This window comes from Dasypus novemcinctus, chromosome 28, assembly GCF_030445035.2.
Source record: "Dasypus novemcinctus isolate mDasNov1 chromosome 28, mDasNov1.1.hap2, whole genome shotgun sequence".
NCBI classification, from domain to species: domain Eukaryota; kingdom Metazoa; phylum Chordata; class Mammalia; order Cingulata; family Dasypodidae; genus Dasypus; species Dasypus novemcinctus.
In genome coordinates this window covers 9,688,964-9,833,142 of record NC_080700.1, presented here as the reverse complement: position 1 = coordinate 9,833,142, position 144,179 = coordinate 9,688,964, and the positions used below count along the sequence as shown (strand labels likewise).

General features: G+C 39.9%; 1 pseudogene; it reads right to left on the bottom strand.

Moving 5' to 3' along the window:
- Nucleotides 1–36,317: 36,317 nt before the first annotated feature.
- On the bottom strand, nucleotides 36,318–37,103 carry LOC131276409 (proteasome subunit alpha type-3 pseudogene; annotated as a pseudogene).
- Nucleotides 37,104–144,179: the final 107,076 nt, after the last annotated feature.

Here is a 144,179-nt window from a genome sequence, read left to right as displayed (position 1 = left end):
AGCCTCTCCTCTCGGGGAGACAGGCCTCTCCGGGTCTGGCAGGCAGCCAAGGCAGAAGCCCTCAGGCCACCTGTGGGAAAGGCCAAGTTTTCCGGTCCCAAAACGGTGGAGGTGACGGCGATGGGAGTCAGCACGTCTGTGACCATTGGCGTGGGAGAGTCCTGCAGGGCGACGCCGGCCCTAGGTGGGCCCCCGCTTGACGAGGCCTCGGGGACTTTGGTTGGCCAGGAAGCCCCCTCTTCAGAGGGGCGGGGCTGCCTGGCCCAAGGCAGTCTCTTGGCCGGGACCAGGTGAGCTCTCGGATGGAGAGAGGGTCTCACCCCAGTCCACGGTCTGGCTCAGGCGTCCCCTCCCCCACAGCCCCTGCTGCAAGGGGCCCTGCCCCTCCCCCCGCCTTGGAATCCAGGAAGGAACGATTCTTTTCCAACAGCGGCCCCTAGCGGTGGTAGTTTGGGCTCTGAGTTTCCGCGAGGGAGCCGCTTGCTTGTTCCTGGAGCTTCCTCTGTCTCTTTTCTTTTCATCAGACTTAGAGGAGAAAACAACAGTCCACGACACCGTAGCAGAGGTTCTCTTCCAGCACAGCCACCAGCCAGCAGGGCCCTACCACGCCAGCGACCCCTTTCCTTCCGGTGGGCTCTTGGGGGCATTCGATGCGTCCATTTGGGAACGCCGCTAACCCCGGCCGCCTGAGTTTTCCTGGCAGTCCACACGCTCCCGGTAGTGCATTCGGTGGGTTTCGGCAGGATGTGTGCTGGCCGCACGTGTCCCGCCACTACCACTGGGGACAACTGGCGAGTGGAGAATTCTCCCCCTCCTCACAACCGTCTTCCACCTCCACGCCTTAGGCCCCTCCCGCCAGCAGCCACGGTCTCCAGAGCAACGGAGGCGGGGCGTGGGCGTGGGCGGGGCGAGACTGCCAGGGCCGGGGGGCGGGGCGCCTGTGTGCTTGGTCCCGGCTGGGCGCGGGGAGAGGGCTGGCTGGGGCGGCACGAGAAGAGGGGGCAGGGCGGAGGCAGCGGCTGGAGCCAGAGTGGAGTGGGCTTAGATCCCACAGGGCTGTTGGAGGCGCTTCTCCCGCTGCCAGGTGTCGGCGCTATTGCTTCCTGCTGCGCTGGCGACCATCTTCTCCTCCCTCTTAGCTGACCTGGGCAAGTCCAACGAACTTGAGCGTAGGCCTTGCAGCTGGGCTGAGGCTCAGCTCCCAGCTGGCACGGGGCCTGTCCAGAGATTCAAGGCTCCTGCGCAGGCACGAACCCCCAGTGCCGGGCTCAGCTTCAGCCAAAGGGCCAGGAGAGGCATGTGGAGGGAGGGCCCACCTGAGACCGACTCCACCCCATTGAAGAGCACGTATACTCAAGTCGGGCCCCTGGCAGGGCACTGAAGCCCAGAGCCTCCTGCCACCAGCGTAGACCTGGCTGTCCCCGCAGCCCTCAGGAGCACCAGTGCCTGGGGCTCGATCGACTAGGCAGCTGCGCCTAGGCGAGAAGGGCTATCTGCTTTCACTTGGAGATCTGGACAGCATACCTGTGCAATTGCCTGCTATGGCTGCTTGGCACGACAACCCATAGGAAAATCACCTGGCTGCGTGGCGTGCTCTGGCAGAGCAAAATGTACTTAAGATGATGAGGTCTTCCTTTTGTGCGTGTGTTTCAAACACTGGGGGTTGTGGCTCGAGTCCATGCCAAAGCAACCCATACAAGTGCTGTGGACGGTCGCGACGCCTGCTTACAATGTCCCTGGTACGCGGAACACACGGACCTGTAAGCCCAATTGACCGCAGTGCCTCAAGTGAGCAGAAATGCTTTCCCCTGAAAAGCCTCACCACCCAATAGGTAAGCAGCTTCGTTTTGGGTCCCCCGAACCCGGAGAAAAGCTAAATGTTCATTCGTACGGTACCACAAAGTCAGTCGGGCGAGAGGAAAAAGGGCACGCTCATGCCTGAGAGTCGCCTGGGTGCTCAGGGGCCCGCCCCTCTCATCCCAGAAAAGAAACCCAGAGAAAGAGTGGACATTGACAAGGAAGGGGAAGACTCTTGAGCCTCTCCTCTCGGGGAGACAGGCCTCTCCGGGTCTGGCAGGCAGCCAAGGCAGAAGCCCTCAGGCCACTGGTGGGAAAGGCCCGGCAGAAGCCCTCAGGCCACCTGTGGGAAAGGCCAGGTTTTCCGGTCCCAAAACGGTGGAGGTGACGGCGATGGGAGTCAGCACGTCTGTGACCATTGGCGTGGGAGAGTCCTGCAGGGCGACGCCGGCCCTAGGTGGGCCCCCGCTTGACGAGGCCTCGGGGACTTTGGTTGGCCAGGGAGCCCCCTCTTCAGATGGGCGGGGCTGCCTGGCCCAAGGCAGACTCTTGGCCGGGACCAGGTGAGCTCTCGGATGGAGAGAGGGTCTCACCCCAGTCCACGGTCTGGCTCAGGGGTCCCCTCCCCCACAGCCCCAGCTGCAAGGGGCCTGCCCCTCCCCCTGCCTTGGAATCCAGGAAGGAACGATTCTTTTCTAACAGCGGCCCCTAGCGGTGGTAGTTTGGGCTCTGAGTTTCCGCGAGGGAGCCGCTTGCTTGTTCCTGGAGCTTCCTCTGTCTCTTTTCTTTTCATCAGACTTAGAGGAGAAAACAACAGTCCACGACACCGTAGCAGAGGTTCTCTTCCAGCACAGCCCACAGCCAGCAGGGCCCTACCACGCCAGCGACCCCTTTCCTTCCGGTGGGCTCTTGGGGGCATTCGATGCGTCCATTTGGGAACGCCGCTAACCCCGGCCGCCTGAGTTTTCCTGGCAGTCCACACGCTCCCGGTACTGCATTCGGTGGGTTTCGGCAGGATGTGTGCTGGCCGCACGTGTCCCGCCACTACCACTGGGGACAACTGCCGAGTGGAGAATTCTCCCCCTCCTCACAACCGTCTTCCACCTCCATGCCTTAGGCCCCTCCCGCCAGCAGCCACGGTCTCCAGAGCAACGGAGGCGGGGCGTGGGCGTGGGCGGGGCGAGACTGCCAGGGCCGGGGTGCGGGGCGCCTGTGTGCTTGGTCCCGGCTCGGCGTGGGGAGAGGGCTGGCTGGGGCGGCACGAGAAGAGGGGGCAGGGCGGAGGCAGCGGCTGGAGCCAGAGTGGAGTGGGCTTAGATCCCACAGGGCTGTTGGAGGCGCTTCTCCCGCTGCCAGGTGTCGGCGCTATTGCTTCCTGCTGCGCTGGCGACCATCTTCTCCTCCCTCTTAGCTGACCTGGGCAAGTCCAACGAACTTGAGCGTAGGCCTTGCAGCTGGGCTGAGGCTCAGCTCCCAGCTGGCACGGGGCCTGTCCAGAGATTCAAGGCTCCTGCGCAGGCACGAACCCCCAGTGCCGGGCTCAGCTTCAGCCAAAGTGCCAGGGAAGGCATGTGGAGGGAGGGCCCACCTGAGACCGACTCCACCCCATTGAAGAGCACGTATACTCAAGTCGGGCCCCTGGCAGGGCACTGAAGCCCAGAGCCTCCTGCCACCAGCGTAGACCTGGCTGTCCCCGCAGCCCTCAGGAGCACCAGTGCCTGGGTCTCGATCGACTAGGCAGCTGCGCCTAGGCGAGAAGGGCTATCTGCTTTCGCTTGGAAATCTGGACAGCATACCTGTGCAATTGCCTGCTATGGCTGCTTGGCACGACAACCCATAGGAAAATCACCTGGCTGCGTGGCGTGCTCTCGCAGAGCAAAATGTACTTAAGATGATGAGGTCTTCCTTTTGTTCGTGTGTTTCAAACACTGGGGCTTGTGGCTCGAATCCATGCCAAAGCAACCCATACAAGTGCTGTGGACGGTCGCGACGCCTGCTTACAATGTCCCTGGTACACGGAACACATGGACCTGTAAGCCCAATTGACCGCAGTGCCTCAAGTGAGCAGAAATGCTTTCCCCTGAAAAGCCTCACCACCCAATAGGTAAGCAGCTTCGTTTTTGGTCCCCCGAACCCGGAGAAAAGCTAAATGTTCATTCATACCTTACCACAAAGTCAGTCTGGCGAGAGGAAAAAGGGCACGCTCATGTCTGAGAGTCGCCTGGGTGCTCAGGGGCCTGCCCCTCTCATCCCAGAAAAGAAACCCAGAGAAAGAGTGGACATTGACAAGGAAGGGGAAGACTCTTGAGCCTCTCCTCTCTGGGAGACAGGCGTCTCCGGGTCTGGCAGGCAGCCAAGGCAGAAGCCCTCAGGCCACTGGTGGGAAAGGCCCGGCAGAAGCCCTCAGGCCTCCTGTGGGAAAGGCTAGGTTTTCAGGTCCCAAAATGGTGGAGGTGACGGCGATGGGAGTCAGCACGTCTGTGACCATTGGTGTGGGAGAGTCCTGCAGGGCGACGTCGGCCCTAGGTGGGCCACCGGTTGACGATTCCTCGGGGACTTTGGTTGGCCAGGAAGCCCCCTCTTCAGAGGGGCGGGGCTGCCTGGCCCAAGGCAGACTCTTGGCCGGGACCAGGTGAGCTCTCGGATGGAGAGAGGGTCTCACCCCAGTCCACGGTCTGGCTCAGGGGTCCCCTCCCCCACAGCCCCTGCTGCAAGGGGCCCTGCCCCTCCCCCTGCCTTGGAATCCAGGAAGGAACGATTCTTTTCCAACAGCGGCCCCTAGCGGTGGTAGGTTGGGCTCTGAGTTTCCGCGAGGGAGCCGCTTGCTTGTTCCTGGAGCTTCCTCTGTCTCTTTTCTTTTCATCAGACTTAGAGGAGAAAACAACAGTCCACGACACCGTAGCAGAGGTTCTCTTCCAGCACAGCCCCCAGCCATCAGGGCCCTACTACGCCAGTGACACCTTTCCTTCGTGTGGGCTCTTGGGGGCATTTGATGCGTCCATTTGGGAACCCCGCTAACCCAGGCGCCTGAGTTTTCCTGGCAGTCGACCCGCTCCCGGAAGTGTATTCGTTGTGTTTCATCCCATAATAGGAAGACTAATCTTCTTTCACCTCTTTATCCAACGCCAACTTATTTACAGATTTAATGCAATCCCTGTAAAAATTACCAGATAATTTTTCCTGAATTTGAAATGCTAACTAGGAAATTTATTTGGAATGCAAGGGGCCCAAAATATCGAGTGTTCTATTCAGAAAAAATACCAAATCACAGGAATCACACTACCTGACTTTAAAACATACTACAAAGCTGCAGTGTTCAAAACTGTATGACACCGGCCCAAGGACAGGCATGCCACCCAATGGAACTGAATTCAGAATTCTGATACAGATCCTTACTTATACAATCGACTGATATTTGACAATATCACCAAGACCTTTGAACTCAGTGAAAATGGGTTCTTTGATAAATAGAGATTGTAGAACTCAATATGCATATCCAAAAGAATGACAGAGGAACACCATCTCACAACTTATACAAAAATTAACTCTAGAAGGAGGAAAGATCTAAATATAAGAGCCAAGACCAGAGAGATCTTAGAAGATAATGTACAGAAGCACCTACAGGATTTTTTATTAGGAAATGGTTTCATGGACTTTACACCCAAAGCATGAGTTATGACAGAAAAATAGATAAATGGAGCCTCCTCAAAATTACAAATCTTTGCACCTCAAAGGAGTTCATTGAGAAAGTGAACAGGCAGCCTTTTCAATGAGAGAAAATAGTTAGTAACCACATATCTGATGGGCATAATATCCAGCATATATAAAGAAATCCTACCCCATAAAAATAAAAAGCTAACCCATTTAAATAATGGGCAAGATATTTGAATAGACACTACTCCGAAGAAGAAATAAAAATGTCTGAGAAGCACATGAAGGGAAACAGATTTGGCCCAATGGGTAGGGCGTCTGCCTACCACCTGGGAAGTCCAAGGTTCAAACCCAGTGCCTCCTGACCCATGTGATGAGCTGTACCATGTACAGTGCTGATGCAAGGAAGGAGTGCCATGCCATGCACGAGTGTCTCCCGTGTAGGAGAGCCCCATGTGCAAGGAGTGCCCCCCCTAAAGAGAGCCACCCAGTAAAAGAAAATGTGCAGCCTGCTGAGGAAAGGTGCAGCACACACGGAGAGATGACGCAGAAAGATGATGCAACAAAATGAGACACAGATTCTGGGTGCCACTGACAAGAATACAAGCAGACACAGAAGAACAGCCAGCTAATGGACACAGAGAGCAGACAACTGTCGGGTTAGGGAAAGGGAAGAAATAAATAATTTTTAAAATGAAAAATAAAAAGCACATGAAAAGATGCTCAACATCATGAAAACTACAATGAGATAACAACTTAAGCCATTAGACTGGCTGCTATTAAAAATACATAGAATAAAATTGTTAGAGAGGATATATGGAGAAATGGGAACCTTCATCCACTGCTCTTGGGAAGACAAAATTCTGCAGCCATTGAGGAGGACAGTTTGGTGGTTCCTCAGGAAGCTAACTATAGAATTGCGATATGGTCCAGCAATCCCACTGCTTGGTATATATAAGAAGAATTCAAAGCAGGAACATGACCAGATACATGCACACCAATGTTCATAGCAGCATTATTTAGTATTGCTCAAAGTTGGAAAGAACCCAAATGTCAACAACACATACATGGATAAACAAATGGTGGTATATACATACAATGGAACATTACTCAACTTGTAAGAAAGAGAGCATTATTAATACATGGGATAACATGGATGAATCTTGAAGATCTTATGTTGAGTGAAGCAAGCCTGGCACTAAAGGACAAATATTATATTACCTCACTAATATGAAGTAAGCAAATTTAGACTTACAGAGCAAGATTCAGGAAGGTAGGTTACCAGGAGACAGAAATGAGAAGATTGTGAGCCAATGCCCATATGAGTAAAAGCTATCATAAGGTGAAAATGTGTAGTTGTGCAGTGGATGGGCATGACAGTGGTGCATGATGCTATTGGGTTGGGCAGTGCTGGTTTGTGGGGGTGGACGGTGGCGAGGGTGTATTGGACTGATCATGGAAGTGGAGGAGGGACCAGGTGAACAGTGAGGCTTTGCAGTATGTGGTTGAAACTACAATGTTGGGAATGTTTTTTGGGAGTGTGGCAGGGGAGCATTACTGGTTTAGAGAGTTGTGTTTCTGGGGCATTCAGGAGAGGTCACACCTGGGGCAGGCTTCTAGGGAGTGTGTGTGTTCATCTTGTCATAGTGTGTTTTATCAGTGTTTGGAGGTCCACATATTAAGTGGGCAGGTATTGGGCTCCCATCCTGGGTAGTCCTGCTGTGTTCTCAGATTGAGGGAAAAGAGTCTCTCAAGAGCATAGGCAGTGCCTAATAGGGGAGGCCAGTATATTAAGCCCTCAAAGTTCTTGCAAGTAACTATGGATCTTGTTCTTCAAGTAGTGAAGCTTGGTTGTTGCCCAGTTCCCAAGGGGAGGGGGAGGGAGGAACAGAATAGATAGAACATTGGGCACTTGGAGAGTGAGGGAAGTGTTCTACATGATCTTACAATGATGGATACAGGCTATGTTAAATTTCATCAAAATTTACAAAGGGGATGGTCCAAAATGTGAACCACAATGTAAATCATTGACCATGGTTAGTAGCAATATTTCCATATTTATATATCTTTTGAAACAAATGTACCATACACTAATAAAATTTTATTAATAGGGGAAAGGGGAAAAGGTGAAGGATGTTGGATATATTGGAATCCCCTATATTCTGTACATGACTTTACTGTAAACTAAAAGGTCTCTGAAGACAAAATTTAAAAAAAGACACTGGGTAAAAACAGAAGAAAATGTCACTGTATATACAAGATAACAGATCTTACAGTGATGAAAGACATAATGTCAATAAAAAAATTTTACAATGCAAGAAGCTAAATCATTGATGTGGAGACAATGGCCACTGGAGGTGCTGAAGTCAGGGAGGAGGACAAAGAAGTGTAATATGAAGGCATTTTCGGGACTTGGAATTGTCCTGAGTGATATTACAATGACAGATATGGGCCAATATATATATGACCATAATCTACAGAATTGAGTGAAATGGAGCACATACTACAATGCAAACTTTAATCCATGCTTAGTGGCAATGCTCCAAAATGTGTTTATCAATTGCAATGAATGTACAACACTAATGAAAGAAGTTGTTACTGTGGGGAAGCATGGGATGTGTGGGGATGGGTGCATAGGGGAATCCCTTATATTTTTATGTAACATTTTATATAATCTAAGTATCTTTTAGAAATAAATAAAAAGTAAATAAAAAAAAGCAGTGGGGAATAAAATGCACCCCCCAAACAATCACACTAAGTTTATAAAAAAAAATTTCTAATTTTGTATTTTTAATTATTTTTTATTCCAAATTTTTTGTAACTTTTTGTAATTTTTATTTGTCAAACCATCATTTCATTTTCTTAGCAATTGTATTTGCTTATTTTCTTAGCTTCATTTCTGAAGAAGTTTTGGATCACAGAAGGGTTAGAACTGTGGCAGGGAGGATCACTGGTGTGGGGAGTCAGTGACAGTGGATGTATGGAAGGTGATTCACCTGGGGCAAACCTTCATAAAAGGCACATAAATTTATTCAAGTGTTCATGGGGCATTGTCATGGTGGGTGGAGATTCACACAATAACTGAAAGAATATCAAATTCCCATCCTCAGAAGCTCTGCTACATTCTCTAATGTAATAGCAAGAATCCCCCAAATACAGGGGCAGTGACTAGTGAAGGAGGAAAGAATATTGACGGGTCCTACATATTGATGGATAACTCATGAACCTTTAATTTTCAAATTGAAACTTAGCCTAGTATTATACAGTGCCTAAGAGTCACCTCCTGAGAGCCTCCTTTTTGCGTAAATGTGTCCTCTCTCTAAGTGAAAATCAGCATATAAATGTTTTCCCCACAGCATGGGACATGACTCCTGGAGATAAGCCTCCCTGGCACGGAGGGATTACTACCAGACACCAACTAGCAATGCAACTGGAAAAAGACATTGGCCAAAAGGGGGAAACGGTAAAGACAAACGAGTTTATATGGCTAAGAGATTTCAAAGTGAGTCAGGGTGTCATTCCAGATGTTGTGTTTATACACACCTCAGCAGGATCTCATTGACTGCCAAATTAGATATTGTGTCAAATAGTGAAGACATTCAGACACTACAGGTAGGACAGACAGTTCAGGGGTTTGGTGCCCTGCCAGTGGGCCCCACCTGGGAACTTATGCTCCTGAGTGTGACAGAGTTGGACTGTTTTAGTTTCCTTACCCATGGCTCTTCTGCCCCTTCTATTTGACGCCATATTTAGTGCTAGAGTTGATGGTGTATGTCCAAGAGACTTAAATCTTTGGTCTGTCCATGTGCTAGCTCAGCCCTGAATCTCAACAGAGTTGCAACCCCTACTCTCTAGTTCATTAGGGTCTCCAGGGACAATTAATAAGGAGATGATGATGGACAATAAGCATCCCAAAGAACATGGAAAGTCTGCAACTGCAAGCAAGATAGTCCTATCCATCTGCACCATAGGATCTAAGCCCCCTCTCAATTAGAGGTGGAGTAGCCATCACCATCCCAGATTCCTTAGGATTGGGGAATGAATGATGGACTAGAGTAGACTTCTTGGTATTCTAGTATAGACTTATTGTGATTCTAACAATGAAAGTACTTTTATCATTGGTGTGGTGGCAGTGGCCACTGGCGGTTCTGAGGGGAGGGAAAGGGAAAACTAGTTGTAATATGGGGACATTTTCAGACCTTGGGAATTGTCCTGAATGACACTGCAATGGCAGATACAAGCCATTATATATTTTGTCAAACTTACAAAATTGTGCAGGAGCGAGTGTAAACTACAATGTAAACTATAATCCATTCTTAGTCACAATGCTCCAAAATGTGTTCATCAGTTGTATCAAATGTACCACACTAATGAAGGATGTTAATGTGGAAAAATGTGGGAGGGGTTGGGAGAAGGGCATATGGGAATCCCTTATATATTTATATGTAACATTTATGTAATCCATGTATCTTTTTAAAAAATTAAAAACTATATTTTAAATAACCCAAAGGGGTATTTGTTTAGAAAGTGTCTTTGCCACAAATCTCACCCAAAGTCAATGTTGGTGCTAGCCACATCCAATTCATGGGGTAAGTCAAGGCCCACCCCCTTTACTAATTGAGACTGTATTATTGTCCTCTTTACTTTTTAAAAGGCAGCCCACTTGGGAGATTTTCTCATTTCTATGTATGACCCTTCCTGATTAGCACATACATTGGTTTCTAATATCTGAGTTAAATGAGGAATGAAGGGTTTCCAGTACCTCAACAACCACAAAAAGGTCATTAATCATTTTGGTTTGTGGTGTGGGAAAACAGGGTACTTTAACAAAACTTAAGAGTTTACTGGCAGCTGGGACCTTGCAAGTTAATCCCAATTGTTTGCCTAATCCAGGCTCTTAAGATAATATACCATTGTTTCTGATGCTTCTTTTAATTCTGAAAAGTTTAAGTAATATCATCAGTATAATGAAATAGGGTTACAGCCACAGCTTTCTTCTGCATAGCTGGATCCTTAGCCACCAGGCCAGGCCAGATGGTGTTGGTATGCACATGGCCTTGGTGACACACTGCAAGATCCACCGCTGGTCCTCCACATGAAGGTGAATGCAAGCTGGCTTGACCTGCCTAAGGAGATAGTAAAGAAAGCCTTAGCGAGATCTAAAGCAAAGTGATAGTGACATAACTGATATTTTGCAGCAAAGCAGCAATATTTGGAACTTTTGTATACAGCAGTGATGTTACTTTAATTTATGATAACCTAGTGTTATGTGTCCTTCTTGGCAACCCCCAATGACCACTCTCTACAGCCAAAGAACTTCTTCAGTGGAGGTGGGACAAACCAGGTGAATACAAGCCCAAGCGTCTGCCTTTGATGACAAGGTGGAGAGGTGGATTCTGTGACACAGACCTTTTTTTAAAATAATTAAAACCATGATTAACAACACTACGCTTTTATTTAATATTTTGCAGAATGCATTGTTTACTTTGCGGGAATTTTATAAAATCTTTAAATATTCATATGAGCATTTTATCAACTTTGGTTAACAGTATGTTTTTTTTAATTTATTTTTTTAAAAATATTACATTAAAAAAATATGAGGTCCCATTCAACCCCACCGCCCCCACCCCCCACTCCCCCCACAGCAACACTCTCTCCCATCATCATGACACATCCATTGCACCTGGTAAGTACATCTCTGGGCATCACTGCACCCCATAGTCAATGGTCCACATCATAGCACACACTCTCCCACGTTCCATCCAGTGGGCCCTGGGGGGATCTACAATGTCCTGTAGTTGTCCGTGAAGCACCACCCAGGACAACTCCAAGTCCCGAAAATGCCTCCCCATCTCATCTCTTCCTCCCATTCCCCGCACCCAGCAGCCACCATGGCCACCTTTCCCACACCAATGCCACATTTTCTCTGTGGACATTGGATTGGTTGTGTCCATTGCACTTCTTTTTTTTTTTTTAATATTTATTTATTATTATTTTTAATTACATTAAAAAAAATATATGAGGTCCCATTCAACCCCACCGCCCCCGCCCCCCACTCCCCCCACAGCAACACTCTCTCCCATCATCGTGATACATCCATTACACCTGGTAAGTTCATCTCTGAGCATCACTGCACCCCATAGTCAATGGTCCACATCATAGCCCAGACTCTCTCACGTTCCATCCAGTGGGCCCTGGGGGGATCTACAGTGTCCCGTAATTGTCCGTGAAGCACTATCCAGGACAACTCCACGTCCCGAAAACGCCTCCACATCTCATCTCTTCCTCCTGTTCCCCACACCCAGCAGCCCCCATGGCTACCGTTCCCACACCCATTCCACATTTTCTCTGTGGACATTGGATTGGTTGTGTCCATTGCACACCTATGTCAAGTGAGGGCTTAGATTCCACATGGGTACTGGATGCACTCTTCCCGCTTCTAGTTGTAGACACTCTAGACTCCATGTTGTGGTGGTTGACCTTCTTCAACTCCATGTTAGCTGAGTGGAGTAAGTCCAATAAGTCAAAGTGTAGGAGCTGAAGTCTGTTGAGGCTCTGGGCCTGGGTGTCATATTATCAGTCCAGAGATTCAAATCCCCTACATATATCTTAAACTCAGCACCAACTACCATTCCAATAAAGTAGCATGCAAGTCTTGTGAAAAGAGATCCCCTCTGAGTCCATTTCCATCACGCAGAAACACCAGCTCCAAAGAAGGGCCATCTGTCATGGCAGTGAACCCCTTCTGTCATGACCATAGAACCCGTGGGTCTCTTTATCCCTCAAAAGAACCAATACCTGGGGTTGTATCTACCTTATCTGACTCTTAGAATCTGTTCAGTTGTACATAGGGGTATTCCTTCTGACAACCTCCAGACTCTTTTTTAGAGACTCACAGTCTTATAATCTCATTTCTCCTTTCCATTTCCCCCTTACATTAGGTCAAACCGCTTCCCGAAGTCATGTTATTATATGTAGACAGGTATATTCTGCTGTTCCGCATTGAATCTTTAATTCAAGGTCATTTTCTAGTTGCTTCTTCAGCTGGTATGTGGTAGTGATCCCTCGGTGCCAGGGAGGCTCATCCCCGGGTGTCGTGTCCCACGCTGGGGGGAATGCATCACATCTACACGCTGAGTTTGGCTGTGAGAGTGGCCACATTTGAGTAACATGAAGGCTGTCAGGAGGAAACCCCCAGGCACAATGCTACTCTAGGCCTTGTTCTTATTGCAGGTGCATAGGCTCAAAAGTGTAGCCATTAGTATCAAGAGCCCACTGTTGGGCCCTCCTTCCTTCCTGGTTCTTGCCGTTGCACCTGGAGGATTGCCACTGCTCTCCCAGGGCCCACAACAGTGACCCCCCGGCCAGGAGCCCAGTACCCCCCCAGCTGTTGTTTTTAATTGTTTCCACTATGAGTATATATAGACATTACCATATACCCTGGGCATATGCCCTGTATAACTCCCTGTCAACCATATATATCCTGTCAATAACATCCCATATCAGTATTCCTCCGCTGCCATTGTTGAACCACTCTGTGATCCAAAACTTCCCGTAAAGTGAATCCCAACATAATGTCAGCTTCAGAAGAGTCTTAGATCACCAAAATTCATATATACAATATACAGTATTTCCCCAGATCCACCATAAAACCTTTTCCCTTCCACAGCAATAATCTTTTAACTTATTCATATCATATTTCCTGAAACTGATGTACAGATTCCAAAACTATAGTTTTCAAGCAAGGTAACATTTGTGCTTACTATGTGGTCCATACTTTAGGTTGTACAGTTTTCTAAATTTTTTAGTTATCCTATGTTTTGTCTTATGGTTTTCATTATTAGTCTGTCGTCCCCTATATGTTTTTGGTGTAATATTAGCTGTTTTATATTCATCCTCGTGTACTCTCACATAACTCCTCTTTTGCCCCCTTATTTACCTTTGTTCTATCCATTGCATGTCCATTTTCCCCTCCCCTTAGGGCCCACAACGCCTGCCAATCTAATGTCCTTTCTCACGAGAGATACAGTTCTCTCTATTCGACGGCATTAGTCTTCCCCAGGATATAGGTCCACCCCACCCAATGGTAGAACCCACCTTGGCAAAATGAGCCTTCAGCTATTCCCTCCGGAGTCCGTCCCGCATCAGACCATACCCCCTGAGCGTCCTAACCAGGTGACCCTCCTACTTATACTTTGATACGTTTTACTCAACATTTAGTTCTCAACGAACTTCTGGCACTCTCCCATGTTTGTATGTTGCCCCTCCCTCCCACCTATTTCTTGGACCATATTACCCCTCTTCCCATCCCCAGCCCCCCTCAAACCCAGAAAACCCCACCCGAAGGTAACCCCTTGCCCCCATTTTGTCCCTTCTTTGTGCTCATACTTACCCCCAGCTCATCACAGATTCCACCCCTACAGACATTAACTCACATCCTTCCTCCACCCCCCGATTTTCAGTAAGCCACTTTTCCAGACTCTAGCTCTCTGAGGCAGTTAACTTATTTCATATCATTGAGGTCATATAGTATTTGTCCTTCAATGCCTGGGTTGCTTCACTTAACATAAGATTCTCAAGGTTCATCCATGTTATCACGTGCGATTGTAGTGTATTGGTTCTTACAGCTGAGTAGTATTCCATTGTGTGTATATACCACATTTTATTGATCCACTCATCTGTTGATGGACTTTTGGATTGATTCCAACTTTTGGCGATGGTGAACAATGCTGCTATGAACATTGGTGTACATATATCGGTTTGTGTCCTTGTTTTCAGATCTGATGGGTATATACCCAGCAGTGGTATTGCTGGGTCATATGGCAAATCTATGGATAATTTTTTGAGAAACTGCCAAACTGTCCTCCAGAATGGTTGGATCCTTCTGCATTCCCACCAGCAATGGATGAGTATTCCCCTTTCTTCACATCCTCTCCAGCATTTGTATTCTACTGTTTTTTTCATGGCTGCCAATCTTATGGGAGTAAGATGGTATCTCATTGTAGTTTTGATTTGCATTTCCCTGATAGCTAGGGATTTGGAGCATTTTTTCACGTGCTTTTTAGCCATTTGTATTTCTTCTTTGGAGAAGTGTCTGTTTAAATCTTTTCCCCATTTTTTAAATGGGTTGTTTATCTTTTTGTTTTCGAGATATATGAGTTCTTTATATATGCAAGTTATAAGTCTCTTATCAGATATATGGTTGCCAAATATTTTCTCCCATTGTGTGGGTTCCCTTTTTACTTTCTTGACAAACTCCTTTGAGGTGCAGAAGGCTTTAATTTTGAGGTAGTCCCATTTATCTATTTGTTCTGTTGCTGCTCGTGCTTTTGGTGTGATATTCATGAAGTCATTTCCTATTACAAGGTCCTGTAGATGTTTCCCTACACTGCTTTCTAAGGTCTTTATGGTCTTGGCTCTTATATTTAGGTCTTTGATCCATCTTGAGTTGATCTTTGCGTAAGGTGTGAGATGGTAATCCTCTTTCATTCTTCTACATATGGCTATCCAGTTCTCCAGGCACCATTTGTTGAATAGGCCATTTTCTCCCATTTGAGAGGGTTTGGTGGCTTTATCGAATATTATATGGCTATATACATGAGGTTCTATATCTGAACTTTCAATTCGATTCCATTGGTCTGTGTGTCTCTCCTTATGCCAGTACCATGCTGTTTTCACTACTGTAGCTTTGTAGTATGTTTTGAAGTCAGGAAGTGTGATTCCTCCTATTTCGTTTTTCTTTTTCAATATGTCTTTGGCTATTCGGGGCCTCTTTTTATTCCAAATAAATTTCATAGTTAGTTTTTCTAGTTCCTTAAAGAAGGCTGTGTTGATTTTTATTGGGATTGCATTGAATGTGTAGATCAGTTTTGGTAGGATAGACATCTTAATAATATTCAGTCTTCCTATCCATGAACAGGGAATATTCTTCCATTTATTTAGGTCTTCTTTGATTTCCTTGAACAATCTTGTATAGTTCTCGATGTATAAGTTTTTTACCTCTTTAGTTAAATTTATTCCTAAGTATTTGATTTTTTTATTTACTATTGTGAATGGTATTTGTTTCTTGATTTCCTCCTGATTATTGCACTTCTATGTCAAGTGGGGGCTTAGATTCCACATGGATACTAGATGCAATCCTCCTGCTTTCAGTTGTAGGCACTCTAGGCTCCATGGGGTGGTGGTTGACCTTCTTCAACTCCATGTTAGCTGAGTGGGGTAAGTCCAATAAATCAGAGTGTAGGAGCTGAAGTCTGTTGAGGCTCAGGGCCTGGCTATCATATTGTCAGTCCAGAGATGCAAATCCCCTAAATATACCTTAAACCCCAACACCAACTACAATTCCAGTAAAGTAGCATGAATGTCTTGTGAAAAGAGATCCCATCTGAGTCCAAAAGTGCTTTAATTTTGTAAAAACTTCTGAACACATTTTATTCAACTTGTAACATGTCAAATGGCTTAACTATTTTATTACTTCACTTTTTCCTTTTACACCATTACCATGATTACATTAATTAACTGGTATTTTATTTTAGCAGTACAGGAAAAACTACTTACTTCATTATTTTATGCAAACCTAAAATTCCCAGTGGAATCAAGATGATCTTCCTACCACCACTTTCATATGCAGATTGAAATGGCCTCTGACAGGTTTTCCTGTTATGAAGTTACTTTTTTTCATCAATACCAATTCACTTTCTATTTAATAATGGCTTACTGGATATTGCATTTAGACAATGCTTTTAGAAATATCTTGTAACAATCCATAACCACATAGACTGGTTACTTCATCTCAAGACAAATTTCACCTTCACAGAACACAGTCCCTTAATACCAACTCCTACATTGTCTTCTACAACTTGCCATATACATTCAAAATTTGTATTACTTCCATCCTGATTTTATGAAAACTAGCCATCTTATGTTAGGACAATACACACTCCCTTAAGTAAACTTATCAAATTTTAGTCGCACTTCCACAAACCTTTACTTCTTTCTATATCCATTTAGGTCATATCCCTCATTCTGTTCTGTGAAGCAAAAATATTCATTTCAATTTAGGCAAAAACAATTTTTTAAAAAGAGGGTTGTAATAATTTTATTAGGCAAAATTTACAATTTTCACCATTTCAAAAATTTAACACATACAATATTAATTTAGCTTATTAGTATCCACAATTAGTTATCAATATAAGAACTTAGTAATTTTTTGGTCATTTGAATAGAGGTCTTTTAAGAATTGTCATTTGTTAATTGAATGTTACCTTCTGGAGATATAAAAATATACACTGAACAAACAGAGAAATGCAAAAAGATTTAAAACACACCAACAGAAACATAAAGCTCACTAATTTGACTCATTATTCTTACTCCTTTGCTATGGCTCTTACCAAGCTCTCTGTCATTTCACAAAGCTGATTATCCTGCATTTAAGATCTCTTCTGGAATACATGTTGCCTGTAATATGCAAGCTCATTCCTGGAAATACTTTTATTAGTAATCAGCAAACAGTTAGGAATACTCATGCAGTATAACTGTAGGTAAGCACTAATGTATCAGTTTAGACCGACAGACATTTAACACATATATTCTGGGTTACTCTTCAGTAGTATAGTTTTGACAGATTTGTAATTCAGGAGTAAGATATTGATTTAAAACTGAAAGCTCTTTTTAACACCTTGATAAAAATTCTGCTCAAAATAAAATGTGACTAAAATTAAAATACTGTCAACGTTTTAATTTTCTTTTAGTTTGTAATATATTTTAATTGCAGGTTTACAAAAGCTGTAACATTTTTTACTTATCTATTTCTTTAGGGTTTTCCAGTTTAAAAGGTACTAAACTTTTACAGCACTCCTTTTGTCAGTGTGGCTCTCCTGGCTCAATTAGAATTATTATGGAAACAAAACAGAACATTAATGTTGCTATGTTTTTCTACTTTTCGAGCAGTTTAATTCTGTCAGCCTTCACTAGCCCACAGACACAACATTCAGGTGGCAGGGGGTTTGCAGAGTTGCTGCAGGAATGTTTTCCTTATGTTAGTTAACTCGTAGGCAGAATGTTTTCTTACAAGCATGTTTCAGTGAAAAGCGCTGTCTTTTGCACTTCTACTTGTGTGGGACTTTGTATCTTTGATTTAGCCTTCCCTTGCACAAGTGATTTGGCATAATTTAAAGGTTCTATAGTTTCTACATCTGAATCAGTATCTCCTTTTTATCTAGTTGCTCAGAGAGACCTGTCACTAAGGCAAAGGTGGAAGTGTGCAAATTCCTTTGTAGTTGTAGTTCTGCTTTCCTCTAGTCTGAGCATAGACAGACCATTGTTTGCACCTGTTCTTGTGATTCCTCTGATTTCTTAAATTCTCCTTTTGATTTACTTATCAGTTGGTGATTCCTTTCCAACTTTTAAGTCCTCCTCCAGTCACCTTGCCTTTGGTTCAGCTGCTGCTTGTTAGTAGTATCACACCAGGGAAGGAGGAAGGGCCATGCAGTGGCTTCAGCCACTGCACATTGCTCATTTTTCTTAATAAACATTCCCTCTACTCTTTAACTGCACTAATCCAGCAGGAGTATGGGGCATCCCCCAACTCCCTCCTGGGTCCTCAAGTGTTTATCAGCTGGGCAAGCTCATACCACATAGACATGTATGGCTGTCCCAGGATTTCCCTGACAAATTCCCTATGTGCTGCCGGGTCTACTCTACAGTATCTGGAATGGCTGACATGCTTTCACCGCCTTATCTGCAATGGGATTCTCTGGAATATCCTGCCAACTATGCCAATTGTAATGCAGGAAGGTTGAGCCCAGGAAGGCTGACAGAATCCTTTGATATTCCAAAGAAACCACATGGGGAGTTCAGCAGCACTCACACCATTTATTTACTCACGTGTCCCAATGATGGTGATCAGGCAGCTACCATGCTGTGCAGTAGAGAAATACAGATTATATAGGGCAGAAAGCACATGGAGGATCTCTTGCTAATCACAGAGCATCTCAAGGGTGTAGGTAGCTTAGTAAGTAATTAACAGTCAGTGCATACATATGAGGGTAATTATGTGGGTTCCCAGAAGAGTGAGGGTCAGCACATATGAAGGTTAATGATTACTATGCCTAGGATCCTGTATGTGCTGTGCAGAAACTTCCAGGATGGATTGCTTGTCAGTTCCGCCCCCACACTTTCCAGCAATCTACAAAAATAACTAGTGGGATGGAGAAGTGGGTATTTCATGTCCCTACATGGAGATTAGTGCATAGCCATATTTGAGGGCTGTTATTTTGGTCTACTACCCACCAAACTAAAAGCTCATGCACATATTCTATTATTTTTAAAATGGAATATTCTTTGAACTCTAGACATATGGAAGTGAAAATAGATATATTGATCTGAATCATTCTGAAAGGAAAGCTTAATGCCTCAAATGAGTGACGTATTTATAGTTTTTATAATAATTTATGTCTGTTTTCTAAATTTTTGGCTAAATTTTTTATAATCTTTTAAAACTAACTGCAGAGTTGGTCATAAGGAATCTTCATTTCATAAGCAATCTTAATGACAAATAGCTTACTAAATTTTAATATAGTTTTTTTCAAAGATTTATTTATCCCCTTCCCCTCCTCCTGCCCTTTTGTTTTTGCTGTCTGTGTTGTCTTCTCTTCTCATTTTCTGTCCTATAGGATTCACCAGGATTTGATCCTGGAGACCGCCGAAGGGGAGAGAATTTCCCTGTTAATTACCCCACCTCAGTTCTTGGTCTCTGCTGCACTTCACCTTGAGTCTCCCCTTTGTCTCTCTTTTGATGCATCATCATCTTGCTGTGTGACTCACTTGTACAGGCACTGGCTTACCACATGGGCACTCATGCGGTCCTAGGCCCACCACACAGGCACACTTTCTCTTCTTTTTCACCAGGAGGCTCCAGAGATCCTCCCATATGGTAGGTGAATGTTCTATTACTTGAGGCACATCCACTTCCCAAATTTTAATACATTGTTGGGAAGCATAATGACATTTTATGAAACATTTTTATGGCAAAATATGGCCCAATGAAGACTATGACAATACTTATGTGCAGATTTATTAAAAATGAATGCCAACTCTTATTCAATGAGAAGATGCATATTAAAGAATATAAGTGGAAACATCATTTGATTGTATGCTATATGTGCAAATATCTCTTCCTCAATACAAAGAGAATTATTTCCTATAATTTCTGAATGTTCCATTTATATTTGGTTTGTTTCTCTTCTCTGTCCTGGACTCAGCTCCCCTGTCTTGTCCTCTTCCTATCATGAGCCTTGCCTCGGTTCTTGTGCACTGCGTGCCCCAGTCAGTCACGGCCCCTCACAACTCCCACCATGCTGACCCTGTCAACTCTCCTTGACCTTCCCCAAAACTTACGTCAGTTCACTCTGGGCACCTTGCTTTGTCCCACCAGTCACCAGTTTCTCTCATTTTTCACTCCTTCCTAGGAAGGCTTGCCCCAGTCCCTCTCATGAACTCCCTCTTTCCTGCCTCTCACCTTAGACCTCAGACCCATCCCACAAGGACCCCTCAGCCTGGCCTGCATCCCTTAGTTTCTGTCCTTTATTCACCACCCACCTCCCTTCCCTACTCCTGCCCAGGACCCTGCTCCTCCTCTGCCTCGGTTTACCCTCTGCAGGTTCCCCCCTCTATGGATTGGCCCCACCCATTCACTACTCTTCATTCAGCTCCCTACAGCCCTTTTAATTTCCCCATCCTCCTAGACCATCTCACCTTTCTGATTCTGCATCACCCAGTTCATCTGCCCCTCAGCCGCTGACCTCTCCTAGCTCCATCATTGAACCCTGCCCACCACAAACATGCAGCGAGGCCTCATATCCTCACCAGGGTTTTCTTCTCCTTCTCTCTTACTCCTCTCCCCAAATTGGCCCCAAGTCCCTGCTTCAGGTCACCACAGCTCTCCCCTCTCACAAGTCATACCATTTTCTATGAAGACCCTTAGACCTCTCACCTTCCTGAAATGCTATGACCTGCTCCCAACTCCATGCCTCCATGTTCCATACACTGCTGTTCCCCTCATTTTACCCTGAACTCTGTACTCTTCACCTCAGCCATGTTTATTTACACCATGGTCTACATGCGTCTCATCACATAGCCTGATGCCTCATCTCAGGAGATGCCTCTGACCTTTTCCATCCTTCAGTTCTCCATCCTTGCCCCAGTGCTCCCTTCCCTAGCTATGTGCCTTCTAGTTACTACCTGTCCCCAGTCCCCAGGGAAGCTTCTCCCAGACCCTCTTCTCACTGTCTCCCCTGGCTTCTCCCCTGGCTCCTTTCAGTTCCTAGGCACTCAAGCCCCTGCCCTCTGTTCACTGTTTCTTCTCTCTTCTTTCTCCTTTATCATCTTGGATCAGTTTCCCTCTGCTAGCTGCCCCAGTGTATCTGCTTGGCCTAGTTATCCTTATCTCATCCATCCTGTTCTACCTGCCTGCCTTCCCTTTCCTCAAGGGCCCTAAACCCCATATGGAGATGCCAAGTCTCAGGGCTCCCTGCCCTTTTTCCATATTCTGCCTCTAAGATGGGTCTAGAGAGGACGCAAGTTCACCCTGTGACCTCCACACACCTTATTCTAAGCTGGTCATGAAGGATGCTCCAAACAAGTTCCTTGCAGAGGACCACATGTTAGGTCCCATGTCAGGCCTTTGCGGATAACCAAAGATGTATAGGGAAAAAAAAACTTTACGAAGAGTGTTGGGCAGAACTTACATTTGTTAGGACTGCAGACAGGATCCAAGGTTGGTGTAAAGCAACTCACACTTGACTTCCCATGTGGTAGTTTTATTCTTCTTTACATACCTGTTACTACTTAACATTTGCTTTGATTATGCATTAGCTTTTATGCATATGGATGAACATACATAGCTAGTTATATAATTGTATGATTAGTATTTTCAGGAAATCATGCTTGCATGATCAAAAATGGGGTAGATAACTCCGCCCCCGGTTGGGAATTTTATTATGTTAATTAAGCAAGTTGGCGTGAGGACTGCCAGGGGTTTCTTCTGTGCATGTTTAACCAACCAGTTGAAGCTGGTTTTCATACTGCATTGCTTCAACAGGATATTCTGGACCACAAGAAATGGAATTTGGGACCAAGAGAGGGTTGCATCTCATTACCTTCTAATTTACATATAATTCTTTCCTTTGTATCCTAGCAACAGGGAGAGAAACAAGTTACTTTCGGATATTTGGTCATCCTACATCCATCAACATCAGACCACTGTCCTCATTATCATAATCGGGTCTCTATCAGAATGTCGTAAGACCCTCAGAATCTCTTCAGTTTAAGCAAAGGCTTTGAATCTCCTGCTTCCTGCCCCAGCTGTACTGTAATAAAGCTCTTTCTTTCCTTGAAACCTGGTGTCATAGGATACATTTTTTGTGTGCATCTGGCAGAGAGCCCATTTTGGCAACAGCAATGGGACAAAGAGCTCACAGGCAATCCCAATCCTGTGGACAGGAAAGAAACAAATTTTGGGCACTGTGCCTGAGAACTGCTGAGCCTGATGTTCCCAAAGCACAAAGAAGCCATGGCTCCCACCACCTGTAGGTGGAATAGTTAGTTGTGTGTTCAAATCCTGTGTGGTGGAAGTCATTCTTATCTCTGATTTCCAGGTTTGGATTTTTTCCTGATTTCAATTTAGCTCAACTCAACAATAGTCTTTAAACTGGGAGCCTTGTAGGGCAAGTGTAACCTTGACAAGTATATGGACAGAAAGAAAAAGGTACAATTTTGGGATACAATGCACCTGTAAAATTTTCTTCAATCTAAGATTTTTAAAAATCCAATAAGATTTGCATTCTACATGTTCAAAAGTGAAGGAAATTCACAGATAGTAGATTTTCTGTTTTATATATACCGATTTGGAGATTCTAGACACAATAGGCACAAAGGATGTCAAGATTGTAAGATAATTTGGCAACTGCATCCATCAGTGTTACTCTGATGTCACATCTAAAGTGTGCATACCATACCTGCCTGCTTACAGTACGATCATTTTCCCTTCAAAGTAAATAAATGACAATGTCTCTTTCTGACCTGAATGGTTGTTTTGCTCTGAGGACTAGAGTGGCACATCAGCTAATAAAACATTTCATATTATGTGATAAAATCTGCATTCTTTAAAAAGATTAAAGGTAAAAGTAGTACAATATGGCATGCATAGTTAAGTAGTATAATTTTTTTTAAGATTTATTATTTATTTATTTATTTCCCTTTCCCCCCACCCCAGGTGTCTGCTCTCTGTGTCCATTTACTGTGTGTTCTTCTGTGCCCACTTGTGTTTTTGTCTGTGGCACAGAGAATCTGTGTATTTTTTGTTATTGTTGTGTGATCTTGCTACATCAGCTCTCTGGGTGTGTCATGCCACTGCCGGGCAGGCTGCACTTTTTTCATGCAGGGCAGCTATCCTTTCAGGGTGCACTCTTTGTGCATGTGGCTCCACTACATGGAGGAAGCCCCTGTGGCATGGCACTCCTTGGGTGCAATAGCACTGTGTGTGGGCCAGCTCACCACCTGGGTCAGGAGGCCCTGGGTTTGAAGCCTGGACCTCCCATGTGGTAGGCAGATGCTATATTCATTGAGCCAAATCCACTTCCTAAAGTAGTATAATCTTGATTGAAGTTATTTTTAAATCAATAGAAATTCTCACCACAGTTCACCTCATAGGTCACCTACATTTTATTTAAGAGAAATGAGCACTAGGAAATGCCAAGAAAGATACAATTTCTGACTTCCATTTATCCTCTAAACTACAATCTCAGAGTTTGACTCTTCCATACTATTGAGCATTTATTTCCCAAAATTGCAGTGTTTTGTTCCTTACTACAAATTTCTGCCAACTTCACATAAGATATGGTGACTAAAAGACAATAAAGAGGAGGGAAAAACAATGGGAGACCTGTATTTTTATTTGCTTCTGGGATACATGTAACAATGGTAAGAAATGCTCAAGGAGAAATAAATGTTGGAAATCTTGATTTTTATATGCTCCATAGAGACATACACTTACTTTAAACTCTTATTAAGCAATTTCTCTCTTTCAGCAACTAGACAGATGAGGCAATATAGACATTATTCTTAGATTATTATTCTTAGATTCTCTATTCTTAATTTATAGAGAAGTGGACAAAACAGACTTCATCCCTGCTATTATAAAGCTTTAAATTTAGTGCAAGAGAATTATATCAAACAGCTAAACACAAACATATTTGTACACTGAAAAATTGAGATATGTGATATTAAGGGAAATCATTGCAGGGAAGTGTTCTTTTGAAGTTTTAATATTTATGATTAGCCTTAAAGAATGAGAACCAGATAGCAATCAGAAGAAGGGAGATGAAAAATGTTCTAGTCAAAGTTGATTAAACATGGGAGGAGGACTTGGGAACATGGTTGATGGATTAGGCAGATAAGGCTCACCTCTCACTAAAACAGAGGAGAAAGAGCCAGAGGCTACCTTGGGGACCTGCTTTAGGGTACAGCAGATGAGGAAACTGCTTCACAACTGCTAGGAGAGTGAAGGACAGAGATGAAGAAGCTCAAACAACCAGCTTTGAGTTATTAAATCTCCAGGCTGCTGGGAAGGGCTCTCCTCCCCAACCCCAGAGATATTAAATGAGGGTAAAACTCCTAGAGAACTTTGTATAACTGAGCAGAGAGCAGACATGTTCCTCCCTGCCAGATCCTTTGGATGTATGGAGAAGAGGAAGGTGCTCTGAGTCATCTAGGAGGGAACTGGACAGGAAGGAAAGCCAGGGGGAGATCATGGGTTGCTTGCCCCAGTGACTGGAAGCAGCACATGTATCCTGCCCTCAGGGAGGATAGCCTAGGTGGAGCTGTGGGCTCCCTACTCCAGATGGAGTGTAGTGGCAGATTCCCTGGAAGGAAGAGGAATCTGGGAGGGTGGAGAATGATTTTTTTGTGGTAAATGTAGCCAGCAGGGCCCCTCTTGAACATCGGAAGGAACCATGACTCAACAGGGAGAGGGGAGGATCTCCTCAGGCAGGTTCTCAGCCCCAGCTACCCAGGTAAAAAGAGGAATTACTTCAGAGAGGAGGCAGATGCAGGCAGCTGATCAGCAGGGGGATTGCAGGGAATCTAGCCTGCCCAAGGGAAAAGGGGTGGGCAGCCTTCTGAAAGGCTAACTAACCTAAGGATACAGATTACCTCAGTGGAACAATTCCTGCCCAGCATATTCAAGGTCCCTGGTATCGGTCCCGTTTTTTTAAGAAGTGATCCACCGGGTTATCAAGCATCCAGCTGCAAGTTTTTGACAGGGAACATGTAGACATTCTCTTTGTATTAGCTGTTCTTGGAGCTTTCTCTTTTTTAAAGGTTCCTTTTAAAATTCTTTCCTTATTTTACTCAGTAAAAGCCTGTTCAAAACCTTCAGAGGGCAGGCTCCTGGGTGATTGAACATCAGCATGGTGAGAAGATCCTTAAGATCCTTAAGGGCCTATGAGAGAAGGCTGTTTTTCCATGTTTATTTTTGTTTTTCTATTTTTTCCTTCTTTCTCCTCTTTGTAAAAATGAGTCACTTCTCTCCTTTTTCTTGTTTGTTGTGTTTCCTTTCCTTCATCTCTGTTTTTTCTTTCATTTACCATTTTTCTCTACCTACCTTATTTCCTTTCTCTCTATCTTTATTCCACCTTTTTTCTTTGGTCTCTAATTTTTTTGTTTACATTTCTATCTCCTTTTCTGCTTTCTTTCTTTTTTACATTTTTCTTTTTTCTTTCACCCCTTTCTCACCATTTCAGCCTTTTAGTTCATTCTATATATTTTTCTCTATTCTGTTTCTTGTTTCATTGCTTCTATTCTACTATCTCATATTATTCCCCTGTACTTCTTACTCAAGTTAATCTTCCCGTTTCCTAGGTCTAGTACAGTTCCTCTCCTACATTTTACTATCATTATTACTATTATTCTTTTCCTCTTCCAAACTCTTTCCTTTTCTCTGGTCCAATTTTTTTTTTCAAGGGAACACAGACAACAGTAAGGAAGTAGAATAAAAGGAATGTAGTGTCAAAGTGAAATCTTACCATGAACAGAAAAGCAGTAATAAAATAAAACCATAGAATAGAGAAACTAATCAACTGAATAAACCCATCAAGACAAACAGATGCATAGACACCAACAAAAAATTACAAGCCATTCTAAGAAACATGAAGACATGACTCAGTTCAATGAAGGAACTAAAAACTAAGAAGAGATGCAGAACATGGAATAACTAATCAGAAGTGTCCAAACACCTAACATGAATCAACTTAATGAACTGAAGGAAGAGATTAAGGGTATTAAGAAGACACTGGGAGAACATACTAAAGAAATTGTAAGCATACATGAAAAGATAACAGATATGATGGTGATGAATGGCACAATCCAAGAAATAAAAGATACATGGGAAGCATACAACAGCAGAATTGAACAGGCAGAGGAATCAATGATGTAGAAGCCAGTACATCTCAAATCAGTCAGATAGTAGTACAGATAGATTAAAAAGATAGAAAAAAATCCAGCAGGGATTTAGAAATTTGAATGACAATACGGAATGCACAAACTTACAGATAATAGTCATTCCGGAGGGAAAAGAGAAGGGAAAGGGGACAGAAGGAGGGTTGGAGGAACTAATGGCTGAAAACTTCCCTACCCTACTGAGGGAAAAGGGAGTACCTGTCCAGGAAGTGCAGCACACCTCAAAAAGAATAAATTCTAACAGACCAACTCAAAGACATATACTTGTCAAATTGTCCAATGCTCAAGACAAAAAAAGAATACTGAAAGCAACAAGAAAAAGAGAACCATTACATAAAAGGGAAGCTCAATAGGATTAAGGGATGATTTCTCATCTGAAAGTGTGGAGGCAAGAGGCAGTGATATGACATTGTTAAGGTGCTAAAAGACAAAAAACTTGCAGCCAGGAATTCTCTATCCAGCAAAGCTGGCATTCAAAAATGAGGGAGACTTAACATTGTTGCAAGTATCTGTGAATCTGGTCCTTCAAGCAGTGAAGATTTGTTGTCACTGTGGGCTCTGAGGGGAGGAGGAGAGAGGAATAGTATAGATAGAAGCAGGGTAACTGGGGGCAATGTAAGTGTTCCACAAGATCGTGCAATGATGGATATAGGATATGTTAAATTCCACCAAAAATGTATAAAAGCCTATAGGCTAAAATGTACACCATAATGTAAACCATAAGGTAAATAAAAATTTAGAAAGTAGTATAGTCTAAAATACAAACCATAATATGAACCAAAATGGAACTATGTTTGATAGATATGTTTCAATATCTGTACATCAGCTGCAGCAAATATACCATGAATATGTAAAAAGATCATTCCTGGGGAAGGGGGAAAGTGTTTGATGATGGATATATGGGAGTCACAAATATTGTATATGTGACTCTCCTGTGATCTAAAACTTTTTTGAAGACATTTTAAAAATTAGGAAAAAGAAAGACACTGAGGAAGAAATGAAAGAAATTGCCTTGCCACTGTACATATAGGGCAACAGTTATCACAGCGATGAAAATGAGAAAAGCAAGTTTTATGATATTTTTCATTTTATAGTACCCCAATTTATTTTTACTTTACTTCCGTTTTCCTAATTAGGCTGTATTCTATTTCTCATCTTTAAGCCTATCATTACTATTTCATTTTCCTATTATTTGAATGTGGCAATATAATAGGCTTCATTTTTTAAGATGTTTTGGACCACAGATGGGTTCAATTATGGCAGGGGAGGAATGCTGGTGTGTGGTGTTATTGATGGGGGACACATGGTTTGGAGGGAGTTCTCCAGAGCATGTATATAGGGTATATAAAAATGTTCAGATATTCATTGGGTATCATCATAGTAGCTACAGTAACAAATGAGAACTGATGGAGTGCTGAGTTCCTACGCAAGGGAGCTCATCAAATTGCCTAATGGAACAGCAATGATCCCCCAAGTGCAATGGCAAAGACCAGGGAAGAAGGATGGTCCAAAAATGAGCCCTTGGTACTGATGGCTTTACTTAAGAGCCTGGGCACTTGAAATTTCAACTTGACATAGAGCTGTAGTGTGCCTAAGTGTTACCTCCTGAGAGCCTCCATGTTCCTCAAATGTGGCCACTCTCTAAGCAAAACTCAGCATGTAAATGTATTACCATCCCCCAGCTTGGGACATGACTCCCAGGGATAAGCCTCCCTGGTATTGAGGGATTACTACCAAGTACCAGGTGGTGATGCAACTAGAAAAGACCTTGAATAAAAGGGGGAAATGGTAAACAGAAATGAGTTTATATGTCTAAGAGACTTCAAAATGAGTCAGGAGATCACCAGAGGGGTCAAATGCTTATGCACATTTCAGAAGGATCTCAGACACAGCCAAAGTAGATAAAACCCAGGTATGGGTGCTGCTGAGGGCTATGGAGACAAGACACCCAGTTCCTACAGTCATAACAGATGGCTAAGGAGTTCAGTGTCTTGCCAGTGGGACAGACTTTAGAATTTGTGCTCATGAAAGTGATGGAGTTGGATTCAGATGGGACCTCTACAGATGCCCCTTCTGTCACTTTTATTGAGCCTGTGGTTTGCACTGGGGTTGGTGTATACTCGAGACTTGAATCTCTACACTATGTGCCAACTGTGCCCTGAGGGTCAGCAGAGTTGCAACACCTACTCTCTGGTGACTTGGACTTACCTAGGTCAGCTAACAGGGAGGTGGAGATGGTCAACAACCACACCAAGGAACCAAAAGTCTACTAATGCAAGCAGGATAATTCCATCCCTCAGCCATATGGGATCTAAACCCCCTCTTGATTTAGAGGTGGAGTGGACATCACTATTCCAGGGTCCTCAGGATGGAGAAATAGAATATGGATTAGAATGGACTTTTTGTATTCTATTATTGAATTATTGTGACTCTAGCAATGGACTAAATTATAACATTAATGTTGAGACAGTGGCAATGGGAGTTGCTGGAGGCAGGGAGAGGGAAAAGGAGGTGTGACATGGCATTTTCAGGACTAGGAATAGCCTTGAATGATATTGCATGGACAGATGCAGGACATTATATAACCTGCCATAACCCACTGAATGGACCAGGAGACAGTGTAAATTACAATGTAAACTATAATCTATGCTGTGTAGCAGTGCTCCAAAATATACTCATCAAATGCAATGAATGTACCACACTAATGAAAGAAGTTGTTGCTTTGGGAAAAGTGGGGGTTGTGGAAGGTGGGGTATATGGGAACCTCCTATATTTTTTAATGTAACATTTTGTGTGAGCAATGTATCTTTAAAAAATAAAAATATATTTTAAAAACACATTAGAGGCATATAGCAGTAGACTCAAAATGATAGAAGGATAAGTGATACAGAAGACACAACAACTGAAATTGAAGAGAGAAGTGCTGTGTATTTTTACATGTACGGAGCAGGACCACCAACAGAAGGATGGAGACAAACCCAAGCACTCACTCTGGTATGCTGGAACACGGAAGTGATGTTTCCAGCTGTGATGGACTTCCCAAAAAAGTAAAATACCCTACAAGACTGTGCATGGGGTCACAAATGCCCTGTAGGTAAAGGAAAGACAATTGGCTACATCATCCCTCTCTTTGACAGAATGTGGAGGATATGGTCTTGCCTTGGACAGCATAAGAGGCATTAATGAAACAAGGGCTTTCCCAGGGGAAGACTCCCATATTCTTTCTGTTGACCTTGGTGACACTAGTGGGTGAAGTGGTAGAAAGGATCAACAATGTTTTGCTTTGGGTTGGAATCAGAAGCACAGAATCAGCCATTTTCACTGAGGTGGCCCAGAAGGAGAAAAGTCCAGCAAAGGGAGGCCATGCCAATAGGGACATAAAGGAAGCATAAAGAACTACCAAAGGAAAAAAGAGAAGGAGGCAGGGCTGGCCCACCAAGGAAGGCAAGGTGGCTTTACTTACCAAAGCAGGGGAGAGACAATGCAGAAATGGATGTGATTCCTACAGAAAAACTGCCAAAGTTATGGGGCAGAAGATGGTCCCTTTAAATAAGATCTTAAGGCCATATTACAAACCATAAAAGAACAGGAGGAAGGAGCCTCTCAGAACTGAAAAGGATTAAAATTCTGCAGAGCTGCCCAAAAAGCCCCAACTGTACCCCAGAAAAGAGGAACATACAGGTTGCTAAGGCTTCCTTGTACATGGTACAGGTCAGTGAGGAAGACACTTCTGACTCTAATGAGTCAGATAGGAAGGACACTCCCATCACTCGTACCATGCTCTTACTCTCTTTAAAAAGAACACTTAGGGATGGAGCTAAGGATTCCAGGATCCCACTAGGGATCCACTTTGGCAGAGCACTTAAATATATAGAGGGAAAAAAATGAGAGATTTGAAGGGAGAAATAGTTCTACCATAATATTTGGAAAATTTAATTTCCCAATTTCACAAATGGTTAGAAAAATTGTACAGATGATTAATAAGGATATTGAGAACTTGAACAACACTATAAGCCAACAGGAAGCAGTAGAATATATTCTTCTCAAGTGTACATGGAACATTCCTAGAATAGACCCTATGTTATCCCACAACATACACAGAAACCCTGAAATTATGAGGAACTTCTTTGATCAAAGTGGCATGAAACTGGAAATTAATAAGAGAAGGGCATGAAACTGGAAATTAATAACAAGGGAAATTAGAAAGTTCCACAAATATGTGAAAGTTGAATTACGCACTCAAATCAACCTACGGGTCACAGATGAAATCTTGAGGGGAATTAGAAGACACTATGTGATTAACAGAAATGAATACAGAACATATCAAAACTTAGAGGATGCACAGAGAACATTACTAAGAGAGAAACTTGTAGCCAAAAACACCTTCATTTAAAAAATAAACATCTCAAATTAATAACATAATTTTACACCTTAAGGAAATGCAAAAAGAAGGGCAAACTAAACCCAAAACTGCCAGAAGGAAGGAAATAAAGATTAGAGCAGGAATGAATGAGACAAGAGAAAATCAATAGAATCAACACAGCTATAAATAAAACCTGGTTATTTGAAAAGATCAATAGAACTGAAAATCCTGTAGGTAGACTGATTAAGAATAAAGGAAAGGGAAGCAGATGTGACTGAACTGATAAAGCATCTGCCTACCATATGGGAGGGTCTAGGGTTTGATACCCAGGGCCTCCTGGCCTGGGTGGTGAGCTGGCCCATGCACACAGTTGCCGCATGCAAAGAGTGCTGTGCCATGCAGGGGTGTCTCCCACGTGGGGGTGCCCATGCGCAAGGAGTGTGCCCTGCAAGGAGAGTCACCCCACACAAAAAAAGCACAGCCCACCCAGAAGTGGCACCACACACATGGAGCAGCAAGGTGATGCAACAAAAAAGATGCAGTTTCATGGTGCCTCTGAGTGTGCAAGCAGATAGAGAAGAACACATAAGGAGTGCACACAGAGAGCAGACAATGGGGGGGAGAGGAGAGAAATAATGAAATAAATCACTTAAAAAAGAATAAAGGAAAGAATCAATTCACTAAAGTTAGTAATAAAAGTGGCGACACTGCTAAAATGGGATTTAAAAGTAAACTTTAAGCAATTGCACGACAACAGATTAGATATCTTTGATGACATGGACTAATTCCTAGAAATACACCTTGCCTTCTTTAAAATATTTACTCTTAAAAATTCACTGCTGTGAAAAACAAAAAGCAAAGATTTAGTGCAGATTTTTATAAAAATAATTTAGGTAATCATATATTATATTTTTTAGGTAATTTATACTTTTAGGTTACCCTTTGTCTTTCCAGTCTGGCCATTTTCCAAGGGAAGTGAAGATTTGTTAGAGTCAGTGAATGGAATTATATAGGCAAATCAATCAACCATCTGCCCCTGTGATGTTCAGTTTGATTTAGAAGTAAAGTGAGAATGACCATGTTAAATTATGCACTTAGTATCAAAGGATTTCATTAGTTCAGATGGGACAAATCCTGGAAAACAAACCTTAAAGATTTAACTGGGCAAAGTCTTAGAAAAGGTGCTTGGGATAGGAATTGGTTTACTGGAAAAATGTACAAAACCCAAGCAACATTGGACTGTTCTTTGCAGAAACTAAGAGCAGAGGGAACTGGAGGAAACGGAAGTATTCAGGACCTGAAGGCCATTGTAAGTTCTATGGTCCTTGTCCCAAGGACAGTGGGAAGCCATCAACAAACTTAAAGAACGACAGGATGAGATAGTTATGTCCAAGAGAGCATTTTGGATGCATTGACATATGGACAAGCGAGTATACCAACAGAAAATTTAAGAGGGTAGGTGTGAATTTTAAATATTTGATGATGGATATCCATAAGACTTGATGAAAGAAACAGGACCTGTGACATTGAATGCAATTTGGGCAAAGAAGTCAGGAATACTTTAACCCCTTTTCTGGGAATCCCTCCTAGACTAAGTACGGATGAGCTACCTGGGGCCTCAGTGAATCAACTTGAAGGGTATCCCACTAGTGCAATCTGGGAAAATTTGTGCATTAAAAAAAACAATAATAACAGATGAGAACATATTGAATAAAACTGAATACATCAATCTGTAGTGCTATAACAAATAAACAAGAAGCAAGTAAGCCTTTTTAAGGTAGAAAGCTATGTAAGATATATAGAAGCAGTGCTGGAAATGGAAAAATATTACCATTTGACAACCATCAGAGTGGTAGTTGATTCAGGTGAGAGGATGATGGGTGGAGGATGGTTGCAGCCTACAGTATTGATATCAGAATATGTCCTTATAATATGTAATTCATTGTAAAGTGAAAACATGTTTTTGCATGAAAAGGAACCTGAGAGAAATTTCACGGAGTTATCAAGTTTACATCATCAGTGGTGACCCAAAAAGAGATCTCCTACCTCTACTGATGGGCTGCACTCCTAACTCTCCTGATGGTCTGAATGTAGGGCCTAAATCTCATGAGGAAACACTGGGCAAAGGCTGAGGTCATTTGTGCTTCTTAAATTTCTCAAAGATGTGAAAATGAAAGAACTTCTCAGGAGGAGCTCCATATTGAAGTTGACAGGATAAAGCTGACTGGAAAAATGTATTTCTGAGAGAGTTTGAGAAGGATGAGACAGTAGATAAAAGTTGAAGGAGTTTGTGAATGGGATTACAGCATAGAAGCAGAGCTAATTTCCTCATTTGGGGTGTTCTAGTAGAGTGTCCTTGTTTTGCAGATAGATATCTTTTTGTGAAATACTTATTAGTGGGCAAGTGGGATAAAATTAAAATAACTTGGGAAACAGCTGGTGAATCTAAGGAAGGGATTGGATTGGGAGTTCTTTGTACATACTCTTGCAATTTTTTAAAAGAGGTACTGGGGATCGAACTCAGGACCTTGTACATAGGAAGCTGGAGCTCAAGCAATGAGCTATACCCACTCCTACTGCAGTTTTTCATATCTTTAATATTATTTCAAAATAAATGACTTTGAAAAACACCCATGTACTTACCAAATCCAATGGATGTGTCATGATGATGGGAACGAGTGTTGTTGGGGGGGGAAAGGGGGGGTGGGGGGATGGGGTTGAATGGGACCTCACATATATATTTTTAATGTAGTATTATTACAAAGTCAATAAAAAAAAATAAATAAATAAAAAGAAAAACACCCATGTTGCTACCATCCTACTAAAGTATTGAGTCCAAATCGACTTCAATGTTATTCAACAAAAATTGAGAAAGCAATTGACCTTTTAAGAATCTAGATGTTATTAAAGAGAAAATGGGCAATTATTATAATGACGTCCTGAGTGATTTGAGGTGTTTGTGGAAACAGCAAGATATCTGTATTTCAGTTTCCCACAGGAACTCCTTCCACTGCTGCATGGTGTGGACAACGACTACCCTTTGTCCCAGGTTGAAAGCCATGGAGTAGGACATTATATAAATAGATGAAAAAATAACCAGAACTGAAACCATAAGGGTGAAGCCAACTAGGTTTCAATGTAGGTTCCACAGGAAGGCAGCACTTGACTTTTCTACTAAAATCCTGTACTCTTCATCTTGTTCTTTTCTGGTTAAAAATCTCCTCTATTTGTCTTCCTTTTATACAAGGAGAAACAGTTCATAAACCTAATCAGAATTACATTTCAAGGGACACACCCTGTTTACACAGATGCTGTGGGATGCACCCTGTTCACTTTGATTGAATTTATCATACATTTAAAATTTTAAAATCTCATAAAATTTTGCAAACATTTTGTATCCTCTATTAATTCAATAAATACTTTTTGATTGAATTCTTTGTACCAGGAAATTTCTGGATCCTCAAGATTAAGTACGGACCCAGACGCACTGCATCTCTATGGACAAAAAGCTAGAATCCCCGGGAGGAAATACATAATTTTTTAAAAAGGGAGGGGGGAGTGTATGTGGATCAAGCAATTTAGCACCTGCTTCCCACAAGGGAGATCCCAGGTTTGGTCCTGGTGCCTCCAAAAAACAAAGACAGAGAACAAGCCTTGTGACTGAAGATTCTTTATTTCATACATTAATTGGCCACTTGTTAATACACTTTTATGAAGGGCCTTTTCAAGTGTTTTCTCCATCTTTCTACTGGGCTCTTTGCCTTTCTTATTAATTTGTCAAGGTTATTTCTATATTAAGGCTATGAGTCCTTTCTTGGGTATATGGATGGCAGAAGTATTTTCCCACTAGTTGACTTGACTTGCGCTTTCTCCACGTTGTATTTTGAAGACCTAAAATTCCTTATTTTTTCTTTTTTTAGCACTGCTTTAAACAAATCAATTTTATTGACACATATTAATAAAGCATAAATTGTTCCAAACTGATAGATGGTATTCCATTTAATCACATATTTGTGCATTCATTGCTTCAATCATTTTAGAGCACTTCCATTATTCCAATAACAATAATAATAATAAACAAAAAACCCTCATCCCTTCTAAATCTCTCTATGCTTCCCCTGCTGTACAAAGCTGCTATTCTTTTTCTTACTCTCTAGTATATTTGTATTTTTATTTTGCAAAAATGGTCTTATATATTCCATATCACCCACATTGATGCTTTACGTGAGGTTTCACTGTCTTATGAAGTCCCATGTTACAGTTTTTAACTTTCATTCTAGTAATATACATGACCTTAGACTTGCCCTTTCAACCACTGTCATACCCATATAGAGCTCAGCTAATTACAAACACCATGATGTGTTTCTATTCATTTCCAAAGATTTACAAATAACATTTTTACCACTTATGCACACATTAATCCTCAGCTTTCCATTCTCTACCCTCATTTTCTATTTTTTTTTAAGATTTATTTATTTATTTAATTTCCCCCCCTCCCCTGGTTGTCTGTTCTTGGTGTCTATTTGCTGCGTCTTGTTTCTTTGTCTGCTTCTGTTGTCGTCAGCGGCACGGGAAGTGTGGGCGGCGCCATTCCTGGGCAGGCTGCACTTTCTTTAGCGCTGGGCGGCTCTCCTTATGGGGCACTCCTTGCGCGTGGGGCTCCCCCACGCGGGGGACACCCTTGCGTGGTGCAGCACTCCTTGCGCGCATCAGCACTGCGCATGGCCATCTCCACACGGGTCAAGGAGGCCCGGGGTTTGAACTGCAGACCTCCCATATTGTAGACGGACACCCTAACCACTGGGCCAAAGTCCGTTTCCCTCGTTTTCTTTTCTGGTGACCTATATTCTAATTATTAACTTCATGAGTTGACATTTTATATTTAGTTCATAATAGCACAATCATACAGTATTTGTTTTTTTGTGTCTGGCTTCATTCAACATAATGTCCTCTAGGTTCATCCATGTCATATGCTTCAAAACTTCATTTCTTCTTATAGCTGCGTAATATTCCATTATGTGTATACACCACAGTTTGTTTATCCACTCATCGGTTGATGGACACCCAGATTGTTTCTAACTTTTGGCAATCATGAATAATGCCACTGTGAATTTCAATGTCCAGATGTCTGTTGGTGTCTCTGCTCTCAGTTGTTCTAAGCACATACATAGTAATGATATTGCCACGTAACATGCTACGTCGATATTCAACTTTCTTAGGAGGTGCCAGTCATTCCTCCACAATGGCTATACCATTCTGTATTCCCACTAACAGTGAATAAGTGTCTCCATCTCTCCATATCCTCTCCAACATTTAGTTTTCCAACTTTAAGCGTGGCCAGTGTAATAGGTGTGAAATGATATCTCATGTAGTTCTCATTTGCATTTCCCTAATTGTTAATGAAAAACATTTTTTTCATGTGTTTCTTCACCATTTGTATTTCTTTTTTGGACAATTTTCTTTTCAAGTTTTTTGCCCATTTTTTAATTGGGAAGTTTGTCTTTTTACTCTTGAGTTGTGTAATTTCTTTGTATATCTTGGATATTAAACACTTAATGGATAGGTGAATTTTTAAAAAAGTGACAGAGTAGGATCTTTAATTCTTAAATCCACTCCTCCTTATGACAATAAAGGAAAAGAGAAACATTCTTGACTCACATGTTGTAGGATCTGTTTTTCTAAATTACACCTAAAGCTTAATAGAGGAGGATAACCAAGTATCATTTAAATACAAAACTGGGCAACAACAGCCCAGCAGGTTACTTTTTGCTTCTATATTAGTGGACTGGGGTTTTAAATTCATATGATCCAACAGCCTCTAAGGAATGTTTAAGCAGGCATTTTAATTCTGAGTACCAGTACCCAATTGCCCACACTAATTTTGTTAAGCAGATATTAAGCAAACATCAATGATTATAAGACAAAAATTTAATGGCAATTCATTACTGGGCATATAATAATCCATTGGGCTAAATAGTTTACATGAGACTATGTAGAAATTTAAAACAGAAGCAGATGTAAATGTTACATATTATCATCATCAGATTCATCTTCTTCCTTCAAAGATTCCTTAGCATATTTCTCTGCTTCTTCCCTTATATCTTTTGAAACAATTTCATGTCTTCCTTTAGTTAATTCAACAACCCAGCTGAGCTCTAGTTCAAATGCTTTATCTTGAACTTCATCACGTACTATGTAAATTATTTTTGCAACTTCTTTAATAGCATCACGGCAGGTCATTTCTTTCATCTGAAGCTTTCCAATTTCTGTCTTTGCAACTTGCCTGGCTTTACCAATAACCATATGAAACACCCGATGGATCAATCATGTAGAGTTGTGCACCATCATTCACAATGTAAGACCCGAACATGAAACTGCATCCAAAAGGTCTAACAGCACTGTACAGTGTATGGGCATGAACATACATGGCCACTCTATCTGCAAGATGTTTGAGTGGAATGTTACAGCCAAAGTTAGATCTAAAGTTAGAAGCTTCTTCTCTTGCTATGTCTGCTAAAGAACGAGCATCTGCCAACAAACCTACTACCGCCATTCCAGCATGCTGATCAACATTAAAAAGCCGTTTGTTGGAACCTTCTTCATAAAGTTTAGAAAGGACTAATTTTTCTACTCCGAAGACAACACCATCTTTACATCTGATTCCAATAGCTGTACTACTATTTTCCACAGCCTTCATAGCATATTCAACTTGAAAAACTCTCCCGTCAGGAGGGAGTGTAGAGGCTGACAGGTCATACTCAGTGCAGATAGAGCTCATTGTGTTAAAGCCACTGGGTTGTGTAAGGATTCCAGGCCCAAAACGCTTCCACTACCCTGGATATGTGATTGACAAAGATTTTCTCCCATTGAATTGGCTGCCTTTTCACCCTTTTGAAAAGATACTTTGAGGTGCAAAAGTGTTTAATTTTGAGGCAGTCCCATTTATCTATTTTATATTTTGTTGCTCATGCTTTGGGTGTAAAGTTTAGGAAACTACCACTGGTCACAAGATGTCAAAGATGTTTTCCTACATTTTCTATTAGCACTTTTATGGTTGTCTCTTTTATATTTAGGTCTTGACCCATTTTGAATTAATTTTTGTGTAAGGTTTGAGATAGGCATCCTCTTTCTTTTGGTTATGGATATCCAGGTCTCCCTGCACCAAGGGAGTAGACTGTTCTGGCCTAGCTGGGAAGGCTTGAAGGCTTGTCAAAAATACCTGACTATAGATGTGAGGGTCTATTTCTGAATTCTTAATTTATTTCCTTTGGTTAATCTGTCTTTTTTTTTTTTTAAAGATTTATTTATTTATTTAATTTCCCCCCCTCCCCTGGTTGTCTGTTCTTGGTGTCTATTTGCTGCGTCTTGTTTCTTTGTCCGCTTCTGTTGTCGTCAGCGGCACGGGAAGTGTGGGCGGCGCCATTCCTGGGCAGGCTGCTCTTTCTTTTCATGCTGGGCGGCTTTCCTCACAGGCGCACTCCTTGCGCGTGGGGCTCCCCCACGCGGGGGACACCCTTGCGTGGCACGGCACTCCTTGCGCGCATCAGCGCTGCGCATGGCCAGCTCCACACAGGTCAAGGAGGCCCGGGGTTTGGACCGCGGACCTCCCATATGGTAGACGGACGCCCTAACCACTGGGTCAAAGTCCGTTTCCCGGTTAATCTGTCTTTATGCCAGTACCATGCTTTTTTTACCACTAGCTTGGTAATATCCTTTATTTTTCTATTTTTTATAAAGATATATTTATTTATTTATTTCTCTCCCCTTCCTGCTCTCTGTGTTACTTGCTCTGTGTTCTTCTGGGTCCACTTGCATTCTTGTGAGTGGCACTGGGAATCTGTGGATCTTTTCATTGTGTCATCTTGCTGCATCAGCTCTCCGTGTGTGTAGTGTCACTCCTGGGTGGGCTGTGCTTTTTTTTCATGTGGGGTGGCTTTCCTTAGGGCGTGCACTCATTGCACATAGCACTTCCCTACATGGGGCATACCCCTGCCTGGCACAGCACTCCTTGCGCATGGCAGCACTGTGCATGGGCCAGCTTACCACATGTGTCAGGAGGCCCTGGGTTTGAACACTGGATCACCCATATGGTAGGTGAACACTCTATCAGTTGAGCCAAATCTGCTTCCCTGGGTAATATCCTTTAAAGTCTATAAGTCAGAGTCCTCCAACTCTTCTTTTTTCAAGACATTTCTTACCTATTCAGGGACCCTTTCCCTTCCAAGCAAATGTGATAATTGGTTTTTCCATCTCTGCAAAAAAAGGGTGACAGGACTTTCATTGGGATTGCATTGAATATGTAAATCTGTTTGGGTAGAATTGACATCTTAATGATATTTAGCCTTCCAGTCCAGGAACAAAGGCTGTCCATTTATTTAAGCCTTCTTTGGTTTCTTTTAGCAATGTGTTGGAGTTTTCTCCAACAACAATATGGGCCCTTTATATCTTTCCTTAATTTTATGCCTAAATATTTTTTTTTAAAAAGATTTATTTATTTATTTAATTTCCCCCTCTCCCCTGGTTGTCTGTTCTTGGTGTCTATTTGCTGTGTCTTGTTTCTTTGTCCGCTTCTGTTGTCGTCAGCGGCACGGGAAGTGTGGGCAGCGCCATTCCTGGGCAGGCTGCACTTTCTTTTTCACACTGGGCGGCTTTCCTCATGGGCGCACTCCTTGCGCGTGGGGCTCCCGCACGCGGGGGACACCCTTACGTGGCACGGCACTCCTTGCGCGCATCAGCACTGCGCATGGCCAGCTCCACACGGGTCAAGGAGGCCCGGGGTTTGAACCGCGGACCTCCCATATGGTAGACGGACGCCCTAACCACTGGGCCAAAGTCCGTTTCCCATGCCTAAATATTTTATTTTAGTTTTCTATTATAAATGGAATTTTTTTCTGATTTCCTTCTGAAGCCTCTGTGGGGCTTCGTGGGGTCGCAGGAGGCGAGGACGCCGCAGCCCGGCTAGAGGAGACAGACCACGGAGACTGGCTGATGGCGCAGATCCGATTTATTGAGGAAGTGTTTGACAATATAAGCCCGAGGGAATGGGGGTGGGGCTAGTGCGGGGTGAGAGCTGATTGGCGAGCACGGGGTTTTTGCCTATCTATGGTATGGGAGCTGAGGCGCTGCAGGCCAGCGCGGGGAGGGCTGTTGCTGGCCCCAGCTCCCTATTGGTCCGGGCGGGCTGAATGCCCTTATAAGGTCAGGCGGTCCGCTCGGCAAGCGGGGGGGGGGGGGGGGGGCATGAGATGACGTGTGGTGGGAGGGTCGAAGGGCAGGCCGAGGGCGGTAATGCCCGTACCAGGCCCGTACCAGTCACCCTTACCCTAGCGGAAGCGGTACCTACTTTGCGCCAGAGCTGGCCAGAGAGGCAAGCCAGACTGTTGCCTGACGCTGTGCCTCACCTTCTTAGATTGCACATCAGTAATGTATAGAAGCACTATTCATTTTTGCATTTCAATCGTGTATCCTGCCACTTTGCTGAACTTGTCTATTAGATGTAGTAGCTTTGTGATGGATTTTTCAGGAGATTCTCGGTATACAATCATATCCTCAGTGAATAGTGGAAGTTTTACTTCTTCCTTTCTTATTTGGATGCCTTTTATTTCTTTATCTAGCCTAATTGTTCTAGCTTGACCTTCAAGTGCAATATTGAATAACAATAGTGACAGTGGACATCTTTGTCTTGTTCCTGATCTCAACAGGAAAACTTTCTACTGCTGCAATCACCTCACAATAGGAAGCATCTGCAACATCTACAATAAGGTAACATTTACAATAGCAGGAAGAAATTGCAACATCATCTATAATAACAGGAAGCAACAAATAGGTAAGCCAGTTTCCCACAACATTCTACCTTTCATCATTGAGTACCATGCTAGCTTTATGGTTTTCTTATACACATTTTACCATTTTGGGAAAGCTTCCTTCTATTCTTATCTTTTGGGTGTTTTTATCAAGAAAAGGTGCTGTATTTTGACAAATACCTTTTCTGCAGCAATCAAGAAGATCATGTGATTTTTCCTCTTCAATTTATCAATGTGGTTTATTACACTAATTGATTTTCTTGTGTTGAACAACCCTTGCATACCTGGGATAAAACCGACTTGATTGTGATGATAATTCTCTTAATGTGATTTTTGATTTGGTTTGCAAGTATTTGTTGAGGACATTTTGCATTTATATTCATTAGAGATATTGGACTGTAATTTTCTTTTTTGTGGTATCTTTATCTGGTTTTGATATTCAAGTGATGTTGGTTTCATAGAATCAATTTGGTACTGTTCTTTCCTGTTCAATTTTTTTGGAAAAGCTTGAGCAAGTTTGGTATTAGATCATCTTTGAATGACTGGAAGAATTCACCTGTGGAGCCATCTGATCCTGAACTTTTCATCTTTTGGAGGTCTGGGTATTTTTTTAAGATTTATTATTTATTTCCCACCCCTAACCCCCAGTTGTCTACTCTTTGTGTCCATTTGCTGTGAATTCTTCTGTGTCTGCTTGAATTCTTGTCAGCAGCACCGGGAATCTGAGTCTCTTTTTCTTGCATCATCTTGCTGCATCAGCTCTCTGTGTGTGTGACACCACTTCTGGGCAGTCTGTAATTTTCTGTACAGGTGGCTCTCCTTATTGGGTGCACTCCTTGTGCATGGAGCTCCCCTATGCTGGGGACACACCTGTGTGGCATGGCACTCCTTGCACAAATCAGCACTGCATGTGGGCTGGCTCACCACATGGGTCAGGAGGCCCTGGGTTTGAACCCTGGGCCTCCCATGTAGTAGGCAGACACTGTATCAGTCGAGCCAAATCCGCTTCCTTTTGGGAGGTTTTTGATGACTGTTTCAATCTTTTTACTTGTGATTGGTTTGTTGAGATCTCCTATTTCCTCTAGAGTCAGTGGAGGTCAGGGGTTCTTATCCTTTTTTGTTCCACGGACCCCTTTGCCAGTCAGGTGAAAACCACGAATACTTTCTCAGAATGTAGCAGCAGAGTTTTTGACACTTAACATTGGCATGTCTTTAAATTAAAATTTAGGATTATTCAAAATTCCTTCAAGCTTATAGACCCCCTGTCATCTTCCCATGGATCCTTGGGGGAGGTGTTGAACCCTTGTTCAGTATAAGTTTGTGTGTTTTTTGGAATTTGTCCATCTCATCTACATTGTCTAGTTTTTTTGCACACAGTAGTTCATAGCATACTTTTTTCACCTCTCATTTCTGCAGGGTCAGTGGTAATGTGTCCCTCTCATTTCTGATTTCATATGTTTGCATCTTTTTTGATTATTACTCTCCCTAAGGATTTTTCAAATTTGTTGAACATCTCAAAGAACCAACTTTTCATTTTCATTTTGTTGATTCACCCAATTGCATTTATTTATTTATTTATTTTTATTTTATTTATTTTCATTCATTCATTCATTCATTCATTCATTCATTCATTCATTCCTTATCCCCCGCCTTGGGGGTGGCTTGCTGTCTGTTCTCTGTGTCCATTCACTGTGAGGCCTTCTGTGTCTGTGTTTATTTTTTTATTTATTTCCTTCCCCCTCCCCCTTTCTGGCTTGCTTGTTTTCTGGTATCTGTGTCCATTCACTGCATTCTTTTCTGTGGTTTTTTTTTGCTTGTCTCCCTTTTATGTTGTGTCAACTTGCTGAGTCAGGTCTCCATGGCACTTGCGGGCAGTGCCACTCCAAGGTGCTTGCAAGCTGGGTACCACTCTGCAGTGCCGGGACTGATGGCTTTCCAGGGTACAGACAAGCCTGCCTTCACTAGGAGGCCCCAGGATGCGAACGCAGTGTCCCCATATGGTAGATGGGAGCTCTACTGATTGAATCACAGCTGCTCCTATGGGTTTTTTTGATCTTGATTTCATTTATTTCTACTCTAACCTTTACTGTTTCATTTCTTCAGCTTGGTTTAGGATTAGTTTGCTGTTCTTTTTCTAGTTTCTCCCGATGTGCAGTTAGTTCAAATTTAGCTCTGATTTTTTGTTTGTTTGTTTGTTTTAGGTATCAGAGCTGGAGATTGACCCCTGTACCTTGTATGTGGGAAGCAGGTGCAAAACCACTTGAGCTACAACTGCTTCCTTATTTCTTCTTTTTTAATATAAGCATTGCAAGCTATAAATTTCTCTCTTAGCAGTGTCTTTGTGTTGTCCCATAGGTTTTGATATGTTTTGTTCTCATTTTCATTCAACTCCCAAATATTTTCTTCCATTGTGTAGGCTGCTTTATTCACCAGGTCCTCTTAAGCACATATGACTTGATTATGAGGAGGTTCCCTTTATTTATTTTTTTCTTTCATTGCATGTGCTTTGAGTGTAAGTCTAAGAAACAGTTGCCCAGCATGATATCTGAAGTTCCTTCCCCACATTTTATTCTGTGAGTTTTATGGTCCTGGTTCATATCTTCAGGTCTTTGTTCATTTTCAATTAATTTTTGTTTAAAGTGTTAGATAGGGGTAACGTGAGAGAAGGTGAAAAAGAAGCCAACTGAATGGAAAAAAAAATTTGGAAATCTCATATCCAATAAAGGTTTAATATCCATGATATATAAAGAGATTCTACAGCTCAACACTAAAATGAAAAATCACCCAAGTTAAAAATGGGTAAAACACTTAATTTAACCAACTCTTTTTTTAATAATTCATTTTTTAAAAATATCACATTAAAAAAATATGAGGTCCCCATGCAACCCCCACCCCCTCACCCCCCCACTCCCCCCCCACAGCAACACTCTCCCCCATCATCATGACACATCCATTGCATTTGGTGAATACATCTCTGAGCATCGCTGTACCTCATGGTCAATGGTCCACATCATAGCCCACACTCTCCCACGTTCCATCCAGTGGGCCATGGGAGGATCTACAATGTCTGGTAATTGTCCCTGCAGCACCACCCAGGACAACTCCAAGTTCCGAAAATGCCTCCACATCTCATCTCTTCCTCCCATTCCCCGCACCAAGTAGACACCATGCCACTTTTTCCACACCAATGCCACATTTTCTTCGATTACTAACCACAATACTTCATGAGTAGAATATCAGTAAGTCCACTCTAATCCTTACTCTATTCCTCCATCCTGTGGACCTTGGATTAGTTGTGTTCATTCCACATCTATGTCAAGAGGGGGCTTAGATTTCACATGGATGCTGAATGCAATCCTCCTGCTTTCATTTGTAGGCACTCTTGGTTCCATGGTGTGGTGGTTGACATTCTTCAACTCTATGTTAGCTGAGTGGGGTAAGTCCAATAAACCAGAGTGTAGTAGCTGAAGTCTGTTGAGGCCCAGGGCCTGGCTATCATATGGTCAGTCCAGAGATCCAGATCCCCTAGATATATCTTAAACCCCAGCACCAACTACAATTCTGGTAAAGTAACAGGAGGGGCTTGTGAGAGAGATCATATCTGAGTCCAGCTCCATCATGCAGAAACACCAACTCCAAAGAAGGGCCAACTGACATGGCACTGAACTCGATCTACCATGACTAAACTCCATCTGCCATGACCATAAAAGGCAGTGCATTTACATGCTGAGTTTGGCTTTGAGACTGGCCACATTTGAGCAACACGGAGGCTCTCAGGAGGGAACTCTTAGGCACACTGCTGCTCTAGGCCTTGTTCTTATTTCAGGTACACAGGCTCACAAGCATAGTCATTAGTATCAGGGGCTCACTGTTGGATCCTCATTCCTTGCTGTCACACCCGGGGGACTGCCTCTGCTCCCCTAGGGACTGCAACAGAGCCCCTCCAGCCAGGAACCGCAACAGAGCCCCTCCGGCCAGGAACCCAGCACCTCCCCCCAGCTGTTGATTTTAATTATTTCCACTATGAATATATCCAAACATTTCCATGCACCCCGGACACATGCCCTCTATAACTCCCTGTCAACCATATGTCCCCTGTCAATAACATCCACACCAGTATACCTCCACTGCCATTATTGAACCACTCTGTGATCCAAAACTTCCTGAAAAGTGAAGCCCAATATAATGCCAGGTTCCCTTAATAGTAAAATGGAATATAGCAATGAGTTTAAGGGTTAGATATAGAATACATATTAATCTGGAGAAATTTTACATCCTATCTTTTACTTTTTTCTAATTATTAAGCTTATCTTCACAAGAGTTTTAGATCACAGTAATTCATAGATACAATACAGTACTCCCATATATCCAATCTAAAACCTTTTCCCTTCCACAGCAATAATCTTTTAAAATATTCATACTATATTTACTGAAACTGATGTACAGATATTGAGACAATAAATTTTAAACAAGGTAACATTTGTGTTTACATTGTGGTTTATACTTTAAGCTACACAATTTTCTAAATTTTTAGTTATCCTATGTTTTATATTATGATTTACATTATTAGTCTATCGACCCCTATATATTTTTGGTGTAATATTACATGTTTTATATCCATCCTTGCATACTCTTGTGAAACACTTCTATTGCCCTCACATTTATGTTTGTTCCATCTATTCAGTACCTATTTTCCCCTCCCATTAGGGCCCACAGTGACAGTCAATCTTCATTTCTTGAAGAGCCATGTTCAGAGATACTTGCAACAGTGTTGAGAGCTTGACATGCTTAACTGCCCTAATGCCCTGGTAGCCACCATTTCTCTTGAGAGATACAGTTCCCTCTATTTGATGGCATCAGTCCTCCCCAGGATGTGGGTATACCTTCACTCTCATTATATGGGTCTCTGCCCAATGATATAACCCACTCTGGCAAAATGAGCATTCACACGTTCCCTAGGAGTCTATCCTACATCAGATTATCCCCTTTAAGTATCTTAAACAGGTAACTTTCATAATTATATTTTGAAAAGGTTTTCTCAGCATTATACTCTCAATGAACATCTGACAATCTCCTATGTTCGTATGTTGCCCCAACCTCCCCCCAATTTCATGAGCAATATTACCCATCCACCCACCCCTAGCCACCTTCAAGCCCACAAAGCCCCACCCAAAGGTAATCCTATGCCCCCATTTTATCCCTTCCTTGTACACACACTTACCTCCAGCTTATCATAGATTTCACCCATGTAGATGTCAGCTTACATCCTTCCTCTACCCCCCATTTCCTGTAAGCCTATCATCCAGTCTCTAGCTTTCTGAGGCAGCTTGGTTTATTTATTTCATATCATTGAGGTCATGTAGTATTTGTCCTTCAATGCCTGGGTTGCTTCACTCAACATAAGGTTCTCAAGATTCATCCATGTTATCACGTGAGTTTTGTAGTGTATTTGTTCTTAAAGCCGAGTAGTATTCCATTGTATGTATATACCACATTTTTTTATCCATTCATCTGTTGATGGGCATTCGGGTTGATTCCAACTTTTGGCAATAGTGAACAATGCTGCTAAGAACATTGGTGTGCATATATCGTTTTGTGTCCTTGTTTTCAGTTCCGCTGGGTACATACCCAGCAGTGGAATTGCTGGATCATATGGCAAATCTATGGTTAGTTTTTTGAGAAACTGCCAAACTGTCCTCCAGAGTGGTTGAATCCTTCTGCATTCCCACCAGCAGTGGATGAGTGTTCCCATTTCTCCACATCATGTCCAGCATTTGTATTCTTCTGTTTTTTTCATAGCTGCCAATCTTATGGGAGTAAGATGGTATCTCATTGAAGTTTTGATTTACATTTTCCTGATAGCTAGAGATTTGGAGCATTTTTTGATGTGCTTTTTAACCACTTGTATTTCTTCTTTTAAATGGGTTATCTTTTTATTTTCAAGATATAGGAGTTCTTTATATATGTAAGTTATAAATCTCTTATCTGATATATGGTTACCAAATATTTTCTCCCATTGTGTAGGCTCCCTTTTTAATTTCTTGACAAACTCCTTTGAAGTGCAGAAGGCTTTAATTTTGAGGAAAGTCACATTTATCTATTTGTTCTTTTGCTGCTTGTGCATTTGGTGTGAAGTTCATAAAGCCATTTCGTATTACAAGGTCTTGTAGATGCTTCCCTACACTGCTTTCCAAAGTCTTTATACTTTTGGCTCTTATATTTAGGTCTTTGATCCATCTCGAGTTGATCTTTGTATAAGGTGTGAGATGGTAATCCTCTTTCATTCTTTTACATATGGATATCCAGTTGTCCAGGCAACTGTTGAAGAGGCCATTCTCTCCCAGTTGAGAGGGTTTGGTGGCTTTATCGAATATTATATGGCTATATATAGGCGGTTCTATATCAGAGCTTTCATTTCAATTCCATTGGTCTGTGTGTCTCTCCTTATGCCAATAACATGCTGTTTTCACTACTGTAGCTTTGTAGTATATTTTGAAGTCAGGTAGTGTGATTCCTCCAATTTCATTTTTCTTTTTCAATATGTCCTTGCCTATTTGGGGCCTCTTTCCTTTCCAAATAAATTTCATAGTTAGTTTTTCTAGTTGCTTAAAGAAGGCTGTGTTGATTTTTATTGGGATTGCATTGAATGTGTAGATCAGTTTTGGTAGGATAGACATCTTAATAATATTTAGTCTTCCTATCCATGAACAGGGAATATTCTTCCCTTTATTTAGGTCTTCTTTGATTTCCTTGAACAGTCTTGTGTAGTTCTCTGTGTATAAGTTCTTTACCTCTTTAGTTAAATTTATTCCTTATTATTTGATTTTTTATTTACTATTGTATAAATGTTATTTGTTTCTTGATTTCCTCCTGAGCTTGCTCATTATTGGTGTACAGAAATGCTACTGAATTTTGCGCATTGATCTTATAACCTGAGACTTTACTAAACTCATTTATGAGTTCTAGAAACTTTGTTGTAGACCTCTCAGGGTTTTCTATGTATAGAATCATGTCATCTGCAAATAATGAAATTCTTACTTCTTCCTTTCCAATTTGAATGCCTTTTATATCTAGTTCTTGCCTCAGTGCTCAAGGAAGTACTTCCAAGACAATGTTAAATAGAAGGGGAGAGAGTGGGCATCCTTGTCTTGTTCCTGATCCTAGAGGGAAGGATTTTAGGATTTCACCATTGTAAAGGGTGTTGGCTGTGGGTTTTTCATATATACTCTTTATCATGTTCAAAAAATTTCCTTGTATTCTAATCTTTTGGAGTGTTTGTATCAAGAAAGGGTGCTGTATTTTGTCAAATGCTTTTTTCTACATCTATAGCTATAATCATGTGATTTTTTTCCTTTAATCTGTATATGTGGTGTATTACATTGATTGATTTTCTCATATTGAAACATCCTTGCATACCTGGAATGAATCCTACTTGGTCGTGGTGTATAATTTGTTTCATGTGTTGTTGAATACTATTAGCAACTATTTTGTTAAATATTTTTGCATCTATGTTCATTAGAGAAATTGGTCTGTAATTTTCCTTTCTTGTGGTGTCTTTCTTTGGCTTTGATACTAGGGTAATGTTGGCATCATAGTATGAGTTTGGTAATGTTCCTTCTGTTTCGATTTTTTGGAAGAGATTTAGTAGGACTGGTGTTAGTTCTTTCTGGAATGTTTTGTAGAATTCACCTGTGAAGCCATCTGGCCCTGGGCTCTTAGTTGGGAGGTTTTTAATGACTAATTCTATCTCTTTATTTTTAATTGGTTTGTTGAGATCATCAATTTCTTCTTTCATCTATATAGGCTGCTTACGTGTTTCTAGGAATCTGTCCATTTCTTCTGAATTGTCATTTTTGTTGGAATATGGTTTTTCAAAGTATCCTCTTATGATGGTTTTTATTTCTATGGGGTCAGTGGTGATATCTCCTTTCTCATTTCTTATTCTGTGTATGTGCATCTTCTCTCTTTTTTTTCTTTGTTAGTCTTGCTAAGGGTTTGTCAATCTTATTGATCTTCTCAAAAAACCAGCTCTTGGTCTTGTTTATCTTTTCAAGTGCTTTCTTATTTTCTATTTCATTTAGTTCTGCTCTTATCTTTGTTCTTTCTTTCTTTCTTCTTCCTGTGGGATTACTTTGTTGTTTTTTTACTAATTCTTCCAAATGTGCAGTTAGTTCTTCAATTTTTGCTCTTTCTTCTTTTTTGATGTATGAATTTATTGGTATAAATTTCCCTTTCAGTACTGCTTTTGCTGCATCCCATAAGTTTTGGTATGTTGTATTATCATTATAATTTGTTTCAAGGTAGTTATTGATTTCTTTTGAGGATTCCTCTTTGACCCACTGTTTTCTAAGAATGTGCTGTTTAATTTCAATATCTTGGTGTGAAATCTGGGCCTCTGGCCCTTGCAGATTTCCATCTTCACCCCACTGTGGTCAGAAATATTATTTTTGCATGATTTAGATCTTTCTGAATTCATTAAGCCTTTCTTTGTGGCCTAGCATATGGTCTATCTTGGAGAATGATCTATGTGCACTTGAGAAAAATGTATATTCTGCTGTATTTAGGTGTAATGATCTGTATATATCTATTAGATTCATCTCCTCTAATATATTGTTCAAATATTTTGTTTCTTTAGTGATTCTCTTTTGAGATGTTCTGTCCAAAGTTGATAGTGGTTTATTAAAATCTCCCACTATAATTGTAGAGGCATCTATTCTTTCACTTAGTTTTTCCAGTGTTTGCCTCACGTATTTGGAGGCGCCCTTGTTAAGAGCATAAACATTTATGATTGTTCATTCTTCTTGCGAGATTGTCCCTTTCACTAATATGTAGTATCCTTCTTTGTTTCTCACAATTGTTTCACATTTAAAGTCTATTTTGTCTGATATTAATATAGCTACTCCTGCCTTTTTTTGGTTATTGTTTGTAAGACTGTTTTCCAACCATTCACTTTCAGCCTCCATGAATCTCTGGTTCTAAGATGTGTTTCTTGTAGACAGCATATAAATGGGTCATAGTTCCTTATCCAATGTCCCAGTCTGAATCTTTTGATAGGTGAGTTTAATCCGTTGACATTCAGTGTTATTATTTTCAAGGAATTATTCATGTTAGCCATATTTTGATTTGACTTGTGTTTGTCATATTTTGTTTGTTTTTTCTTCTCTTTTTGTCTTTTTTGTTGCTCTTACACTCTCCTCCAACTCTGCCTGTCCTGTTTTTACCTTTCTTCCTGCAGAACTCCCTTTAGTATTTCTTGAAGGGGAGGTATCTTTTTGGCATACTTTTTCACTTTCTGTTTATCTGTGAATATTTTGAACAGTCCATAATTTTTGAATGCTAGTTTAGCTGGATAGAGTATTCTTGGTTGGAATTTTTTTTCATTTAGTACATTGACTATATCATACCACTGCCTTCTTGCCTCCATGGTTTCAGATGAGAAATCAGCATTTAATCTTATGGAGCCTCCCTTGTATATGATGTTTTTATTTTCTCTTGTGGCTCTTAGAATTTTCTCTTTGTCTTAAGCATTGGATAATTTGACAAGCATATGTCTTTTAGTCGGCCTGTTGGGGTTTATGATATTTGGGGTGTGTTGTACTTGTTGGATATGTACATCTTTCTCTCTCAGTAGATTTGGGACGTTTTCAACCATTATTTCCTGTAACACCCCTTCTGAACCCTTTCCCTTCTCTTCTCCTTCTGGAATGCCTATATTACATAAGTTTGTGCATTTTGCATTGTCATTCAGGTCCCTAAGTAGTAGCTGGATTTTTTTCTATCTTTTTATTGATCAATTCTACTATCTGTTTGATTTCCAATATACTCTCTTCAACATTGCCAATTCTCTCCTCTTCCTCTTCTAATCTGCTGCTATTTGCTGGGAGTATATTTTTGATTTCTTGAACTGTGGTGTTCATTCCCATCATATCTGTTATCTTTTTGCGTATGTTTGCAATTTCTTCTCCAAGTGTTTCCTTCATATTGTTAAACTCTTCCTTTACTTCATTAAGTTGGTCTCTAATATATGTTCTGAGATCTTTAATTACTTGTCCGATGTTCTGCTCCCCTTCCTGGTTTTTAGTTTTTTCATTGGATTCAGCCATCTTTTCCTGATTACTGGTTTGGTTTGTAGTTTTTTTGTTGCTGTCTGGCCATCATTTTATCTTGATGCGTTTAATCAGTTCCTTAGCTTCTTTGTCTTGTCTTGGGGATTAATTAGCTCTTGTTCTTGCATAAGTGTTATATCTTCTCTTTGTCACTTTGTTCTTCTTATTCTAATTTCTTGTTGCTGGCTGCGTTCACTTTGAAGGAAAATATTAGGGCCAGGGAAAGACAATTGTGTGAGAAAGGAAAATGTGTAAAGTAGTATTGGTAATAAATGTTAACAGAACAACAATATGAGATCTGGGAGAACGGATATTAGATTCATGTACATTGTGTAGAGTTATAGCAGTAAGTAAAGTACCTATAATGACATAATCAACTGAATATGGAGAGGAATATAGTTTGAATTAAAAAGCCAGTGTTTTCATGAGAGAGGGAAAGAGAAAAGAAAGACAATAGTATCAAGAGTGGATAAAGACAGAAAACAAAACAAAGGTATCAGAAATTAAAAGTTAGACAATTTGGGTACCAAAGAAAGGGAGGTGGAATGTAGGAGAGACTGTAGATGATGGAGAATAGCACGATGTGGGGGAAAGGGGATAGTGTAGGTGGCCAAAATCAATTCACACAGAAACGAGGAAATGGAGGATGAGGAAACCCAGCAAATGTGAGGCATTCCCTGCAGCACCTCTTGTATAATTAAGATAAAATAAAATAAGAAGAAAAAGACAGAAAAGAAAAAAAAGAGAAGAAAAAAGGGGGTGGGCAAAGAAAAGGGAGGGAAACATGGAAGGAAAAGAAAAGACGAACCCTAAATAAATGAAAAAGGACCTTGGCCGATTCAATGGGAGATAATACAAGGAGATATTGCAATATTAGGAACCAAGACAATAAAAAAAAAGAAAAGAAGAAAGAGAAAAAGAAAAGAAAAGGAAAAAAAAAACACAAACGCCAAGGGCTAGGACAATCTAGGACCTCAGATGGCCCTCAGGGCATGGTAGATTCAGGGATGGGAAGTCTGAGATATTGCAGACTCAAGAGGTGTGAGTCTCTGGGGTGTGTGCCACCAGGGTTTAGGGAACACAGACCTGGGAACCACAAATCCTGTTAACAGGGAGCCTGGGAGCACTGCAGTGCAACACAGCCTTCAGGGATCCCCGCAGCTGGGTGCCAGCCTTATGGGGGGGGGGTCACATCTGCAAACTCTGACCTCTGTGTCAGAAACCCAAAATTCCTCTGTTGTCATTCCCTGCTCAGATGGAGCAGGCTGCCAGTCCACGAGGTAAGTGATGACGGAGCCCCAGGATCACACAGCCCAGCAACACACAGTAACCACTCCAGAGATGCAGGCTCATGGCTCAGGTCTAGTTTATTGAGGAAGTGGTACAGCTTATATAGGCAGGGGTAGGGGCTTAGGGTGGTGTGGCAGTTAGAGATAGGCTAAAGGGACTGGGATAATTTGAAGCGGCTGTTGATTGGATGCGGCAGGTTTAAAGTTGGCATGCGCAGGCTTCTCTGGTGGGAAAATGGCAAGGAAGAAGGGCGGTGCCATTTGCAGTAGCCATTATGCATGCTCAGTGGCCATTTTGGCTAGAGGTTACTTGCTAGCGAGCTCACCAACATTCCTCCTCTCACAAGAGTCTCTTCTGTCACTGTCTCACCAAGTTGCCTTCAGGATACCTCCCGCCCTGCAAGCCCCCAAAACAGTCTGCTGGGGGTGTCTCTGTATTCCAAACAATTGAAGGGCCACCGCAGATCAGCCACCAGCCCTAGGGGGAGGGGCTCTACTCAGAAGCTCTGATCTCTGTGTCAGAAACCCAAAATTCCATGTCTCACAAGAAACTCCTCCATCTCTGTCTCACCAAATCAACTTCCAGACACCTCCCACCCTGCAAGTCCCTGAAACAGCCTACTGGGGATGCCTCCGTATTACAATCAATTCAAGGACTGCCACAGATCAGCCATCAGCTCTAGGGGGTGGGCCTCTAGCCGGCAGCTCTGATCTCCATGTCAGAAACCCAAAATTCCATGTCTCGCAAAAATCTCCTCCATCTCTGTCTCACCAAATCAGTTTCAAAACATCTCCTGCCCTGCAAGCCCCTGAATAGCCTGCTCAGGGCTTATGAATTCCCCAGCACAGCAGAGCCTCCAGTAATCATGACTGCCGTGCTGCCCACCCCAGTGGGAAGCATCCCGCAAGCAGCCCCGATCTCCATGAAAGAGACCCTAAATTCTACCTTTTACATGAATCTTTTCTGTCACCGTCCCACCAAATCGATGTCCAGACACCTCCTGCCCTTCAAAACCCCAGAACAGCCTGGTCCAGAAAAACTTCCAAGACTGCTCAGCTGCTTCTTTGCAGGAGAGACTATAAGGTGCACTCACTCAGACACCATCTTGCCCCACCCACTTACAAATTTAACCAACTTAATATAGATCCTACACACATACAAAGTGTTGATAATAGGGAAGCAATTAGTTAAGATGTGAAGGATCTTTTGGGATTAAGCTTTCCTTTCTATCACCCAGGAGAAAGAAAAACATGTCCTGATATAAAGGACATATACATGGATGGTCATAATACCCCAAACTCAAAGGTCCAAAATATCCACCAAGAGGAACATGAATAAACATTTTGTAATATAATCATTCAAAGTCAAAGGACACAGTCATAAAAAATGAGAGAACTGCTGATCTACCACACATGAAAGATTCTGAAACTGTTGTGGGCAAAAGATGCATGCACCAAAATGTAAATTCAAATTTATGTCATTTTTATGACTTTGAAGATGTGGCAAATCTGATGTATGATAATAGAAAATCAGAACATGGGTGAATATGTTGGGAGGGTATGTAATGAGTGAAGGGTATAGGGATTATTTTCCAGATTAAAGGAAATGATTCATATCTTGATAGGGTTATTAGTACTGTAGGGACAGGGGATGAAACTTAAAAATATGACAAGGCATGCAGTTAAGATCAGTGCATTTCACTATTTAAAATTTTTCCATCAATTTTTTAAAAACAGAAAGAGAGAAAAAATATTCATAAGGATATAAAGCGTTACACTCATTTATACGATCTCTACACATGGCTCTTCTACCCCTTTATTTGAACCCATACTTAGCATTATACCAAAAGACTTCAACCTTTGGTCCATCCATGTGTCGGTTGAGCCTTGAATTACAGAAGCATTGCAACACCTAGTCTCCAATTCATTGGACTCACCCGGGACAAACAACCAGGAGGTGATGATGGATAATGTCCATCCCAATGAACAGAAAGTGTCTTTTGAATGATCTTGGGGAATCTGTGAAAGGTGGGGAAGGAAGACACTAGTGCAGACCTCACATTCCACAGCCTCCAGGGGAACTGAGGCATGTGTCAATATTCACCAGCATTCTGTTGTGTTTCATTTTTTTGTTCAGACTTGTGCAGTCTGATTACACAAGTGCAGCAACATTTTATAAGACAAGAAGCGCAGCTTGTAGACAGGCACACTAGCTACAATGATTGACAAGCAATGCCAACTTCTTGATAAGATGAGTGCAGATCACAAGAGGTAAGCAGAGAGTAAGTGATCTTTAGGGGATGCTAGGCTAGAGAAAGCAACTTCATTTATTTATTTTATAAAAGATTTATTTTATTTATTTCTCTCCCCTTCCTCCCCCCTCCCCATTGTCTGCTTTCTGTGTCCACTTGCTGCATGTTCTTCTGTGTCCACTTGCATTCTTGACAAGCAGCACTGGGAAACTGTGTCTCTTTTTTTTTTGCATCATCTTACTCTGTCTGCTGTGCATGTGTGTGGTGCCACTCCTGGGTGCTTTTTTCACGTGGGGCAGCTCTCCTTGTGGGGCACAGTCCTTCCATGTGGGGCACCACTAAGTGGGGGAACCCCTATGTGGCAGGGCATTTCTCATGCATGGCAGCACTGAACATGGGCCAGCTCACCACACGGGCCAGGAGGTGCTGGGTATTGAACCCTGGACCTTCCATGTGGTAAGTGGACATTCTACCAGTTGAGCCACATCTCCTTCCCAAGAAAGTGACTTTAAAAATGTCCAGCCTTATTGACACCTACAGAAAGGCTAAGAGAACAACAGCAGTGTTGATGGAGGAATTAACATCTGTGGTCCTAGAATTACAGGAAGAGGATTCAAAGGTTCCAAACAAGAAGAGATGAAGAAGAATCTGAAAACACTGAAGTCTCAAGAAGAGGAAATGAGAACCACCAGAGCACCAGGCACTTTTCCAAATTAAATTTATTTGGAATCCCTTCCACTCCCTGATGTTCCCTCCTCCAGCAGTGGGCCTGGGTTGCTCTTAAAGCACCACTGAGCTTCTGCTCCATTCAGGCAGCAATGACCCTCTCCAATTCCATCTGAGAGTCTTTGAGGCCAGTAGATCAACAGAACTTCTTCCATGGGCTGGAGATCCTCTACCTTCACCTCCTGGACACACACGTGATTTCCTCCTTGGTCAGTTCATCCTTCAAGCACACATAGTTTGAACTTGAGGAACACACCAGAAATATGTGGCTTTCTCTTTATGAAATCTCAACATGAAAGAAGCTAGTATGACTGATGAGATGGTTAATATAATTAAGAAACTATTCAAGAGACTTAGCTCTTTGTTTATATATGATCATTTGCATGTTTATTAACCTTATATTTATAATTTAAATTTTAGTTGCTTTTATAAGTGTGAATTTTATTTTACTTGTCCTCATTTACATTATATTTAGGGATTGCCTCCGTGGACATGACCTGTCCTGAGATCCACAGATAGCTTCAAATGTCACAGTTGGGTTCATGCTGCCCTTTCTAGGGATCAGAAAATATGCTGTTCCTGAGCAAGTCCTGCAGAGGTGGGTGTAGGGGCTCCCCCTTCTGCTAGTTTTCAGGAGAGCCATGTCATAAATGGCAAAGACCTGTTGGTGAGGTTGTCCATGTAATGGTGTATGCAGTAACCACTATAGGCATATGGACATGGACATGTATATGTACATACAAATACACACATATGAAGTTATAGATGCATATCCTTTCATTTATAACCCATATTCCCTCATCTCACTGATGGCAATAATATTTTTTTCCAAAAGTCCTCGATAATTTTTTCTCTTTTCATCACTCCCTTTTTTAGTATGCATGTTTGATCTCTATGTTTCCTACTACAAATCTCCTCAAATATCTAGTGTTCCTGGTTGCTTACTCACACTTAGCTACTAGGGGTATACACCTGCCTAAGAAACTCTGTATGTTTAGATGGAATCTGTGTCTTTTAGTGTATTTCTGTGGGTTGATGGAGAACTTTTTTAAAGCAATTTTATTGAGATATTATCATGCATATACTCCATCCAAAGTGTGCAATCAATGGCTCTCAATATAACTAGGGTTGTGGAACCATCACCACAAGCAATTTTAGGACATTTTCATCATTCCAAATGGAAAACTCCACAACCAACAGCAGCTACCTCTCAATTCCTCTGTCCTTCTCCCGCCCTACCTAACCGCTAATAACCATTCTATTTCTACAGGTTTATAATTACATTTTAAACAAAAAATTTCTCTACCATTTGTATTGCTTTGTGTCTGGTTTTCTTCATATAGGAAAATGATTTTATTTTGGTGATTTTCTAATTAGAGGTGTTCTAGGTTTATATAAATTCATGAAAAATACAATATTCCCATATCGCCCCCTCTTGCTGATACTTTGCATTGGTGTGTTACCTCTAGTGCGATGGAGGAACAATATTAAAATATTTTACTGCTAAGTAAAGCCTGTAGTTTTCATTAGTTATATTTTCCCCTACTCCACCCTATTGTTAGTACCTGTAATAGTGATGTGCACTTGCTATATCTCCTGAAAGAACACTCTTATATTTGTACTTTTAACCACAGTCATCCTCCACACATGGTTCACTGTGTTATACCCATGTTCTACCCTCTAGCTTTCCTTCTAGTGATACACATGACCAAAAACTTCCCCTGTACATGTGTAATTCAGTGCTGTCAATTACACCCACAGTAATGTTCTCCCATAACCTCTACCCATATCCAAAGATTTGCAATCAAACTGAAGTAAAATTCTGCACAATTAAGTGTTAGTTCCCCATTTTTACACTCCTTCCATCTCCAGGTAACCTATATATAAGTGAAGATTGTAACCTTATGACCTAGTGTGTTGTAAGTAATTGATATGAGTGCAATCATATCTTTTTGTGCCTGGCTTACAAAAAAAACCTCCATAATGTGACATGAATATGGTCTTCATTCTTTCTTACATACAAATTGCATTCCTATATATATATAAATATATGTATATCACCTTTTGTTTATCCATTCTTCGGTTGACAGGCACTTGTCTCCATCCTTTGGTAACTGTGAATAAAGCCACTATGAACATCAGTAAGCAAATGTCTGTTCATGTCCCATCTTACAGTTACTCTGATTATGAACCCGGTAGAATGATTGCCCAATCTTATGAGTCTATCCTTAGCTTCCCGAGGAACTGCTAAAGTGTCCTCCATAGTGGCTACCCCACTTTACATTGCACAAGCAGTGTATGACTGTTTGTCTTCCTCCACATCCTTTCCAACAATTACAGGTCTCTGGGTGTTTTTTATACTGGACATTGTAGTAGGTGTGATATGAAATCTCATTGTGGTTTTGATTTTCATTTCTCTAATAGGCCAGTGGTGGAAAGCACTTTTGATCCCTTGTGTAGGCTGCTTTCTAGACCAGGTCCTTTCAAGCAGAAATGATTTTATTGTGAGAAGGTTCCTTTTACCTTTTTCTCTTTCACTGTAAGCGTTTGAGTGTAAAGTCAAAAAACGTTGCCCAGTGCAAGGTCTGAAGATTCTTCAAAATATTTTTTCTATGAGTTTTATGTTCTTGGTTCATACCTTTATATCATTGATCATTTTTGGTTAATTTTTGTTTAAGGTATGAGGTAGGGGTAAGGTCTGAAATGGTGGAAAGGCAGCTGGTTACTGGGAAGAAATACTTGGAAATCACAGATCTGATAAGGGCTTAATATCCATGATCTATAAAGAGATTCTACAACTTAATACCTAAACAACAAATGACACAACTAAAAAATGAGCAACAGACTTGTTTGAACAAATGATCAAAGTTCCCATACACAGGCACAGTGTTGATAATAGGGAAGCAGTGGACATGGGTGGTTACATTAGAGTGTTCTATTTCCTGAATGATTTTTCAGTAAACCTTACAACTTTTCCTGTTAAAATGATGAATTATCTGGAAAGAGATAACAAATGATGTTAACTTTAAATCTGAGAAGGCAAAGAAAAATATCTTTCATATATAACTACTAAAAGAATGTAAAGATAGTGTATATCTTCTAAAGAAACAGAAAAGATAAGATTGAATAAAGACTATGATTCCAAAAAAGACATTCAGGAGAAAAATACCGATATTGAACAGTGAGAATAAATAAAAATTAGATGGAAGGAAGATTACATTTAAACTTGAATAGTAATTACAGTCATATAGGTGTTCCACCTAATAAAAATTTTCAAAAGGATTTTTTAAGAACTCTGTGTGTTTCATTTTAAAACCCAGGCCCTCCTGACCCTTGTGAAGAGCTGGCCCATGCACCTGGCTGATGCCCCAAGGAGTTCCATGCTATGCAGGGGTATCCCCCCCATAGGGAGCCCCACGCTGAAGGAGTGCACCCCATAAGGGAGCCGCCACAGGAGAGAAGAGAAAAAAACAGGATGCCCAGGAATGGCACCACACACATGGAGTGTTGATGCAGTAAGATGACACAACAAAAAGATACAGATTCCTGGGCCACTGACAAGTATATAAGAAGACACAGAAAACACACAGTGAATGGACACAGAGAACAGACAACTAGAGGGCGGGGGGAGAGGAAAGGGAGAGAAAAAAAAGAAAATAATATTTCTGTATATATAAAAAACAAAACCCATCTAAGGGGAAGCAGATGTAATGCAAATTGTTGAGCGCCTGCTTCCCATGTTCAATCCCATGTACCTTCTGAAAAAAGTCAAAGATAAAGAGCATGTTTGGCAGTAAAATATGGGTTTTATATAATTACAGATAAATACAAATATAAGTAAATCTTATGTCAGTATGGCAACAGCAATTACACAATCATTAAGGAAAAAGTACTGGAATTGTAGGGGCTTATCACATTATTAAAAGGTTTAGTTCAGAGAAAAAAATAGCCAATTAAAATTGAAGTGTGCCTATTTGCAAGCATTTGCAAACTGACGGAATTACAACATGTAAGAGCCAAACCCAAAACCCAATAGGAGATTTTGGGATGACTCTCTCAGCAAGGGATGGAATAGAATAAATATCAACAAGGATAACAGACTACGTCTTAAGGCACATTTTTCCATAAGCCATCTATATAAATCATGGCAAAGAGAAAAATACACTTTTCATGAACTTAAGGAGCTGAAGGGCTGAGGCAGGAGAAGGATATGTAGGAGACAACCATGGTCATCCTGTCATCAAAGAAGGAGGCTCTAAAAAGAGAGAAAGAGGAGGCAAAGGAGAAGGGGCCAGATGAGCACAGGAAGTGAAGGATGGATGTCACATGGAAAGAGAGAAGTCAAGAAAGGTCACAAAGCTTTGGCCTGAACACATATCAGGAGGGAAATGCTGACTATGGAAAACGGAGAGACCAAGAAGGAGGAGTTTGGGGAAGGAGTCTAGAGTTTGGCATTGGCATATTACACACAGAAGTGGGATGTCCTGGATACAACTCTGTAAATCTGGACTGTGTGGAAAAACTGGGTTAGATAAATAGGGTTAGTACTCATGCCAGGTGAGAAGGAACTTAAAGCCAAGAGTAATCACATGACCCGCAGCTGAATTGATTTCTGAGGAAGGAAAGAGGCCCAAGTACAGAGCCCTGGGGGAAAAAACTAAAGCTGAGGAATTTTTGGAAGAACACACAAACCAGCAGAGGAGACAGACATGGAAAGACTAGAGAGTACAGATGATAAAAAGAAAAAGGAGAATGTGGTGAAACAGAAATAAGTGAGGGGAGCTCTTGAAGAAGTTCAGAGCAACCAGCTGTGCCAAATGCAGCTGATGCAGAAATTAGTGAGATGTGATGCAGTGCAGTCCAGCGGCTCCGCTCCAGAAGAGTAAGGATGAACAGAGCAAGACAACACACAGTAACTGCTTTGGAGATGCAGGCTGGTGGTGCAGGTCTGATTTATTGAGGAAGTGTAGTAGTTTTTATAGAACTTGAGGCAAGGTGCAAGGAGCTTACTGGCTATGCTAACTTAGCGAGCCTGATTGGTTCATGTGCTCTAGTTGTTGGGGGGAAGGCAGATTTCTTAGGGACATTCCCAGCCCAGGCATGTCCACTGCATGCTTCAGCGCCATCTTTTGGGTGGAAACCCAAAGGCCTTATAGTTAGAGAGGTTTTCCTGCATCTAAGAAGGCGTCAGTGGCTTGCCCACAATGTGAAGTATCTTTTGGGAGTAAGCTCTCCTTTTCTATCACCCAGAAGAAAGGAAAACATGTCCTTATATGAAGGATACCTGTAACACCTTTCGGTCATAATACCCTAAACTTGAAGGGTCTGAATATCCACACCAAAAGGTACAAGAATTTTGTAATACTCCATTTCAAAGGATTAAAGGATAAAAAAACAACAAACAGGGAACTATTGATTCACGAAACAACAAGAATGAATCTCAAAACAGTTATTTTGAGCAAACGATGCAGGCATCAAAATGTGAGTTCCAACTTCATTTTTATGAATTTAAAGACGTAGCAAAATGAATGTATGTGGATAGAAAGTAAGAACGAGTGTGAATATGTTGGGAGGTGGTTATTGTTGACGTGTATAGGGATTATTTTCCAGATTGTTGGAAATGATTCATATCTTTTTTTTTTTTTTTTTTTTTAAAGATTTATTTATTTATTTAATTCCCCCCCTCCCCTGGTTGTCTGTTCTTGGTGTCTATTTGCTGAATCTTGTTTCTTTGTCCGCTTCTGTTGTCGTCAGCGGCATGGGAAGTGTGGGCGGCGCCATTCCTGGGCAGGCTGCTCTTTCTTTTCACGCTGGGCGGCTCTCCTCACGGGCGCACTCCTTGCGCGTGGGGCTCCCCCACGCGGGGGACACCTTTGCGTGGCACGGCACTCCTTGCGCGCATCAGCACTGCGCATGGCCAGCTCCACACGGGTGAAGGAGGTCCGGGGTTTGAACCGCGGACCTCCCACATGGTAGACGGATGCCCTAACCACTGGGCCAAAGTCCATTTCCCTGATTCATATCTTGATAGGGCAAGTGGATAATGTAGGTGAAGGAGATGAAAGGTTTGAAAAATTGGACATGATTCAGTTAAGAACAAAGCACTTAGCTCTATTTAAATTTTACATCACTTTGAAAGAAGCAATGAGAGAGAGAAGGCTGCTTGTCAAGAGTAAAATGGAGAAAAGCACATTTTATTTTCAATATCTTTCGGCCACTGACCACCTCACTGATGAGCAGCCGGGCTGTCAGTTGCTTGTGGGTTCCAGGCAGAATGTTGGGGAGTTCTCTGGGGTTTGTTGTGGATACCGGGTGACTGGGCAGAGTCCTGTGGTGGCATCAGTGCCAAGGAGGGCCTGTACTGCTCTGTGGGGCTTGTCTTTTGGATGATCCAAGGGAAGCTTTGAGAGGTGGTGATGGAGCACAGTGGCACTACTCCACACCTCACATTCCACAGCCTCCAGGGGGACTCAGGGGCATTTCAATCCTTCTTCAGCATTCTGGTGTGTCTCTTCTTGTTCAGACTTGAGCAATCTGTTAGAAGTTGACTTTATATAAAACAGGAAAAACAGCTTGCGGACACACTAGCTACCCTATTGTCAAGAAATGTCAGCTTCTTGATAAGATGAGTGCTGCTAACAGGAGGTATGCAGAGAGTAAGTCATCTTTAGGGGAAGCTAGGCTAGGGAGAGTGACTTTAAACATGACCGGCCTCATTGACACCTACAGAAAGTCTAAGGGAACGACAGCAGTGTTGATGGAGGAATTAACTTCAGTGGTCCTAGAACTACAGGAACAGAGATCCAGACATGAAGATGAGATGAAGAAGATGCTGAAAACATGGAAGTCCCAAGAAGAGGTACTGAGGACCTCCACAGCACCAGTGCTTTTCCATACTCAGTTTGTTTGGAATCCCTTCCCCTCCCTGATGGTCCCTCCTCCAGCAGTGGGCCTGGGTGGGTCTTAAAGCAGCACTGAGCTTCTACTCCCCTCAGACCTGCAGAGCCACCAGGCAGGAATGACCCTCTCCAATTCTTCCATCGGAGAGTTTTTGAGGGCAGTAGATCAACGGAACTTGCTCCATGTGCTGGAGATCTTCTACATTCACCTCCTGGACACACAAGTGATTTCCTCCATAGTGAATTCCTCCTTCAATCACACAGTTTCAACTTGAAGAACACGCCAGCAATATGCAACTTTCTCTTTACAGAAACTCAACATGAAAGAAAATAATACTACTGACAAAATTGTTCATATACTTAAGAGACTTTTGTATATGTTCATTATTTATTAATCTGTACTTATAATTATGTTACAATTTTTGTGTTGATCTTATAAGTATAAACTTTCTTTTATTCTTATCTGTATAATATGTATGACATATGTAATTGTATGTTGAACATATATGCAGTTGTCATGAGTTTTTTAAGACAAAAGCATTACACCTTGTAAGAGTATATTGCCAAGAAACCTAAGTTATAAGTAAAACTTAATAGATGTAAATTTTAAAATTTTAATAGATGTAAAATAAAAATGAGATTCTCATCTTTCTTGGGAAGAAGGCAAACAGTATACTTACAAAGAATTTTACGTAATTCAATGGTCTATTTGAAAATAATAAAGAATAAAAATTTAAAAGTTATGTCTTTATATGGAACAGTTTTTATTCCCATGCAACAGTGCTGCAGTATGAGTTCTGTATCAGGAAGAAATCCCTCTTGGACAAGACCAGAAAATCTACACACCCCATCCCATACCCATCTCTCACTCCTGCTTTCCATTTCAATGACACACCCCCATGGAAAGCTGAGGGAGCAGGAAGGAGCTCCTTTCCCGGGGAAAGAGCTGACATCACTAAATAATTCTAGTCCTATATAATGAAGCCCTGGAGAGAGCTCAGAAATTGTCCTGACCCATCACACATATTCATGGTATAGGAAGGAAGGGCTGTGTTTGCCCTTTGGCTAATAAAAATTCATGTCAACAACGGTATTACCGGGGATACTCCTTTCTGCCTGGGATTGGGCTTTTAATTCAGGAGATTGGACTTCAGGACCATGTGATCCTCACTATTGAGGTAACCTGCCAAATCTTCATGCTTCTGAAAGTCATTCTGAGAACTTTTACCCTTTTTCACATTGAATACCTTCTTTTTTTAAATTTTATTGTGATTTTTTCAATTTATTTCTTTCCCTTTTCCCCTCTCCCCCAGTTGTCTGCTCTCTGTTTCCATTCACTGTGTGTTCTTCTGTGACCGCTTCTAATCTTATCAGCAGCACTGGAAATCTGCATTTCCTTTTGTTGCATCCTCTTGTTGTGTCAGCTCTCCATGTGTGTGGCACCATTCTTGGGAAGGCTGCACTTTCTTTTGCATTGAGTGGCTCTTCTTACAGGGTGCACTCCTTGAGAGTGGGGCTTTCCTATGCGGGGGATACACCTGCATGGCACGGCACTCCTTGGGGCATCTTCCAGGTGGGCATTGGCCAACTCTCCACATGGGTCAGGAGGGCCTTGGTTTTAAAATGAAACACACAGAATTCTCAAAAAATCCTTTTGAAAATTTTTATTAGGTTGAACACCTATATGACTGTAATTACTATTCAAGTTTAAATGTAATCTTCCTTCCTTCCATCTAATTTTTTTTCTCACTGTTCAATATTGTTATTTTTCACCTGAATGTCTTCTTTGGAATCATAGTCTTTATTCAATCTTATCTTTTCTATTTCTTTAGCAGATATATACTATTTTTACATTCTTTAGTAGTTATATATGAAAGATGTTTTTCTTTGCCTTCTCAGATTTAAAGTTAACATCATTTGTTATCTCTTTCCAGATAATTCATCATTTTAACAGGAAAAGTTGTAAGGTTTACTGAAAAATCATTTTGGAAATAGAACACTCTAATGTAACCACCCATGTCCACTGCTTCCCTATTATCAACACTGTGCCTGTGTATGGGAACTTTGATCATTTGTTCAAACAAGTCTGTTGCTCATTTTTTAGTTGTGTCATTTGTTGTTCAGGTATTAAGTTGTAGAATCTCTTTATAGATCATGGATATTAAGCCCTTATCAGATCTGTGATTTCCAAGTATTTCCTCCCAGTAACCAGCTGCCTTTCCACCATTTCAGACCTTACCCCTACCTCATACCTTAAACAAAAATTAACCAAAATTGATCAACAATATAAAGATAAGAACCAAGACCATACACCTCATAGAAAAAATATGTTGAAGAATCTTCAGACCTTGCACTGGGCAACGTTTTTTGACTTTACACTCAAACGCTTACAGTGAAAGAGAAAAAGATAAAAGGAACCTTCTCACAATAAAATCATTTCTGCTTGAAAGGACCTGGTCTAGAAAGCAGCCTACACAAGGGATCAAAAGTGCTTTCCACCACTGGCCTATTAGAGAAATGAAAATCAAAACCACAATGAGATTTCATATCACCCCTACTAGAATGGCCAGTATAAAAATCATCCAGAGACCTGCAATTGTTGGAAAGGATGTGGAGGAAGACAAATGGTCATACACTGCTTGTGCAATGTAAAATGGGGTAGCTACTATGGAAGACACTAGCAGTTTCTCGGGAAGCTAAGGATAGACTTGTAATATGATCAAGGAATATGCTACCAGGTTCATAATCAGAGTAACCTGTAAGATGGGACATGAACAGACATTTGTTCACTGATGTTCATAGTGGCTTTATTCACAGTTACCAAAGGATGGAGACAAGTGTCCATCAACAGGTGAATGGATAAACAAAATGTGATATATATATCACATTTATATATATATATATGAATGCAATTTGTATGTAAGAAAGAATGAAGACCATATTCATGTCACATTATGGAGTTTTGGGAAATAAGCCTGGCACAAAAAGAAAAATATATGATTGCACTCATATCAACTATTTACAAAACACTAGCTCATAGGGTTATAATCTACCCTTATATATAGGTTACCCAGAGATGGAAGGAGTGTAAAAATGGGGAACTAACACTTAATTGTGCAGAAGTTTTCATCAGGTTGATTGCAAATCTTTGGAAATGGATAGAGGTGATGGAAGCACATTATCATGAGTGTTATTGACAGCACTGAATTACAAGTGAATATGTGTTTAAAGGGGAAGTTTTTGGTCATGTGTATCACCAGGAGGAAAGCTAGAGGGTAGAACATGGGTATTATATAGGGAACCATGTGTGGAGGATGACTGTGGTTAAAAGTACAAATATAAGAGTGTTCTTTCAGGAGATAAAGCGAATGCACATCACTATTACAGGTACTAACAATAGGGTGGAATAGGAGAAAATATAACTAATGAAAACTATAGGCTTTACTTAGCAGTAATATTTTAATATTGTTCCTCCATCGCACTAGAGGTAGCACACCAATGCATAGTGTACCAAGAGGAGGTGATATGGGAATGTTATCTTTTTTGTGAGTTTATATAAACCTAGATCAACTCTCATTAGAAAATCACCAAAATAAAATCATTTTCCTATATGAAGAAAACCAGACACAAAGTAATACAAATGGTAGAGGAATTTTTTGTTTAAAATGTAATTATAAATAAACCTGTAGACATAGAATGGTTATTAGTGGCTATGTATGGTGGGGGAAGGACAGAGGAATTGAGAGGTAGCTGCTGTTGGTTATGGGGTTTTCCATTCAGAATGATGAAAATGTCCTCAAATTGTTTATGGTGATGGTTCCACAACCCTAATTATATGGAGAGCATTGATTGCACACTTTGGATGGACTCTGTGTGATACTATCTCAATAAAATTGCTATAAAAAACTGAACTCCATCAACCCACAGAAATACGCTAAAAGACACGGACCCCACCTAACCACAGAGTTTCTTAGACAGGTGTATACTCCCAGTAGCTAAGTGTGAGTAAGCAACTAGGAACCTGGATATTTGAGGAAATATGTAGTAGGAAACATAGAGATCAAACATGAATACTCAAAAAAGGAGTGATGAAAAGAGAAAAAATTTTGAGGGCTTTGAAAAAAATATTATTTCCATCAGTGAGATAAAGGAATACAGGTTATAAATGTATAACTTCATATGTGTGTATCTGCAGGTACATATATATGTCCATGTCCATGTGCATGTAGTGGTTACTGCATACACCGCTACATAGACAACCTCACCAACAGGCCTTTGCCATTTATGACATGGCTCTCCTGAAAACTAGCAGAAGGGGGAGCCCCTACACCCACCTCTGCAGGACTTGCTACAGGAACAGCATATTTTCTGATCCCTAAAAAGGGCAGCATGAATGCAACTGTGACAGTTTGAAGGTATTTGTGGCTCTCAGAACAGATCATGTCCATGCAGGTAATCCCTTCCTGTGCATTGGAGGTGGCAACTCTATTAAATTACTCCTGTTCAGGTCCTTTAATTAGATGGCAAGAGACAGGGTGGGCCTTAATCCTTCTATTTGAGTCCTTCTAAATGGTGGAATAAAGCAGCAGAAAAGCAGAAAAAAGTTGCAGCATCAGATAAGCCCCAAGAATCTGGATGAGAGAGGTCCCAGTGGCTGGAGGGTGAGATCAGCAGTGCACACACAGCTACCAAAAGAGGATGCTGAGAAGTCTGAGGACAGGGAAGAAATATGCCATTGACCTGACTTCCCACAAGTGCTAGAAAGAGAGCCTGGAGGAGAAGCCAGTGACTTGGCAGAGATGTCACTGTGTCTTGTCATGTATCAGGCATCCAGGATCACCAGCAGCCAAACTCTAGGAAGACAACATCTCAGGTGATGCCTTGATTTGGACATTTTCACAGCTTCTGTTGTAAGCTTTTAGCCTGACAACTTCCCATAAGAAAAGCCAACCCATTTCTGGTATAGTGCTCCCACCAGTTTTCAGAGAACAAAAAAATACACTTCCACTACAAATGACATCTCTAACTGACATTGCCCCCCTGAACAGATGGATTCAGGGAAGTGCACACTCAGCACAGCTGGCAGCATGGGTTCTCCTGCTACTCTGGCTCCCACAGTGACCATGGGATTTCTAGACCCATGGAGTTGTTACTTCTGAGGAGGCAGTGAGGATTGACCCTTCCATTCCAAAGTGGTGAGCCAGGAAAAACATTTACAACCTTGAACTCTCTTCATGAGGGATGAATGGCTTAATAATAATAATAAGTCTAGCTTTGAATTTCTTCTCAGGATTCCCTTAAGCACTCTCAGGCTGAGTTCCAGGCAGGCTGTAGGAATCCATTCTGATTGGAATGGCTGAGAAATTCTAGCCTATGTATTCTGAGCCCCTGGCTTGGAGACTGGTGAGGAGTAAGAAGGTATGCAGGGAGGCAGACTTGGCCCAATGGATAGGGTGTCCGCTACCACATGGGAGGTCTGTGGTTCAAACCCCAGGCCACTTTGACCCATGTGGAGCTGGCCCATGCTCAGTGCTGATGTGCACAAGGAGTGCCGTGCCACTCAGGGGTGTCCCCTGCATAGGGGACCCCCATTCACAAGGATTGCCCCCCATCAGGAGAGCCACTCAGCGTGAAAGAAAGTGCAGCCTGCCCAAGAATGGAGCCACACACATGGATAGCCGACACAACAAGATGACACAACAAAAAGAAATGCAGATTCCCAGTGATGCTGATAAGATTAGAAGCGGTCACAGAAGAACACACAGTGAATGGAAACAGAGAGCAGACAACTGGGGGAGAGGGGAAAAGGGAAAGAAATGAATTGAAAAAATCACAATAAAATTTAAAAAAAGAAGATATTCAATGTGAAAAAGGGTAAAAGTTCTCAGAATGACTTTCAGAAGCATGAAGATTTGGCAGGTTACCTCAATAGTGAGGATCACATGGTCCTGAAGTCCAATCTCCTGAATTAAAAGCCCAATCCCAGGCAGAAAGGAGTATCCCCGGTAATACCGTTGTTGACATGAATTTTTATTAGCCAAAGGGCAAACACAGCCCTTCCTTCCTATACCATGAATATGTGTGATGGGTCAGGACAATTTCTGAGCTCTCTTCAGGGCTTCATGACTAGCATCATATATAGGACTAGAATTATTTAGTGATGTCAGCTCTTTCCCCGGGAAAGGAGCTCCTTCCTGCTCCCTCAGCTTTCCATGGGGGTGTGTCATTGAAATGGAAAGCAGGAGTGAGAGATGGGTATGGGATGGGGTGTGTAGATTTTCTGGTCTTGTCCAAGAGGGATTTCTTCCTGATACAGAACTCATACTGCAGCACTGTTGCATGGGAATAAAAACTGTTCCATATAAAGACATAACTTTTAAATTTTTATTCTTTATTATTTTCAAATAGACCATTGAATTACGTAAAATTCTTTGTAAGTATACTGTTTGCCTTCTTCCCAAGAAAGATGAGAATCTCATTTTTATTTTACATCTATTAAAATTTTAAAATTTACATCTATTAAGTTTTACTTATAACTTAGGTTTCTTGGCAATATACTCTTACAAGGTGTAATGCTTTTGTCTTAAAAAACTCATGACAACTGCATATATGTTCAACATACAATTACATATGTCATACATATTATACAGATAAGAATAAAAGAAAGTTTATACTTATAAGATCAACACAAAAATTGTAACATAATTATAAGTACAGATTAATAAATAATGAACATATACAAAAGTCTCTTAAGTATATGAACAATTTTGTCAGTAGTATTATTTTCTTTCATGTTGAGTTTCTGTAAAGAGAAAGTTGCATATTGCTGGCGTGTTCTTCAAGTTGAAACTGTGTGATTGAAGGAGGAATTCACTATGGAGGAAATCACTTGTGTGTCCAGGAGGTGAATGTAGAAGATCTCCAGCACATGGAGCAAGTTCCGTTGATCTACTGCCCTCAAAAACTCTCCGATGGAAGAATTGGAGAGGGTCATTCCTGCCTGGTGGCTCTGCAGGTCTGAGGGGAGTAGAAGCTCAGTGCTGCTTTAAGACCCACCCAGGCCCACTGCTGGAGGAGGGACCATCAGGGAGGGGAAGGGATTCCAAACAAACTGAGTATGGAAAAGCACTGGTGCTGTGGAGGTCCTCAGTACCTCTTCTTGGGACTTCCATGTTTTCAGCATCTTCTTCATCTCATCTTCATGTCTGGATCTCTGTTCCTGTAGTTCTAGGACCACTGAAGTTAATTCCTCCATCAACACTGCTGTCGTTCCCTTAGACTTTCTGTAGGTGTCAATGAGGCCGGTCATGTTTAAAGTCACTCTCCCTAGCCTAGCTTCCCCTAAAGATGACTTACTCTCTGCATACCTCCTGTTAGCAGCACTCATCTTATCAAGAAGCTGACATTTCTTGACAATAGGGTAGCTAGTGTGTCCGCAAGCTGTTTTTCCTGTTTTATATAAAGTCAACTTCTAACAGATTGCTCAAGTCTGAACAAGAAGAGACACACCAGAATGCTGAAGAAGGATTGAAATGCCCCTGAGTCCCCCTGGAGGCTGTGGAATGTGAGGTGTGGAGTAGTGCCACTGTGCTCCATCACCACCTCTCAAAGCTTCCCTTGGATCATCCAAAAGACAAGCCCCACAGAGCAGTACAGGCCCTCCTTGGCACTGATGCCACCACAGGACTCTGCCCAGTCACCCGGTATCCACAACAAACCCCAGAGAACTCCCCAACATTCTGCCTGGAACCCACAAGCAACTGACAGCCCGGCTGCTCATCAGTGAGGTGGTCAGTGGCCGAAAGATATTGAAAATAAAATGTGCTTTTCTCCATTTTACTCTTGACAAGCAGCCTTCTCTCTCTCATTGCTTCTTTCAAAGTGATGTAAAATTTAAATAGAGCTAAGTGCTTTGTTCTTAACTGAATCATGTCCAATTTTTCAAACCTTTCATCTCCTTCACCTACATTATCCACTTGCCCTATCAAGATATGAATCAGGGAAATGGACTTTGGCCCAGTGGTTAGGGCATCCGTCTACCATGTGGGAGGTCCGCGGTTCAAACCCCGGACCTCCTTCACCCGTGTGGAGCTGGCCATGCGCAGTGCTGATGCGCGCAAGGAGTGCCGTGCCACGCAAAGGTGTCCCCCGCGTGGGGGAGCCCCACGCGCAAGGAGTGCGCCCGTGAGGAGAGCCGCCCAGCGTGAAAAGAAAGAGCAGCCTGCCCAGGAATGGCGCCGCCCACACTTCCCATGCCGCTGACGACAACAGAAGCGGACAAAGAAACAAGATTCAGCAAATAGACACCAAGAACAGACAACCAGGGGAGGGGGGGAATTAAATAAATAAATAAATCTTTAAAAAAAAAAAAAAAAAAAAAGATATGAATCATTTCCAACAATCTGGAAAATAATCCCTATACACGTCAACAATAACCACCTCCCAACATATTCACACTCGTTCTTACTTTCTATCCACATACATTCATTTTGCTACGTCTTTAAATTCATAAAAATGAAGTTGGAACTCACATTTTGATGCCTGCATCGTTTGCTCAAAATAACTGTTTTGAGATTCATTCTTGTTGTTTCGTGAATCAATAGTTCCCTGTTTGTTGTTTTTTTATCCTTTAATCCTTTGAAATGGAGTATTACAAAATTCTTGTACCTTTTGGTGTGGATATTCAGACCCTTCAAGTTTAGGGTATTATGACCGAAAGGTGTTACAGGTATCCTTCATATAAGGACATGTTTTCCTTTCTTCTGGGTGATAGAAAAGGAGAGCTTACTCCCAAAAGATACTTCACATTGTGGGCAAGCCACTGACACCTTCTTAGATGCAGGAAAACCTCTCTAACTATAAGGCCTTTGGGTTTCCACCCAAAAGATGGCGCTGAAGCATGCAGTGGACATGCCTGGGCTGGGAATGTCCCTAAGAAATCTGCCTTCCCCCCAACAACTAGAGCACATGAACCAATCAGGCTCGCTAAGTTAGCATAGCCAGTAAGCTCCTTGCACCTTGCCTCAAGTTCTATAAAAACTACTACACTTCCTCAATAAATCAGACCTGCACCACCAGCCTGCATCTCCAAAGCAGTTACTGTGTGTTGTCTTGCTCTGTTCATCCTTACTCTTCTGGAGCGGAGCCGCTGGACTGCACTGCATCACATCTCACTAATTTCTGCATCAGCTGCATTTGGCACAGCTGGTTGCTCTGAACTTCTTCAAGAGCTCCCCTCACTTATTTCTGTTTCACCACATTCTCCTTTTTCTTTTTATCATCTGTACTCTCTAGTCTTTCCATGTCTGTCTCCTCTGCTGGTTTGTGTGTTCTTCCAAAAATTCCTCAGCTTTAGTTTTTTCCCCCAGGGCTCTGTACTTGGGCCTCTTTCCTTCCTCAGAAATCAATTCAGCTGCGGGTCATGTGATTACTCTTGGCTTTAAGTTCCTTCTCACCTGGCATGAGTACTAACCCTATTTATCTAACCCAGTTTTTCCACACAGTCCAGATTTACAGAGTTGTATCCAGGACATCCCACTTCTGTGTGTAATATGCCAATGCCAAACTCTAGACTCCTTCCCCAAACTCCTCCTTCTTGGTCTCTCCGTTTTCCATAGTCAGCATTTCCCTCCTGATATGTGTTCAGGCCAAAGCTTTGTGACCTTTCTTGACTTCTCTCTTTCCATGTGACATCCATCCTTCACTTCCTGTGCTCATCTGGCCCCTTCTCCTTTGCCTCCTCTTTCTCTCTTTTTAGAGCCTCCTTCTTTGATGACAGGATGACCATGGTTGTCTCCTACATATCCTTCTCCTGCCTCAGCCCTTCAGTTCCTTAAGTTCATGAAAAGTGTATTTTTCTCTTTGCCATGATTTATATAGATGGCTTATGGAAAAATGTGCCTTAAGACGTAGTCTGTTATCCTTGTTGATATTTATTCTATTCCATCCCTTGCTGAGAGAGTCATCCCAAAATCTCCTATTGGGTTTTGGGTTTGGCTCTTACATGTTGTAATTCCGTCAGTTTGCAAAAGCTTGCAAATAGGCACACTTCAATTTTAATTGGCTATTTTTTTCTCAGAACTTAAACCTTTTAATGATGTGATAAGCCCCTACAATTCCAGTACTTTTTCCTTAATGATTGTGTATTTGCTGTTGCCATACTGACATAAGATTTACTTATATTTGTATTTATCTGTAATTATATAAAACCCATATTTTACTGCCAAACATGCTCTTTATCTTTGACTTTTTTCAGAAGGTACATGGGATGGAACATGGGAAGCAGGTGCTCAACAACTTGCATTACATTTGCTCCCCCTTAGATGGATTTTGTTTTTTTATATACAGAAATATTATTTTCTTTTTTTCTCTTCCCTTCTTCTACGCCCGCCCCCTAGTTGTCTGTTCTCCATGTCCATTCGCTGTGTGTTTTCTGTGTCTGCTTATATTCTTGTCAGTGGCCCAGGTATCTGTATCTGTTTTTGTTGTGTCATCTTAGTGCATCAGCACTCCGTGTGTGTGGCACCATTCCTGGGCAGGCTGTGTTTTTCTCTTCTCTCATGGGGCAGCTCTCTTGTGGGGTGCACCCCTTGAGCATGGGGCTCCCCTATGCGGGGGATACCCCTGCATGGCACAGCACTCCTTGGGGCATCAGCCAGGTGGGCATAGGCCAGCTCTCCACATGGGTCAGGAGTGCCTGGGTTTTAAAATGAAACACACAGAGTTCTTAAAAAATCCTTTTGAAATTTTTTATTAGGTGGAACACCTATATGACTGTAATTACTATTCAAGTTTAAATTTAATCTTCCTTCCTTCCATCTAATTTTTCTTTTTTCTCACTGTTCAATATTGTTATTTTTCTCCTGAATGTCTTCTTTGGAATCATAGTCTTTATTCAATCATATCTTTTCTATTTCTTTAGAAGATATACACTATTTTTATATTCTTTTATTAGTTATATATGAAACATGTTTTTCTTTGCCTTCACAGATTTAAAGTTAACATCATTTGTTATCTCTTTCCAGATAATACATCATTTTAACAAGAAAAGTTTTAAGGTTTGCTCAAAAATAATTTAGGAAATAGAACACGCTTATGTAACCACCCACGTCCACTGCTTCCCTATTATCAACACTGTGCATGTGTGTGGGAACTTTGATCATTTTTTCAAATAAGTCTGTTGCTCATTTTTTAATTGTGTCATTTGTTGTTTAGGTAGTAAGTTGTAGATTCTCTTTAAGGATCATGGATATTAAGCCCTTATCAGATCTGTGATTTCCAAGTATTTTCTCCCAGTAACCAGCTGCCTTTCCACCATTTCAGACCTTACCCCTACTTCATACCTTAAATAAAAATTAAGCAAAAATGATCACCGATATAAAGATAAGAACCAGGTCCATAAAATTCATAGAAAATATATGGGGAAGAATCTTCAGACCTTGCGCTGGGCAACGTGTTTTAGACTTTACACTCAAACACTTACAATGAAAGAGAAAGAGATAAATGGAACCTCCTCACAATCAAATCATTTCTGAGCCTACAAAAGGTGTCAAATGTGCTTTCCACCACTAGCCTATTAGAGAAATGCAAATCAGTGAGATTTCATATCACACCTACTAGAATGGCCAGTATAGAAAACACCCAGAGACCTGCAATTGTTGGAAAGGATGTGGAGGAAGACAAACGGTCATACACTGTTTGTGCAATATAAAATGGGATAGCTACTATGGAAGACACTTTAGTAGCTCCTCGGCAACCTAAGGATAGACTTTTTATATGATTGAGCAATCATGCTACGGGGTTCATAATCAGAGGAACTGTAAGATGGGACATGAACAGACATTTGCTCACTGATATTCATAGTGGCTTTCTTCATAGTTACCAAAGGATGGAGACAAGTTTCTGTCAACCGATGAATGGGTAAACAAAATGTGATATATATATATATATATAAATATATATATGAATTTTTATGTAAGAAAGAATGAAGGCCATATTCATGTCACATTATGGAGTTTTGGGAAATAAGCCTGGCACAAAAAGAAAAATAATAATATGATTGCACTCATATCAACTAATTACAAAACACTAGCATATAGAGTTATAATCTACACTTATATATTGGTTACCCGGAGAAAGAAGGAGTGTAAAAATGGGGAACTAACACTTAGTTGTGCAGAAGTTTTCATCAGGTTGATTGCAAATCTTTGGAAATGGATAGAGATGATGGAAGCACATTATCGTGAGTGTTATTGACAGCACTGAATTACATGTGAACATGTGTTTAAAGGGGAAGTTTTTGGTCATGTGTATCACCAGGAGGAAAGCTAGAGGGCAGAGCATGGGTGTAATACAGTGAACCATGTGTGGAGGATGTCTGTGGTTAAAAGTACAAATATAAGAGTGTTCTTTCAGGAGAGACAGCGAATGCACATCACTATTACAGGTACTAACAATAGGGTGGAATAGGGGAAAATATAACTAATGAAAACTACAGACTTTACTTAGCAGTAATATTTTAATATTGTTCTTCCATCGCACTAGAGGTAGCACACCAACGCAAAGTGTCACCAAGAGGGGGTGATATGGGAATGTTATATTTTTCATGAGTTTATATAAACCTAGAACACCTCTCATTAGAAAATCACCAAAATAAATTAATTTTCCTATATGAAGAAAACCAGACACAAAGTAATACAAATGGTAGAGGAATTTTTTGTTTAAAATGTAATTATAAATAAACCTGTAGACATAGAATGGTTATTAGTGGTTATGTAGGGCAGGGGAAGGACAGAGGAACTGAGAGGTAGCTGCTGTTGGTTATGGGGTTTTCCATTCAGAATGATGAAAATGTCCTCAAATTGATTATGGTGATGGTTCCACAACCCTAATTATATGGAGAGCATTGATTGCACACTTTGGATGGACTCTGTGTGATACTATCTCAATAAAATTGCTATAAAAAACTGAACTCCATCAACCCACAGAAATACACTAAAAGACACAGACCCCACCTAGTCACTCAGAGTTTCTTAGACAGGTGTATACCCCCAGTAGCTTAAGTGTGAGTAAGCTACCAGGAACCTGGATATTTGAGGAAATTTTTAGTAGGAAACATAGAGATCAAACATGCATACTAAAAAAGGGAATGATGAAAAGAGAAAAAATTATAGAGGACTTTGGAAAAAAAAATTATTTCCATCAGTGAGATAAAGGAATACAGGTTATAAATGATAGTATATGCATATATGACTTCATATGTGTGTATTTGTATGTACATATCTATGTCTGTGTCCATAAGCATGTAGTGGTTACTGCATGCACTACTACACAGACAACCTTACCAACAGCCCTTTGCCATTCATGACATGACTTTCCTGAAAACTAGCAGAAGGTAATGGCTTCAGAAAGTGGGTGGATGAGTGGCTGGAGAGAGCAAGGGACAAATGGTAGAGGGTGAAGTGAGAACAGAGGCCAGATTGTGAAAAATTTTACTCTTATAGATCTTGGTAAAAACATTGGCTCTTACATTCTGTGACTTGAGTAGCCACTGCAAGGCATTAAGCATGGGAATGTTTGGATCCAGTTCATATTTTGTTTCTTCAATCCCACTGTCCCTAATTCTACATTTCATAGCAATTAAAATATATTTTTTAATTACAAAGAATATAATTGATTTCCCTCATACTTCAAAATTCAAAAGCTTCTGACTTGCTTTGTAAAGAATGGTTTTCAGCCAAGGATGAGTTTTGTCCTCCAGGGACACTTGACAATGTCTGGAGCCATTTTTTATTTTAAAGATGAGTGTGTGATACTGGATCTAGTAGGCAGAAGCCAGAGATGCTGCTAATATCCTACAATGTGGAGCCTTATTCCCCCCACAATGCCCTGTCTGGCCCAAAATATCAGTATTGCCAGGGTTTAGAAACTGTCCTGTAAAAGGAACACAAAAAATAGAATTGGAAGGACACTTATGACACTTGATCTAAAATGTAAGAAGTGACTTTTCCTTGACTTGATGCTGGCCTCGTTACTCTGAAGATACAACAACTCGCTAATAAATAAATACATAAATGCATTTATATGAATAGACCAAAAACAAAGCAGTCAGACCTCGGCTATGAGCTTTCCAACCAGTGATCAGTGTAGCTGGAGGGAAGAGTTCAAGAAAGAAACACTAACCTGTGTGACTGCATTTCAAAGTCACCACAACTTTCAACCCATTGCTTATCAAAACAATTACATTCACTTTGATAGACAGCCAGGAAATTGTTTTCCAAACTCTTCCCTGGGGTAGAAAATCTACAGCTTCTCCAACATCCATTAATGTAGATTTTATTTGCAGTAATGTCCTCCTGAAAACTGCTATCTCCTTGATGAGCAGGCAATACTCAATAAAGTAGTGATCATGCTATGTATATTTTCACTTTAGGACAACCAACATTCTTAGTGTGGAATTTATTCTCCAGTTGAATTTTACTATCATTTCCTCTGAATGAAAATTGCCTGAAGATGTGATAGTATATATTTCAGCCATTATAGTTGTGTAATTTGTAATTAATAATACAATCGCTGAATACTACTCATTTTTGATGCAGTAAAAGAGACTTGACTGTTGGAAGAGTTTATGGAATGTGTTAGGTTGTGTTGCTTAATACCACATTAAGGAATCTTACTTGCCTCTGAGGCAGCTCTGTTTACTACATTCCAATGAGATGGTAAGTTACTTTGACAGGGAAAACAGGAAAAGGAAGTCTATACTTATAAATATAAATAAGAACCCAGAAAAAAAGAAACAATTTAAAATTATTCCATAACCTATATGATGACTGAGGATACTGATCTGCAGAAGCATATAACTCAAACATAAGTCTATTTTCTTTTCCTCTGATATTTATGAACATAATCAAGACTTTGATACAGCTTTTGCTAGCCAATATTATAACCTTGCTAATGTTTATGAATATATATAACTCATTTCCATTTTAAGCATTTACATTTCCCTAAAAATAAATTCCCTGTAATTCTGTTCAAATTAAATATTGTTTAAAAGAATACTAGAGCCTGTCTCCTCCATAAGAATAACAAAATAATGTTATTTCATAGATATGTAAGACTGTTCTAGTGTAAAGGAGTCATAAAATTGATGGTAAGATATTACTATGTTCTTCAACATACTAAGTATTTAGGAGAGATAAGAAAGGAAAAGGATGCTCAAGATGGAGATTTGTTACTGAACTAAAATAATAGAAGATTAAGAAAAGGATTTTTATTCAAAGGGAAATATAACATTCCACTTTCTTGATGAATCATTGCAATGTTAAAGTTAATCAATTCTGCTTGGTGAGTGCTCTGATGCTAAAATCCTAGAATGAAATATTAACTAGTCATCCTAATTCTTGAAAAAGAAGCTATGTTTCTGCTCTATCCTCCTCTCTCAAAAAAAAAGAAAGAAAGAAAGAAGGAAAAGAAAAAAGAATTAGTAAAAGAAAGCAAACAAAAGAAATGGAAAAGGAAACCAAAATTGAAAGGGAAAAGGAGAGGGGAAGAGAAGGGTGAGGGGAGTGGAAAAGATAAGGAGAGAAGAGGAAAATGTGGGGCCTAGGAGGAAGAACTTTAACTGAGTTTAGAACTCATCAGTGAAATAATAATAATAAAAAGGTAAGTTTCAGGATGCTCCAGGAGCAAGGAAAAAATAAATTATGAAAATCATAAAGTCAGCTTCTAGTCAAACCACCCACTTTAGTAATGACCACTGCACCACACAGCTTGTCAAATTTCACACCCCCTTGGAAGCCATGATTACATTAGCCATAACCAGCTTTGTACCCTACTGAGCCAACCTGCTCAGGGAGCTGATAAACCAGGGTTGGGCACTCAGCTTCATGTAGTTTACAGAGCAATAATAAGATCTGGCCTACTTACTCCTCATAGCTTTGGAATACCATGCATTGCTGCACAAAATGTCACTCTTTAAAGATAAAGAAGTTATATCCTCCAGTAATCATCTTTCATCAGTTATTTAGGTTCAAGTTGCCAGCACTTGGTGTGAGTATTCCTTTGTAAATATACCTGGATTTCATGCTGCTTTGTTATGTGGGTACTTGCATAATTTATAGCCCCAGCACTTGGCTAAGGATTATAGGAAAACTGTGCCCAGTGTATACATTTTGTTCTTTCATTTGACCAAGGATTTACATTAAAAAGTTAATATTAATAATTTCACCTTCTCATTTTTCCTTAATTTTGTTTTGTTAAACTTATAATTAGTGCAAAATAAAATGGGCTTACTCTTCTCTCTACTTTTTGTACCTTGCTCTTTTTGCCTAAGTACCTAAAGCAGGCAAAAGGACAATTTTTACTTATTCATTTTGAGTGTAGCTTTATTCAACAAGTTTGTTTTTTTAATCTCCATCATCACACAGCCCCCTTAGCAAGAAATGTGTATTCTTGGATGGGGAATTCTATTCCTCTTAATATTCTGTGGATGGTTGAATTACATATCCCTGGGAAAAGAAAAAACAAACAAACTTGTTCTTAATCATAATCCATTCCTGTGGGTGTGAATCTACTCTAAGTAGATCCCTTTGAAGTTACTACTTTTGTTAAGATGTGGCCCAACTGGCAGTTAAGCAAGTCAGGCCCTGAACACTGTTGCAAGTATCTCTGGATGTGGCTCCTCGGGAAATGGAGATTGGCTGTCACTGTGGGCCCCAAGGGGAGGAGAAAATGGATGTTGAATGGATGGAACCAAGATAAATGTGGGGGTAAGAGAGGAGTTTCATGAGAATACACAAGGATGGATATAAAACAAGTATATTACACCAAATCATATAGGGTCCGACAGACTAATAATGTAAACGATAATGTAAAACATAGGATAACTAAAAATTTAGAAAACTGTATATCCTAAAGTATGGACCATAATGTAAGCACAGATGTCACCTTGTTTGAAAGCTATTGTCTCAGAGTCTGTACATCAATTTAAGTAAATATGATATGAATAAGTTATAAGATTATCGCTGTGGAAGGGAAAAGGTTTTATGGCAGATGTGTGGGAGTACTGTATATTGTATATGTGAATTACTATGATCAAAGGCTCTTGTGAAGAGAAGCTCAATAATTAGGAAAAAAGAAAAGAAAAAGATAGGATGTAGAATTTTTCCAAATCAATACATATTCTTGATCTAACATTTAAACTCATCGCTATATTCCATTTTACTAGTAAGGGATCCTCACATTATATTGGGCTTCACTTTTCAGGAAGTTTTGGATCACAGAGTGGTTCAACAATGGTAGCAGAAGAATACTGGTATGGGATGTTAATTGACAGGCGATGTATGGTTGACAGGGAGTTATACAGGGCATATGTCCAGGGTGCATGGTAATTTTTGGATATACTCATAGTGGAAACAATTAAAAACAACAGCTGGGGGGCTACTGGGTTCCTGACCGGGAGTACTCTGTCACGGTTCCTAGGGGAGCAGTGGCAGTCCCCCAGGTGCAACAGTAAGAACCAGGAAGGAAGGAGGGTCCAAAAGTGAGCCCCTGATACTAATGACTATGCTTGTGAGCCTATATGCCTGATATAAGAACAAGGCCTAGAGCAGCACTGTGCCTGGGAGTTTCCTCCTGACAGCCTTCATGTTACTCAAATGTGGCCAGTCTCGAAGTCAAACTCAGCATGTAGATTTCCCCTCAGCATGGGACATGACACCCAGGGATGTGCCTCCCTGGCACGGAGGGATCACTACCAAATACCAGCTGATGATGCAACTAGAAAATGACCTTGAATTAAAGGTTCAGCATGGACCAGCAGAATATCCCTGTCTACATATAATAACAGGAGTTAAAAATGCTGTTTGACCTAAAGTAAGGGGGAAACGGAAAGGAGAAATGAGTTTATATGGCTATGAGTCGCTAAAAAAGAGTCTGGAGGTTGTCAGAAGGATTGCCCTTATGCACACCTGAGCAGAGTCTCAGAGACAGATAAAGTAGATACAACCCCAGGTATTGGTTCTTTGGAGGGCTAAAGAGACCCACAGGTTCTATGGTCATGGCAGATGGGGTTCACTGCCATGTCAGTTGGCCCTTCTTTGGAGCTGATGTTTCTGTGTGTTGGAACTGGACTCAGATGGGATCTCTTTTCACAAGACTTTCATGCTACTTTACTGGAATTGTAGTTGGTGCTGGGGTTTAAGATATATCTAGGGGATTTGAATCTCTGGACTGACAATATGATAGCCAGGCCCTGAGCCTCAACAGACTTCAGCTCCTACACTCTGATTTATTGGGCTTACCCTACTCAGCTAACATGGAGTTGAAGAATGTCAACCACCACACCATAGAGCCTAGAGTGCCTACAACTGAAATCAGGAGGATTGCATCCATCATCCATGTGGAATCTAAGCCTCCTCTTGTCATAGAAGTGCAATGGACACAACCAATCCAATGTCCACAGAGAAAATGTGGCATTGGTGTGGGAAAAGTGGCCATGGTGTCTGCTGGGTGCAGGGAATGGGAGGAAGAGATGAGATGTGGAGGCATTTTTGGGACTCAGAGTTGTCCTGGGTGGTGCTTCAGGGACAATTACAGGACATTGTAGATCCCCCCAGGGCTCACTGGATGGAACGTGGGAGAGTATGGGCTATGATGTGGACAATTGACCATGAGATGCAGTGATGCCCAGAGATGTACATACCAAATGCAATGGATGTGTCATGATGATGGGAGAGAGTGTTGCTGTGGGGAGAGTGGAGGGTGGGGGTGGTGGGGTTGAATGGGACTTCATATTTTTTGAATGTAATATTTTTAAAAAATGAAAAAAAAAAAGATATGGCCCAACTGAATGAGGTTGGGCCTTAATCCTATTCTTAGAGACTTTATGGAGGAGAAGAAGCTGGAACTCAACTGAGCCCCAAAAAGAAAGGAGAGGATGTCGCCGTGTGATGGGAAAGCCAAGGAACCCAAAGATTGATGGCCAGGCAGAACCTACAGATCCTGTGCAAAAGCACGCAAGTCTCTGAAACCATGAGCTAACACATTCCTGTAGTTAAGCCACACCATGTGTGGTATTGTCCTAGAGCTGGGCAAGTAAGACACCTCCAACATATATTTCTTAAATAATCTGTTCTCTCTTAAAAGTAAAAAAAAAACTAGGGTGCATTACCAAACCATTAATCATTACAGGAAGAGCCCCCAAAATCCATTCATAAAGTGGAGTATATTTACAGTTAAGATATAGATAAGGTATCTATCAATAATCATCTTAATTCCAAATTCTTCAAAGAATTAAGGCAAAATTATGAATTGGAATATATCACTGGCACCTCGCACTCAGCATTAAATTTGTAATCAGTGCTTTTGCACAGTTTGGAAAATGTAGTGGTGTTTATTATTTCTTTAATGCATCCTAAGAAAATAGCTGATAAAATATTGAATAACACAAATGAATGCACATCTAATGTTTGGTTTCCTGGTGTTCCCAAGGTGATAGTAGAGAGGAAATAGTTCTTTTATCAGTAAGAACCCCATACCCTCTCAACTAAAATGACATCATTTTAATAGCCATTTACTCCATCAGTGAACATGACATTGAATCAAGTTATTGACATCTATTTACATAATATAGATTCTTATTTTGTATACTGTTAATGAGACAGATAAATAAATGTTATGTAGCTATTGATATATGAACACACTTGTGTTGCTAATATGAATTAATAAAATAAAATTGAGTCCCTTGTTCCTGTAATCTTTGTTTGCCCCTAAGATAAAAAAACATGCTCTACCATCTTAGAGAGAAAGATAAGATGCAATAAAGGGCCAAACGTTACACTCTTTCTCCAGATATCTGCCACCAAGTTACCCCTATATGATGATAGAAAGAAAAAATAAAAGCATTGGTGAAAGCATTCCTGAAAAACTGCAAAAGAGTTAAGAACTAAAATCTTTCTCATTATTCCTGTTCCCAGGGAATGGAAACACCACCACTGTGACATGTTTCAGCAAGACTCAAGGTGAGGGCCAAAAACAATCCTAAACCCTCAACTCCATCTCAGAACGTCTTGATCATTTAGCATCCCTCTGAACAAATATCCCTTATCTGATTCTTTTCCACTTTACCTGTTAGTCCCTTTAAAGAGCTGCATTTGACATTCAGTAACAAATCACATTCTTTAAGTCTCTTAAGTCACTTACCACTGACTGATGTCTTGATGTTTAAGTCCTGTGCAAGACTACCATTCTCTACCAAGCCAAAAATGTGCTTTCTAGAAATCTGCACAACTTTCCCCAAACGTCAAGTCCCTGTGCAATTGGCCTTCCTGAGGGTGGTCTTTAAAATTGATGCCAAAAAAAAAAAAATAGCTGTTTTCCTGCATCACACAAAAGAACTCAGAATAAGGTATTACTAAACTAACTTCACTGGAGTTTCCTGATAGTGAGAAAATGCACATTAAAATATACTCTATGCTAATTGTTTTTCCTTATAGAAAATGAATTTAAATTAATTAAAATGACAGATTCCTAACACTATTTCTACACTTGATTTTAGCAAAAAGGCCAAGAAGCAATTAACTAGTCTTATTTCTAGATATCAGTATGAAATAAAAAGCAAGGCAAATGCCCAATTATAGAAAATAGAAATAAACTAGGTATCTCTTTTTGTATGTGTGGTGATGGACATCAAGGAAATTACATACATGTGTTTACACTTCTTCCTCAAATTGCAATTTGGAATATACAAACAAAAGTCAGTGGTGTAGAAATAAACTCTTGTTTTTTTTGTGTTTTGTTTTAAATAATATTCCTCTTAGTCTTCCTACCATGTGGGCCAACTGATTTGGTGTCTAAACAATTTCACATCAAAATAACCAATCAGTCCAGCTATTCCAGAGAGCTTGTAGGATTTTGTGGGTTTAAAAAAGGAACAGATTGAATATTACAGATTCAAAGAGGTACCCAGAGCAAAACAATCAAAGTCCTTAGATACATAACAGATAGGAGTTTCTGCCAGGAAGAAAACAATTGTATGATGGAGACATCTCAGTTCTGCATCTACTTCACATTTGCCACCCGGTTTGGTCATCTGTTACAACTTCCCCAAACCAATCTCTTTATTTGTATGTGGAATAGAGGCATTCCCTAAGGAAATACACAAGAATGAGGTGTTTTATGGGTGCAGCCAGGATGTAACAAATGACTTAGAGCAACCATCTGAAATGTAGCAGTTTTGCATTTCTAAGTCCATTTATTATACTTCTGCTATACTCTGGAGGCCTAACCAAGACCCTGAATATTTCATCATGCCTGGAAGACTCTAAAAGATGAGCTTTTTATAAAGTAATAAGATTCTCTGGGCATATCTGTTGCTTCCAGGAAACCATAACTATGATGGCTATTAAATATAGTGGGCTAGTAGAAATACCCTGAATGTTTAAGTTGCAATTAAAATAAATAAAAGGATGCCAAGGGTTACAGATGACCCACCTTAGTCTCAAGGGTAAACCACTGTCACATTTTGCCCGGTATGTTTTTTGTCATACCTCAATATTTAGCAAGAATTATATAGAATAGAGGCCATTTTTAAAAAGAACTTCTATTGCCCAAACAAAAAATTTCAAATATATTTAATAGTAGGCACACTTAACTACAGTTAAATTATGAAAGTTTAATGTAATAATGTCCTAGCTCATTTACTACCTCTGTGATAACTTCACTATTTTATTATTAAATTAATTCTCCTAATGCTCAGGACATATCGCCCCTACTCAGAATCCTTTATTTCCTCCTTGGTAAGCACTGGATGAAGTCCAATCTTCTCATCCTAGAACCCAAGATATGGTAAGCCCTCCTCTCCCTACATCTCGAAATTTAACTCCCCTACATGGGCTAAATCTTCTCAGTCAAATTCTTCAAGTCATTGTTGCAAGAACAAAATATCAACATTCCCTTAGGAGTTTGCTCACACCATTCTTTCTACCTGTTCACTCCTCTCTGCATGTGCAAGTGACACTTTCTTTCAAGACTTCCAGAGATGATGCCAAAGTGTGGTGATGGTAAAGTATCACTTTCTCAATAATTATAGCTATGCTATTTTTTAGCTATTGGACCCTGAGTTTGGAAAATCCTCACTGTAGGAGAATTCCCAGTTCTGGTATTAAGAAATCAAATTTGAAAAATCACTTCAAATTCTTACACATTTCTTTCATGCAGTCCACATATATTTATCAAGTGTCTATTCTGCCTAGAAATCTTGGCCAATAGTTTCAGACATGTTTTTTTTAAGCATATTAAGTATGTTTTAAGAGATATAAAATATAGGCATTAGTGACACAATATTTTCTCTAATCTACAAATTTAATTCAAATTTTGCCAATGCCACAGTGATGATTTTTATAGCAACAGAAAATCCAAAAGAATGCTTGGCATTCAATTCTCAGGTTACTGTAATCTTTAATTAGGCTGAGTTTTGTATTTCATGACCTTTACATTTTAAACGTGCAGTCCTGTTGTCTTGCAGAATGTCTCTCAATTTGGATTTGCATGATGTTTCCTTATTTTTAGATTCAGATTATGCATTTTTGTCAGGAGCATCTCAGATGTGATGAAATGATGCTGATTTATTCCCAGTGCATCATATCAGGAGGTACATGGTATTGGCTATTCCCATGATTCTCATGTGGAAGCATACAGTGTGATTCTGGAAGTCATTCTACCTGAGTTGACATCCCAACTCAGTGTCTTTGCATGTGCCTGTGAAACTTTATTTACAAAATCAAAGGTTGAGTTGGATTTTGCCCATGGACTTTTGGTTATGTTAGCAGAACACTCTGGGTTCTGGGCTTCTAGGTTCTTGACTTATGTCACATGAAAGAATTTAAAGACAGCCATAGGGTAGGAAAGGGAGTAAAGAGTTTATTAAGAAACAAGAAAAGAATGGATGTTCCTAGATATGGGCTGCAGTGTGCTGCAGGGTGAGTCATGCAGGCAGAAGCCTCAGCTTAGGCCTTTTAAAACCTTGACTCCTCCCCCTTCCAAATGTTGGGAAAAGCTCCAGCCTTTTGCTCTTCTGATTGGTTGCCTTATGATCCCCTGTTAGCGCTCAGAGGCCCAGTGAGGAGGCCTGTTTGGGGTTATCTGGGGCTTCTCCTTGACCCCAGAAAGAGTTCCAAGTAGAATCTTGTAGCCAGGTCTTGGGAAATCTTTCCAGCAGCCTTGCCCTTGGGAGGTTTCTGGGTGGAGTCTCACGGCCACGTTGTCTGTCCACCATGTTATCTGCCAGGTCTTCAGCTGTGACCCAAGTCTTCCCTTTCCCTACACTAGCCTGCCCTAGTTATCCACTCCTAGTCCAGGCAATAGAGCACAGGAATGGTAAGTAGACAATCCATCTTAAGAAAGGATGTCACATTAGAAATATTTAGCAACTGTCTTTATAAAAATGCAGGTCATTTCCTATTTTTTACAGTTTGAAAAATGTTTTTTCTTTATTAGAGAAGTTGTGGGTTTACAAAACAATATAGTACAGGATTCCCATATACCACCCCACCACCACACCACTTGCATTGGTGTGGAACACTTGTTACAATTAATGTAACATTTGTAACAGTTCTGCTTCATACTAAGTGTAAGCAGATCATAAGGAATATAATAACCTCCCTGTGCCTCAGGTTTCTCATTCATAAAATATAAATATTAATACCTGTCTTCTAGGGTTGCTCTGAGGATTAAAACTGTACCTGTCCCATAGTAAACACTACATGTCATCATCATCAACTGATGTTTTTAAATATCATCATAAAATATCTCTCTGGTTCCAACATTTCCTATATTCCAAAAATATTTCCAGCAGCTGGACATATAATGGTGACTAGTATCTTAAAAAATCTCAAAATTAACATTAATGCCTATCTGAACACTGTACATAGGTCATGTCGACAGTTCCCCCCACGCATCCCATCTTCCTCATCTCAGATAACAGCCAGAAGGCTGTTGCTCTATTTCCAGGGTGCTTAAAGCAAATACCATGAAATGGGTCAGGTTAAACAATGGGAATTCATTTGCTTATGTTTAGTTTATGTGTTTGGTTTGCGTTGCTGTTGTTTTTTTTAATTAGAAAAATTGTGGGTTAACAGAAAAATCAGGTGTAAATACAGGATTCCCATATATCACCCTGCCACCAATAGTTTGCATTGGTTTGGAATATTTGTTACAATTAATGATGGTACAGTTTTATAATTATACCATTAATTAAAGTCCGTGGATTAACTTAGGGTTGTTTGTTTGTGCAGTGTAATTTCCCAGATTTTTAAAAATTTGTAATCTGTTACTATATATACAATCTAATGTTTCACCTATTAAACATATTCAGACATATATTACAGTGCTCTTGTGTTCCCAATGTTGTTGTATCATTATCACCATCCATTTCCAAAATATTTCTATCATTCCAAATAGAAACCCAGTACATCTGAAGTAGTTCTCATTCCATATCCCCACCCCAACCCCTGGTAACCTATATTCTAGGTTCTGACTCTATGAGTTTGCTTCTTCCAATTGTTTCATTATTATGTTTTTGTCTGGCTTATTTCACTCAACAAGATGTCTTCAGTGGCCATTCATGTTGCTGTATGTATCAGAATTTCTTTCCTTTTTAAGCCTGAATAACATTCCATTGATGTATTTACTATATTTTATTCATCCATTCATCGGTTGATGGAAACCTGGGTTGCTTCCATCTTTTGGAAATTGTGAATAATGCCACTATGAAGATCAGTGTGTAAATAGTTGTTTGAGTTCTTGTTTTCAATTCTTTTGGGGTATATACTTGGTAGTGGAATTGCCAAATCATATTTTAGTTTTATACTTACCTTTCTGAGGAACTGCCAAAATGTCTTCCACAGCAACTGTACCATTTTACATTGCCAGCAGCAACGAATGAATGTTCCTATTTCTCTGCAACTTTTCTAGCATTTGCTATTTTCCAGTTTTTTAATAACTGCTGTTCTAATGGGTATGAAATGGTATTTCATTGTGGTTTTTTTTGGTTTTGTTTTGTTTTTATTTATTTCTCTCTCCTTCCCCTCCTCCCACTGCCCAGTTGTCTGCTCTCTGTGTCCATTCGCTGTGTGTTCTGTGATGGCTTCTATCCTTATCAGCAGCACCCGGATTCTGTGTTTCTTTTTCTTGCGTCATCTTGCTGTGTCAGGTCTCTGTGTGTGCGGTGCCATTCTTGGGCAGGTTGCACTTTCTTTCGCACTGGATGGCTTTCCTTATGGGGCAAACTCCTTGGGCGTGGGTCTCCCTTATTCGGGGGACACCTCTGCATGGCATGGCACTCCTTGTGTTCATCAGCACTGTGCATGGGTCAACTCCACATGGTTCAAGTGGGCTGGGGGTTTGAACTGCAGACTTCCCATGTGGTAGGCAGTTGGCCTATCCATTGGGCCAAGTCTGCTTCCCTCATTGTGGTTTTGATTTGCATTTTCCTGATGGCTAATGATGATGAGAATCTTTTCATATGCTTTCTGCCCATTTGTATTTCTTCTTTGGAGAGATGTCTGTTCAGGACTTTTGCCCATTTTGTAATTGGGTTGTTTGTCTTTTTGTTGTAAAGTAGAAGCATTTCTTTATATATGCTGCACATTAATCCTCTCTCAGATACATGGTTTCCAAATATTTTCTACTATTGTGTGGGTTGTCATTTTACTATCATGATAAATTATTTTGAATAACAAAAGTTTTTAATTTTGATGAGGTCCTATTTATTTTTCCTTTTACTGCTTGTGTTTTGGGTATAAAGTCCAAGAAGCCATTGCCTAGCACAAGGTCCTAAAGATGTTTCTCTACAATTTTTTAAATTGTTTAATAGTTTTCTCTTATATTTAGGTCTTAGATCAATTTTGAGTTGATTTTTGTGTATGATGTGAAGTAGGAGTCTTCCTTGCCTTTTTTTTTTTTAAATGGAGATCCAGTTTTCCCAGAATCATTTGTTAAAGAGACTATTCTTTCCCAACTGAGGGGTCTTTGCCACCTTGTCAAAAATCAGTTGGCCATAAACTGATTGAGGGTTGATTTCTCAGTTCTCACTCCTATTTCTTTTCTGTATATGTCTGTCCTTGTGCCAGTACCATGCTCTTCTGTTTACCAAGAGTTTGTAATAAGTTTTAAGATCGGAAAATGTGAGTCCTCCAACTTCATTCTTCTTTTTCAAGATGGCATTAGCTCTTTGGGGCTCCTTAACCTTGTATTTAAATTTGATGATTGGCTTTTCCATTTTCTGCAAAGATTGTTGCTGGAATTTTGATGGGGATTACATTGAATCTATAAATTGCTTTGGATAATATTGACATCTTAATGATATGTAATATCCCAATCCATAAACACAGAATGCAGTGGCAGCCCCACCCCTTCCAATCACTTGCCCATCCTCTCCTCGAACCCTGGGGTTAAGATTCCACACTCTCTAAGCACTGGGATGGCAGCCAAGCTCTCTGTAAATTCTTGAGCACAAGCTCTGCTCTCTCAGAACACTGGTGTGGCAGAACTCTTCCTGAACAATGGTGCAGAAAGTCCATCTTCTCCAAGAGCCAGGGAAGAATCATCCTTTCCACACACACGGGTGGGCCCATTCTCTTGGCCTGAGAAGATGTGTTAGATATAGACCTCAGCTTCCATGGTTCTATCCCTTTTCTGTCTTTTGTAGTCCAGGTTGGCAGTGGTTCTATTCAGAGCGATCTCACAAAAAAACCTGGCACATTTGCATGTTGTACATGGGGTCCCAAATCATCAGATAAAATAACTTTCCATAGATCCTTTATGCATAGTTGTATCCCCAATTTTGAGTTGCATGGAAATTGCTGACTAACTCCATGTTAAGTTAAATCATCCCCTGGAGCACTATTGTCTGGGGACTGGTTTTCCAGAAACTATGAATTTTTCAAACCATCAATTTACAGTTCCTTTGTTCCCAGGATTTCAGTTCTCAGTTAATCCTTTTCCTCTTGCATTTTATTAGAAGCTGCCAGGAGAAACCAGTTGCACTGTCCACATTTAGCTTGGAAATCTTTCAGATTAATATCCCAGTTCATAGTCTTCAGGTTATGCTTTCCATCTGATATCAGAACTCAATTTTCCAAGTTTTATGCCACTTTAAAACAAGGATCACCTTTCCACCAGTTCCCAATAACACATTCATTATTTTCTTCAAAGTCCTCATGGGAAGTACTTTTAGCATATATATTCTATAAACAGTTTTCTCAAAGCAATCAAGGCCTTTTCCATCAAATGCCTTACAGTTCTTCTAGCCTCTACATATTATGCAATTCAAAACCCATTCCACATTTTTCTTTTCACAATAGCAGCACCCCACTCCTGGTATCAAAATCTGTTTTGGTTTCCTAGGCAGATCTATATAATGAAATAGGCCATGTTAAACAATGATAATTGATTTACTCTGTTTTGAGGCCAGGAAAATTTCCAAATCAAGACACTGACAGGAAACAGATGTGGCTCAACAAATTGGACTTCTGTCTACCATATAGGAGATCCAGAGTTCAATGCCCAGGGCCTCCTGTTGAGGGCAAACTGTCCCAGATGGCGAGCTGGCCCACATGGAGTCTGACCCACGTGGGAATGCTGCCCCATGCATGAGTGCCACCCTGTGTGGAATCCCGTGCAGTACAGGAAAGCCTCCCTGCACAGGAGTGCCAGCTGATGCAGAGAGCTGGTGCAGCAAGATGATGCATCAAGTGACACAAAGGGGAGAAAATAAGAAGACATAGCAGAACAGGGAGTTGAGGTGGCACAAGAGAGTAATCACCTCTCTTACACTTCAGGAAGTCCCAGGATCAGTTCCTGGAGCCACCTAATGAGAATACAAGCAGACACAGAAGAAAACACAGCAAATGGACACAGAGAGTAGACAATGGGAGTAATGGGGGTAGGGGGAGAAATAAATAATAAAATAAATAAACAACAACAACAAAAAGACACTATCAAGGCAATGTTTTCTTCCTGAAGATCAGTTGCTGGCAATCCTTTGTTCTGTCATACAGCAAGGCATATGACAGCACTGCTGGTCTTTCCCTTCTCTTCCAGGATTCATTGATTTTTGCTTCTTGCTGCCATGGCTTTCTACATCTCTAAATTTCAGTTTCTCATAAAGGACTCCAGTAGTAGACTTAAGAGTCATCGTGATTTAGGTGGGTAGCACATTAAGTGAAGTATTCTCATCATAAGGTCCCATTTATAATGGGTTCACATGCCCAGGAATGGATTAAATTTAAGGATGTGTTTTTCTGGGGTACGTACAGCTTTAAACACCACCCCTCTCTACTTGGAATACTTCAAAGCCAACCTTATCCTTCAGAATAAAACCTTTAGGCTCTAGGTAGTATTGTCCCAGCTATCTCCACAATCTTGCATCTCTTCTTTCACTCATCATTCATCAGACCCTTACTGTTTCTCCTCCCAGAAACTCTCGCCCAGCAGATATCCAAATGGCTCATTCCCTCACCATCTTTCAGAGCTTTGTTGCAATCATATCAGATAGAACTTCCCCATCCTTCCATATTTTTCTTCTTAGACCTGATCACCAGTTGATATATTATATATTTTTTGTTCACTCTCTTTTCCCTCCCACTCTCCACCCAATATCTTTGACTATAAATACCATGAAAGCAGAGGCTTTGTCTTATGCACTGCTCTATCTTTAGTGCCTGAAACACTGTCTAACCAAAAAAGGAAATCAATTAATATTTTCTGAGTTAAAAAAAGAGTGCCTTCTTTACCTGAAATATTCTTTAAATGTAAACTAGCTTTATCAGAAGAATACTAATACATCATAGAAGTTAGTTATCCATATTTAATAACTTAGAGATATCTTCTATAAGGCACCCATTGCTGGCAAAAGAAAATTTCATTTTGTTTTAGAATATATGTGTTATGCAAATCACCACCATTCTGAAAGAAAGATATTTGTTTCTCAGTATTCACCAAGGCAATAGCAAACACTTTTGCTGAGCCTTTAAGAGATGACCAAGTTCAGAACTATAGAAGGAATTACTGATTTGGATCTTAAAGCTTTCTACTTACTTAGAAAAAAATGGGTACATCTCTTAACTACTCAAGTAACTACTAGAAATTAATTCTGAGTTAAAATACACTAACACAGCTATCAGCTAATGAATAGTATATACTTTGTGATTTATGCTCTGATTTCTTGCTGTTTATTCTGACAACCATCTCAATTTTGCTACCTAATCTCACTCTATAAATAAAGGAAAAACATTTTTCTTTCCCATTTTCCTCCTCCCAGTTGCCCCTTTTTCTCATTTGATCTCATTTTTAGCTTTTTATTTCTGATAGGAAGTGGAATTTTCTGTATTCAATTTACAATGGCCTGTATCTTCATCAAGGTTGTTTCAGTGATACTGAAATCTTAAAACTGGTAACTGCAGCTAGTCAGAAAGTATTTCTATAATAATAAGGTAGCAATTTCTATGTTCATTTTTTATGGGAAGTTTCTTAATGATTTTTTTATTTTTTTTTTACTTCTGAGAATTAAACATTGTGTGCAGAGATTTTTTTTATTGACTTTGTAATAATATTACATTAAAAATATATATGTGAGGTCCCATTCAACCCCACCCCCTCCACCCCACCTCTCCCCCCCCCCCCCCAGCAACACTCGTTCCCATCATTATGACACATCCATTGGATTTGGTAAGTACATCTTTGGGCACCTCTGCACCTCATAGTCAATGGTCCACATCATGGCCCATACTCTCCCCCATTCCATCCAGTGGGCCCTGTGAGGATTTACAATGTCCGGTGATTGCCTCTGAAGCACCATCCAGGGCAGCTCCATGTCCCAAAGACGCCTCCACCTCTCATCTCTTCCTGCCTTTCCCCATACCCATCAGCCACCATGTCCACTTTCCCCAATCCAATGCCACCTCTTCTATGTGGACATTGGATTGGTTGTGTCCATTGCACCTCTATGTCAAGAGGAGGCTCAGATTCCACATGGATGCTGGATGCAATCCTCCCACTTTCAGTTGTAATCACTATAGGCTCCATGGTGTGGTGGTTGTCCTTCTTCAACTCCATCTTAGCTGAGTGTGGTAAGTCCAATAAATCAGATTGTAGGTGCTGGAGTCTGTTGAGGCTCAGGACCTGGCTATCACATTGTCAGTCCAGAGATTCAAATCCCCTAAATATATCTTAAACCCCAACATTAACTGCACCTCCAGCACATTAGCATGAAAGTCTTATGAAGGGAGATCCCATCTGAGTCCAGATTCATCACACATAAACACCATTTCCAAAGAGGGGCCATCTGACCTGGTAGTTAACCCCATCGGCCATGACCATAACTCCCATGGGTCTCTTTAGCCCTCAAAGGAACCAATATCTGGGGGTTGTATCTGCTTTATCTGTCTCTCTGACTCTGCTCAGTTGTGCATAAGGGCAATCCTTCTGCCAGCCTCCAGACTCTTTTTTAGAAACTCGTAGCCATATAAACTCATTTCTCCTTTCCATTTCCCCCTTACTTTAGGTCAAACAGCATTTTAAAGTCATGTTATTTTATGTAGACAGGGATATTCTGCTGATCCGCATTGAACCTTCCATAGAAGGTCATTTTCCAGTTGCATCATCAGTTGGTAGTTGATAGTGGTCCCTCGGTGCCAGGGAGGCTCATCCCCAGGTGTCATGTCCCACGCTGGGGGGAAGGCATTGCATTTACATGCTGAGTTTGGCTTCGAGACTGGCCACATTTGAGTAACATGAAGGCTGACAGGAGGAAATTCCCAGGCAGAATGTTGCTCTACGCCTTGTTCTTATTTTAGGCTTATCAGCTCACAAGCATAGTCATTAGCATCAGGGGCTCACTGTTGAACCCTCACTCCCTCCTTGTCCCTGCCGCTGCACCTGGGAGACTGTCACTGCTCCCCTAGGGACCACGACAGAGCACCACTGGCCAGGAACCCAGTACCCCCCCTGCTGTGGTTTTTAATTTTTACCACTATGAGTATATCCAAACATTACCATGCACCCTGGACATATGTTCTGTACAGCTCCCTCTCAGCCATATATCACCTGTCAATGGCATCCCATACCAGTATCCCTCCATTGCTGTTGTTGAAACATTCTGTGATCCAGAACTCCCCAAAATTTGAAGCCCAATATAATGTCAGGGTCCCTTACTAGGGAATGGCATATAGCGATGGGTTTAAAGGTTAGATAAAGAACACGTGTTGACTTGGAAAAAAATTCTACATCCTTTCTTTTTCTTTTTTTTTTCCCCCTAATTATTCAGCTTCTCTTCACAGGAGCCCTAGACCACAACAATGCATATATATAATATACAGCACTCCCATACATCCACCACAAAACCTTTTCCCTTCCACAGTGCTACTCTTACACCCTATTCACATCATATTTTCTTAACGTGATGTACAGAGTCTGAGACACTAGCTTTCTAACAAGGTGACATCTGTGCTTACATTATGGTGCATACTTTAGGATACACAGTTTTTTACATTCTTAGTTATCCTATGTTTTACATTATGGTTTACATTATCAGTCTGTCATCTCCTGTATGTTATGGTGTAATATTACATGTTTTATATCCATTCTTGTGTACTCACAAGAAATTCCTCTCTTACCCCCCATTTACCTTGGTTCCACACATTTAACGTCCATTTTCCCTTCCACCTTGGTGCCCACAGTGACAGCCAACCTCCGTTTCCTGAGGAGCCACGTCCAGAGATAGATGGAATAGTGTTCAGGGCCTAACTTGCTCAACTGCCCCAATGCCCTGGGAGCCACCCTTTCTCTCGAGGGATACAGTTCCCTCTATTTGATGGCATTAGCCCTCCCCAGGATGTGGGTCCACCCCCACTCTCACTACTTGGGTTTCTACCCCATGGTGTCACCCACTCTGGCAGAATGAGCATTTAGACATTCCCCAGGAGCCCGTCCTGCATCAGAACCTCCCCTCCGAGCATTCTAAACAGGTAAACCTCTTTATTATATTTTGATATGATTTTCTCGGCATTTTACTCTCCACCAACACCTGACCCTCTCCTGTGTTCATATGCTACCCCTCCCTCCCCCCACTTTTGGGCAATTTTACACATCTGCCCCTCCCCAGCCACCCTCAAACCCGCAAAGCCCCAACCAAAGGCAACCCCTTGCCCCCCTTTTATCTCTTCTTTGTGTTCATACTTACCATCATCTCGTCTTAAATTCCACCCCTGCAGACATCGGCTCACATCCTTCCTCCACCCTCCGAATTCCTGTAAGCCTATCGTTCAGTCTCTTGCTATCTAGGGCAGCTTGGTTATTTCATATCATTGAGGTCATGTAGTATTTGTCCTTCAATGTCTGGGTTGCTTCACTCAACATATGGTTCTCAAGATTCATCCATGTTATCACATGTGTTTGTAGTGTGTTTGTTCTTACTGCCGAGTAGTATTCCATTGTGTGTATATACCACATTTTATTGATCCACTCATCTGTTGATGGGCATTTGGGTTGATTCCAACTTTTGGCAATAGTGAACAATGCTTCTATGAACATTGGTGTACATATATTTGTTTGTGTCCTTCTTTTCAGTTCTGCTGGGTATATACCCAGCAGTGGTATTGCTGGGTCATATGGCAAATCTATGGCTAGTTTTTTGAGAAACTGCCATACTGTCCTCCAGAATGGTTGGATCCTCCTGCATTCCCACCAGCAGTGGATGAGTGTTCCCCTTTCTTCACATCCTCTCCAGCACTTGTAATCTTCTGTTTTTTTCATAGTTGCCAATCTTATGGGTGTAAGATGGTATCTCATTGTGGTTTTGATTTGCATTTCCCTGATAGCTAGAGATTTGGAACATTTTTTCATGTGCTTTTTTGCCATTTGTATTTCTTCTTCGGAAAAGTGTCTGTTTAAGTCTTTTTCCCATTTTTTAAATGGGTTGTTTATCTTTTTATTTTCAAGATATAGGAGTTCTTTATATATGCAAGTTATAAGTTTCTTATCAGATATATGGTTGCCAAATATTTTCTCCCACTGTGTGGGCTCCCTTTTTACTTTCTTAACAAACTCCTTTGAGGTGCAGAAGGCTTTAATTTTGAGGAAGTCCCATTTATCTATTAGTTCTTTTGCTGCTCGTGCTTTTGGTGAGATAGTCATAAATCCATTTCCTATTACAAGGTCCTGTAGATGTTTCCCTACACTGCTTTCTAAGGTTTTATGGTCTTGGCTCTTATATTTAGGTCTTTGATCCATCTTGAGTTGATCTTTGTATAAGGTGTGAGATGGTAATCCCCTTTCATTCTTCTACATATGGCTATCCAGTTCTCCAGACACCATTTGTTGAATAGGCCACTCTCTCCCAGTTGAGAGGGTTTGGTGGCTTTATCGAATATTATGTGGTTGTATATGTGAGGTTCTATATCAGAGTTTTCAATTCGATTCCATTGGTCTGTGTGTCTCTCCTTATGCCAGTACCATGCTGTTTTCACCACTGTAGCTTTATAGTATGTTTTGAAGTCAGGTAGTGTGATTCCTCCAATTTCGTTTTTCTTTTTCAGTATGTCTTTGGCTATTCGGGGTCTCTTTCCTTTCCAAATAAATTTCATAGTTAGTTTTTCTAGTTCCTTAAAGAAGGCTGCGTTGATTTTTATTGGGATTGCATTGAATGTGTAGATCAGTTTTGGTAGGATAGACATCTTAATAATGTTCACTCTTCCTATCCATGAACAAGGAATAATCTTCCATTTATTTAGGTCTTCTTTGATTTCCTTGAACAATCTTGTATAGTTCTCGGTGTATAACTTCTTTACCTCTTTAGTTAAATTTATTCCTAAGTATTTGATTTTTTTTATTTACTATTGTGAATGGTATTTGTTTCTTGATTTCCTCCTGATCTTGCTCATTATTGGTGTACAGAAATGCTACTGATTTTTGCGCATTGATCTTATAACCTGCGACTTTACTAAACTCATTTATGAGTTCTAGAATCTTTGTTGTAGTTCTCTCAGGGTTTTCTATGTATAGGATCATGTCATCTGCAAATAATGAAATTTTGACTTCTTCCTTTCCAATTTGAATGCCTTTTATTTCTGGTTCTTGCCTCAGTGCTCGAGCAAGTACTTCTAAGACAATGTTAAATAGGAGCGGAGACAGTGGGCATCCTTGTCTTGTTCCTGAGTTTAGAGGGAAGGAGTCTAGGATTTCTCCATTGTAAACAATATTGGCTTTAGGGTTTTCATATATACTCTTTATCATGTTCAAAAAATTCCCTTGTATTCCAATCTTTTGGAGTGTTTTTATCAAGAAAGTGTGCTGTATTTTGTCAAATGCTTTTTCTGCATCAATAGATATAATCATGTGATTTTTTTTCCTTCAATCTGTTTATATGGTGTATTACGTGGATTGATTTTCTTATGTTGAACCATCCTTGCATACCTGGGATGAATCCCACTTGGTCGTGGTGTATAATACGTTTAATGTGTTGTTGAATACGATTAGCAAGTATTTTGTTAAGTATTTTTGCGTCTAGGTTCATTAGAGAAATTGGTCTCTAATTTTCCTTTCTTGTGATGTCTTTGTTTGGCTTTGGTACTAGGGTAATGTTGGCATCATAGAAGGAGTTGGGTAATGTTCTTTCTGTTTCGATGTTTTGGAATAGTTTCAGCAGGATTGGTGTCAGTTCTTTCCAGAATGTTTTGTAGAATTCACCTGTGAAGCCGTCTGGCCCTGGGCTCTTCTTAGTTGGGAGATTTTTAATAACTGATTCTATCTCTCTGCTTGTGATTGGTTTGTTAAGATCATCAATTTCTTCTTTTGTCAATATGGGCTGCTTTTGTGTTTCTAGGAATTTGTCCATTTCCTCTAGATTGTCATTTTTGTTGGAATATAGTTTTTCAAAATATCCTCTTATGATAGTCTTTATTTCTGTGGGGTCAGTGGTGATATCGCCTTTCTCATTTCTTATTTTGTGTATTTGCATCTTCTCTCTTTTTTTCTTTGTTAGTGTTGCTAAAGGTTTGTCAATTTTGTTAATCTTCTCAAAAAACCAGCTCTTGGTCTTGTTTATCTGTTCAAGTGCTTTCTTATTTTCTATTTCATTTAGTTCTGCTCTTATCTTTGTTATTTCCTTACTTTTTCTTCCTGTCGGGTCACTTTGTTGTTGTTTTTCTAATTCCTTCAAATGTGCAGTTAGCTCTTCAATTTTTGCTCTTTCTTCTTTTTTGATATATGAATTTATGGCTATAAATTTTCCTCTCAGTACTGCTTTTGCTGCATCCCATAAATTTTGGTATGTTGTGTTATCATTATCATTTGATTCAAGGTAGTCATTGATTTCTTTTGAGATTTCCTCTTTGACCCACTGTTTTTCTAATAGTGTGCTGTTTAATTTCCAAATTGTGGTGTGAAATCTGGGCTTCTGTCCCTTGCAAATTTCCAGCTTGACTCCACTGTGGTCAGAGATATTGTTTTGTATGATTTCAATCTTTCTGAATTCATTCAGCCTTTCTTTGTGGCCTAGCATATGATCTATCTTGGAGAATGATCCATGTGCGCTTGAGAGAAATGTATATCCTGCTGTGTTTGGGTGTAGCGATCTATATATGTCTATTAGATCCAGCTCCTCTAATATACAGTTTAGATATTTTGTTTCTTTGGTGATTCTCTTTTGAGATGTTCTGTCCAGAGTTGATAGTGGTGTATTAAAATCCCCCACTATAATTGTAGATGTATCTATTGTTTCACTTGGTTTTTCCAGCGATTACCTCACATATTTAGAGGCACCCTTGTTAGGGGCATAAATATTTATGATTGTTTGATCTTCTTGACAGATTTTCCCTTTCACTAAAATGTATTATCCTTCTTTGTCTCTCACAATTGTTTCACATTTAAAGTCTATTTTGTCTGATATTAATATAGCTACTCCTGCCTTTTTTTTGGTTATTGTTAGCTTGTATGATTGTTTTCCAGCCATTCACTTTCAATCTCCATGCGTCTCTGGGTCTAAGATGTTTCTCTTGTAGACAGCATACGAATGGGTCATATTTCTTTATCCAATGTCCCAGTCTGTATCTTTTGATAGGTGAGTTTAATCCATTGACATTCAGTGTTATTACTTTCAAGGAATTATTTGTGTTAGCCATATTTTGATTGGGTTTGTGTTTGTCATATTTTGTTTGTATTTTTTTTTTTGTATTTTTTGTTGTTGTTGTTGCTCCTATACTCTCCTCCAACTCTGCCTTTCCGGTTTTTTCCTTTCTTCCTGCAGAACTCCCTTTAGAATTTCTTGAAGGGGTGGTTTCTTGTTGGTATACTCTTTCAGTTTCTGTTTGTCTGCGAATATTTTAAACTCTCCATCATGTTTGAATGCTAGTTTAGCTGGATAGAGTATTCTAGGTTGGAAATTTTTTTCCTTTAGTACCTTGACTATATCATACCACTGCCTTCTTGCCTCCATGGTTTCAGATGCGAAATCAGCACTTAATCTAATTGAGCTTCCCTTGTATGTGATGGTTTTCTTTTCTCTTGCTGCTTTTAGGATTTTCCCTTTGTCTTGAGCATTGGATAATTTGACAAGTATGTCTTGGGGTGGGCCTGTTGGGGTTTATGACTAGTGGAGTGCGCTGTGCTTCTTGGATATGCACATCTGTCTCTTTCAGTAGATTTGGGAAGTTTTCAGCCATTATTTCCTGCAACACTCCTTCTGACCCCTTTCCCTTCTCTTCACTTTCTGGAATGCCTATAATACGTATGTTTGAGCGTTTTGCATTGTCATTCGGGTCCTTAAATCCTAACTGGATTTTTTCTATCTTCTTATTGGCCCCTTCTACTATCTGTTTGATTTCTGATGTACTGTCTTCCACATCACTAATTCTCTGCTCTGTCTCTTCTAGTCTGCTGATATTTGCTGCAAGTGTATTTTTGATTTCTTGAACTGTGGTGTTCATTCCCATCATATCTGTTATGTTTTTGCATATGTCTGCAATTTCCCCTCCAAGTGATGTCTTCATGTTGTTAACCTCTTTCATTACTTCATCAAATTTGTTGGTGATAAATGTTCTGAGATCTTTCATTGCTTGTGCAAAGTTTTGCTCCTCTTCGTGATTTTTGGTTTGTTGAATGGATTCAGCCATGTTTTCCTGATTACTTGTTTGGTTTGTAGATTTTTGTTGCTTTCTGGTCATCTCTTTATCTTGATGGATTTAATCAATTCCTTAGCTTCTTTGTCTACTCTTGGAGGTTAATTAGCTGTTATTTTTGCATAGGTGTTATATCTTCTGATTGTCACTTTTTATTTCTTATTCTAATTTCTTGTTGTTGGTTAAGTTCACTTTAAAGGAAAGTATATTAGTGTTGGGGAAAGGCAATTGTGTGAGCCAGGGAAAAGTGTATATTAGTATTGGTGATTTATGTTAACAAAGCAAGAATATGAGATCTGGGAGGATGGAGGTTAGATTCATGTACATTGTGTAGAGTTATAGCAGTAGGTAGAGTACTTATTATGAGGTAGATGATTGAATATGGGAGGGATGTGGTATGAGCTAAAAAGCTATTGTTTTCGTGAGAGAGGGGAAGAGAAAAGAAAGTTACTAGTTTCAAGTGTGGATAACAGACATAAAACAAAACAAAGGTATTAGGAATTAAGACTTAGACCCTTCGTGGATCGAAGAAAGGGAGGTGGGAGGTGGAATATAGGAGAGACAGTAGATGGTGGCGGATATCAAGATGTAGGGGAAAGAGGATAGTGTAGGTAGCCTAAATCAGTTCACACAGAAATGAGGCAGTGGAGGATGAGAAATCCAAGCGATTATGAGGTGTTTCCTGCCGTACCTATTGTATAATTGAGTTAAAATAAACTAAGTAGAATATGAGGGACAAGAGGGGAAGAGACAACAGAAAAAAAAAGAAAAAAAAAGGGGGAGAAGGGATGAGAGAAAGAAAGGAAAAGAGGGTGGGCAAAGGGTGGGGAACAGGTAAGGGAAAGAAAAAAAAACAGATATACACGAAGCAGAATTAAAACACCCACTACACAGTACCTACCACACACAAAAAAAAACTTAAATAACTGAGTAAAAAAGGACTTTGGGGGATACACTGTGAGAGAAGACTCGGGGATAATGTGGTGTTAGCAATCAGGAAATTGAAAAAAGTAAAGAATAAGTCAAAATGAAAATACAAACAAAACAAAATGAAATGATAAAGAAAAAATGCCAACGTTGAAGGCTAGGGCATTTAAGGACCTCAGATGGACCTCAGTGCGTGATGGATTCAGGGATGGAAAGTCTGAGATATTGAGGACTCAAGAGGTGTGAGTCTCTGTGGTGTGGGCCACCAGAGTTTAGGTAATTCAGACCTGGCAACCTCCAATCTGGTCAACAGGAAGCCTGGGAGCCTGCAGTGTAACACAGCCCTCAGGGATCCCCACAGCTGGGTGCCAGCCCTATGGGGGAAGTCAGATCTGCAAACTCTATATTGTGACTGAACCCTGCAATTCACTTACTTAGCTGGGCTCATTAGTACGTGTATCTTTCACTTCAGCTTTTGGACAGCTTCCGTCCTGTGATTCCAAACCACTGCCACTAGATGGCGCCTCTACACCACAGCCACTTTACTAGTACAGATCCAAAGCCCGGCCTGTGACGCCGAAAACAGATTCCAAAAACCGGAGTTCCCAAGCTTTGCAGAATATTCCCTAATCGGCTTCCAGGCGTGTCCCCCTCCCTTGCCGCAGCCTAAAACAATTTTCCAATTATGTCCCTTTTTTGCCTACAGCCTATTCGGGTTGGAGACTGGCTGCCAGGCTTTTGGGGGCGGGGCTTCAGGTGGAAGCTCTACTGTTTGTGCTTGCATTCAAAAGTTTCTCCCGCTTCACAGCAAAACACCGTCTATCTTCCCAAATCGATCCGCAAAGGCGACCCATCGCATCAACTCGCCAATAGCTCGCCCAGAACTCGCGAACTCCTTAGCAATTCAGAGCCATCTAAAAGTGGAGCTGCTGGGCAGGACCGCGGTTTTCCCCACCCCCAATAGGGAGGAGCCTGTGTGTGGGTCTCACCTGCGGGCAATAGAACCCAAATTATATCTACTAGACCAATCCTCTCCGTTACCTTTCCACCCAATCGATGTCCAGGCACTTCTGCCCTGCAAAAATCCCAAAAAAGCCACGCCTTGGAGAACCTGCAGCCACGCCCAGCCATCTCTTCCCGGGACAGACCACAAAGGCAAGTTCACTCAGCGACCATCTTGCCTCCTCTCTGTACAGAATTTCTTGAAGCATAGTAGTATAATATATAAGGAAAAAATATTTTACTATTTTTGCAAATTATGAGCTGGAAGAAGCCACAGTGATTTTTCCCTTTTTATGCAATTTTCAAATTATTTCTTATTTTCTTTAACCTAAGGTATTTTGTAGAAAAGCGAAATGGGTAATTCCTCTTATATAAATCAGAGGTATATACTCTGGGCTGTATGTTTATGTGTGCTTTTCTATAATGGCACTAAGTAGGTTGTTAAAAATGCTTGAAATTTATTGATTTATATTAAAACAGAACCATACTGCAGTTAGATTATACATAATGGGATGTATTATTATATAAAAAGCAAAATTGCACAATATTCTGAAGGCTACAGACATTCCATTGGCTTGAAAACACTTTAGAAGTGGATATAAAATATATTTGAAAATATCTAAGAAAGTGTGTCTTCTTTTAAAGTCTTGATATTTTTTGGTATCCCACATGTGGTATTAAACCATAGCTATGCCTGATCCCCAAGCAGTTTAGGTATCTGAATGATCTTAGTAGATTGTCATATGGTAGGTTTGGCTATTTGACATTTATTTATTATCAGGATGGTTGTATGATAGGTAACCTGGCACCATAGCACTAGTTATTTTTTCTGGGTTTGAAAGGTATCTGTTATTACATAAGCAATGTAGAAATAATGAAAAAACAACAATAGCCAATAAACAAAATGAAAAATCCACTCTAACTTCACCATACAGAGATAACTACTGTGTTTGTGTATGTCCTTCCACAAATTCATTAATAAAATATTTGTATTTCCTTTCTAAACTCTTTTAAAAAACCTGTCAGATAGATTTAAATATGAATAATTATATTAATAGGAAAAAGAAATTGAAGGCATAAGTTATAATAAAAAAGGCATAATAAGAAAAGACCTGGGAAATTTTATAAAGAATGAAGTTAGATTTCTGGATAAATAAATAAATAAATAAATAAATTATCAGAAGACAGATTTAGTCAATTTGAATATGTATGTGAAGAAATTACCCAGGAATCAACACAGTTAAATAGAAGACAAGGAAGAAAAGTTAACAGACCTTGAAGATAGAAGGAGAAGGTCTAACATATTAATGAAAGCATCTGAAGCAAAGAATCTAGAGAACAGAAAAACCTGATATTGAAGATTACTACTGAGAATTTCCCATAACTGATTAAAGATAAAGGTCCTTGACTAGGGAAACATACTTAATAAAATATAGGAAAAAATAAAATTAAAACCTACACCTGACAACACTGAAATTAAACTGCTGAATAAAAAGGCAAAGAACAGGTTGTAAAAATAGTCAAAGAGAAAGAAACAGACTAATTCTCTTAAGAAAGACAATTTTACCTTTAGTAGTGTTTTAGTAGTAACAATGGAGTCCAGAATATATGGGAATAAAATTAATGTGCTAAAAAAATTATTTATAATTACTATCCAGCTTAACTTTTATTCTGGATAAGGAAAAAATAAAAACAATTTTAAATCAAGAGGAAAAGAGAGAAGATTTCCTCTAAGTAAGGATATACTTCATGGTAAAAGAAGTTAAATTCAGAAGGAAGAGATGTATTGCAAGAAGGAATGGTGAGAAAGGACTGTACTGGATAGAGTGCTACATCTAAAGAAGGATTGGCTATATAAGATAATAATAGAAATGATTTCTTCTTGGATGGGGGGTGAGTAAAATTAAAATGCCAGAATTCAAATAACATATAAAAGCATTTTAATCTTTGTATTCTTAAGAGAAAAGGATATGAATTGCTTTAGATTTCATGTCAAATATGTATGTTACCATTTTTTTAATTTTAGAATTTTCAAAAATTGTAGAAAGTATAACTTCCAAGCCAGGGATGCAAAAATAAAATAAAAAAGATAAGGAAAACGTATCCAATCCAATAGGATAAAGATAAAAAGAATCATAGAATAAAAATTAATTTGCCTGAAATTTCCAGATGAAATACAAAAATGTCTTCTTCAATATATTATATAGGGCATATTTGGGCCAAAATCCACGGAAAGGCAGGAACCTACAGAAAGAAGTAGAGGTCACATTTGCATTTAAGGCATTTATTGAACCTAGGGAACTTAAGCTTAGATTTTATGGACTCAGGAGAATGTCAGAGAACAGAGACAAAGACCAGGACCCACCTCCAAGATGGGGGATATGACAAGACACTCATTTATAACTCTGTGGCCCCTACAGGGCTAGACATTTCAATGCAAGTTACATGAGAAAAAAAGCTCTCCTCCCTTTCCTTCTCCTACCAACAACGGCCTGCAAGAAGACTGGCTATCTCAAGTTATGTCACTATTAAGGGGGAAAAGTCCAACATTGTGAATGTACTTAATTCTACTGAACTGTACACTTGAAAGTGGTTAAAATGGGAAATTTTGAGTTGTGTATATGTCTCTACAAAAAAGGTTAAAAATTAATGTTTCTCTTTGAGAACTAATAACCACAAACAGCCTTCCCTTGAATAGTTCCTCAGATTTAATGGTCTTAATTTGGTGGTGCTACCAGTCATATAGCAGGAACTACTGGAAATATTCTCTGAAAGAACCCATGTTCATCCCAGGTTGAAAAGTATTCACAGTGTTAAAATTCCAAGAAATAGGGGCTCACAGCAAACAATACAAGATTCACGTGAAAACAATGTACTATGAATAACAACCAACAGAAACAAGAGAGTAAAATCTGACCTATAAAGAATTCCAATGTTGGAACTGTCAGACAAAATATAAAATAAGTATTTTTTAATATATAAATATTTTTAAAAACACTGAGGTAAAGTATAGTGACTAAAGAGTTTTTGAAAAACAAAGTAGAATGTTCTAAGAATGAATATTTTTATAACTGAAATATAACATATGATTTATAAATATATATGAAATATAATATATAATTGAAGCAATAATAAGCTCAATAGGGTTAAAAGCAGTTTAGGTGCAGACATAATACAGTTGAAGAAATTAACAGCCTGAAAGATAGAACTGGAAATTATCCAGAAATGAAGTACCAAGAGAACAGAAAGATGGAAAATATTTTTAAAAGGAGTGTATTGAACATGGAGAATAGAATGAGAATGTTCAAATACAGCTACTGGGGGTTTCAAATGAATAACTGAGAATTAGTGGATCAGAGAAAATGTTTTGATGAAATAATGGCTGAGAAATGTCCAGAAATGATTAAAGGTAGCAACTCACAGAATCCAAATTCCCAATTAATCCCAAACAGAATAAATGAAAATATACTATAAAGTTAAAAAATGGTATGTCAAAAATATGCAAGTGATATCTCAAACAAGGAGTTAAAATGTTTAAAATAGTCTAAGGTCTAATGTCCTCATATTCTTCAAGAGGAGCATAAGTTATTAAGTAACTTTAGAATTGAAAAACTTAAAAACACTTGACTTTCTATGATAAACACTAAAATGTGATTACACAAATAAAAAATATGAAAAAACCCTAATAGTTAATGGAAAAAGAAGAAACATAGAAAAAGCAAAACAAATAGAAATCATGAAATAAAAATAGTAGAAATAATTATAAGAAATGTAGATGGACTAGGTGCACTTGCTAAAAGTGAAAGATTACAAACTCGAATTAAGTAAATCCAGATATATACTTTATGATGACATTTCAGACAAAATAGGCTAAAGAACAAAAAGTTAGAGGGGAGGTAGAGAGGATCACTACTTAATCAAAAGTGGTTAAATACTCTGGGAAGAAAGAAAAGCAATTCTGAAATATAATGTACATAATGATAGTTTCAAGTGTATATACTGCAAAAATTGAAAGAATTATCGAACAGAACAGATAAATTCACCTCCACAGTCAATTATTTTTACACCATCTTTCAGTAACTGTTAGATCAAGCAGTCCAAAAAAAATCAGAAAGGATATAGAAAATTTGAATAATGGAGTTAATGAACTTAAACTGACAGACATATATGGAATACTGCATCCAATAACTGTAGATAAGTTTTTGTTATAATCCAACCTCGGATTTAAGGATTCCTTTTTTTAAAATTAAGAATGTTGGGAAGTGCAATGTTCACAATTTGCTATAAAAATGCTAAAACAAACATGAACATTTTTTTCTGGCTCCCATGATCTAATGTTCTATAAGGAGTATTATTGGTTGCAAGTGGTATTAGTTTCCTATAACTGATGTACCAATTAGATTTTAAAAAATGGGCCTCATTAGGTTAAAAACAAGGTGTCAACAGGGCTGTTATTTTAAGGAGGCTCTAGGGGAACATCCATTTGCTTGCTCTTTCCAGTTTCTATAGATTGCCCACCTTCCTTGGCTAGGGTCCCTGTAGCAGTTTGATATAGTTATGAATTCCAAAATTAGATATTGGATTTTGTTTGTAAACTGGTCTGTACTTGGGCATGATTAAATTATGATTACTGCTTCTCTTGCGCCACATCAGTAGGGTGTTGGTGGGTGGGGACTCACAGAAAAAAGACATGGCAAAGGACAGAGTTGGGGATTTTGATGTTGGATTTTTTGATGTTGGAATTTTGACCTGGAGCCCAGGAAGTGTACACAAAGGAGATGAGCACAGAGGAATAGAGATGGCTCCTTACACATGGCAGAAGCCCTGGGGAGACAGATGGAACCATTTGCATGATAGTCTACAGCTGGCCTTGTGGAGTGAGCACAGCAACTAAGTCTGGAGAGATATACAGCCCCATGAAGAGAGGAACCCTCACCCAGAGAGAAGCAAGTCCCATGAAGAGAGGAACCTAAGCCCAAACCCTGGCAGACATTGGCAGCCTTCTTACTCCAACATGTGGCAAAAGACTTTGGTAAGGGAAGTACCTTAAACTTTATGGCCTGGTAACTGTAAACTTCTACCCCCAAATAAATATCCTTTATGAAAGCCAACCAGTTTCTGGTATTTTGCATCAACACCCCTTTGGCTGACTAAAACAGTCCCCTTCCAACTTCAAACACCAGCTCTAACTGATTAAGTCTTTCTCATATCCTAATACTCTCACACTGACCTTTTTGCTTCCCTCTTCCATCTTCAAGGGCCCTTGTTACATCCACTGTGTTCACCCAAATAACCTAGAATAATCTCCCTATCTTAAGGTTAATTAGCAGCCATATTTCTATTGGCTACCTTAATTCCTCTTTATCATGTAATCTAATGTGTCCACAAATTCTAGGAATTAGAATATGGACATCTTTGGGAAGTCATTTTTCTACCTACCACACGAGGTATAAATATTTTTCAGCTTAAGTAGATAAAGTTAATTTGCTTTACAAAGCTTTATATATTTTTACAACTTTATTTATGATGCTGTGTAATATAAACTTATGAATGTGCCATAATTTCTTGTGCATTCTGTTTATTTCATAGTTTTGTGATTGTATGAAAGAGTGAAATGTATATCCTATGGTTAATCATAACACTTTTTTTTTATTCCCCTACCTTGTGGCTTTTTTTTTTTTTTGCATACTGTCTGCTCTCTGTGTTCATTTGTTGTGCGTTCCTCTGTTTCTGTATTTATTTTTATTTATCCCCCCCTTGTGGCTTGTTTGCTGTTTGCTCTCTGTGTCCGTTCACTGCACTCTCTTCTGCATTTTTGCTTGTCTCCCTTTTTGTTGCATCAACCTGCTGAGTTGGCTCTCTGCGGTGCTTGTGAGCTGGGCGGCACTCCATGGTGCCAAAGCCAGTGGCTCTCCACAGCATGTGGATGAGCCTGTCTTCCAAGGAGGCCCTGGGATATGAACCCAGGGCCTCCCATATGGTAGAAGGGAGCCCAACTGATTGAGGCACAGATTCTTCCCATAACACACTTTTTAGTATGAACATTTATAAAGTTTATATATATGTGTGTATTTTCTATACTACTTCATAATTTTTAAATGGAGATAAGGGAAGTTGGTACCATATCAGCTATAAGACAAAGATTTTGCCATATGGTCACCTAGGTGATTTTGACCACATCTAAGCTATTGGTAAATATGAACCAACAACCAGTCCATCAATTCCAGCTCATAGTACCTGATACAGCTCTGATGTTGACCTGCAGCTCTAGGACCTATATTCAAGTCTATGGAATTTATGTTGAACCTATATGCTAGAATGGAAAACTTTTTAAAAATCTCTGAAGACTTAGGGTTCAATGCTGGATTAACCATGGATTAGTTATGCATTGTCTGACTCTGAGTTTACTCACTTAATCTTTTTTCACCAGTAGTCAAAGCAATCTCATATAATCATTAAAGAATTAAATCAGAAAACAGTCATGAAACTCTTAGAAATTATACCAAATATAAAATGAAATTTTCCAGATTTATAAATTGGTGAAAGCCACTGGCATTTTTTTAAACTTTTTATCATATTAATACATATACAACTCAAATTTTCCCATTGTAACTACTTTCAAGTACACAATTTAGTGGTATTAATTACATTCACAAACTCAAAAAGAAAAATATTACATGGACTCACTTATATGAAATACCTGGAAACACTTATTTTAAGGTTTCATCAGTAAAACTTAATAATCTGATATAGGCAATCATAACTTATCAGTTGTATAAAACAGAGATTAGTGTGTATATGGCAGCTGTTCATCACATTGAATGAAAATTAAGCCATTTTAAACATTAAATTCTGAAATTTGAGAGAGAATATATTTACATCAGAAATGAAACCAAAAAAATCACATTTCACCATTTACTTATCCTGCTCATGTGGCAAACATCACAAATTAATCATGGACACAGCTTTAAAGAGTAATGCAAGAAATATGAAAGGAATGATAGAAATATGATATACTAGAAATATATACTTTGCAGCTCCAGAGTAATAACTGAGTCAGGTAAGGATTATTGTGATCATCCAAACTTTGCTGGGGAGTAGACTATTTATATCTTGCCGCAGTATCATCCTACAGATTATTTTTTAGTTAGGAAAAAAATCATAAACCAAAAATGGGCTTCAATGAAGTGGTCACCACTTTAAACAAATGATCATAGGGAGCATCATTTATACTGAGACAACACAGTGGTGACAGCATGAAATTCAACATTTCCTATGAAGTATTCTTATCAAAAACTGCAACCCCAATCTAGGCAAGTCTTCAGATTAATTTTCATTTTACTAAAAACGCATGACATAGAAAAACAAGTTAATGACATGGCAGAACCATAAGACCAATACAAGAAGGGGAATTTCTGAAAGACAACTGTCCAGGTCTTCTCATGAGTCAATATCATTTCCAAAAAAATAAAGGAAAAAGTGGGGGACTAGTCTAGATTAAATGAAACTAAAGAAGAAATTTTAATATGGTCAGCATTTAGATAATATTAGAGAATTAGAAGATTATTGCCAGTTTTCTTAGGTGTGCGAAAATATTCGTATTTTAGAATATGCAAACCTAAGTATTTAAGGATAAGGTGGTTTGATGTCTGCAACTTACTTGCAAATGGTTCACAGGGAGATGAATAGATCAGTAGATAAAATAGACATGGCCAAATGGTAACAAGGATAAAGTTAGAAGGATAGACTTTAGAGTCAAACCGGGGTAGTGTCAAGTCCTAGATCTATCTCACTCTAGTTCTGTGGTCTTGAGAATTTTTAAAAAGCTCACCATGTAGTCCATTTCCTTTCTGTACAATAAGATTTATAACGGTATTTGTTTCATAGAATTGCTGTAAGAATGAAATGAGCAAGTGCATAATAAAGCACTCAACATCAGGCCTAGGACAATAATGTTAGCTAAAATAATAGTTATCATTAATAGTTAAAAAAAACTCAATCTTTTAATACCCTATGCCCTACCCTACATTCTACAGTATTAATGATTTGATTAATCATGTCAGCAACAGAATCCAAACGCAGTCTGTGGTAAAAGACAAATAAACTTGCATACCTCAAACTCTATTATCCAGTATGACAATGGAGTCAGGACTCCCAATTTTAGTTGCAAGTTATCCAAGTACTCTATTGAAATATTAAGTTCGAATATCATGCACTGATGATTCCAAAGCCACTCAGGATCTTGCCATATGAAGGTTATCACAAAAAATGTGTATTTATTGCTTCACATAAATGGTATAGATGGCATGGATTTCTAGCTGATAATAAAAGGTGGAGAGAAAGAGAACTGGAGAGAAAAAGGAAGGGAGAGATACAGACCATGAAGATAAAATTATTTATTCTGTATGAAAAATGAGCAAAACTGGAGACTGAATCATATTATATCTGGGAACACTGCAGAGAAGCACATTAAGATTTTATAAGCAAAACAAAGGTCAAGAGAGTGTAAAACTGGATAGGCAAGTACACAGCTAATACCAACTCAAAAAAGGAAAGAAAAATATGTGATTTCAGGCAGTATTGTTCCACATGATAGCAAAATCTTAACTTATCATGCACAAAAGGTGAGGAGAATGTCAAAAAGCACAATCTTTCAGTCTCTAGTGCATGTTTGTTTTTTAATATTTCCTGTTCAGGACATTAATTAGAGGAAATTTTCTTCATTATGAACATAGGAGCATTTTATATGCTTCAATTCATTAAAACATTTTTTGAGATAAGCGGATGTGACTCAAGTGATAGAGCTTCTGCCTACCCATATGGGAGGACTGGCTTCAATCCCTGGGGCCTTCTGGTGAAAAAGAAGAGAAAGTGTGCCTACTTGGTGAGCCAGTGCCTGGACGGACGGCAAGAAGAGTGCCCGCGCAAGTCCCCGTGCACGTGCCTGCACAGGGAGCTGAGTGTATGTGTGGCAAGCCAAGTACCTGCATGAGTACTTGTGGGGTGAGCCAGTGCCCAAGCGGTGAACTGAGTGTCCACACACTTAGGCAGTGCCCACGCAAGTGAGTCACGTAGCAAGATGATGCCGCAACAAAAGAGAGACAAAGGGGAGAGTCAAGGTGAAGCATAGCAGAGACCAGGAACTGAAGTGGTGCAGCTGACAGGGAGACTCAGGGAAACTCTCCACATCAGAGGTCCCCAGGATTGAATCTTAGAGGAGAAGAAATGAGAAAAGAAGACAAAAAGAGAAATAGATACAGAAGATTACACAATGAATGGACACAGACAGCAAAAATAGCAGGGTGAGGGGAGGCTGGGGGGGAGGGGAGGGGAGGGGGATGGGAGGGAAGGGGGAGGGGAAGGGAGGGGAGGGGAAATAAATAAATAAATCTTAATAAAACATTTTAAATGTTCAAGTCACCACTTTGAATTTTAATTTTGGCCCTCAAATTTAATATTTTAGTGAGTTAGTATTTAGAGTTTATATTTTATCTTTCAGTTGGTGCCCTGATTTATGAAGCAAAAAAAATGCAGAGGAGAAGGCCATCGAATGACAATGGATGCCGTATCCAGGAAAGGGTGGTCTGGCAAGGCCACTCAGATTAGGTGGCTTTTGAGTTGTCATGTAGAACTGAATATAAACACATAAATGGATAAAAAGAAATGAAAAATTGCTAAATTTAGTAACATAGGAATACCTAGGCAAGAAAAAATAGCAAACTTCCTAAATATTTTATTCTTGGTCTAATGTTACAAGAAATAGTAATTACCCATGGAATATAGCACTTGAAAATGAAAGAGCATCTGGTTTTGTCCATCAATTATATCTGTCCATTCCTTTTCATGCTTACTGTCCTCACACCACCATATTTGAGATGTCTTTGTTTTTCTTGCCTCTCCTCTGTTTACCAATGCCTCCTAAAAACAGTTATTTTGAGTCTTGTGCCTATAATTGACTCTGTATATAAACAATAATTGGCATTACATTTGGATTGAATTTCAGAACAGCATCTTGAAGTTCATACAACTAATATCACCTTCTCATACATAGAGAAATGATGCAGAAGTACATTCAGTCACTGGTCCAATTTCTCAGAGACAGCAACAGAGCAGGAACCCATACTTCTGCTTGCCAGTTCCTAAAACAGTAATCTTCCCACTCATATTAAACATTTTCTTCCTTAGTAATCTTCCTACTTCTATTAAATAAACTAATTCAGTATGTCTTACTTGCTGGTTGTTCCAAAAAACACTGCCTTAATTCTCACCTCAGAGTTTTCCCCATAGAGGTGTCCCTTGCCTGGGGGACCTCTCCACCACCAGTGAAGTAATCAGTGGTCTAGTTGCAGCCCATCTTGCAGCTTTTCATGACCCCTCTGCCATCACAGGTCTCTTTCTATGGCCAATCTGCCTTGATGTTTCCTGATGGGAAAGGGCTTTGAAAATTCCCCGATATCCTGCATTGTTTTGAATATTATGTTCCCTGTGTGGCAGTGATGCTGAATACCCCCAATTCCAAAATTCTCAGTCTGCCTTGTTTTCACAATATGTACTTATCTCTGGATTCTGCAATTTTGCCTATGACTTACATTGCAAGTTATAATCCAGTAAAGTTTATTTCAATTCCCTATGCCTATTCTCTCCCATTTTTAAGCCACAGCAACAATAGCCTGTATGATCAACGAGTAAAGAGATAGATATAGAAATGTATATATTGTATATATTGTCATTTGGGTTACATAAAATTTCCCCATTCATTTCCAATGAAAAAATCCAATTTTCTTATACCTATGACTCTACTTTTATTTTTAAAATTACTCTTTTATGGATTACATCTAAATTCAAAATGCTTACTTCTCAGTATAAGAACTGATTCTGTAAGAATCTCTTCCACAGAAGGAGATTTCTGCTTTTATTTGTACTGATAGTGGAATATTAATTCCTAATAATTAAGTACAATCTGATTATGGCAATTTAAAAGCACAGGCAGCAGTGTGATAGCCTTGAAGTGGGATCTAGAAAGTTGATTGCACAGGATTCTTGAGTATGACACTTGTATGGCCAAGTTATTTTAGATGGGGAAATGATTCTCCATAAAGTCAACTGGAAAAGTGACTAAAGTAACAGTTTATCACTATTTTTAGACAAAACCATCATCATATCCATATGAAAGCAACATTTTAGCTAGATTAATATTAATTTATGTTTTGGATTATTTTTGAATTATTGAAAATTATACAGTTCCTCACATTTTTAAATAACCAATAATTTGGACTAATGTGATCTGGTGGTTAAGAAAAGTTTTATCAAACTTCATGTAGTTACAATAGAGCAGGTGCTTGTTATGTTCTATTGATCTTTCCTTTTTATCTAGAAAATAGAAAACATGGATGTTGAAATATCATAGCCAGAGGTTGCATTTGAGAACCCAGACTCTGGAATCCACTTCCACTACTTGCTAACCCAATATATTAGAAACTCAGAAAACAGTAATGGATTAATCATAATTTTTGTTATTAGTAAAAGAGCTCGAGTTTGTAAAGTGATTAGGAATGGAAATAACACAGGGCCCCAGTAGAGGAGGGTCTGGAGTAAAAGACAGGAAAGCCAAGGCAGGGTCACAAACTCAGGAGACAAGCCTCTAGATTTCTTAGGTTAGATCCCATGGGGGCTTTAGAAACAAAAAATAAGATAAAACTCAATTATTAGAAACAACATTTTTCTAGGCTTATGGTTCAGGAGCTGGGACATGTGGAGGCATTGGGGTGAATCCAGGATGTACCCCATTAGCCTTTAATTTGCCAACCTATCAGCATAAAATTTAACACTGATACATTAGGGAGCTCTAGTGGCTTCTTTCATAAACCATTCATGGGGACCTCCCCACAAAACATTTGCCTCTTTAGTGGCCCCCACCCCTTTCATAACTTCTTTGCCAGCAGCAACTCTCATTGGCCCTTTAATGTCTTTAGCACAGGTGACATGGAGATGAAACAGATGGTGACTTGGCTACTTTGGTGCCAAGGTAAGTCCCAGAACCACTGTACCCAGAGGAAAAGCTACAGGACCCACATGTGGGCATGAGCTGAGGGTGGCCCTGGAGAAAATCTGTCATGACTCCCCAATACTCATCAAGATCACAAGGTGAGAGTCTTGATTAGGAAATTAGGGACCTGCCTACTCCTTCTAACATCTCAATGCTCTTTTTGATTCTTCATTCTCTTTCCTCCTTTTCCACCACACCCACATTTTTCCTCACTCTGCCACATTTTTCCTTGGGCAATGTGAACATTTCCAGTATGAATGACTAAGTAATTCCTTTACCCACAATAAAGTCATCAAGCCGTATCCTGGCAAAGACTTGATAGGGATGGAATTCCCCTCCAGATAGAGTACACCCAATGGGTGACATCATTACCCAGTTCAAACATCCCCTAAGCCAGGGGTTCCATGGACCCCTTTGCCAGTCTGGGGAAAACTGCAGACCCCTTACTAAGTCCACATTATACAGTGTTTTAATATATCATATCTGCACTTACACATCCCCAAAATAATACTTTTTAAAATTTACATTGAAACTCACTGCCCTAAGCAAATACTCTGTTCTTCAACTTTACACAATCTATCCCAGAGCTCAACATACACCCCCTCCCCACCAAATACAGTATATATTTTGTGAAATGACAAAAGCCACAACTTTCCAGAAAGTGATCCCATCCCTGAACTCCTCTACACCAGGGTTGGCTTGTGCTGAGGGGACAGTGGGGACGCCTGACTCAGGCCTGAGTTTAGTTTTCATATTTCCACTTTTGAATCCAGTTCTCATCGTATGGCTGTAAACAAACCTGTGAACCACTTGAATATGTGAAGAGATGTCTTGCCCAAGCTTATAAATAGCCTCTCCTCTTCTCAACCCAATTTGAAAGGATCATTCCTCTGAACCACTCCCTTCCATCGCATACCCTTTCATTTAAGGGAAAAAAGAACAGAGAAAGGAAATTTCTCTGTGTGTCCCCACAAACCCACCACCTAGGGCTACTGTGTCCAGCAGTCAATAGCCAGGGTCACCACACCTGTGTGTACAGTCATCACCATTCATGGACCTGCCTGACCAGACTCTGGGCTTGAGAGAGGTTACATGATCATTGAAATTTTCATTGCATCCAAGAGGAAAACAAGTCCCACAGTAGACTCCCTGACTGTTCCCTGTATACACACATAGATACAATAGCTCTAGAGTGTGTTCAGGGGTAGAAGAATTACAAGTAGTGGAATGCTTTCCATTTCATTAAGGCTAAACAAAAAAAGTGGAAAGCAGGGCCCATCTCCCCCATCTTCATCAAGAAAGAAAGGAGACTTGGGTGAAGGTGTCTTCTCTTCTCACAATAAATTGATAGACATAGATCATTTCCACCCTTCTGAACTTAGCACTGAGGCAGCCCCACACTTCCCCTTCTCACACTGGACATCTGTGATGCTGCAGGTCTCCTATCCTTCCTGGATGGCAATTTCTGGTTCTAGTAAGCCTGTGTATCCTCATCCATCCCATCATTCTCAAGAAAGGGAGGATAGGGAGGAACTTCCTGAGGCAGGACTGGGATTGAATTCTCCATGAACTTTACAGATTCATAGAAATTTTAATGGATGCTTTTTGAAATTTTTAAAATGAAAAGGAAAGGAAAACATATTTTAAATATAAGATATCTGAGCACATGAAAATGAACTGCCTGGTGGCAGGGAATGTCAGTATTAAGTTCCCTCCATGAACAGGGGCTTCTTTTAGAGGCCAAAACAGGCACCTAATAGGTATTAAAACTACCACATTACTTAAGCTCAAGCTATTGGAATATCCTAAACCTCAATCCAAATGTGGCAGAGACAGACACGACACTCTTATTTGAACAAAGAAATGTATTTTCAAAGAATTTTTTTTAAGGTAGAAAGAACAGAAAATGTGGTATCTGGCTGGAGGCAGAGAAGTTTTATGGTTCAGAGGGGGAGACACAGGCCATAAAGCATAGCAGAGGGAAGTGGTGACGGTGGTTTTGGGAACCTTGCACTCTTGGTACATGTTGGTGGGCCCTGATGGGAGTCGTCAACTCCCTGGTTGGATTGGTAGGACTACAGCTTGGACGCAGTTGCTGGGAGACTAACACTGACCTAGTTGCTTTCAATGCAACTTGGTGGCTATTTCTTTTTCTTCCTAGACAAATTCACTGTAGCATATGGCTAATCCTCTTCCAATGTTTGCTTTCTTGAGGTGCCTGTCCCTTTTGGGGCAAGAATTGGAGCATCAGACTCTCTGTTGATCCCCCATCCTGAGAAGGGTGGTCCATCATCTCTATGGGAAGGGAGGGCCCTGACCATGACTCTCTTTCTGGGTATTCTCCCAGTGGGAAAGTCTTGGGGTCCTCTTTTCCTGTATTTAGATTTAAGCTGGCATCTTTGACAATCCAAGAGATCTTAACCTTAGAATCCCTTTGCTCTTGCAGGCCAGGTTACTCCCTCTGTCTTCTAGGTGGATATTGGGGCCTGGGAATTGGCCATGTTTCCTCTACACACATTTGGAACCAGGGCTCTTAGTCCTCACAAGACAAACTAGGTGAATTAGGGAACCCTTCAGCAGCACAGCCAGAAGGAGACTGGCTTTGTGGCTCTCCCTCAATTTGGAGCTTTGGCTCTCTATCAGGATAAACTTTCAGAGGTGATATCCCTACATCCTGATCCCCCAATAGGTTCAGTATTGTGGGGCATTCACCAGGTGATATATTCCTTCTATTGAACAAGTCATTGATAAATTGGGAACTTGCAAATTCACTGGCCCATGGGGAATCTCCTGATTTGGGTCTGGAGACAGTGGTCTCCCCAGCCTTGATGGTTTCCTCATATAATTCCTCTGGTTGAGAGCCAGTGCTCAGGAAGGGAGGGGGCCCTAGGATGTCTCCATCAGTATCAGGTAAATCTACAGATTTTTTCAGAATTGAGTCCACATTTCCATCTGCATTGTCTTGGAAATACTTCCTCCTCCTTTTCTTTCTCCAACTGCATCTGGACATCCACTCTCTTCATTCTATCATGGGGCTCCTGAAGAAAATGCTGAAGGCCAAAGAAGCCACTTGATGCCATATGACAGCATTCATGGTATGTCCAGGGTAAGGCCTGTGAAAGATGAAGAGAAATACACACTTTATGGAGAACAGTGTGGGAAGGTGGAAAAGACAAGCTCTTGCAGGTAACTACCTCCAGGAGAAGGCTGAAATTAGCAAGCCTGAGTCCTCCAGGCCTTATATTGTTAGAACAGAAGGCTCTAACCCAAAGGAGCACTGTGGAGATGAGTTCTCTGGACCAGTGTTCAATAGAAAAGGAGGCAAGTCAGACTGAGTCAGCATAAGATGCATATGTGGTATTGGAGTGGAAGAGCGGGTGGTGGAGCATGGCAGGCAAGTGATTCTTGGGATTCATGTGATGGCTGACTTGGGGGAGAGAGTGCTATCCTGAGATTGTGGGCCCACCTAAGGACATCCCTCTCTTGATTCTGACTTGACACAGAAAGAATGAGGGGCTGGGACTCAGTTCTTACTGTCCTCTCTTAGGCAAACTGCAGGCTTTCATTTTTAATAAACTATATGACTTTCTACCTAGAATGCAAATAACTGTGTTCCTTCCTTTTTATTCTTTTAAAGGGGATCAAATGTTTTCTACTTTTCTTCTTTGAAAATCTCAAAGAAGTACTTTATGCACATGATACTCTATTGATACTGCAGTCAGTGCTCTATGCTGAGGACGGTGTAATCTCCAATCTTTGGGTGCCTGAGGGCTCTCGTGGGATTCTGAGAGCTAGTGCTTAGAATCTGACCAGAGGCCTTCCGAGGCTCAGTCTCACTCTCCAGATCAGCTTCACCCAGAGACACCAGACTTTGGAAGGAGGATGATGAATAATTATCATAGCAGCTGTTTGATGCTGACATTAAGAGCCATTTCTCCCCCAAACATTTCCTATACTCTCTTTTTTTTTTTTTTTAATTTTTTTATTTTTTATTGACTTTGTAATAATATTACATTAAAAATATATATGTGAGGTCCCATTCAACCCCGCCCCCCCACCCCCCCCCTCTCCCCCCCCCCCAACAACACTCGTTCCCATCATCATGACACATCCATTGGATTTGGTAAGTACATCTTTGGGCACCTCTGCACCTCATATACATTGGTTCACATCATGGCCCATTCTCTCCTCTATTCCATCATGTAGGCCCTGTGAGGATTTACAATGTCCGGTGATTACCTCTGAAGCACCATCCAGGGCAGCTAACCCAGCCCAGGACCCTGAGTCACAGCACTTGAAATTTACCCTGGTGTCCTCTGCCACCCCCAAGGAGACAAGAATGTGGATAGAAGCCTCACTTCCCTCACCCTGTTTCCTTAGAGGGTCCATCTCTGTGGAAACATAAATGATTAGTGAAGTGGAAGTAGAAAGCAAGAGTCCATCTGTGATGGGGTTGGATCTGGGATTCCCTTACCTCATCTTTGTCTCCATCTTCTTCAAATGAATTCATCTGGAGTAAGAACAGAAAAAGTAGAAAGAGCAATAACCCATACAGTAAGAACACAGTGCATACAACCGTCCAAGTGGAAGTACTTGTGCTCATCCATGCAGCACCGTGGCTTCTCGGGAAGTAGGGATCTGTCTCCATTTTCCCCAGTGCACACCTGCCTCAGGCAGCACTGAGTATTGAACACTGAGCCTGCGCTGCCTGGAGATACAGGCCTGCATCACAGAGCCACAGAACACTGAGAGAGGGTGGGGGAGGGACAAAGGGTGGGGGGCCAGCGCCCCTCCCCCACCTTAAAGACACCACAGCACAGCCAACTGCACAGTTACAGAATAGCATATGTATACCTCAGTACAGTATCATCAGATAGGAATTGCTCCTGCTTTATTCCTTGGTGCTTTCAGCTTTGATGACATCCAACCCATTACCCAGAGTGTTTAATGCTTTCTCAATAATTTTTTTTGCAAATTCTTAGTACTTTACACTTTTTCATATTTCTCTGCCCTCAACTCCAGCTTTGCCACCTTTCTGGTCTTGTTTTGTATGAACCCAGATATAAAATTCAGCTATCTTTCAAGTTTACCCAAACTATTCCATTTTGATTAAACACACAGACGTACACACATACACTCATGACTTGGCAATGTAGATGCTATTAAAGATACTATAAGGGTACCCGACAAGTTTGAGAGACATGCTAGGACACCCCATGCCAAATAATTTAATAAGAAGAATAATTTAATAATTTATAGGTTCAGACTTAGTAATTTTTGTGCAGCAAAATCATTTTATGGACATTCTGCCCCAAAGCCTCTCTGATCTCTCCTCTCAGCCCATAGCACTCACCTTGCTGGTCCCTGTCTTCCAGGCTGCCATGCCCTCCCCAGAATTTCTCCCATAAGCTCTTAAAAGTCCTGACCCCAACCTGTCCTAAACACACTGGATTATGAGACCAGCTGAGAAGCTAAAGTATGATAAAGCAAATACTTACCTTTTGAAAGAAGTATTTAACCTATGTTACTTATTTTGTGAAAAGATTTCTGATTTTTGACTTCTACTTTTTAAGTTTTAACCAAAATACTATTTGCTTCTCAATAATTCTTAAAATGATTAATATTAAATAGCTATATTCACTCACATATGCATACATACATATTTATCTCCCATTTCAGCAGGCATATAGCATAGCTGTAATAATGACAGCTTCATTATTAAGATCACAAACCATGGAAATCACTCTGATTTTCTCCTGTCAGACTTGACCCAGAGCACCCAGACCATTTTAAGCAGGAAGATAATACATGAAGAAGATACATGAAAAATAAGGATTAGGAGAGAAAACTAGCCCATCTGAGAGAGAAACATAGTAGAAAGCAGCCACAGTTAAATCAGTTTGGTATAATACAAGGATAGGCACAAAATTAAAGGAAACAGAGTAGAATCTAGAAATTGATCTAAATGCCTATGGGAATTTGGGGAATGCAAATCAATACAGGAGGTTTTTCAAATAATTGGGAAGAAATCTTCAGTCAACATAATCTGCTAAGACAAGTGGGTAGCCAACGATATGGATTTCCAGAATGAAGGGAAATGGGAATCTGAGATGTTTGTCCAGGAATAACTGGGCACTGGCTTCTGTTTCTCCCACAAGTGATAATATAGACCTGATGACCTGGAATTTATACAAGGAACTCAGTATTTCTATGTATATCCATTCATGGAAATGCCTAGTTGCATGTGTGTGCATGTGCATTTTTATGAAGGGATTATAAAAATATCAAGCCAAAAAGACTGTGGCATGGTATTAACTAAACTTTCCAGATCTAGCAGATTCTGTTGTGAGAATAAAACACCTGGAGTTGTTGGGCATCATTCAAGGCTCTAAACACCAATGGAAGCTCCTATGAGAAGTGCTGTGTCTCCTCCTTTCCTGGGTGACCACCTCTCTTCTAAAAATACTGTGTGGGCTTTTTTTGTGTATGAACTGTTACTGCCCATTAATCTGTGGCCCACTTGAAAAGCTGCGGAACATATTTATAGAAAACAGCATTAGTTCTTTACTTCATTCTTTCCATAAAATAAGTATCACTAAAATCAAAGAGAAATGTAAAGAAAGGAAATTTTAAAAAATCAAAGGAACAATGTATAGCTTTTAAAAGCATGGCTCAATAAGCATTGAAAATACTGACTGGTAAACTCATATATATGAGTTTTAATAGACTAATTTGTAAAAATGTTGGCTACCCTGGAGATGAAAATATTCTCTTCAAAGATATGGCAAGACTCTCAGTGTCAATCACTATTCTCAATTAGCAAAGATTTTATTGTATTTTCCTGTTGAGTTAACTGAGCATATTTAGAGACCAGTACCACATTGTCATTTAAATATACTTGTAAAATTACAGGTTATGTTATTGGAAGATACTAAAAAATCAAACTATCTTTTTGGTACAAGCTTTAAGAAACATATTTGGTTCCATTAATAGCTGGCTTTTCATTAAAAACTAGTGATGCTTCCCTCTTTTGTTTTTTTGTTGTTGTTATTGTTTGTTTTTTCTCTCTCTCTTCTTTTATTTTTTCTGAAAAAAGAATCATAAGATAATTAATAGCATTAACTGTGAAGAGATGAGTGTGTGGATTTTCAGTTTTAATATTTTTCCCTTCATACCATTTATATCTTCCAATTATATGTGTATATTGTTTTTAATTTTAATTGAAATCATGCTAAAAGTGGATTTCTGCACCCAGAAATTATGCAAACTCTCCCAGTCCTATTTTTACTTTTTTATTTTTATTTTTTTTCTATTTTTTATTGATTTTGTAATAATATTACATTAAAAATATATATGTGAGGTCCCATTCAACCCCACCCCCCCACCCCACCTCTCCCTCCCCCCCCCCAGCAACACTCGTTCCCATCATCATGACACATCCATTGGATTTGGTAAGTACATCTTTGGTCACCTCTGCACCTCATAGTCAATGGTCCACATCATGGCCCATACTCTCCTCCATTCCATCCAGTGGGCCCTGTGAGGATTTACAATGTCTGGTGATTGCCTCTGAAGCACCATCCAGGGCAGCTCCATGTCCCAAAGATGCCTCCACCTCTCATCTCTTCCTGCCTTTCCCCATACCCATCAGCCACCATGTCCACTTTTCCCAATCCAATGCCACCTCTTCTATGTGGACATTGGATTGGTTGTGTCCATTGCACCTCTATGTCAAGAGGAGGCTCAGATTCCACATGGATGTTGGATGCAATCCTCCCACTTTCAGTTGTAATCACTCTAGGCTCCATGGTGTGGTGGTTGTCCTTCTTCAACTCCATCTTAGCTGAGTGTGATAAGTCCAATAAATCATATTGTAGGTGCTGGAGTCTGTTGAGGCTCAGGACCTGGCTATCACATTGTCAGTCCAGAGATTCAAATCCGCTAAATATATCTTAAACCCCAACATTAACTGCACCTCCATCACCTTAGCATGAAAGTCTTATGAAGGAAGACCCCATCTGAGTCCAGATTCATCACACATAAACACCAGTTCCAAAAAGGGGCCATCTGACCTGGTAGTTAACCCCATCGGCCATGACCATAACTCCCATGGGTCTCTCTAGCCCTCGAAGGAACCGATATCTGGGGGTTGTATCTGCTTTATCTGTCTCTCTGACTCTGCTCAGTTGTGCATGAGGGCAATCCTTCTGCCAGCCTCCAGACTCTTTTTTAGAAACTCGTAGCCATATAAACTCATTTCTCTTTTCCATTTCCCCCTTACTTTAGGTCAAACAGCATTTTAAAGTCATGTTATTTTATGTAGACAGGGATATTCTGCTGATCCACATTGAACCTTCCGTATAAGGTCATTTTCCAGTTGCATCATCAGTTGGTAGTTGATAGTGGTCCCTCGGTGCCAGGGAGGCTCATCCCCGGGTGTCATGTCCCACGCTGGGGGGAAGGCATTGCATTTACATGCTGAGTTTGGCTTCGAGATCCCAGTCCTATTTTTAATGCTTTGGTACAAGATAGGTATTTTGCAGGAAATATTTACAACCCTGACTTCTAGGTTGTAGACCCTGAAACAAGAGTTCAGAAGTAAGTGATCCCAGGAAGCAAAAGAGATCAGGAAAGTGAGACAGAGAAGGGGAGGTAGCCATGAAGTGCATTTTAACAAGTCATTCTCCTGGATCTGGGGATCTACTGGGGATCTGGGGGTCAGTGTGACCCGTCTGTATCAGAGTCATGCTACTGGAGGGATAGTCTGCAGAAGGTGATTCCCAGTAGTGCTAATTCTCTGCCCATTCCAGTTTGCCACGGGCCTGGGGAGATGACGCTCTGGATGCCAGAGAGAATCAATAGGGAATTGGCAATTAGAGAAGTTGTGCAAGACAGTCCTAACACCTGAGGAGGTACCAGTGGTGAAGCTTCAGGAATACTTCAAAGACATGTGTGTGTACTTAGGGTGGTGGTATACTTTACCTTATCTTCCTCTGATTTAAAGTTTCAAATGCCTATTGGCTCTCTACTGCTTGGAGTTGGCCACTTAAGAGTGTAGAGGTCTGATCAGTGGTTTGAGATAACGGCTCCTCTGCAAGGGAAATAATTACTCTGAGGCTGGTTAGAAGGTAGATGGACTTCAGGTATACAATGAGTGAGTGTTCATTTTTGTTTGCCTACCAGAAAATTTTCTGCTTCCAGAAACATCCTCAGTTTGTACTTTGGGAGCTCCCCTCACTCCTGCACATACTTTCCATACACACCAATCAAGATAGACATAGGCAGTTCAAGTCAGTTGTTGGAAAAAACCAACTAGAGCAAGTGTGAATAGATTTTCTGTAAAGAGCCAGATAATAAGTATTTTGCTCAATATTTGTGAATTAAGAGGCAAAATGTAGGAAATTTGTGTAACAAAAGGGAAAACAAATCCCAAAAATTTTTACTGAAAAAAATTGAAATTATAATAATAATTATTTATTTTTAATACAAGTTTACTAATGAGGAGAAAGGGAATATTTTCTCTTTGGCAGATAAGATTTCACTTAATTGGATTAAAAGTTAGAATTACTTATCATCCAAATCAATTGCAATTGTTAATCTGTTAATGCTAATCTGTAATGAGATTTTATGTACTTTATCTTTGAAAATGTCTTTTCAGACAGATAGGCACTGCTAAGTACTGATACCAGGTCATAAGCATTTGGTTTTAACTCAGGATCTACATCATTTGGAAGTCTATCAGATTCTTTTATTGACATTTGCTTTTTAGCATGTCTTTACCATGCAGAATATTCACCTCCAATTGAAGATTAGGTGGAAGCACTTGTACTGAGATCTGAAAAATGCTTCAGGACTGTAGTATGAGCTTGGGAAATATACACAAATTTTTGTGAGATTGGATATCTCACTTCTTATTTTAACTTTTAAGAGTCTAGGAAGTATATAAAGCAGTTTAACATTACTTGTGATTCAAGCAATGTTAGTTGTTTTCAAAATGACTTTACCACAGGATAATTTCACACAAAAGCACTGTTTTGCCTTGTAAATTTAGGTTTAATTCACTAAGAAATATTATCAAACCTATAGCAAAAGCTAATTTCAAAAACATGCAGCGTTTCATAATAATGGTTGGAGATGGTTTTCATTCAGAAAAATTTCACTCTCAGTACTGAACTCAATCTAAACAAACCTTGTCATTGGGAAGCCATAAGACTTCTGTGTAGTAGGGCAAATCAGGACGTTCAGCTTCTGCTGCTTATAAAAATTCAGAGAAAAATCATGATTATTTTGCAAGAGTAAATGAAGTTCACCACTGACACTACTAGTTCAAGAGCACATTATAGATTCAAATGTTTTATGTAAACTACCTGCCAATGAATAATATAATGAATAACCATAGGCTTTACACATTTTACTTTTTCACAAGCATTGTAAATATGTCCAACTAAATCTATTTCTGTTTGACCTGTATTTTTACTATTTTTATTTATTACACATCTTAGCAAATTCTACTTCAGTTAGTACTGAATTAGTGTTTTCTTAAATTTGAAAATATTCTTGCCTGTAAATGTTCCACAGAGAGTATTTGTAGGGGCTAATTCTTGACGTACTTCAAACTCTTTATTGGCCCTTAAACAAACAACTGAGCAGTATAGGTGGCATCTGTAAACTCACCCAAGGAAATGCTCTCAAAGATGTTTGTCTTTATTTTAATTGGCAAATGATGTTACAAACATCCTCAACTCTTCACATAAGTATTCAATCAAACATGATCCAATTAGCTTATCATAAATCAATGGCTTTTCTTGCATATTTAACAAATGAGCCTTCTGAAAGTTTACTTTGGCTGTGTGTTCATTTTTTATTTTTGTGAAGAATTTCTGCTGAGATGAGATTAAAAAAAAACCTAATTTTCCTGATCAATATTTTCCTGTGTGTTGGGATATTTTGATGAGTGTTCATTCTGGCAATATCCATATATGACATATTCTTTTATCACATCCATAGTGTCACTGCATCATAAGCACAATGATGTGGATTTAATAATAAAATAATTCACATCCCATTGTTCATTAAATGTATGACATTCCATATTAGCTTTCTATTGCTAATGTAACAAATTACCATGAGTTTAGTGGCTTAAAGCAACACAGATTTATTCTCTTATAGTGTGAAGGTTCAAAGTCTGAAATGAGTCTTGTGGGGCTAAAATCAAGGTGTCAGCAGGGCAGTTCCTTCTGGAGTCTCCAGAGATTAATTTATTCCTTGCCTCTTCCAGCTTCTAGACATTTCTTGGCAGTTCCCTGCATCTTTCCAAACTCTGCTTCTTCATTACATTGCCTTCTCTCTACATCTGACTTTCCAGCATCCTTCTTAGAAGGAGTTTTGTGATTACACTGAAGCCACTAGGATAACCCAGGATTTTCTCCACATCTCAAGATCCTTAATTTATGCATAACTGCAAAGTCCCTTTTGCCAAAAAAATTGGTAATAAATTCACAGGTTTCAGTGATTAGGATATGGACACCTTTGTGGTATTCAGTCTACCATATATTCAAAGCCTACTTTTCTTTAATTATTTTGAAATGGTGGATATGCACTGATAATTTAAAAAATTAAGTAAAACATTGCAATATGATAATATGTGTTTTGAAATGGTATCAGCTTATAACTGTGTCACTGCACGTTGTAATATGCTGAGCCTGATGAGAAAGTCACATACAGTCTAAGTTGCAACTACTTAATTTGCTTTTGTATCATCAAAACAGCCATAGACAATATGCAAATGAATAAGCATGGACATGTTCGACACTGAAATTTAAATTTCATATAATTTGCATGTGCCATGGAATATTAATCTTTTGATTTTTGTCAACCAGTAATAAAATATAAAAATTATCTTTAGATATCAGGCCATACAAAAATAGGTGGCAGGCTTGATTTGACACTTAAGCCATAGTTTTCTGACTACTAGTATAAAGCAATAGACATGCAACATCCAGACAAGATCTGCAGATATACCTTGGACCACCAAGTATTTTTTTTTAAAAACAGAGTGCATTGACAATTAAAAATAAGGAGAAGGATAACAGATGTGCCTCAGGCGACTGGGCTCCAGCCTACTACATGGGAGGTCGCTGGTTTGGATCCCAGTGCTTCCTAAAGAAGATAGCAAGCTGGCACAACAGGCAGGTGCAGCAAGCTGACACAATAAGGGACACAAGAAGAAGGAATAATAGCATTCTGAGAGACACAACAAAAGCAAGGAGCAGAAGTTCCTTGTGTTTCCTAAAGAAGACAACTAGCTCATGTGACAGGCAGGTGTGGCAAGCTGGTACAGTGAGATGATGCAACAAGCACTATAAGAGAATAAATCTGTGTTGTTTTAAGCCACTAAACTCATGGTAATTTGTTACATTAGCAATAGAAAGCTAATATGGAATGTCACACATTTAATGAACAATGGGATGTGAATGGGAGGAAAAACAGAATGAGAGACAAAACAAAGCAGGGAGTGGAGGTGGTTCAAGTGATTAGTCACCTCCCTCCTACATTAGAGGTCCTGGGTTCAGTTCCCAGTGCTTCCTAAAGAAACAAGGAAGACAAACAGACACAGCAAGTGAGAAACAACAAGGGAGTGGGGAGAAATAAAATAAATCTTAAAAAAATAGATCATAGAGGTTTTTTTTTAAAAATTAAGAAGTTCAAATGAAAACCTTGTTTTCTGCCTCCTCTTATAAAATCCAAAGATCCAGAAATACTGGGTCCACATGGCAAAAATTTACCTCTTTTTTTTAGGACTGCCCTTCTGGCCTACTTCAGTCTTTATGCCTTTGAGTTGCAATCCAAGATTCTTACCCTTCTAGGTTTTCTCTTAAGGTTAAATGTCTTAAATTCTTTCAACAATTCCTTCTAGGTCATAATTTCTCAACTCTCTACTATTTAGAATGCTTTCCTTTGGACCAGTTCTTTTCTCACCTAAAATATGACATCTAGAACAGTTCCCATTTAACACTTTCAATTCAGTGCTTTAATTACATTACCACTATTGTGCTGCCATCGCCAATATCCATTACTCTTTTTCATCACTTCAAACAAATACTGCCCTCATTAAGCAATAAGTCACCACTCACCTCCCCGCCTCTGGCCTCTGGTAACTTGTAATCTCCTATCTTTCTCTCAGAAATTTGTTTATTCCAGATATTTCATATAAGTGAGATAATTACAATATTTGTCATTTTGTTTCTGGCTTATTTCACTCAGCCTGATGTCTTCAAGATTAATCTATGTTGTAACACATATCAAAACTTCATTCCTTGACTAATATTTCATTTTGTTTATTCATTCGTTTTTTTTCTGTTTTTTTCCTTCATTTTAAAAAAATATTACATTAAAAAAATATGAGGTCCCCATTCACCCCCATTGCCCCCTCCCCACCACTCCCCCCACAGCCACACTCTCCCCCATCATCATGACACATTGATTGCATTTGGTGAGTACATCTCTGGGCATCGCTACACCTCATGGTCAATGGTCCACATCATAGCCCACACTCTCCCACGTTCCATCCAGTGGGCCATGGGAGGATCTAAAATGTCTGGTAATTGTCCCTGCAGCACTACCCAGGACAACTCCAAGTCTGGAGAATGCCTCCAATCTCATCTCTTCCTCCCATTCCCCGCACCCAGCTGCCACCATGGCCACGTTTTCCACACCAATGCCACATTTTCTTCGATTACTAACCACAATAGTTCATGAATAGAATATCAGTAAGTCCACTCTAATCCTTACTCTATTCCTCCTTCCTGTGGACCATGGTTTGGTTGTGTCCATTCCACATCTATGTCAAGAGGGGGCTTAGATTCCACATGGATACTGGATGGAATCCTCCTGCTTTCAGTTATAGGCACTCTTGGCTCCATGGTGTGATGGTTAACATTCTTCAATTCCATGTTAGCTGAGTGGGGTAAGTCCAATAAAGCAGAGTGTAAGAGTTGAAGTCTGTTGAGGCTCAGGGCCTGGCTATCATATTGTCAGTCCAGGGATTCAGATCCCCTAGATATATCTTAAACCCCAGCATCAACTACAATTCCAGTAAAGTAACAGGGTAGGCTTGTGAAAGGAGATCACGTCTGAGTCCAGCTCCATCATGCAGAGACACCAACTCCAAAGAAGGGCCAACTGACATGGCAGTGAACTCCATCTGCCAAGACAATAAAACCTGTGGGTCTCTGTAGCCCTCAGAAGAACCAATACCTGGGGTTATATCTACTTTATCTGTCTCTGAGACTCTGCTCAGGTGTGCATAAGGGCAATCCTTCTGACAACCTCCAGACTCTTTTTTAGAGATTCATAGCCACATAAACTCATTTGTCCTTTCCATTTCCCCCTTAATTTAGGTCAAAAATCATTTTTAACTCCTGTTATTATATGTAGACAGGGATGTTCTGCTGGTCCACGTTGAACCTTTTATTCAGGGTCATTTTCTAGTTATGTCATCAGCTGGTACTTGGTAGTGATCCCTTGGTGCCAGGGAGGCTCATCCCTGGGTGTCATGTCCCATGCTGGGGGAAAGGCATTGCATTTACATGCTGAGTTTGGCTTTGAGAGTGGCCACATTTGAGTAACATGGAGGCTGTCAGGAGGGAACCCTTAGGCAAACTGCTGCTCTAGGCCTTGCTCTTATTTCAGGTGCATAGGCTCACAAGCGTAGTCATTAGTATCAGGGACTCACTGTTGGACCCTCATTCCTTCCTGGTCTTTGCTGTTGCACCCAGGGGGTTGCTGCTGCTCCCCTAGGGACCATAACAGAGCCCCCCTGGCCAGGAACCCAGCACACCCCCAGCTGTAGTTTTTAATTGTTTCCACTATGAATATATCCAAACATTTCCATGCACCCCAGACACATGCCCTGTATTGTAGGGAGCCACCCGTTGTGAAGCCTATTCTTCACAACATGGCAGAATTCACAAATCTGCTCTGTCATTTCCTTGTTCTTCTTCCTCCCTGCTCCTTTGTTCTCCATTTCCCGCCACTGCCAGGCGAATAAAGCAATGCGCAGGTGCAAGGTGCAAAACTCTGCATACCAGACGAAAGCTTTCAACCAATCCCCTCCTTGGACGTCTGCCACCCGTGAAACCAGCCTATCACTCCTAAGCATGTCCCCTTTTTTCTCTATATATTCCCGTGTTTTACCTCCAATAAATGCAGCTTGATCAGAATACTGTCTTGCTGTCGTTCTTTGTGTCTCTCTTGTCCCATACCATTCTTCCCTCACAGGTCCTGGAGTCTCTGTTGATCGTCCCGCGGGCCGAGGACACTGTATAACTCCCTGTCAACCCTATGTCCCCTGTCAGTAACATCCCATACCGGTATTCCTCCACTGCCATTGTTGAACCACTCTGATCCAAAACTTCCTGAAAAGTGTATCCATTCATTTGTTGATGGATGCTTGGATTGCTTCCACCTTGCAGCTATTGTGAAAAATACTGCTATGAACATTGGTTTACAAAGATGTCTTCCAGGCTCTGCTTTCAATCCTTTTCAGTATATAACAAGATGTGGGATTGCAGGGTTATATGGTAATTGATGTCTTTTTAAAATCACGAGTAGCCAAGGGTAGAGGTGAAATTGTGTGTTTCTGTATTTGCTCAGGTTTCATGTGTTTGTTGTCCTTAAAGGGTATACTTTTTCAGAGTGCTAAGAGTATCGTCAATGTAAATTTTGCCTTGTCTTACACTACACTTGCTTCTCCAAAATTTGCCACAGTCATATTTGATTTGTATTTTCTACTCTGTGACTACAGTTACATTATATACTAAAAGGTAATACAAAACTTCCCACTTGAAGAAAATACAGAGAGATAATGTTTCTCTAGTCACTTTTGATTAGCTCTAATCTGGCTCTCCAGAGAGAAAGGACATGACATTGGACATTGAGCCTCTCTATTCAAAAAGCTGGCATGGAGATTGAAAGTGAATGGCTGGAAAACAATCATACAAGCTAACAATAACCAAAAAAAGGCAGGAGTAGCTATATTAATATCAGACAAAATAGACTTTAAATGTGAAACAATTGTGAGAGACAAAGAAGGATACTACATTTTAGTGAAAGGGAAAATCTGTCAAGAAGATCGAACAATCATAAATATCTATGCCCCTAACAAGGGTGCCTCTAAATACATCAGGCAAACACTGGAAAAACTAAGTGAAAGAATAGATACATCTACAATTATAGTGGGGGATTTTAATACACCACTATCAACTCTGGACAGAACATCTCAAAAGAGAATCACCAAAGAAACAAAACATCTGAATAGTATATTAGAGGAGATTGATCTAATAGACATATATAGATCGCTACACCCAAACACAGCAGGATATACATTTTTCTCAAGCGCACATGGATCATTCTCCAAGATAGATCATATGCTAGGCCACAAAGAAAGGCTGAACGAATTCAGAAAGATTGAAATCATACAAAACATTATCTCTGACCACAGTGGAGTCAAGCTGGAGATTTGCAAGGGACAGAAGCCCAGATTTCACACCACGATTTGGAAATTAAACAGCACACTCTTAGAAAAACAGTGGGTCAAAGAGGAAATCTTAAAAGAAATCAATGACTACCTTGAAACAAATGATAATGATAACACAACATACCAAAATTTATGGGATGCAGCAAAAGCAGTACTGAGAGGGAAGTTTATAGCCATAAATTCATATATCAAAAAGGAAGAAAGAGCAAAAATTGAAGAACTAACTGCACATTTGAAGGAATTAGAAAAACAACAACAAAGTAACCCAACAGGAAGAAGAAGGAAGGAAATAACAAAGATAAGAGCAGAACTAAATGAAATAGAAAATAAGAAAGCACTTGAACAGATAAACAAGACCAAGAGCTGGTTTTTTGAGAAGATTAACAAAATTGACAAACCTTTAGCAACACTAACAAAGAAAAAAAGAGAGAAGATGCAAATACACAAAATAAGAAATGAGAAAGGCGATATCACCACTGACCCCACAGAAATAAAGACTATCATAAGAGGATATTTTGAAAAACTATATTCCAACAAAAATGACAATCTAGAGGAAATGGACAAATTCCTAGAAACACATAAGCAGCCCATATTGACAAAAGAAGAAATTGATGATCTTAACAAACCAATCACAAGCAGAGAGATAGAATCGGTTATTAAAAATCTCCCAACTAAGAAGAGCCCAGGGCCAGATGGCTTCACAGGTGAATTCTACAAAACATTCCGGAAAGAACTGACACCAATCCTGCTGAAACTATTCCAAAACATCGAAACAGAAAGAACATTACCCAACTCCTTCTATGATGCCAACATTACCCTAGTACCAAAGCCAAACAAAGACATCACAAGAAAGGAAAATTAGAGACCAATTTCTCTAATGAACCTAGACGCAAAAATACTTAACAAAATACTTGCTAATCGTATTCAACAACACATTAAACGTATTATACACCACGACCAAGTGGGATTCATCCCAGGTATGCAAGGATGGTTCAACATAAGAAAATCAATCCACGTAATACACCATATAAACAGATTGAAGGAAAAAAAATCACATGATTATATCTATTGATGCAGAAAAAGCATTTGACAAAATACAGCACCCTTTCTTGATAAAAACACTCCAAAAGATTGGAATACAAGGGAATTTTTTGAACATGATAAAGAGTATATATGAAAACCCTAAAGCCAATATTGTTTACAATGGAGAAATCCTAGACTCCTTCCCTCTAAACTCAGGAACAAGACAAGGATGCCCACTGTCTCCGCTCCTATTTAACATTGTCTTAGAAGTACTTGCTCGAGCACTGAGGCAAGAACCAGAAATAAAAGGCATTCAAATTGGAAAGGAAGAAGTCAAAATTTCATTATTTGCAGATGACATGATCCTATACATAGAAAACCCTGAGAGAACTACAACAAAGATTCTAGAACTCATAAATGAGTTTAGTAAAGTCGCAGGTTATAAGATCAATGCGCAAAAATCAGTAGCATTTCTGTACACCAATAATGAGCAAGATCAGGAGGAAATCAAGAAACAAATACCATTCACAATAGTAAATAAAAAAATCAAATACTTAGGAATAAATTTAAGTAAAGAGATAAAGAACTTATACACCGATAACTATACAAGATTGTTCAAGGAAATCAAAGAAGACCTAAATAAATGGAAGACTATTCCTTGTTCATGGATAGGAAGACTGAACATTATTAAGATGTCTATCCTACCAAAACTGATCTACACATTCAATGCAATCCCAATAAAAATCAACGCAGCCTTCTTTAAGGAACTAGAAAAACTAACTATGAAATTTATTTGGAAAGGAAAGAGACCCCGAATAGCCAAATACATACTGAAAAAGAAAAACGAAATTGGAGGAATCACACTACCTGACTTCAAAACACACTATAAAGCTACGGTGGTGAAAACAGCATGGTATTGGCATAAGGAGAGACACATAGACCAATGGAATCGAATTGAAAGCTCTGATATAGAACCTCACATATACAGCCACATAATATTCGATAAAGCCACCAAACCCTCTCAACTGGGAGAGAGGGGCCTATTCAACAAATGGTGTCTGGAGAACTGGATAGCCATATGTAGAAGAATGAAAGAGGATTACCATCTCACACCTTATACAAAGATCAACTCAAGATGGATCAAAGACCTAAATATAAGAGCCAAGACCATAAAAACCTTAGAAAGCAGTGTAGGGAAACATCTACAGGACCTTGTAATAGGAATGGATTTATGAATATCTCACCAAAAACGCGAGCAGCAAAAGAACTAATAGATAAATGGGACTTCCTCAAAATTAAAGCCTTCTGCACCTCAAAGGAGTTTGTCAAGAAAGTAAAAAGGGAGCCCACACAGTGGGAGAAAATATTTGGCAATCATATATCTGATAAGAAACTTATAACTTGCATATATAAAGATCTCCTATATCTTGAAAATAAAAAGATAAACAACCCATTTAAAAAATGGGAAAAAGACTTAAATAGACACTTCTCCGAAGAAGAAATACAAATGGCAAGAAAGCACATGAAAAAATGTTCCAAATCTCTAGCTATCAGGGAAATGCAAATCAAAACTACAATGAGATACCATCTTACACCCAAAAGATTGGAAGCTATTAAAAAAACAGAAGAATACAAGTGCTGGAGAGGATGTGAAGACAGGGGAACACTCATCCACTGCTGGTGGGAATGCAGAAGGATCCAACCATTCTGGAGGACAGTATGGCGGTTTCTCAAAAAACTAGCCATAGATTTGCCATATGACCCAGCAATACCACTGCTGGGTATATACCCAGCAGAACTGAAAACAAGGACACAAACCGATATATGTACACCAATGTTCATAGCAGCATTGTTCAGTATTGCCAAAAGTTGGAATCAACCCAAATGCCCATCAACAGATGAGTGGATCAATAAAATGTGGTATATACACACAATGGAATACTACTCGGCTGTAAGAACAAACACACTACAAACACATGTGATAACATGGATGAATCTTGAGAACCTTATGTTGAGTGAAGCAACCCAGACATTGAAGGACAAATACTACATGACCTCAATGATATGAAATAAACAAGCTGCCCAGATAGCAAGAGACTGAATGATAGGCTTACAGGAAATCGGAGGGTGGAGGAAGGATATGAGCCGATGTCTGCAGGGGTGGAATTTAAGATGAGACGGTGCATAGTCAAAGAACCTAAATGAAATCTAATAACAAAGTTGGCAAGCCAGTCCAGAAGTTTATTGGAAGCAGGGGTTCAAGCTATCAGATGGAAAAACTTCCCACAAGTCTTTCCTAGATAACTGCATTTTCAATCCTGATTTACAAGTTCCAAGTTTAGGTCAGTCCACCATTTGGATAGGCTCCCACCTCAGATTTGACAGACTGCAGCAGGATTCACAGACAAGTTTGATCTTTACCTCCAGGGGTGGGGATAATTTAATTCCTACTTGTTCCTGAAATAAAGTTGGATACCAGCTATGGGAAGGTATTTGGGGGTTGTCCACATGTCTAATGGCTAAAATGGAGATTCTAGTAATATGAATTTTGCTTTAGAGAACACTAGTTTGAAGGAGGTACTAATTTTGGTAATGTAAAATCAGCATTATTTTTGAAATTTATTGTGAAAATTTTTTGAAATATATTTCCTGCTGTTTACAATGGTATCTCTCCATTTGTATGTATATTTATATGCTAACTGGATAGAAAGTGTTTAAGTGAGTTCTGTCAATCTGGCTAAGTCAGGGACGCTTCCCTGAGGAAACAAATTCCAGAGAGGGTTGGAGGTTTGGGTGCAAATGAAGTGGGTCTAAAGTCCTGAGCCGTAATGACTAGCCTTTTCCTGTTTTAGCCTAGTCTGTTAAAAATATAAGAGAAGAGTTATTTCAGAAGACATTCTCTTTTCTTTTATTTTACTTGACATATGCAACAGACTGGTGAAGTAGGAAAGTTTTATTTTCATTTTCTTTTCTTTTAAAAATTTAAAAATTGAAACAGGTTTGCTATCTTTCTCCGATTAGAAAAGTAAAGCATGCCTGTTGAAATTTTTTTTCCCAGAAAATACAAAAAGCTATGAAGGCAAGTTCATCTGTAATTCCACAACATTCATGTAACCACTGTTAACATTTTGTACATGTGCATCCAGAATTTTAGTATTGTAAAAAAAAATGGATTTATACTGTGCAAAAAAAAAAAAAAAAAAAAAGCTGGCTCTTAATAGCACTGAGGGAAAAGGAAAGATTCTTTTGATCCTGTACTTTAAACTTAAATTTTAATTTGCACCATAAAATTTTAATAACTGTCCTCTAGGTTTCAAAGTGAATGGAATTAAGTATTTTGCTCATGCTGTATATTATACATGTAACTTCAGATTCCTTTGTCTCTGCAAGAACTTTGAAGACTGTTTATTAAATTAGTAAGGACCACCAGTCAATGACTATCAACCTTTGTATACTCATGAGCCTTGCCCACACATCAAAAATAGATGCTGCAACCCTTTCTGTTCATGAGTATAATGTAATCATATGAGTATGATTAATAAATTCTGTATTTCTCATGGGACTGTCAATAATCATATCTCTAGCTTCTTCCAGACTCTGCTCTTTAAATGCTAATGAATGAAGAGGCCAATTGATTGCTTATATTTTCCAAAAGGCTGATGATAATGGGAACACTTTTGGTCAAAATGCTTTACCCCTATTATCCTAAACTAATTCAAAGTTTGTGTTCCAGAAATAGAAATGTGTCAGTCACCTAAACCCATTTAAAAGTGATCATTTTATTTTTCTGTTTAGTTCTTTGTTTGATGCAATGAATAGATGGCTTTTTAAAATTAAAGAATACATTTTGAAGAAATTATACCCTTTACCCTTTTACATGTGAAGGAATATGAGTATCTATATTTACAAGTCAATTAAGAAGAAATAAAAAATAAAAAAAGAAACGTGTAATACAATTGGCTGACATATTACTAGTTTTCAAGGAAGTGTATTTTTTCCATTAGTTCACTCAGTGAAAATATGCTGAGAACACACTTTCTGTTATGCACTATACAGGGAGATAAGGGGATAGAAAATTTCTAAAACAAGGAGTTTTGTTTAGTAATTTGCTATTTATTATGTAAAATAAACATAATTGTAATCAATCACATGAAGGCATCAGATGTGACAGAATGGAGGAAACAATAATTCAGAAAAAAGTTGATTAGTGACTGCCTTGAGGAAGCAGGAAGCTTCAGTGAGACGAAAAAGCTTAATTTAGTTTCTAAAATGTAAAGAATAAAGGAGGAGCTCATCAGTCAGATAAGTGGAACCAGGACAATCCAGGAAGATCTCAGGGGAGTAAAAAGAAAGAGTGGCATGGAATGCATAGTTCTTTAGGGAATTTTTGAGTTATTCATTATTGATAGAAGATGAGGAGGGAGGAGGAGGTGATATTGAAGAGGAAGGAAAGACTTCACTGTGTGTGTTTTTTTTGTGTGTCCATGGATACAGGAGTATGGATAAAAGTTAAATAGTTGTTTCTAAGAATTAAAATGGCTACCCCAGCTATTTATCTATATATGAATTGTAGCAATACAGGAGAAAGTGTAAGTGAACATCAGATTTACTGTTTTATTCTCCTAACCCCATTGCCTCAACACCTTTTCCCCAACACTCCAACCCAAACAGCATATACAAGCAAAAATATATTTGGCACAGAATAAGGTATTCGATGAGTACGATCCATATATACTAATGACCTGGTAAGATACAAATTATAATAGATTCAAGTCTTTATTTATTATCATAACAATTGACTCTAATGATAGTTTCAACAAATTACCTAAGTTGGTCTAATGTACTTTGTTTATTGAGCTATAATTTAAATGTAGTAAAATGACCCTTTTTAGGTAAGATTCTATGGGTTTGACAAACACATACACTTATGAACATACCCAATTAAAACAGAGTACAGGGAAACAGATGTGGCTCAAGCGATTGAGCTCCCTCCTACCACATGGGAGGTCCATGGTTTGGTTCCCAGTGCCTCCTAAAGAAGAAAGAGAGCTGATGCAACAGACAGGCACAGCAGGATCACTCAACAAGATGATGCAATAAGAGACACAAGAAGAAAAATCATAATGAGAGATACAACAAAGCAGGGAACGGAGGTGGCTCAAGTGATTAGATATCTCCGTTCCCCATTGGAGGTCCAGGTTCAGTTCCCATTGCCTTTCTAAAGAAACAGCAAACAGACTCAACAAGTGCAAACAATGAGGGGGTGGGGAGAAATAAATAAATAAAATAAATCTTAAAATAAAATACAGTATGTTTTTATCATTCAAATGTGTAATTACCAGAATGATCAAAATAAAGTATGGGTCCATTGGCCCCCAAAATTTCTTCATGCCATTTTGTGATTAATTCTAGCCCATGGCAGCAACTGATCCACTTTTTGTCCCTGTAGTTATGCATTTCCCAGAGTATAATGTAAATGGAATCACATTTTGTATTCTTTTGAAACTGGCTACTTTGATTTCGCTTAATGCATGTGAGATTCATCCACATGCTCCAACAGTTCCTTCTCTTTTAGATGCTCCAACAGTTCCTTCTCTTTTATTGCTGTTTTATTCCATTGTATGTATGCACAACCGTTTGTTTATCTATTCGCCAGTTTAAAATCATTGGGTTGTTTCCAGATTTTGCCAATTATTTATAAACTCACTATATACATTATATAAAAGTTTGCTTGTGAACATAAGTTTTCTCTTAGGTAAATAATTTGGAATGAAAGTGATGGGTGATATAGTAAGTATATTTTTAAGTATATTTATAACTGATAAACTGTTTTTCAGTTTGGCTGTAGCGTGTAACAGTCCCTCCAGCAAAGTATGAGAATTCCAATTGCTCTTCATTTCAACCAGCAGTGGACTTTTCCAGATTTGATTGTTAGTAGTAGGCATAGAGTATCACAGTGTAGTTTTAATTTTAATTTCCTTTATGACACGTGATGTTGAACATATTCTCATGTCCTTTTTGCCATCCATATATCTTCTTTGGTGAAGTATTCACTCAAAACTTTTTTCCCATATTTTTGGATGGAGTATTTTTAAAATTTGTGCTTTCAAAGTACTTTTTATATTTGAACACAGTCATGTTCTGCAAAGATCTTCTCTCAACCAGTAACTTTTCATTGTCTTAGTGGTATCTTCAAGGAGGAGAAATTTTTAATTTTGATAAAGCCCAAATTTTTGTTTTTTTTTTCTTTTATGGATTGTACTTTTGATATCATACCTAAAGAAATATTTGCTTAATCTAAGGTGACAAAAAATATGTTTTCTACTCCTAGAACTCTTGACCTCTAAGGTTATTGCAGTAGAGAAAGAGATGGTTGGAGGACTGGATTTTGCACCGTATTTTAAGTGCCATGGTTGAAAGTGACTTACATCAATGCTTCTCCTACTGTAATGTGCATCAGAATCACCTGGAATCTTGTTAATGAGGATTCTGATTGAGGACATTGGAGATGGAGCTTGGGATGTGCATTTCTAGCAAGGCCTAAGGTGATAGTGGTGCTGCTGTCTCATAGACCAGACCTCGAGAAGCACAGACTCACCTTCCTTCTGAATATATCCCATTGGCCTGAATCCTTCATTTGCTCTAACCTAATTGCGAAGAAGTCAAGGAACATGTTTTTCCTATGTGCCCAGGAAGAGAGATTATTTCTGTCCCATGAGACTACAACAAGCAACCTTACAGAATCAAGATGGAAGTTACCTCTGCAGCTGCAGGGTCACTGTGGTTTGGCTGAATTATGTCTCCAATGATGTCCACGTCCTAGCCCCTGGAACCTGCCATGTTACCTTATGTGGCAAAAGGTACTTTGCAGATGTGTTTAAATATAGGATTTTAAGGTCGGATGATTAGTCTGAATCATGCTGGTGGGCCCGATGTAATCACAAGGGCCTTGATAAGAAGAAGGAGGGTCAGCGTCACAGAGGGTGACATGATGATGGAAGCAGAGAAAGAGAAGCAGTTGCAGTGATGGAAGCAGAGGTCAAAGTGACATCAATTGTGGAAGGGAACCACAAACCAAGGAATACAAGTAGCCTCCAGAAGCTGGAAAAGGTAAGGAATGGATTCTCCTCTGGAACATCCAAAGAAATACAGCCCTGTCATACCTTGATTTAGTCCAGTGAGACTTATTTTGGATTTTTGAACTCCAGAACACTCTCAGGGAATCCAGGAATCAGCTAAACACTCAGAGAAGCAACTGCTTTTAAAGACCTGGGACTGACATTCTGAAGGTGGTTGAGAAACTCCTGGCCTTGGGCAAGGTTATGAGAAGGACACAGGAGCCAAAACTGAGGGTGGGGCTTTGAAGAGTGAGCTATGATTCCATGAGTCTGGAGCTTCCTGATATTTGAATACTTTTCTCCCTCTCAGGAGATAGCATAGACAGTTTTATGTTGAAGGGAGCAGCAAGGTCTTAGGGTCAGCACATCCTGTCAGCCTGGGTCTGAGAGAAATGCTGAAGAAGGAACCAAAGAACTAAATTTGTCAGAGCTGGAGATTTTTGAGACAACCTATTTTGGTAGTGTAATTTCCTGGTGAGCAGGCCACTCCTCCTTGCTCAACATCCCTGAACAAAGACTAAATCAATTATGACATCTCTTTTTGCCTTAGCCCACTGAGTACCAATACTACCTCAGAATCATTTTCGGCCAGCACCCCACACAATAACGATCATGGCAGGCATGGATGTCCCTGCTCAGAACTCCCTTCATGAAAGCACTTGCTGCCCAGCTGCCAAGAGTACAGCATTCTTCAGCTGTTAGCTCCTTCAGGGTCTGTCTCAGCTTTCGAGAGGAAATTGGATTCTTTTCTGGGCAACCACTGGTCAATGCCTGAGCAGGGCCATAGTGTAAGGGTCCAGTTGTTAATAACTCCAGTTATTATGCCATAATAAAAATTTTCCATTCCAAAAAGTGTGTATCAATTCGCCAGATATTTCAAACTCTTTGATAAACTTTTAAAAATAAAGCAAATACAATGATGGACCTAAGTGGTACTGCAGTACTATGAAGCAAGCTACCTAAGATGGAAATGAGCAGTCTAAAAAGATAATCAAGGAGATGGGAGAGAGGCTTGACAGAATACAGAAGGCTCTAAAAACATGAGGTGCCCTAGACAACAACAGATAGCCATACTTAAAAAACAAAACTAAACAAAACACTGCTATAGCCAAGTGTCCACTTTGTGAAATTTCCTGACCTATATTTTTACTAAAATGAAATAATTAGAAAAACAATTACAGAGCAACTTAGCCAATAAGTCGGGAATAATATTATTAAGGAAAATAGTAGAGAAAAAAGAAGAAAAGAAGTAGGATTACAGATTATTACAGGGTTAAATAAAAAAAGACTAGTGAGAAAGACAAAACTCACACACTCAGTGGGGAAGTTTCAGGGATGTAAACAGTTCAGAAAGATGGGGTTTCCTTGTTTTCCTCCCAGGGTCCTTGCCAGAAGGTTGAAGAAGACAGGCTTAAAAATTTGAACTTACTACTCTTGGCGTGTCTCATCAGACGCATCTCATCCTCGAACAGGGTACCAGTGCCAATAACATCCACCCAATGGCCTAGAAAGGGGCCGTCTGACTCTGAGCAATGACACCCTGAGGCAGCCCTGTTCCTCCTGCACAGCCGCACCATACCACGATGAACAGCAGCACCAAGATCAGGAAGAGCAAGGAGAACAAGGCCAAGGCCATGACCGCATATTCTTTTATTTTTTTTTATTCCTAGGTGTGCATTTGTTTTTGTAAATATATTTTTTATTTATTTTAAGAGATACTTATATTATGTAAAATGTTACATAAAAAAATAAAAGGGATTCCCATATGCACCACTCCTCACACCTCCCACTTTTCCCACATTAGCAATATCTTTCGTTAGTGCCCTATCCATTGGGCCAAGTCCATTTCCCCAAAGAAATTTTAGGTCACAGTAAAGTGACCTCCCCCATTCCCCCTTCCCTATTAATAACCTTTTTACATGTGGATGGTACATTTGTTACAACTGATGTTCAAATATTGAAATCATGGTCAGTGGTTTACATTATGGTTTACATTTTACACCATACACTTTTATCAATTTTTGATGAAATTTGACATGGCCTGTATCCATCATTGCAAGACCATACAGAACACTTCCATTGCCCCCTAACTACTACTCTTCTATCTATTCTATTCCTCCCTCCCCCCCCACCCCTCAGGGCCCTCAGTGACCAGACTTCACTGCTTGAAGGACAAGATTCATAGATACTTGCAGCAATGCTGAGGGCTTGACACACTAGTGTATCCTGCCCTATTAGGAACCACCCATGCTCTCGAGAGACACCTACCCTCTAAGAACATATTGAGCCTCCCCAATTTGGTAGTCCAGCTACTTCATTATGTTGCTTTCCTCCCACTGATACAACACACTATGACCAAACGATCACTCACACATTCTCTGGAAGATTGCCCCAGGTTTACCCTGTGCCGAATGCCCCTCCCCCATCCAGCACCCTGAACCAGTAACCTTTCCTTGTCATATTGCCAAAAGAGTTTTCTTAATATAGTAGTTTCAACCACATACCTGCAATCCCCCATGTTCACCTGTTCCCTGCCCCAACCCTCCCCCCAGTTCCATGGACCTTCCAATCCATCCTCCTCATCCTAGCCCCCTGTCAAGTTTGCAGCACCCAACCCAATAATATCCCTACACCACTGTCATATCCCTTCATTGCACAGCTACTCACTTCCACTTGATCATAGATTTTGCTGGTGTGGGTGTTGGCTCACAACCTTCTTCTCGCTTTCTATTTCCTGTAAACCTACCTATCTTCCAGACTCTAACTCTCTGAGTCAGCTCAGTTTCCTTAATTCATATCAGAAAGGTCATGTAATATTTTTCCTTCAATGCCTAGGTTGCTTCACTCAACATAATATCCTCAAGATTCATCCATGTTATCCCATGTATTAGTACTGTATTCCTTCTTACAGCTGAGTAATATTCCATTGTATGTACATACCACATTTTGTTTATCCACTCATCTGTTAATGGGTGTTTTGGCTGATTCCAAATTTTGGCAAAAATGAAGAATGCCACTGTGAATATTGGTGTGCATACATCTGTTCATGTCCTTTTTTTCAGTTATCCTGGGTGTATACCCACCAGTGGAATTTCTGGATCATATGGCAGATCTATAGTTAGTTTTTTGAGGAACCACCAAACTGTCCACCACAATGGTGGGGCCATTCTAAATACCTACCAGCAGTGCATGTGTTCCCTTTCCTCCACATCCTCTCGAACATTCGTAGTCCTCTGTTTTTTCAAAGGCCACCAGTCTAATGGGCGTAAGAGAGTATCTCATTGTAGTTTTAATTGACATTTCCATAATAGCTAGTCATGTTGAGTATGTTTTCATGTGCTTTTTAGCCATTTGTATTTCATCTTTGGAGAAGTGTCTGTTCAAATCACTTGCCCATTTTTTAAATGGGTTGTTTGTCTTTTTATTTTTAAGACATAGGATTTCTTTATATATGCTGGATATAAGGCTCCTATGAGATAAATGGTTTCCAAATATTTTTTCCCATTGTTTAGGTTGTCTTTTGACTTCCTTGACAAAATCCTTTGAGGTGCAAAACATTTTAATTTTGAGCAAGTCCCATTTATCTATTTTCTCTTTCATTCATCATGCTTTGGGTGTGAAGTTCATGAAACCATTTCTTATTACAAGTTCCTGTAGATGCTTCCTTATCTTATCTTCCAGTCTTTATGGACCTGGCTCTTATATTTTGATATTTTATCCATCTTGAGTTGATTTTTGTATAAGGTGTGAGATGGTGTTCCTCTTTCATTCTTCTGGATATGGGTATCCAGCTCTCCAAGCACCATTTGTTGAAGAGGCCTTTATCTCCCAGTTGAGTAGGTTGGTGGTCTTTTTGAATATCAGAAGACTATATATGTGAGGTTCTATATTAGAACTCTCAATTCAGCTCCATTGGTCAGTATGTCTATCCTTGTGCCAATACCATGAAGTTTTGACCACTGTTGTTTTGTAGTATGTTTTAAAATCAGGTAGTGTTACTCCTCTGATTTCAGTTTTCTTTCTCACTATATCTTTGGCTATTCAGTGCCTCTTGTACTTCCAAATAAATTTAATAGTTAGTTTTTCCAATTCAGCAAAAAAATGCTGGGCTGATTTTTATTGGGATTCCATTAAGTCTGTAGATTAGTTTTGGTAGGATAGACATCTAATGATATTTAGTCTTCCTATCCATGAACAGGGAATATTCTTCCATTTATTTAAGTCTTCTTTGATTTCCTTTAACAGTATTGTATAGTTTGCTATATATAAGTCTTTTACATCTTTAGTTAGGTTTATTCCTAGGTGTTTGATTTTTTTAGTTACTATTGTAAATGGTATTTTTTCTTGATTTCCTCCTCAGATTACTCATTATGGGTGCACAGAAATTCTACTGATTTTTATACATTGATCATATAACTGCAACTTTACTGAACTTGTTTATAAGTTCTAGAAGCTTTATTGTAGATTTTTCAGGGCTTTCTATGTAGAGGATCATGTCATCTGTGAATAGTGAAATTTTCACTTCTTACTTTCCAATTTGGATGCTTTTTATATCTTTTTCTTGCCTCAGTGCCCAAGCAAGTACTTCTAACACAATGTTAAATAGGAATGGAGATAGTGGGCATCCTTGTCTTGTACCTGATTATTAGAGGGGGAACTTTTAGGATTTCACCATTGTATGTGATATTAGCTGTTGGTTTTTCATATATACCCTTTATCATGTTCAGAAAGTTCCCTTTTATTCCTATCTTTTGCAGTGTTTTTATCAGGAAAGTGTGCTGTGTTTTGTCAAATGTTTTTTCTGTGTCTATAGAGATGATTGTGTGATTTTTTCCTTGAGATCTGTTTATGTGGTGTATTACATTGATGGATTTTCTTATTTAACCATTCTCGCATACCCGGGATGAAACCAACTTGGTCATGGCGTATAATTTATTTGATGTGTTGTTGAAATGATTAGCAAGTATTTTGTTAAGGATTTAAAAATCTATGTTCATTACAGAGATTGATCTGTAGTTTTCCAATTCTTGTGGCATCTTCATTTGGCTTAGGTATTAGGGAAATGTTAGCATCATATAGTGAGTTAGGCAATGTTCCTTCTACTTCTGTTTTTTGGAAGAGTTTAAGCAGCATTAGTGTTAGTTCTTCCTGGAATGTTTATTAGAATTCACCTGTGAGGCTGTCTGGTCCTGGGCTCTTCTTAGTTGGTAGGTTTTTAATGACTGATTCTATCTCTTTACTTGTGATTGTTCTGTTGAGTTCATTAATTTCTTCTTTCATTAGTGTAGGCTGCTTGTGTGTTTCTAGGAATTTGCCTATTCTAAGTTGTCCTATTTGTTGGCATATAATTTTTTCAAAATATCCTCTTATGGTTCTCTTTATGTCTGTGCAGTCAGTGGTGATATAACCTTCCACATTTCTTATCTTTCATACTTGCATCTTCTCTCTTTTTTTCTTTGTTAGTTTAGGTAAGGGTTTGTCAATTTTATTGATCTCCTTGAAGAACCAGTTTTTGGTTTTGTTTATTTTTTTCTTGTGCTTTCTTATTTTCTATTTCATTTAATTCTAATCTTTGTTATTTTCTTCCCTCTACTTGCTTTAGGGTTAGTTTGTTGTTCTTTTTCTAACTCCTCCAAGTGTGCAATTAGGTCTTGAATTTTCGCTCTTTTTTCTTGTCTGATATATGCATTATGGCTATGAATTTCCCTCCTGGCACAGCTTTTTCTGCATCCCATAGGTTTTGATATGTTTGCTGTCATTTTTGTTCATTTCAAGGTATTACTGATTTCTTTCAAAATTTCCTCCTTGTCCCACTGTTTGTCTAAGAGTGCGTTGTTTAAGTTCCATATCTTTGTGTCTAATCTAGTTCTCTGCCCCTTACTGATTTCCAGCTTCATTCTATTGTTTTCAGAGAAATTACTTTGCATAATTTCAATCTTTCTGAGTTCACTGAGAATTTCTCTGTGGCCTAGAATGTGGTCTATCTTGGAGAATGATCTATGAGCACTCAAGAAAACTTTATCCCACTGTATTTGGGTGTAGTATTCTGTATGTGTCTATTAGGTCAAGATCCTCTAATGTATCATTCAAAGTTGTTGTTTCTTTATTGACTCTCTGTCAAGAGGTTCTGTCTAATGGTGATAATAGTGTATTAAAGTCCCCCACTATAACTGTAGAGGCATTTATTTCTCCACCTTAGTTTTTCCAGTCTTTGCCTCATATATTTTGAGGTACCCTGGTTAGGTACATAAATGTTTATAATTGTCCTTTCTTCTTGAAAGATTACCCCTTTTACTAATATATACTGTCCATCTGTATATCTTACAATACTTTTGCATTTAAAGTCTATTTTGTCCAATATTAGTATAGCTACTCCCACCCTTTTTTTTTGGTTGCTTGCTTGTAAGATTGCTTTCCAGTCTTCACTTTCAGCCTCCTTGAATCCCTGGGTCTCAGGTGGGTTTCTTTTAGACAGCATATAGGTGGGTCATATTTCCTTATCCTTTCTGCCCATCTGTGTCTCTTGACTGGTGAGTTAGTCCATTAACATTCAGTGTTATTATTCTCAAGGAATTACTTACATTAGCCATATTTTCTTTGGGTTTAGTTTATATATGTCATATGTTGTTTTTATTTCTCTTTTTGTTCTTACACTCTCCTCCAAACTCTTTCTCCTGTTTTTTACTTTCAGCTTAGAGAACTCTTTTTAGTATTTCTTGAAGGGCAGGGTTCTTGGTGACATACTCTCTTAATTTCTGTTTATCTGTGACTATTTTCATCTCTATCATTTTTAAATTCCAGTTTTACTGGATAAAGAATTCTTGGCTGAATGTTTTTTTCTTTTAGTATCTTAACTATGTCATACCATTGCCTTCTTGCTGCCACAGTTTCAGATGAGAAATCAGCACTGATCTTATTGAGTTTCCTTTTTATGTGATGGTTCTTTTTTCTCTTGCT